Source organism: Phodopus roborovskii, unplaced genomic scaffold, assembly GCF_943737965.1.
Source record: "Phodopus roborovskii unplaced genomic scaffold, PHOROB, whole genome shotgun sequence".
Lineage (NCBI taxonomy): Eukaryota > Metazoa > Chordata > Mammalia > Rodentia > Cricetidae > Phodopus > Phodopus roborovskii.
This window is the reverse complement of record NW_026125489.1, coordinates 9,192,168-9,336,346: the sequence shown is the minus strand read 5'-3', so window position 1 is coordinate 9,336,346 and position 144,179 is coordinate 9,192,168. Positions and strand designations below refer to the sequence as shown.

At 46.4% G+C, this 144,179-nt stretch overlaps 2 protein-coding genes across 3 annotated transcripts; one reads left to right on the top strand and one right to left on the bottom strand.

The window, feature by feature from the left end:
• Window positions 1-66,719: 66,719 nt before the first annotated feature.
• Window positions 66,720-120,460, top strand: Cpm (carboxypeptidase M). Of its 2 annotated transcripts, none has more exons than XM_051176205.1 (9): window positions 66,720-66,856; window positions 78,115-78,281; window positions 101,519-101,612; window positions 107,181-107,353; window positions 108,847-109,031; window positions 110,793-110,963; window positions 114,595-114,747; window positions 116,663-116,811; window positions 119,904-120,460. In XM_051176205.1, the coding sequence occupies exons 2-9, from the start codon at window positions 78,118-78,120 to the stop codon at window positions 120,144-120,146; spliced, it is 1,332 nt and encodes a 443-aa protein (XP_051032162.1). In that variant the 5' UTR covers window positions 66,720-66,856; window positions 78,115-78,117; the 3' UTR covers window positions 120,147-120,460. The 2 variants fall into 2 exon arrangements, with proteins under 2 accessions (XP_051032162.1, XP_051032163.1); XM_051176206.1 differs by lacking the exon at window positions 66,720-66,856 and adding an exon at window positions 77,860-77,921.
• A 6,154-nt stretch (window positions 120,461-126,614) lies between these two features.
• On the bottom strand, window positions 126,615-141,273 carry Mdm2 (MDM2 proto-oncogene). Its single transcript, XM_051176197.1, has 11 exons — window positions 141,208-141,273; window positions 140,986-141,070; window positions 136,125-136,199; window positions 135,050-135,183; window positions 134,591-134,640; window positions 132,369-132,436; window positions 131,746-131,839; window positions 130,994-131,145; window positions 130,549-130,704; window positions 129,568-129,645; window positions 126,615-128,237 (listed from the first exon to the last, which is right to left on the bottom strand). The coding sequence occupies exons 2-11, from the start codon at window positions 141,064-141,066 to the stop codon at window positions 127,677-127,679; spliced, it is 1,449 nt and encodes a 482-aa protein (XP_051032154.1). The 5' UTR covers window positions 141,067-141,070; window positions 141,208-141,273; the 3' UTR covers window positions 126,615-127,676.
• Window positions 141,274-144,179: the final 2,906 nt, after the last annotated feature.

The window sequence follows — 144,179 nt, the reverse complement described above, 5'->3', positions numbered from 1 at the left end:
TTCCTGAGACGTGCCATGCACGCTGTGGCTCACTTAACTCTCTGTTGACCCCTGAAGTAGATACTATGCCATGTTTATATTACCAGTGGGGAAACAGGCTCAGGGACTGAGGAGCTTGGGAGTCACCAAACAGGACGGGAAGGGAAGAGCACTTACATCTAGCCTTGCAAGTCATTGCTGCTCAGAGAGGCACCACCCTTTGATAGACTGTCCCCGCTCCCCACGGAGCCCTTCTAGGGCTGTGCTCACCTACAAGGTGTTACGAGTAGTTTTTCTGCCAGCCTGGATCCACAGCCACGGCAGTTCCAAATAACACAGAGACGCTGTATTAGATATAAAGCTGTTGGCCAGTTATTAGTGTTTCTTATTGGCTAGCTCTGTCTTAAATATCAGCCCATTTCTATCAATCTAAGTGTTTCCATGTGGTCTTATCTTACCGGAGAGAGGGCCCGGGTCTGGACTTTCTTCTTAAATCCCTACATCTTGACTCTCTACTGTATCTCCCAGAATCCTCCTAGTCTCGCCCTATTGGCCAACAATGCTTTATTCATTAACCAATAAGAGAAACATATTTACAGAATGACATCTCCCATCAAGAGGGGGCCCACTTTTCTAATAAGAACAGAGGCTCTGCGTGGGTGGCTGAGAACCTGCGAAGAGGAGCCGGAGTTAACGCCAGACAGCTGATTCCTGCCGCATGCTTGGAATGACAGCTACCTTGCCAAGTATGCTTGCCTGCCTCAAAGGACCCCATAAAGTCACAAACAGCTCTCTTCTTTTCTCTTGGCCGGGCCTGCAGGTGGGCATGGGGGGAGGGTGAGTCACCCTTGAAGGATGAGGAGTGGGTAGATGCACTTTGGAATGGAGCCTGGTTTTTTGGTTTGGTGGGAAGGGCTGAACGGCAGCTGGGGCACAGCACCGTGGCCTGAGCTGGGAGGTCAGTGCAAAGGTTCCAGTCTGGGTGGCTCTGGGTACGTGGCCCTAAGTGCTCTGAGGAGAAACTCACTTGGGTGCAGTGAGCCAAGAGACAGGGATCCTCAGGCAGGCTCCACCATTGGCTGGCATTTTGACCTTTGGCCAGACACTAACAACTTTCAGTGACTTCGATTTTCCACTGAAAACACAGACAGTGGTAATAACTAGTAAACGCTACTAAGTGAGCCAGATTGGAGGCTGGATGATTGGGTCCTGTGCCCAGACTTCTGTTCCATTCTCTTCCCGGTAAGCCTCCAAATCTTTCCTTAGGGAATAGAGGCTGCAAAACCTCACTAGCATTATTGATGTCAATACTTAAAATATCCCCGACTCTCCCAAACCCATCTTTATCCCAGGAAAAGGCTAGGAGGGATTTGTCCCAAGGTCCCAGTTGTCACTGAGTCAATATTTGACCAGCAGGTGAGAGTCTTGGGTTTTCCCATGTCCTAGTTAGGGTTTCCATTACTACAATGAAACATCATAACCAGAAAACAAACTGGGAGGGAAGAGTTTATTCGGCTCACACTTCCACAGCACCATTCATCACTGAAGGAAGTCAGGACAGGAGCTCACACAGGGCAGGAACCTGGAGGCAGGAGCTGATGCAGAGGCCATGGAGGGAGCTGCTTACTGGCTTGCTTCCCATGGCTTGCTCAACCTGCGTTCTTATGGAACCCATACCCACCACCCAAGGATGGCCCCACCCACAATGGGCTGCGCCCCCAATCCATCACTAATTAAGGACATGCCTTACAGTGGAATCTCACAGAGGCATTTCCTCAAGTTTCCCTCCTTTCAGATGACTCCAGTGTGGGCGTTAAGTTGATTTAAGACCAGCTATCACCTCCCAGAACTTGCACTTAGCAAAAGTAGATGACTTGGGATTGGGTTACCTAGGACGACTCTGTGAAGTGTTTATTTTTCCTAAACACGTGCATATATTTATATGGTAGAACATTGTACAGCCATTATAAGAAGACATTTATAATAACAATCAGGTAGTGTTAGGCTCAACTACCAGCCATAACATGAAAGAGATTCCCCCCAAACATATGTCAGCTATGGAATCAAATTACATAAAAATTACTGGCTGGGCAGTGGTGGCGCACACCTTTCCCAGCACTCAGGAGGTAGAGGCGGGTGGATCTCTGTGTGTTCAAGGTCCCAGGACAGCCCTGGAAACCAAGAAACCCTGTCTCAAAACAAACAAAAAATTACATATCTGCACAGAGAAAGGCTGGGGAAGAATTCAGAAAGAGAAAACAAATAATTGGCTGGAGTGGTGAGGTAGTGAGTTAGTTTAGTGAACATTATCCTGAGGTGTAGCTCAGTGGTAGAACAGTTACTAAGATTGGCCAAGGCCCCAGGTTCAATGCCCAGCACCAGGGAGAAAAACGGTAAAGGGCTATCCTAAACAACACCACAATGTGATACACTCAGTGATACTGGGTAATTAATGTTCCACAATCACATATGGAAATCTGATGACACAGGCAATCCCATTCCCGACTGATAGCATTTTAAGCTGGTATTAGATCCCCTCTTTTAATTGGTACTGTGAGGCTGAGGGTGGAGAGGAGTCGGGTACCCTACTGCCTCAGAACTTTTACTTGGTGATATGAGGTATGCGCTTCATAAATGTTTACCGAGTGCCAGGGTGAGTCACTTCCCCTCAGTGCTCCTGTGACTCCGAGCCCCTCCTTGGCTTAATCACCACCCTTGGAGGCGTTTCCCAAGGAGCGCTCACAAAACACCTATTAAGTAGAGGACTGATAATTATGTCATCCCATCCCTGAGAGAAAAGACAACTATCTAAAGCATGTCAGTTTGTGCTCTAAAGGAAAAATGGAAATGGGAATTTTTGACATGGCCACGACCTTGCTCCTTGATAAGATGGATGCCTGGAGTCTCCGATCCCGATCCGCCTTCCTCTCTTGCACACTTGAGAAGGAAGTGAGTTCCCTCAGCCAGTCAGCAGTGCAAGGACTTTCGTGACTAGAGTGATTCCACTGACTCCCTTTTCAGATCTGTAAGAAAACCGAGGCCTAGAAAGTGAGCGGACTCCCTAAGATCACACATACACTGGGGCAAAGCCTGCATCCTGCATCCCCCACCCTCGACTGGAGGGAAAACCCAGGGCCTTGGGCGCTCTGGGCAAGCGTTGAGCTTGCACCCCCAGTCTGGGAACTTTCATTTCTCTGAGAACTTAACTCATCCTGAGATGCATGCACGCGTGCCTGTGTGCTTGTGTGTGCGTGCTGCTTTCCCTATAATGTCATCCCCAAAAATACCTGTAGTAGAGAGCTGCACCCCACGGCCTTCCATGTGGAATCTGCCAGACCATGCTGGATTTGTCACAATGAGGTCACTTGGGATTGGGTCAGTGCCTCCATGGCTCAGCACGTAGAGAAGATGCTAGCTAACTGCATTACTTCAAATCCACTTTCCTTTCTCATTGTCCCCATGAGTCCCATTCCCCGATGGGAGATGCTGCTTGACTATGCCTGGCTCGGGACAATCCAGCTGGAGACTGTACCATCATTGCTGGGTAGCACCGGCCAGCTGTTCACACTCTTTAGTTTCAGAACTCAGGAAAGTCATGGGGATCTGTCTGATACTACTTTGCCAATCCATCCCACCTTAGTGCTAACAGAAACCTTAGTCATGTTGAACACACTAATGGGATACCATTTTTGTCTTTCTTTTCTTATTATTTCCCTACAAAAGAAAACACACACACACACACGTATATGTATATCTGTTATGAGTAGGTTTTTCCCTCGCTGGTCCCACAGCTGAGCCAGCCACAAATAACACACAAAAACACTGTATTAGATATAAAGCTGTTGGCTTGTTTCTAATGTTTCTTATCAGCTAGCTCTGTCTTAATGATTAACCCATTTCTATTCATCTAAGTATTTCCACGTGGTCTTATCTTACTGGAGAGAGGGGCTGGCGTAATCTTCTCTCCGTCCTCCATCTTGGATCTCCTCCTCTTGCCTCATCTCCTAGTCCCGCCTACCTTGCTTTCCTATTGGCCAACCGTGCTTTATTCATTAACCAATAAGAGAAACATATTTACAGAATGACATCTCCCATCATATAGCCATATTCTCAAATATATAAGATGGGTATGGTGCCTCATGCCTATAATTCTAGCTCTCAGGAGGCAGAGGCAGGACAAGCCTTGTAAATTTGAGAGTCTATATACATAGCTCTAGGCCAGCCAAGACTACATAGCAAGAACCTTCCAAAAAAAGAAAGTCTCATAAGTCTAGGAGAAGTCTAAGAGAATATATATATTTATGACCCTTCAGGTAGACAGGAGTATGGGACAATGGGTATGCAAAGGATGAGCTCTGGCTAGGGACAGAATTGCCCTGGTGTATCATTCTGCCCCTGGCTTCCCTTATCTAAGAGTCTTGAAATATTCCTCCCAGATTCACTGAGAGTCAACTTTCACCAAGGCCCCCCCACCCCCGCCCCTGAGACCGGTGAGAAAGTTTATTTCTGTTGTCTGGACTACCTACTCCGTGGCATCCATCTTCTTTGTGGCGTCGTAAGCCCAGTGATGGAGTTAGGAACCAGGGGAACAGGTGCAGTTTCATATCGATGTGTAAACACATGGGGGAGGCTGGCATTGGGTGAGAGGTGGAAGATGAAGTCAGGGGTCAGGGCGCCAGCAGGCCTGGCTTCTGTGAGGGCGCGCTTCCTGGCTGCGGGCAGCTGATGCCTTCTTGTCCTCTTGCCTTCTGTGTTGTTATGTGGTACCCTCGCTGGCTCGCTCCCTCGCTTTAATTCTTGAAGGCTCTGCCCTCGTTAACATCATCGGAAACTCAATTAACTCCTAAAGGCCATTTCCAAATAATATCTCACTAAGGGTGAGAGCGTCAACACGGACATTCGGTCCCTGGCACTGGCGAGAATGCCTGAACTGAGGAAGCATGCAGTTGGGGTTAGAGTGAAGAGGCTGGGAATGTGTGGCAGGCACTTGTTCTTCTCACTTCCTGTCTATACTAAACCCCGTAAACAACCTTTTCCTTTCCATGTTGAAAGACATTAATTCCTCTGTCTCTCATCGAGACTTTCTTCAAATATCACTTGCTACTAATCTATCAGCATTTCCCCCACATCAATAAATATTTTCATAAGACTATGGTTTTAGCTTCCCGAGAAGGCTGAAAAATTGCATGTAGCCTATTTTATTCAACAAACTATTATTGGAAATGCATATTATTTGCAACTTTTGATCCCTAGAAACAAGATCGCAGGGCCAGCGAGATGGCTCAGTAGGTAACAGATTGCTGTGAAGGCTGGCCGCCTGAGTTCAATCCCTGGGACTCACAGGTGAGTCCTGTAAGTTGTTCTCAGATTTCAACATGCATAAATGTGATTTTAAAATACAAGGTCACAGCAAACATCTTGGAGCAGCATGTAAATGTTTTCGCTCATCTATTTTTTTTTTTTCCGGGATAAATTCTTAGAAACAGAATTGATGGAAATATATGGCAAACATTTTGATGTTTTGCCTTGAGACAGTCTCCTGAAGGCCCACCCGGCCCTGGACTGAGCAGATGAGTAAGCTTAAATAGCTGTTTCTCCTGCCTCTACCTCTGAAGTCTTGGGATTACAGGTGTGTGCTCAGGTGCCCAGCATTCTGCCTTTGTTTTGCGGCACCAGTAATCTGTATTGAGAACCTGGAGTATACAGAACCTCGAGTGTGTCTTGAAGGTGTTTAGAGTATACTCCCTGCTCAGTTCTAGACAAGCTGTTTCAATTTCCAATCCTACCCATCAGAGTGTACTTCATTCACTGCTCAACCCCTTCTTTCTTCCAAGCCTCCCTAGAGCGATCACATAAAAACAACAAAGACCAGATACCAGAAGAACATCCAGGCCAGAAGAGGAAAACTCAAAAGGGTTTTCCTTGTTCCCATATTTCTTACTCCAGACAGACTCAAGCAGACTTCAGACATTTCCTGTATTGTCTGCCAAGGTGACCTAACTTTGTTAGGGACTCTCTGAATCTCTCTCTCTCTCTCTCTCTCTCTCTCTATATATATATATATATATATATATATATATATATATATATATATATAGTGTGTGTGTGTGTGTGTGTGTGTGTGCACGCGCGCACGCACGTGCATGTATTCACACACGCATATAGGACATTAATTAACAATATATTGCCAACATATCACAGAAAGTTCAGTGAGGTTGGTAGCCTCTTTGCCCTTCTGTGACTTTGTGTCAGAAATGATAAACCAGGAAAAAATCCAATTACAGGTTTTTAAAGGGCATCCTTGCTTCTCATTCCACATTTGAGACAGAGCCTCGAACAAAAGCATTAAACCGCTGGCAAGAAAACTTCCTGGGTTGGCAGGGACTTGTCTCAGGGGCTTTGCAGACATTACGTGGTTTGTTTGTTTTTTTAAAAATCCTTTGTTCCAAACATTTAAATATTTTACCTGCCTCTAGGAAATGGGACCCAGAGAGCCTACTGTCATCTGCTCACTCCTCTCTTTTTTGTCCACATTTTTAAAAATTTTTTGAGAATATAACTACAACATTTTCCCCTTCCCCTTTGTCTCTCCAAACCATCCCCGCTGTCCTTCAGAGTCATAACTTTAATTTTTACTAGTTGTTATCGATGTGTATGGAAGTGTATGGATGTACACATATACACAAGTATATCTATGTATACATATATATAGATAAATTAATATGTATAGTTAAATATGTAGATCATCTCTTCTTACAGGAAACAATAATGGCTAACTTTCCTTGGCTGTCTACTCTAACAGCTATAGAGAAATGTAACGTCTCTCTATTTTATCTTTTCTATTAGTCTTCTGTTATAGATAGCATCATCATTATTGTACACAGATGGATAAACCGAGGCACAAGAAGTTAAGTAAGCCTTGACCAGTACAGAATGCACCTGTGAAGCACAGCCTGGATCTAGAGGCGACATCTTAGAGCACTACCATAGCCCCCGCCTCTCTCCAGTGCTAGCTGAGATGGCCCATCAAAAACTCTTGATTTGAGCCGGGCGTTGGTGCACGCCTTTAATCTCAGCACTCGGGCAGAGACAGGCAGATAGATCTCTGTGAGTTCGAGGCCAGCCTGGTCTACAGAGCAAGTTCCAGGACAGGCTCCAAAGCCACAGAGAAACCCTGTCTCGAAAAACCAAAACCAAAACCAAACAAACAAAAAAACCCCAACCCTCTCAATTTGAGCTGTCATGGTAGCACAAGCCTGTAATCCTATATCGCTTAAGAGGCAAAGACAGGGAAATACAAGTCCAAGGTAACACAAGTCTGCACAGTGAGCAACACCAATGCCCTTGGTTGTCATTAATGCTGTACGAGGCAGGAAGTAGCCAGGCCTTCATCATTGCAGAGGGTTCTGGATAATGTCCCTGCCTTTGTCCACATCTTTCCTTCCTACCTATTGTCTTTTTGTGTGTTTATCCAGCCGTGTATTTAAGGGCACTTCCCTCCAGCCCTGACTGTTTTTGGGGTTCTCTCACCTGTATTTAAGAACTTCTGTCACCGCTGTGGTTGAGGCTGGCTGGCCCCTCTCTCTGCCTCTCAGCCCAGATTTCAAGCTAACAATGATTGCTTTATATCTCGTCTACAGTTACAGTTCATCGTGACTGAGACCACATCAGGTGTGACATCCAGGAAGCAGTCTATAAACACATTCCCACGTCCATGAAAGGTGTATTATCCGCTTATACACAGGGGGGACTTTTACTTAGGCGCCTCAGGGGAGCAGGGGACAGAGGAGGTCACATAGTTAGCATGTGGGCACTGAGGTTCTTGTTCATTTGTTTTCCTTACTTCCAAGGCACACAACAGGGCCTCTCACGGGACTGTTGACATTCAGAAGTGAAGTGAGTGGATTCAAGCGGCAGCAATGAGTCAAGGCCCAGTTGGACTAGTGTCTTTCACGGAGTTTCAGCTGCTCCGAGAGAGACCTGTATTACTCACATAGTCCTGACCCAAATGCTGGCTTCATCCTGTTGGGAGGAAATCTTTGTAGCAGTGTCAAGACATGGATGAGAAACTCCTCAAGGAAAAGATATCAGCCGGCTTGATCGGGAGGGTGATCTACCCCACGTACTTTCCTAGTTATGTTCGATAGGAGTACCAGATATGAGCGAAGAAGTAAAAGATGGTCTGTGACCTCAGCTTAGATGAAGATCCTTGTGATCTTCCAAGCGTGATGGTGATTTCACAAAAGGTTCTTGTCTGCTTGTTAGGTTTTTTTTTAGACAGGGTTTCTTTGTGTAACCCTGGCTGTCTTGTAGACCAGGTTTGGTCAATCTGTAGACCAGGCTGATCTCGAACTCAGACATCCACCTGCCCCTGCCTCCTGAGCAATGGAATTAAAGGCATAACCACCACCACTCAGCTACAAACAAGGTTCTTAATCTGCCTGGAATGGCCCTCGGTTTATACTCCCTCCTTTCTTAGGTTTGTGTACATGTATACACATGTATTGTTCATACATATTTATAAACACACATATATACTGACTTTTTGTTCTTCCCAAGCCTTTGTCCCTTCACACACATCTTTGTGTGTGTGTGTGTGTGTGTGTGTGTTGGGGTCTGTGTGTGTGTGTGTGTGTTGGGGTCTGTGTGTGTGTGTTGGGGTCTGTGTGTGTGTGTGTGTGTATGTGTGTGTGTGTTGGGGTCTGTGTGTGTGTGTTGGGGTCTGTGTGTGTGTGTGTGTGTGTGTTGGGGTCTGTGTGTGTGTGTGTTAGGATCTGTGTGTGTGTGTATGTGTTGGGGTCTGTGTGTGTGTGTGTGTGTTGGGGTCTGTGTGTGTGTGTTAGGGTCTGTGTGTGTGTGTGTGTTAGGGTCTGTGTGTGTGTGTGTGTGTTGGGGTCTGTGTGTGTGTGTTGGGGTCTGTGTGTGTGTGTGTGTGTTGGGGTCTGTGTGTGTGTGTGTGTGTTGGGGTCTGTGTGTGTGTGTTGGGGTCTGTGTGTGTGTGTTGGGGTCTGTGTGTGTGTGTGTGTGTTGGGGTCTGTGTGTGTGTGTGTGTGTGTTGGGGTCTGTGTGTGTGTGTGTGTTGTGGTCTGTGTGTGTGTGTGTGTGTGTGTTGGGGTCTGTGTGTGTGTGTGTGTGTGTGTGTGTGTTGGGGTCTGTGTGTGTGTGTGTGTGTTGGGGTCTGTGTGTGTGTGTGTGTGTGTGTTGGGGTCTGTGTGTGTGTGTGTGTTGGGGTCTGTGTGTGTGTGTGTGTTGGGGTCTGTGTGTCTGTGTGTGTGTGTGTGTTGGGGTCTGTGTGTGTGTGTGTGTGTTGGGGTCTGTGTGTGTGTGTGTTGGGGTCTGTGTGTGTGTGTGTGTTGGGGTCTGTGTGTGTGTGTGTGTTGGGGTCTGTGTGTGTGTGTGTGTGTTGGGGTCTGTGTGTGTGTGTGTGTTGGGGTCTGTGTGTGTGTGTGTGTGTGTGTTGGGGTCTGTGTGTGTGTGTGTGTTGGGGTCTGTGTGTGTGTGTGTGTTGGGGTCTGGTACATACTAGGTAAGGATGCTGCCACCAAGCTGTGTCCCCAGCCTTCTCCCTGTCCCCTCCTCCTCTCTTCTCTGCCTCCCTTTCTCACACAAACTGTCTTCCAAAGGAGATGATGTCATTTCCGCATCTGCATCCCCCGAAGCTCTGGCAGTGCTCATTTAATCCTGGTTAAATGCAAGCACATTCATGTGCATACATTTCATACAGGTTTATGTTTTTCCTACAAAAATGGGATCGTGTTCCTGTGACTTTCTAGAATTGGCTTTCCTCACCAGTGGTCTTTGCAGAAATCCCTGTGAGTCAGCTTGAACAGCTGTGATTCAGTCTGTCTTAGAGCCTGTGGGACCAAGAGCACAGTTGTTCTCCAGCCTCTAGTGATGGACAGTCGCATTGTTTCCAGACTTTCCCACCAAGAGTAAAGCTGCGACACGCGTCTTTGTACTTATAGGCCCATGCGACTTTAATTTCACTTTTATAGGCGAGGTTCTCGGGAGTGGGATGATAGATCAAAGTGTACGCACTTTTTTTAGTACTTATTTTTGGTAATTACATACATGTATAGGATGTGTGTGCTCATAATCACTATTGCCTTCTCCTAATTCTCTTCTACTTTTGCTGGATCCCTTCTTCTCAATCACTGTCCTTCCTATCCACATACGTGGGGGTATACTCGTGTGTGTGTGTGTGTGTGTATGCCTGTGTTTGTTGACTATATGTCTGTGTGTGTGTGTGTGTGTGTGTGTGTGTGTGCAGTTCTTGAGCAGGTAACTACAGCAACACACAGTTGTGCTGTATTGATGGGGGATGTCCATATATATATATATACATATATATATATACATATATATGCACACACACATATATATACATATATATATATATATATATATATATATATATATATATATATATGTTTCTCTTATTGGTTGATGAATAAAACACCAATTGGCCAGTGGCCGGGCAGGACGTATAGGCAGGGCTATCAGACAAGGAGAATTCTGGGGAGAGGAGGCAGAGAGAAGCTGCTAGAGAGCTGCTGAGGGAGAAACAGTCCAGGCATTCTCCCTTAAGCAAAGACGACATGGAGATGCATAGTTCAATAGAGCCGTTGGCTAGACAGTTTATGGTTAACATAAGCCTCTGTGTTTTTATTTGGGACTAAGGGTGGCAGGACCAGGTGGAAAAGAAGCCTGTCTACACGTACTCGGGAGACAGCGCTCCATGGCGCCCCTCTCCACCCCCTTCCTCTTTTAGTCATCCTTTCCTGACGTCCACGGCATTCACCGGCCCTTGAAGAGCTCAGTGTCAATTCTTATTGAGGTTGAGCGCCCAGCAGCCAACTTATTCTCATCACTGTGGACAGTTGTGAGCCAGTGGTAAAGTTTGCTCTATAAACAGAAGCTTCCCTGCTCTAGGCTGGGGGCGGCACCAGACCCGGGGGTGGGGGGCAGCACTAGGCTGGGCATAAACTTCGGGGCTTAGGAGAGAGCTCTGCCGCCAGCTCCCAGCTCAGGTCCAATTCTCTGTGCACTCACTTTTTTAGTGGATATTACCTGGCTGCTTTCTAATCTTTGGTGGGGTTTGTTTGGTTGGTTTTGTTTTTTCAAGACAGGGTTTCTCTGTGGCTTTGGAGCCTGTCTTGGTACTTGCTCGAACTTACAGAGCCCCACCTGCCTCTGCCTCCCAAACGCTGGGGCTAAAGGCCTGCACCACCACCCTTGCCCACCCCCCCCCCAGTTGCTTTCCAATCCTTTCAAAGTGAAATGTTATTATGTGAAGCATCGTCCATACTATCTTTATACTATCTGAAAGAAAATATCTCTTTCTAAACAGGCAAACGCTACACCACTAACAGGATTTCGCCTATTCCTTATCTTCATTACTTGACTTACAATAACAGCTTTTACTTTAGAATAATCAACGTCATCACTTCCTTCTATCGCCCGCCTAATAATCCTTCTGACTCACTCTTTACTCCTCCTCTTCCCCCCAGAACCAGCCCAGCCCCAGAAGCCACCTCCTCAATACCACACACAGCCCCAGAAGCCACCTCCTCAGTACCAACCTCCCTGACTCTCCCTTCCTCCATACAGGCCAGGCAGAGGCAGCGCTCTCTCTCTGCACAGACCTGCTTAGCATACCGTACTGAGTTTGCCGGCCCTGCTGGGCTGCATGCTTCCAGAGGCAGCATCCCAGCCACCGGGGATAAAGCCAGCGCCAAACACAGCGCCTTCTTTGCTACTGCTCACTGCGTACTTGACAAATGACATTTCGGTGTTTGCGTGTAAATTCTTCACTTCCCTTAAGTGGTTTACTAAGTGCTTCTAAAGAAAAACAAAAACAAAAAACTGAGTATGAAAGACTCATTCCCGAATGAGATGGCAACAGTACGAAGTTGGAGACGTAATAAATATTTTATAAATGAGAAGAGCAGCCATTCTCTTCCCCGTGGGCTCTGGGTTGCTATGTAGAGGATGGCGAGTCAAGAATGAATGCTGGGGATGCTGCCTGGTGATCGAGCAGCCGTGAGTGAGAGGCCCTGGGTCCAACGCCCAGCGCTGCAAAAACACCAGTACTGTGTGTTCATGTTTCGGTAATATGTATTGTCCGGAAGGTGATAGCAAATTTATATTTACCTTGAAGTAAAGTTAAATTTAGCTTAAACTGGCTTCTGCTTCCTGGAAAGATAGTAGATGCTCAGGAAACAGATATGAGAGTAAAGACTGATGAGTTATGGAAGCCGACAACTTCATTTATAGCTCTGTCAACTTACGGATTTACGGTTGTTTTAAAACACTCACACCCAACATTCTCCAGCTAATGGATTTTTTTTTTTTTTTTGAAAAGCAAAAGGTAATCCCTAAAAAGGGCAATTGGCAGAGACTAGGCTTGCCCAAGGGCAGCAACAGAAACTTGAACTGGGACTCTTTCCCTCTCTGAAATTTACCGTCTGAAGCAGCATTCTAGTGGCAGGGTGATGGCGGTACCTTGACAGGGTGATGGCGGTACACTGACAGGGTGATGGCGGTACCTTGACAGGGTGATGGCGGTACATTGACAGGGTGATGGCGGTACAATGACAGGGTGATGGCGGTACCTTGACAGGGTGATGGCGGTACACTGACAGGGTGATGGCGGTACATTGGCAGGGTGATGGCGGTACACTGACAGGGTGATGGCGGTACATTGACAGGGTGATGGCGGTACATTGACGGGGTGATGGCGGTACCTTGACAGGGTGATGGCGGTACACTGACAGGGTGATGGCGGTACACTGACAGGGTGATGGCGGTACACTGACAGGGTGATGGCGGTACACTGACAGGGTGATGGCGGTACACTGACAGGGTGATGGCGGTACACTGACAGGGTGATGGCGGTACATTGACAGGGTGATGGCGGTACATTGGCAGGGTGATGGCGGTACCTTGACAGGGTGATGGCGGTACTTTGACAGGGTGATGGCGGTACCTTGACAGGGTGATGGCGGTACTTTGACAGGGTGATGGCGGTACTTTGACAGGGTGATGGCGGTACATTGACAGGGTGATGGCGGTACACTGACGGGGTGATGGCGGTACATTGACAGGGTGATGGCGGTACATTTTGAGCAGTGGGTCAATGCATTTTTGTTTTTTAATTGTTTTGGAGCCAATTTACCCAAATGAGAAAAAAATGAAAAAGTAAATCTGAAGGTATAACGTTTTCCAAACTTGGACCCTGGAATATGTTGTTGGGCCAACACAAACACTCCAAAGATGGCATGAGCCTGATGTGGGCCACAATTCTAAGAAGCAATGAATCATGAAAGGCATGTGGTACCGTTCAAGGCGCCTGGCAGATAAAGCCGAGCATCAGGTTCTCTTACAGAACCTGCTAGGCAGTATATCAGTTCTTTAGCAATAACTTCAAAAAATCTGAGTATTGTGTAACCTTCCTTTTGGCCAACATTCCATTCTCCTAACATCTGGGAAACCAGGCAGGGGAGGAAGTCACTGCTTCCAATTATGCTTTGGCAACAAAGATCACTGAAACTGTTAAGGTATGAGGTAGAGCAGAGGAGAGCCTTAGAAATAGTGGTTTCACGACCCCCCTCACAGATTTGTAGCCTGAGATTAAGCGAAAACAGACAGCTCCAGTTTCTTCCTTTGCTCGTGGCATCCTTTCCCGAACGCTTGATGGAGAATTTTTTCTGTCGGTGGCTCTCCTGTGACTCTCATGAGGATTCTGTGACTCTGTGGTCCCCTGTGACTCCTCAAATCAATGAGCTGAGCCAGGTGGCTCAGTCAAGACATGGGCCAGGGTGAAGAGACAGCATCTCTCCGTGGCAACCAACTCACCCGGCACTTGGTACCGGGTACCTCACTTTGGAGGTGGATAGGGTACAACGATGGACCATAGGCAGAGACTCCTTCCTTCCTTCTTTCCTTCCTTCCTTCCTTCCTTCTTTCCTTCCTTTCTTCCTACCCCTTTTTCCAGTCTGGCATCCATTTTTCTGGACCAGGGACTTCAGATAAAATAAGACTGCTAACCTAGCCCACCACTCAGTCTTATAGGTTTCAGGCTAGTGAATTTAGACCATGTCAAATTGATTTCTTTATAATCCAAGACAATCACTGGTTGAGCCATGAGCATCCCCCCCCCCCAAGACTCCCTAGGTCTAAGGAAAATTTTGTCTCCCTGGAATTCTCCAAGAAGCTGCTTACTGACATTTAGCCTGGGAACAGGTATGCTCTAGTGAGAGTTACTATTGCTATGATGAAACCCCATGACCAGAAACATGTTAGGGAGGAAAGAGTTTATTCGACTCATGCTTCCACATCACTGTTCATCATGGAAGGAAGTCAGGGCAGGAGCTCAAACAGGGCAGGGTCCCGGAGGCAGGAGCTGATGCAGAGGCCATGGAGGGGGGCTGCTTACTGACTTGCTTCCCCTGGCTTCCTCAGCCTGCTCTCTTATAAATGCCAGCCTCCCCCCCCACCAAGCACCACCCACAATGCACTGGACTGCCCCACATCAATCAATAGTTAAGAAAACGCCCTACAGGCTTGCCTACAACCTGATCTCATTGAGGCATTTTCTTACCTAAGGCTCCCCCTCTCTGACGATTTCAGTGTGTGTCAATTTGACATAAAACCAGCCAGTACAGGTAGAAACAGCACCAAGAGAGCCTACTCAGCTCCGCAGCCCTCTGATCTGGGGACCTACCCTCCGTCATCGGCTCTCATGTATGGTCAGGATGGGTGGCCCTGCTTATGCCATGTGCCAGGCTCTGGGACAACAACCATGGCCAAGCATTCGGTTTCCCTTCAGAGACTTCATGAGCTCAGAAAGGGAAACAGATGCTCCCAGAAGCTGTTGTGTGTTAAATGTCACGGGGTCACTCAACTGGGAGCCCCTGGGAAGGGAGCTGCACCTTTAATGGTGGTCCACCCTGTCCCCATTCCTTTCATAGAAACTGCTTCTACAAATGAGAGTGTCCCAGCCTCCAGAGGGTGTGGCAAACATGAAGTGGCAGCCGATTACCTCCAATGTTTCCAACAGACATTTCGCTTCATAAAAAATTTTAATTTCATTTATCATTTATGTGGTGTGTGTGTGTGTGTGTGTGTGTGTGTGTGTGTGTCTGTGTGGTGTATGTATGTAACCGAACTCGCACGCCATCGGAACGCACTCCATCAGGCTTGTTTGACAAACACGTCTACCCACAGCGCCATCTCAACAGCCCACATCTTGCTTCCTGAACCCTGTCTTTGCTGTGATAATGATTCTTCCACCAAAGAAAGTAGACCAAGTCAAATGTCAAATGTCACTCAACAAACCATGCCGGCAAGAGTTTCCCCCTACCTTTCCCATCTGAGGAGTGGGGCAGTTAAAAACACCAAGGAGGCGAGTCTCCACGTGGACTGTATGGATGCAACACACGTGTGCCGGTCAGACCTTCCATCTGCAAGACAAAATTCTTAAGACAACGATTTAGGAAGAAAAGTTTTATCTGGGTCCACAGTTCAGAGGTGTGAGTTCTCGGCCAGCTGGCCCCTTTGCTTTTAGGACTTTGGTATGTAGAAGCATCATGGGACAAGGACATTGTGGAGGAAAGTGAAATAGAATAAGGTAGGAAAGACCAATTATAGGTACTGATTTATTGATTTCCCCCCCTTTTTAAAAGCGATTTGCTTAAAGTTCTGCTTATACTGCCTGTTCGCCATGCATGACTTCATGAGCTACCAAAATCAAAGACCTGGAGAAATACGTGATTGCCATGATTGCTTCTGGTAAGTCTCACGTGCTTGTCCACCACACCTTGTGGTTTATGAGAATATAAATTGGCCTCGGGACCAAAGCCTATGGTGACACCTCCTCTCTTCCACTGTCCCTCATGTCAGAGCACTTCTTCCAGAAAGATCCGCACAACAAAAGCAGCTCACCCCAGGACAGCCTGGAAACAGGAAGGGACCAGGGCCAAGAAACCCTTTCCAGAGGCATGCCTCTTGACCCCCCCCCCAAGTTTCTCCACCTTCCCTAGAGCCACTCCCCTCCCCCATTCAAATTTCAAATTCACCATTGGATTATACCATTAACTAAGTCAGAGCCGTCACAGCCTAATCAGTCCTAGAAACACGCTCTCACAGACCTCCAGGGGGCACTTCCCTAATCACCTAGGTCTATCTCAAGTCAATCAACTTAATCTCGAGACTGTCAGTGACCTCAGCCCTCCCATATCACGTGTCCTGCCGTCTGGACTCTGGATACTTCTGATTGTAGAGTCACCCAGGGAAGTGAATTGTCCACAGGTGAGACGTTCCACTAGACTTTGATATTCATGAGCAATGTTAACTCTTGCACACACCTCGGGTGACCCTGGGGTGAGAACTCATGCCCAGTTGGCACACTACGAATGTGCCCCCAGGAGGAGGAACCGGAGAAGTAGGGCATGGGACTGGAGTATGTGAGCCAAGGTACCAAGTCCCAGCTCTGCTTGATCTGCAGCGAGACAGCTCAAAAGTGGAAGTTAGACCTCAGTCCGTTTCATCCGGCGGCTGTGTTTTAGTGTGTGCACACCGGGAAATCATTTGCTAGGGGCCACCCTGGGGGAAATGTAAGTTCCCGGACATGTAGGCAGTTTTCTGTCTGGACAAACTGGATCTATTATTCAAGGACAGGCTCGAGGTCAGTTACAGGTGCCATTGCCCATTAGGAATACAGGCTCACAAAAGCCTAACGAGGGCACCTGGAACTCATAAAGACTCCAAGGAGATCCGTGCGAGTCGGGGAAGGAGTCCTTGAGTGTCTGTGGAAAGAGCAGCTGAAGCCCTAAGTGAATGTGTATTGTCATGAGCAAGGCCAAGTCAAGGATCGATGCCTCAGCACCGTGGGAGCAGCAAAGCTCGCCTCTGGTTCAAGTGTGAATGTTAACGGCATACTCAGAAAACACCCATCTCCCCCTGGATAGTTACGGCTTGAAGACTGCTCCCTTACAGGACTGCTCCTACTGAGGTGAGCTAAACCTGCCACCTCCTTGTTCCACTACATATACTGACCCTGCCTCCTTGTTGGTCTGTATGTAAGAACCTTGCTGAGCTCCCACAGTGCTGTGGGCTCCCTCTCCATCAGAGAGCCCCGTCCCTCTGATTACAGCTTTTCTGATCGTCGGCCTTGTCTGTCTTTTCTTCATTCTCCTACTCCAGGGAGGTCAGTCCCTAGATCCACGCAAGGACACAGCGGAGAGAGACTCTGTAAGGAAGCATTGCTCAGCTGGGGTGCGGGGACCTCTGGTTAACAACTGGGGGGGTCCCATGCAACGAGAAAGAAGTTCATCTGTAAATACTAAAATATCTTGTGACAAGGACCACAGTGGCATTCACTGTTGTGGTCCTAGAGCTCTGGTTACTTTTACTGAGCCAATGTACCGGAAGAAATACCAAGAAGTTGGATTTTTACTCCCGTTTCTTTTGCTCTGCAGTTGTGTGGCCTCTAACGAGACAATTCTGTAAGCGTGTTTGGATCACCTGCGCTTTTGTGCTAAAGAAAGATATATCGGAGCTGTTACAGAGAGGAACCCCATCTTGGGAGAAAACAAAAGACAGACGTGTATGTGCCTTCCACTTATACCAGGGTTCTCAACCCTCCTAGTGCTGCGAACCTGTAATGCAGCTCCTCGTGTGGAGGGGACCCCCAAACGTAACGTTATTTCATCCCTCCTTCATAACTGTAACTTTGCTAATGTTGTGAACTGTACATGTCTGTTTTCCGATGGCCCTAGGCGACCCCAGTGAATGGTTGTTCGACCCCCAAAGGACCTGTGATCCACATGCTGAGAACCACAGGTTCAGAGGCAAGAAATGGACGAGGTGCTAAGTCAGAAGTGGAATAAGGGAGAGGGGCAGAAATGGGCAAGAGAGAAGAAGCTGTGATAGAAGGGAAGTTCTGGTGGGTGGTGACTAGAAGAGTGGCATCTAACAGACGGAGCGGGGCACCTGGGCCTTCCCGTCTGAATGGGGACTCTAGTCATTGTCTTCAGTGAGAAAGGGCCACACTAGGCTGAGAGGCTCCTCTGGGGAACAAACCTGGAAAAGTAATTTGGAGCCGGAGCTTTGGGTCTTAAGCGTCTACATGGGATGTTTCTACGGAATGTTTTCAATACTGAGTCACCACACACAGCTCCCGGGAAGGGGAGGACATGTTGGTGTCACTTAATTCCATGACATAGTAGATTTCTGACAGATGCGAAAGAGGCTGGCTGAAAAGCTCTTTATTTTTTAATAACGGAATGTCTAATTTCCTTACTGTAAAAAATGAAGGTGACTAAGTAGGATTGCTACCAAATCAAAAGTTTAGGAGTTGGTGTCTTAAAGCACTGGAACGACTGATTTTTTTTAGTAAGAAAAATAGCAACTGGTCTGAATCTAGAGATGGCAGAGCAAATGGAAAATGGCTAAAAATGCAGGGAGGTTACCTGGCTCTTCAAAACCATCCAGCCATCAAACAATAAAACATAAAATAGAATTCTTACGATGTCTAATGAGAATTGGAGCAGAAAAGTAACCCTCCTCTCCCTTTGTGTTTCTGAGATGCGGAGGGGTGTTCCTCGGTACAGAGCCTCGGCAGGCTTGGAACTCTCTATGTAGACCAGGCTGGCCTCCAACTCATAGAAAGTTCACCAGTGCTGGCATTAAGAGTGTGCACCACTATGCCTAGTGTCTTGCTATAAAGCATTCTGAGTTCTACGCTGCTTCAGAATTCTCTGACCTTCCTTTAATTTTGTGTATATTGCGACAGTCCTTATCATTTACAGTTAGCTCACTGTGTCTCCTTGCAACTCGAGAGAGGCAAACTATGACAGGTTTTAATTATGAATAGTTACTATACTTGAGACTTTTGGGTCAAAAACAGTACACTTGGCCAGGCTTGTTGGCACGTGCCTATGACCCCAGCTCTAAGGCAGCCGTGTTTAAGTTCAAGTCCGTCCAAGGCTACACCCCAAAGCTGTGTCTCTGGCAGGAGGGGGCGCCTTCCCACTCTGATGAGGCTTCTTGCCACCCCTGCAAACTTGCTCTGGGGGTTGGTTTTTCATTACCATTGGATAAAACCTGGGATGAGACTCACAACTTTTTTGGTCATTTTTAGACGGCAGGAGTCTCCTTCACTTCCATCAAGAACTGTCTGGTGATCAGATCCGTGTGTTTAACACAGACAAGTCCTCCAGGGTCAGTCAAATCAGCAGCTTTTCTGACAACCCCTACCCCAAAGGCAGAAGGTGGAAAGGGGATGGAACAGTCCTCCCCATTCTTAAACCAAGTGTACCCACTAGACAACTCCAGCTCTGATATGTCTGAGATGGGATCGGGGAAGGGCTCAGGAAAGGGTTCTCTTACTTGGCACCCATAGGATGCTTCAGTCATAGCAATATAGTCACCCCTGATTCCAGGGGTGAGCTTATTACCTTCAGATGCATTAGGTGTGAGACAGACCCAAACACCAGTATCTCCTTAAATTGAGTTTCTTTGGCTTCTGGGTGACAAAGAACATTTGTAAGACCTTCCTCCTGGGGTCTACGACATCAAACTGTCCCCTCCAATAGAAAGCTTCTCCTTGGGCCTGCAATGGCCTTTGGTGGCCCTGAACTGAAGTCAATTTAATCCACTGAAGAGATTGTATTAGGGTCAGGATAGCAGAAGGTAACATCCCTGTCTCTGTCCATTGGCTCTACTTGGTTCTTATATGAGTTTGTCCATGTCTTCCAAGCAATGCATGGACCCAAGTATGTAGGTTATCCCAAGGTCAGGGTCTGTGCAAGGAGCTGCATCATCTTATAGGCTGTGATGGCCTTGTACAACATACCATGTGCTGTGATATGGTGGCATTCCACAAGCAACATTCCTGACCCAGATGTCATTATATGATACACAGTCACCCAGAATCCATTGCCACCCACATGTACCACTGCTGGCCTCATAAATATGTATGTGTGTTTCAAAAGGTTATTTAAATATTTGTACCACTCAGGAAAAAAAAATGTCAGTGTACCCATACCAGTGCTTTCCAACCTTCCTAATACTGTGACCCTTTAATACAATTCCTCATGCTGTAATTATTTCATTGTGACTTCATAACTGTAGCTTTGATACTGTGAGGAACTGTAATGTAGACATCTGTATTTTCAGATGGCCTGTGAAAGGGTTGTTTGGCACCCCCATGAGATCGTGACCCTCAAGTTGAGAACCACACACACACACATGCACACACACTCACGCACGTACACACGCACACACACACGTGCACATACTTCTGCCTAGGAAAGAATAGTTTTGCCCATTTGTTGCTTCCCTCTTTCCTTGGCAGAGAACATGATAGAAAAGCTGACGAAAGTAGGCTATTTGCCTTCCAAATTACTTTTGGCAGGTAATCTTGTCCTCATTGGATGGAACATGGCAGCAATGTGAAATTTCCAACTTTGGGAGACTCAAGGTCAGAAACACAGGAGAAAGCCTGGAATTTCGAGACGGGGCTGGGCTCTAATGGACCTTTTACAAATATCAAAGATGACAAAGCACTGAGTTGAGGAACATTCTTGGCTTCCCTGATTAAGAACAGCTTTCCGGGCACTTGGATCTTTTACTGCTGGCCATGGGTAAAGTTCCTCACCCTCAGCTGATAACGCCAAGACCTTGAGAATCCAACCTGATTTCCCCTTTCTGCTTTACTTCCCATGCCCGCCTCCCTAAAACCCACATCCCCATTTCACAGGACGACCACTGTTCCTTCAATAGGATGCCTTCTGCCATGCTTTACAAAGCACTTCTCAGGGGACGCCTTACCAAGAGCCTCTTCTGGACTTCTAGCCTAAAACCAAAACCTTCTCACCCTACACAAGAGTTCTTCTTAAGGTGGGTTGTTCCCTCCTCTGGACTCCTGTAACATTCAACATTTAGTTAAATCCTGCTGTCTTAATAGCCCAGTGGCTCCTCATTCACTTATCTGGTTACTCGGTTAGTCCTGGGCTCCTCAGGACAAAAACAAGATAGATCTCATTTTCCAATGCTACTGTGGCTCCAACAATGCCTGGTACAATCTACTCAATATCTGACGCTCCCTGGTGTTGGCTGTTGACATCACACAACTTATTTATGATACGGCAACCAGGTTGTTTTGGGTGTGTTCTGAGTTACCCTGAACGATAGGAAGCTAATCCTAATTAGATGACAAAGAATGAGAGGAATTTGGTGCTCGACCTGCGCTGAGTGCATGCCTTCGTTGTAGAACATGGACTCGGGCCTTGATCAGCCATCTCAACTCACCACCTGGTGTGTTCTTGCAATCACGTTTACAGTTTGATAACTGTTTGATACAGTTTGATAACCTGCTACTCAGGGATTACTGAAAGTGAAGCTCTTCCATCCCCGGGAAAAGGACTACACTGGGTCTTTTGAGTACAATGCATGGAGATTTCAAGACACCATGAAGTCAGCCAAGAGCCTAGTTTCAATATCCCAGCTGCACATCCTGTGTAAAGATGTGGCTGTGCACATAAAATAAACTAAAGGACAGACACTTTTACAAATATTACCTGTTACATTTCTGAATCCACACCCTCCATTCATCGCTACTGTCGCATGTCCCTGATTAAGTTGCTTATCAGCAGCGAATCTTTAATTAGAACCACTGTCCTCATTGTCTAAACCTTTGTCCCAGCCAGCTAGGGACAAAGAAGTCAGAAGAGGAAGAAACATAAAGCCAAATCAAAACGAAGCAAGGCCGAACAGGCACATGGAAGGATCTCTTCCCTTCCAGAGAACACTACTGCTACCCTTGGGTCCTAGAGTTCCTCACTTGTTAACCTGGGGTGGAGAATTGGCAGAAAAAATTCATTACTGTGGTTTGTGTCTGTGGACAGTCGGCAGAAACTTGGGGTTTGGACTCAGACAGACAGCTTAGAATAGCCGTGGGGTGGATGAAAGAGCGAAGTGTGGCCAACACGCCGATTTCCATGGTACTTTGCATCCCAGTTGTCCCGGATCCAATCCTGATTGCAGGCAGCTTCCTTCGGGGATTTGAGCTAAGAGACTGACCAGGACAGCTGTGCAGCCTGGCAAGGGGTTAATAGGTTTTGGAATCCTGGCATTCCACTGTACAAGACAAAGAAGCTCCACTCCCCACCCACCAATATTTAGGAGGCTGTAATTATCTCTTAAAAGAGACACACTTTGTGTAATTATAGAAGATTAAAGTTTTTTATTTTTTAAAGAATTCATGAGTCTAAGAGAATGACTTAACTACACTGGAAAGCTGGACTTACAAGATCTGAGTGAAATTCACCCAAACCCTCAAGACAACTATTTGAAGCAGAGGTCTAGATTATTTTAATATGGTCCCGTATCCCAAAGCTAAACCGAGTCACACTTGAGCTCCAACACAAGGCACATCTAGACAAATAGCTATGCCATTAACTATTCCTTCATGGTCAAAACAGCCTGCTGCTTTCATAAGAGCGGGGCTTAAGAGAACAATGGAAAAGGTCTGTCGCTTGACAGCAATATAGGATACAGCTATGCCTTCCACTAAAAAGGAAGAGTTCCAAAGGGTTTAACCACTGGTATAGCACCAACCTAGGCTTGCCAAGTTGCACTGTCCCAGAGCTATGCACCTATCAGCCACTGGAACCAGAGCTCGGCAGGTGACCCATACTTCAGTCTTAGGCCCAGCACTCTGGAGGCACAGGCAGGTGCAATTCTGCAACTTTTGAGACTAGCCTGGTCTACATAATGGGGATTGTACCATGAGACCCTGTCTCAAGAAAAGAAAAGAAAAGAAAAAGAAAAAAAAAGTGGATAAAAAATAAGGCTGTATTAAAGAAATGCCTTTTAAGTTGTTCTCTTTACAAGTGGCCCATAAAAACAATTTTGTTTAAAAACAACAAAATCATCACTTGACTAGTCTTTTATGAAGTGAGTCCAGAATAAGTCTTCCCACGGATATTGCTGTGAACCAGCCCCTTATAGCTACAGGTTTAGCCAACCACAGACCAAAAACATTTTTAGGACTACAGAGGTGGGAACCCTGGCTGCTCTTGCAAAGGATCCGGCATGCACGAGGGTCACAGACATAGATGCAAAGCACCCATGTACATAAAACAAAACAATAAAAAATATGTACGGAAAATGCATCTATTCAGAAAACACGCAGATTCTTCCGTGTCCTTATTTCCTGAACTGGATGCTAAATGATCATCCACATGCCATTAGATGTTCCAAAGTGGCCTAGAGATGGTCTAAATACACAAGAGGTGTGTACAAGTTTGAAGCAAGTGCTGCACTATTTCATATAAGGAACATGAGCAACCATAGGTTTGGGAATCGAAGGAGCAACATAGAACCAGTTGCTCACAGATATTGAGAAACCAGAAGAACTACAGTTATTTTATGTTTTAATTAAATAATGTACATGAGTGTTTTGTTTGCCTGTATGTCCATGCAAACACATGTGTGCATGTCTGGTGTTCTCAGGCCAGAAGAGGTCATCAGATCCCCTGAGACTGAAGTTATAGATGACTGAGCCACCATGTGGGTGCTGGGAATTGAACTCAGGTCTCTGGAAGAGCAGCCAGTGCTCTTAACCTCTGAGCCACCTCTCCAGCCCCAACTGTAGCTTTAAACCATCACGGGTATTAAAGGGAAGATGCAATGTTCCTTGCATCTTTATATATTTTAAAAAGAGCAACACTGATTAATTTCTCATTTTAAAAGGAACATCTCTTCAGTATTAGAACCTGGGAAAAACAAGAAGCGAGTTAAGGACACTGCAGTCCACAAGGCATCAGTGTGAACAGAGGGGCAGGGGAGATCAGCTCAGTTGGCTTGCACCTGTCCTGCTAGTGGAAAGACCTGTTGTGGGATATTCGTTTAAGATGTGTTCCATTTGCTGATGCTGTGGAATATTTATTTAATGGTGCAAAGATGTGCTGCATTCTTTTGCGTTGCATTTGCTTAACTCTGTAAAGCTGTGTTACTTTGCCTGTTTAAAACACCTGATTGGTCTATTCAAGAGCTGAATGGCTAAGAGCTAGGCAGGACAGGGATAGGCAGAGCTGCCAGGCAGAGAGAGTAAATAGAAGAAAGTGAAGAGGAGGAGTAAGAAAAGGAGATGGAGAGGAGGAGTTCAGGGGCCCGCCGCCCCGCCGCCCCGCCACCCCGCCAGCCATGGAGTAAGAAGGAAAGATATAGAATAGAGAAAGGTTAAAAAAAAAAAAAAAAAAAAAAAAAAAAAAAACTAGAGGCAAAAGATAGACCGGATACTTTAAGAAAAGCTGGTTAGAAAAAAGCCAAGCTTATGCTGGGCATTCATAAGAATTCATAAGAGTAAGTCTTCTTGTATTTATTTGGGAGCCAGGTAGCACCTCCCCCAACCCCATGAACAAAGTGTTAAAACAAAAAAACCCACAAAATAAAAAAACTACAAAGACCTGTTTGTTTGTTTTTTGCCAAGAACCCACGAACAAAGGCCAAATATAGTGGTGCATACTGATAATTCCGGCCCTGGCAAGGTCAGAGGCAGGTGGGTTCTTAGGCTCAATGGCCAGCCAACCTAGCTGACTTGACAAGTTACAGGCTGATAAGAGCTCTGTTGTACAGAGACCATTCACGGGTTTTAGTTGTTTTTTTAGGGTTTTGTTGCTGTTGCTTTGTATAAAAGGTCTTGTTTTTTAGTTACCTCAAAACTCCTAGCCAAATTTTGGCGTTTACATAGGCAAGAGGAAGAGAAGGACCCAAAAGAGAACAACAAATTTGATTAAAAGGGACAAAAATAAAAAAAATAAAGAACGGCCGTGGTCCCTTGAATAGAGGCTGTAGGTACCCAGTAACACGAGGGATTGCCTTGATTTACCCTCACCATTACCATGGCTGCCTAACTGACCCTCTCTCACCCTCGGGCATCCTAGGATTGCCTCACAGCCTCCCTGAACTCCAACTTTGAACTTGACTCTCTCTGTCTTTGAGTTTGGCCAGTGAGGAATTCTGGTAAACCCAAGGACAGGGACATTGCGGTGTTCACTCCCCATCTCCTGCCTGGTGGACGGTCTTTCTCTCCACTGGAAATCGCAACCCGTGTCAACGGCTCCTGTCTGTGAACTCTCTGGGTCTGGCTTCTGGCAAGCACACACCCCCTTGTCCCTTCAGACCTGGCAGGGGCCGGGGTGGTGGTGTTCTGATGTTACCAGTTCAGGGCTACAGCGCCAGCGCTCTGACCACTGTTTCCTTAGTAAACTCTGCCCCAGGCATTCAATTTGAGGGGGCCTCTGTTCCCTGCCAGGACCTGGATGGTAGAGTTATCAGAACCATGTGTTCCTCTTCCAAGGCCAGCATGTTTTCTTCATCTTGGGAGTCACAATATTGCCCGGGTGTCCTCAGTGGGGCCATGTGGGGCTAAGAAACGCATACATAACTTATTGTCAGTCCCAGCAAATGCTTATATCTAAGGCTGCTGCTGCTGCTGCTGGTGTCGATGCCGAGAGTAACGACAGCTGTTGTCAGGCCTGCGCCAGAAGCTCTTTAAAACTGGGCTGCATCCTCAGAACAAATCAGTGAAGTGCCTTTTACTTCCACCTTTCTGTAGATAACGTTTACCCCCTTTCACACAGCTGTGGCACACATCCATCTCGCCGCCTCTTAGAGTCCTGACTCTGATGGCCCTACCGCAAGGTCTTTCCTGGATGACTCGGTTGTATTAATTAGAACTAATTGGTTGCGGTGGGAATAGTTTAAGTGGACCACAGGTTTTTCTTTATGCTTTCAGCATGTGCTGGGTATAACTACCACAGTCTACTTCCTGGAAATGGGCCCTACCTCCTAAAGGCTTCAGAGCCTGGGCAAGACGCATTCTGAGCACGGACGAACAGCATGCGAGGTCATTTTATATCAGAAGCATCTCCCAGTGCTTGTCTGCCTCCCTTTAATCCTCAGTGCTTATCATCATCTAATGCTGTGCGTTCTTCTCAGCGTACCTGATGTCTGTCTCTTCTCAGCGTACCTGATGCCTGTCTTTTCTCAGCGTACCTGATGTCTGTCTCTTCTCATCGTACCTGATGCCTGTCTTTTCTCAGCGTACCTGATGTCTGTCTTTTCTCAGCGTACCTGATGTCTGTCTCCATCCCCTTGAAGTGGAATCCAGGAGGAGAGAGGCCTTTTTGTTTCCTTTACTGCTTGATCCCAGCACTTGAAATAACCCTAGGCATCCAGTGGAGCCCGGAAACAGCTCTGGAATGAAGAATGGGTGGGGAGGGACAGGTTCAAGGCCAGGTGCCTCTCTTGCTTGCAGATCTTTGTTTCTCTACACCACTTTGCTCAGCAGGTCACAATCAAGGTGAATACATAATAGCCCCAAAGAGAAAGGACAATAGCTGTCGCTTTTTCTGCCAGACTCAGCCATTATGCAACCTGCTATGACTGCAATGCCTCAGAGCTAATGAAAGGAAACAAACAATGCTCACACGTTTTGTTTTCAAAACTCCATTTACTGTTAGGACGCCAGACATATGGTAAGACTGCGTGAGCTTTGGCTGCAACGCGGCACCGTTTGGAATGCCAGGGAGAAGAGCATGGAGTAAGAGATTTTGGTGCAGAGAGGAGCCCACCCCTGTCCACTAAGTGTGGCGCTCGCTGGATGGACGGGAGCTTTCTTCACAGTCAGGGACACAGATAACACAGTTAGGCAGCCAGAGCACAAGGCCAACTGGGGAAGCCGAGGTCTGGGAGCCACGGATGCTCTGGCACTGAACGCTGCCTATTCCGAGTTCCAAGGGAGCCTGATGCTTCATCCCTCAAGACACGCACTTTGGAAACACTAGAGGTTGAGCTGGTGGCGGGAAATAGACACAACCGTGGATTTACCGGGAGGTAATGTCACCAGGTGACTAGAACAAGGACCGTGGCTTCAGACGCGGTGTCTCAGACTGCTATGGTAGCATGCCACAGGCTGGACATGTATATAATGAAAGTAAGTTTGTTTCTTACAGTTAGGGAGACTGGGAAGTTCAACATCACGGTGTCAGCGTTTGTGAGGGTCCCTTGATGAAAAGTGGAAGAGCAAACGCCTACCACGAAGGTCTTGCTTTCATTACAAACTTACTCCAAAGGGCTTTTATCAACATCGACCCATCTACAAGGGCTCTAATCACTGTTTAAAGGTCCCACCGATTAACATGGTTGGGCTAAGGATTAAGTCTGCATCCTGGCGCATGGGGTACCTGCCTAGTCCACCACTCACCTTGATCTTGAGCAGGGTACTTAACATTTCAAAGTCCCTGTTCCTTAGTTATACAACCGGGTAGTAATGGCATCTACTTCATCACTGTAATCCCTGTCCTGTGAGAAGTACCTAGCAAGTAAGAGCTCAGAATGGCCTTGATGCCTAATAACTGAAGAGTACTGTGGCGGCTGGAGTTCATCATTTTCTTCAGTACCAAATCCCCTCTCCTTCCTGGCAGGATCTCCTTACCAGGAGTGCTTGTATTTTATCTTTAGTAGATTTTCTTTATTAATACTTTGAGAATTTCATACATTGTATTTTGATCATATCCATTATTTCCTCAGCTCTTCCCAGCCCACCCCATTCTATACCCACCCAACTATTTAATATCCATCCAATTTTTCATATCAATTAAACCTTTACTATTTCATCTTTTAAAATACCCACTGAATTCAATTTGTGCTGCCTATATACTCGTGGATTTGCAACTGTCCACTGGAGTGTGGTCAACCTAGCAGGCCACTTTCCAACTTTCCCTTCCCCATTGACTATCAATTGCCAATAGCTCCTCAGTCAAGGGCGGGACTTCCTGCCTACCTCCCCATCCATGCTGGGATTCTGTGTGACTTGATCTTGCACAGGTATGCTGGACAGCTTTATGTTAACTCAGCGCAGCTCAAGTCATCCGAGGGGCCTCAATTGGGAAAATACCTCCATAAGATTGGGTTGTAGGCAAACCTATATATAAGACAATCTATTAATTAGTGTGGGGGGGCAGGCCATTATGGTGGTACCATCCCTGGGCTGGTGGTCCCGAGTTCTCTCTATAAGACAGTAAGCTGATAAACCCAGTAAGCAGCGCCCCTTCATGGTCTCTACATCAGTTCCTGCCTCCAGGATCCTTCATTGTTTGAGTTCCTGTCCTGACTCCCTTTGATGATGAACAGTGATATGAAAGTGTAAGCCAAATAAATCCTTTCCTTCCCGAGTTGCTTTGGTCATGGTGTTTCGCCACAGCAATAGAAAGCCTATGGCAACGTGCCTTGGCTTGCTATTACAACTGTTGTGAGTTCACCTGTGCAACTGTTGTACTGAGTGTGGAAAACACTTTTGTCATCATTTTCAACTGCCTGTGGCTCTAGCAATCTTCCCGACCCCTCTTCCACAACGATCTCTGAGCCCCGAGAGTAAGGGACATGGCTGGGCTGGTGGGGGGGGGGGAGCTTTCTAGGAAGGGAAGACAGACACGGTGGTCCAAAGGAAGAAAGGGGAGTAGTGGACCGGGAACGGGAAAATGGGACAGAAAGTGGAGAAGCAGGGTGGCGTGGGGCACAGAGAGGGATAATGGAAACTGATGACCGTCTGAAAAAGCCACGAGGACACCTACCACAGCACAAACTTCCCAAAGTACAACAGACGCGCATATAAAGAGTTAGCGCGCTACCAGGTAACAGGACAGCAATGGCCCTATTGGACACCACGGACTAACAAATAAAGAACCCAGTCTAGGAATGGATCATCTCCATGGGAGTTGTTGGCTGATGAGGTCCATAGACCCTCAGATATTTATAAGCTATTGCCATTGTTCTTGGATACCTTCCAGAACTTGGCAGCAAGGCCCTACCTCAAGAGGAATGATTTTGACTAAAAGACCTCAAAAACTGAGGTTGCACAGGTTCTGGGGACACAATATCACCGGGTGAGGTGTTTTTCTTTGTGTTGTTTTTGTAGGGAGTAGGTAGAATTAAAAGCCTGCCTCCTTCTCCTCCTTCTTCACCTTCCTCTTCCTCCTCCTCAATCTCTTTTATCCAGACAGGGTTTCTCTGTGTAGTACTGGCTGCCCTATAATTCACTCTGTAGACCAGGCTGGCCTCAAACCTGGAGATCTGCCTGCCTCTGTCTTCCAGGAGTTGGGATTAAAGGCGTGTGCCTCCACCATGCACGTGGTTTCTGATTCTTAATGAGTGACCTTGAGTAACTCGCAGAGCACCTGGACAGCAAGAATTCAAGGAGACACACCCCCTTCGCAAACAGCGTAAGGTAATCACCCCACGCCCCTGTGTCAACATTTGGGACGTTCTTTGCATTTTTTAGGGAAGCCTTATCATCAGGCCCTCCGCCCTCGGCTCTGTATCACCGAGTGCAGATACTCCCTGTCCTGCAGGCACGGTGGCATCGTTAGGACACTGTGGGCACACACAGGCACATAGCGATTGTGGTGGCTCAGTGGCATTCAGAACCGCAGCGCCGTGGAAGCCACTGCCCTTGTGAGTGCTCAGCAGAAGACCAGGGAGATGAATCTGCTTAGATCCCTGGGACAGAGACCCTTCTTAACCCACCCAACCCCTGCGCTTATTGTCCAGGGAAACGAGTTTGCAGAGCCTCAAAGCACCCTTAGAAACCACGTTATCAGACATTTCGCTGTCCAGAAGGCTTTAGGGAAGATAACCATATTGCTTACAAAAAAAGTTTGGGAAGGCTGTTGGAGCCATTACCTGATGCACGGACCCCAGGATGGGAAAGGTCGACTCATACCCACGTTTGCTGTTTTCCTCATCACTTTTGCAGAAGAGCGAACCTCCTCTGTGTCCAGTGATCTGTCTGGTACAGGTGAGCGACTGTGAGGCTCCTGAGGAAGCCTGGGAAGACAGTGAACAACCCCATAAGACTTAGGAAAAGCCACCATCTCGTTTCCAATTAACTAAAATCTTACAAATTGCTAAAGATACTGCCTTTAAAATTATATTTTAAAATGTGTATGACTTTTCATGCAGGGAGGAAGAAGATATTGTTGGTACTAGGAAGTTACGGGGTAATGGGGGAAAGAAATAAAATGGGAGACTTCTGGGGCTGTGGGAGCCTCTCCAGGCCACGCCACAGCCCTTCAGAGCTCGTGCGTGTTGCTTTCCACTCTGAACTACAACTTTTAAAACTGTTTTCCTTTTATTCAAACTCCAACTTATAAATCTTAGTACTTCGCTTGCAAAACAGAAAGTTCCAGTAATCACTCCAGACTGTGTGGAATTTAATTAAATAGTTGTTTAAGCCTTTCATGTTGTATTCATAATTTTAATACATTTGATTCAGGGGCTTCCCTGGTCGTCAAGCTTTATAATGTGTTTATAATTCTTGTACATATGTCAATTAAGATTACAAAATCAACAAGGTGAAGTTCTTTAGTTGTACCTTATTGCTTACAATCCAGGTAAAGTTACCGTGTTCCTCTGAGAGCTAAATCCATTGAACCCTTTCTAACTTGTTACCTTAACTTCTCAGATATGTTAAAATGCAAGTGTTTAAATAAATACCGCAGGCACAGACCCCCCCACACACACAGATATGTTTAATATAACTTTAAAATATAATTTAGGAGGTATTTCAGGGCTGATATAGTAAATTACAAATCTTTTCAGTGAGGAAGCATTTCCAGTCAGCCCCAAGCAGGTTGGTGTTTTTGGCCCAAAGCTCTGAGTTTCTTTCTTGTGCAGAGGAGGTTCCTGTCAAGGTCTCTGGAGTCTGTCCTTTTACTTAAACATATGGGTGGCCCAAAGACTAAAGCCTGATGATAGCTGCCATGGCAAAGTCCCATGACTTTCCAAATCAGATTACGTCATAGACTGTCTCTCCAAGTTTAAACCAAGTGATTATCTAAGTCTCCCCTTGGTCAATGGCAATGGGTGAGCGTCTGTTTTCCCTCTGGAAGGATGCTCAGTGGTTAGGGGCCTTTGCTGCTCTTCTAGAGGGCCTGAGTTCAGTTCCCAGCACCCATAAGTTAGCTTACAATGACCCGTAACTCGGGATCCCAAGTTCCAGGGAATCCAGCAACTTTTTCTAACTCAACAGTTCTCAACCTGGGGGTCAAGACCCCTTTGGGAGTCACATATCAGCTATCCTGTTTATCAGATACTTACATTACGACTCACAACAATAGCAAAATTACAGTTTATGAAGTGGCAGCAAAATAATTGTATGGCTGGAGGTCGACGCGTGAGGGTCGCAGGATTAGGGAGGGTGAGAGACTTGCTAAGCCTCCACTAAAACAGCACTGCTTACGGCAGGGCGGGCCATCTGTGCAGCTGTAAACATGAAACTAGTGAGCACGGAAGAAGGACATGTAACCCTGCGTCCCCATCAATTAGCAAGAATCAGTTTTGTCAACACTGCTAAATATTTAGCCACATAAAGTATGGCTCTGTCACCTGGTCCTGATTAAATCCAAACAGGGAAGTCCACTTGGTTGTTATTAGAAAATCCAGGTCACTATGTAGAGGACAGAACATTCTGTGCTTCTGCCAGTGCCAGATTTCATTAGAAAGTCTACCTCCTTCTGTCTTGAATTGCCAGCCCATCTGACTTATTCACGCGTTTTAGTATATTAGTTACTACTCTTAGCAAAAACAGTAACTTAACACAGTATTGTAGCTGCATCTTGCCTTGCAGTGAACTTGTAGCGGTGGCCACACCCTTTGGGCGTGGTTTCGGGTGACCCATTATAAAGTAGAGGAGGGGCTGGCTGGAGATGTCTTGGTTTTGAAGAGCATCGGAAGGGCAGAGACAGCATCTTCTGGAGCAGAAAGACCTTGCCAGTTATTTACTCTTATCTGTGTAAGTGCTTCCCAAATAAACATAAATCATTTGTCTTGGGTCTGGTGGACTTATTTAAACCCGCCTTCACAATACGGGAAGTTTAATTCAACATCATGTCATAGAATAGCCCAATGTGGGTTGAGTGAGGGTTGACCTCTGCCAGTGCTGTTATTTGGGGACCCAAGTTTCTTACGTCTGTGTCTTACATGTTTCTTATGTGGAATCCTAAGTCTCTGCTGGTAGACAGAGTAGGAACATAAAACATGGAGACCTCTGGAGGGGGGTTAGGAGGAGGGGAACACCCTTATATGGACTTCCTGACCTCTGACCAGACCTGAGCTATGTGGGCTTTTCTACCCAACAGGAAGTCTACAGACCAGGAGAAAGAACATGAAGAGCGCTCACGTATTTCCACATTACAGCCCGATTACACCTCAACATCCAGTGCTTTGTTCAATAATTAAGTAGCCGGACACAGTTGTCTAAATTGCTGTCATTGATGGGGAAACTGGTGTGATTTTATCAGATGTGAGAGGTCACAGCACACCAAGCAATGCTACTTCTCCTCCTTTGTCAATCAACTTCCGATATACCATGTTTTGACAGCATTTTACAGGTTGGGATTACCATAACCTAAAGCACTAAAAGAGGTACTTGCTCAGGCGAGCCGTCTGGGGTTTTGGAATACCACCTTTGACTGGGATGGGGATCTCCAAGGAGAGCTTGGATGGAAGGACTATGTCCTTTCTGGCTTAAGCATGTTGATTTTGAGGTGTCTCTGTAGCATAACAAAGTTATGAAAGACATGATTCTGGGGACAGCAAGACCTAGCTTGGGGTCTGCGATGCTCCATAGGCTGGCATGGACACCTTGAACATCTATAAGCTTCAATTATGTATCTGTGAAATGGCGATGGTTAGACCTCGTCTCAGAGGTGCCATGAGGAGGATTCGTGTCTCTCTTCCATCAGAACTCAGGACTTATGGTGCTAAAGTTCTACTCATTGTCCTGGGTACCAATTACGTTCCCCTCATCAATTAGTTTTATGGTATTTCAACAACAACAACAAAAATAAAGCTATCATTATCCATGATAAAGATACCTAGCATGCAGAAAATAATTAAAGTTTGTAATAAGAAGCAATATTTCCAAGACCCAAAAAGAGGCCTGAGTTTCTGAGTAATGCCACTAAGGAGGTTGTCTAGATACTGCTCAGTCTGTAGCATTGTAAGTGCAAAAGTTAAGAAAAAGCCTTTAAGAAACTTTTCCCACAATTTAACATTGTTGCATCTTTTCATTAGCCAGGGTGTGGTCTAGTTAGGCTATGGCTTGAATAGAATCATGAGCCCTGTGTGATGCAGCTTATCTTCTATCAGGGATGGTAGGATAACTTTTCAGCAGAAGTGTGTGTGTGTGTGTGTGTGTGTGTGTGTGTTCAAAAGCATTTCTTTGTTCTTAAGACTTTTTTTAGTTTGATAAAACTAAATTGAGGAAATAAACTTTACATCATTTCTTTTTAACCTTGATTTACTCAAGAAACAAGCTCTGTGGTAGACACATGTTTCCAAACGTGCCAGTAGGAGTAAGCCAAATCAAGACAACGGAAGTTTGTTCTGAAGAAATGAAACCTAAAGAGTAGTTCCTATAATGTGTGGCATGCCTCTGGAAATAAACTCACTCAAATTACATGAATTTTGCCTCACATTTTGTATACAAATTTAAAATGCATACTAAGTCACCCATGAGTGCATTTCTGCGGACAGTATTCAGCAGTTGCACAAAATCATCAAAACATGAGGAAAATTTGCATACCACATACATTTAAAAAGAGTCAAAAGAGCTTTTTGAAAGAAAGGAGTATCACCTTAAGTCCCCTGCAGAAGCAGATGTTATCTGCTTCACGTCAGAGTGGATTTACAGGCTTCTCACACAGTAGTGCTCAAGGTAGTAAAGATCAAGCGTTCACACCACTGCTAAAGCGTGGATGCAGGACCACGCCAAAGACATCAGCTTACAAAGTGGTGGGAGAGAGAGCCCAAGCGCCATGTTCCAGAGAACCTATAATCCGACAGATCCAGGGATCAGCTGATGATGCGGAGACAAAAGTCACAGAAAATAAAACTCCGGGAGTATTGTTTCTGCAACGGCATGGATGCACGGATGCTTTGCCACCAGCCTTATACTTATGATTTAAATGTGACTGCCACGGGAAGACAGAATTCTTTCATCTCCTTAGCCGTATAGCCAATAAACACATCTGTGAACTATCTAAAACCAGAAAGGATTATGTTGCCCGTAATGTGTCTGGCATTTAGGATTTTGTGTAGGATTGTATTCTGAAGGCGCAGCTGCAGTTACTGGAAGGCATTCTGGGCTGGTGAGCCAGAGTGAGGACTTCGTGCCAAGGTATAAATAAATCAGCAAAGCGCTTTCTCCATTAAGGGAGAAGCTGGTGGAGTACCGGAGGTTGCGGCTCTGAAATTCCATAGAAAGGTCATTTAAATGGCGTTATAATTTAAAGGGCTGGTTGCTGGAACTGGGTAGTGGTAAAGGACTGGAAAAGAATATTGCTCCATATTCTGAATTTAAAAAAATTAAATGATTACCTGTTGGGAAATGTAAGTACTTGTCCCTTACAGCTCTCTTCCTCCCCACCCAGCTGTGAACTCCCGTGCTCTCAAGGTTGATCAAACAAGGTTGTTCTCATAACTTTCCGGTGTGCAGTGCCCGCGCCTTGACCCCAGGTGTGGGTGGTGCATGATCCCTCCTATGCTTAGCCCATCCCGTGGCTTGGATATATAAGCCCATTACTCTCTGTAATAAATGGCAGCAGCTTCCTCTTCACTTCCTGTGGTGGTCTGTTAAGTGTTCAATCCCGACACCCTCTGCCAGCTCGGTAGGTACTTTGGCTGCACAGGTGCAGCCATTACCTGGCTTCCTAGGATTCCTCTGAAATATCTTTTTCCATTCTCCAATGTCTCTGGCTTCCAGACAAAGTATCAAAAACGATCCACTTGTACAGTACTCCTTACAAGTGATATGTCAACAAGGATAATTGGAGAATTAACTCGTAAGCACGTTTGTCCCATGAGATAACTTAAATGTTAGTAGAACTGATCTTCAGTGTGCTGTTGGCTCTCACTGAGGAGTCCATACGTTCCTGGAAAAAGGAGTGTGGACTGAGGAAAGAAACAGACAGGGTACAGAGGATAGAGTCAAGAGGGCACTTAGTGAATCCTGAAAAAAAAAAAAGGCCCAAGTTTATTACTCACAGTCCTTATATACCCAATCAGAAGGGGAGGGCAAAAGACTTCCATAATACAAAGAACAAGCAAACAGTTACCTTCTCAGTACCCAAAACATCAAGCAACCATGTCCTAAGCCAAGCATCCTGTAATTTGGTCTTGAGGGTCTAGACATCCAGTAGCTACACCTGAGCCAAACACCCTGTTATTAAATCTGGAGGGTCAAAACATCCAGTGGCCACACCTTTGGCCAAACATCCTGTTGTTTAACCTTGTAGGAGCAAGAATAGGTTTGAATTCTCTGACATTAAGTCAAGATGGAATGGAGTCAGATCTGTGGGCTGCCACAGTGTTTGTGGGCCTCGTTTTTACTTAATTATGACCATAGAAGGATGTCTGTGTTCATTATCCAAGTGTGTTCCTGCCCTAGGTTAGCCAAAACTTTCCCGTGTAGCCGAGGGAATACCATCCTTGAACTCCTGACCATAATGTCTCCACTTCCCATGGGCTGGGATTAAAGGCATGGACCACATTGTCCTATTCATGAAGGACTGGGGATTGAACCCATAGCCTTGCATGTGGTAGAAAGCCTTCCACAGAGGAACTACATTCCCAGCCCTCTTTTTAGGAATTTATTTTTATTATCCTAAAAGAAGCACTGGTCCCTATCAGACTGAATTAAACAAAAAGAGAAAGATTCTTGAAAAATGCTGCTTCAGAGGGTCAGCCTGATACAAGGGTCCATGAGACCAAAGAGACATGCTTGTCTGGAACCCACGGTTATGCTCACAAAGGATCTTACACCTGAGCCAATGGGTGAGTTAAAACTCCAAAACTTAAGATGGTGGAAGAAAAGAAAGTAACTGCCACACATTCCCTCTCACCCCTATACACACCAACACACACACACACACACAGAGAGAGAGAGAGAGGGAGAGAGAGAGAAACCCCAGACCCAAAGGCCCTGTGGTACGTAGGTCATGTGTGAACAAAGCTCCCTGCCTTGTGAAGAGCTCCAGGGGCTAGGAGCCAGCTCCCACAGCACAGAATTCTGAAATTCTGAATCAGAACCAATTGTTTAAAAGATCTATATCTCAATTCAGGATGATCGGATATATGTAATGGTTCGGTAGCTCCCTTTATAATGTCAACTGTTTTCGACGATTGGAACAGGGCACTTCAGCTGCTATTTTGTGCGGAGCAACCCCGCACCTGGAAGCCGGGAGTACTTGGTGCACATGGGTGGACATGGATGGATTTGAGAAGGATTCTGAGAGTGATAGGGAAGAGCACTCAATAGTCCACACAGCAGAAAGGTCAGACCTGAGGAGGCCCTGTGCAAGCCCTACTGGATCCACAGGCAGGAAATACCTTTAAAGGACATTCCAACCCACTGGAAGCCAGCCTGAGACGAGCGAGTGGGCAGATAGGCCTCTACAGTTTAGCTTAGTAATTCCAGTAGAAACTACTCCTCCAAAAAAGAAAACAAGTTGACAGCGTAAGGAATGAGAGATATAAAATAGTAGCTGGAGGGGTTGCAAGGTGGAAAGCTCTTTCATGTTGAGGGAAACACGGGCAGACTTGTTGCAGAGAGAAAGAAACAGAGAAAGGGATGATTAATGGGGCAGGAATCTGGGAGCCTGGGAGGAAACCCAATCAAAAGAAAAGGACCTGGGAGTCAGCCTCAGCCGTGCCCGGGAGAAAGGAAGAAAGGAAACAGGACAGTCACTGAGGGCAGAGAGGAATTTGGAGGTGTGCTAAGCTGAAGCAGTTCTTAGACTAATGGGCTGGGAGCAATTTTCTCTCCTCATCGTGGTAGATAATCTGAATCTGCTTGCCCATTCTAACCATGGAGCAGGGTACCCAGCTACAGGCTAGAGACTGAATTTAGCCCCATGGGTCTGTTTTTGTGCAAACTACAAGTTAGAGGTGGCTTTCATCTTTTTTTTTTTTTTTTTTTTTTTTTTTTTACTGAGTTATAATATGCATGACAATTACTGTCTTAATCCCTTTCACCACCCTGGGGCGTTTAAGTAAATCACATTGGTGTGAAGCCATCACCACTAGTCTCCAGAATCTTGTTTCTTGTGAATATATATATATATATATATATTTATCACTACCAGTGTCCAGAATGCCATTGCTTTCTTCGTGTATTCATTAGCTCAGAAACATTTGGGTCATTTTCACTTTGATTTAATTGTGGAGAAAGCTGTTATGAACGTTTGTCACTGGCCTTTGTTTGAGTCCTTGCCTTCAGTTGGCTAGCATATGTGATTAAGGGGCACACCACACACTAACTCTGTGTTTAACGTCTGGAGAGACAGCAAGCTGTTTTCAATGCAAACGACCACTTAGCTTCCCGGCAGCCATGCCCGAAACTCTGTTTCTCTATATTCACACCAACACTTTTTATTTTCTGCCTTGGTTTGGGTTTTGATTACAGCCACCCCAATGGATGCAGAGTGGTGGCTTATTCTCCAACTGTGGCAAAATGCGAACATTTGCCACCTGTAACGTTTGTTGTGCGGTCTGGCAGCATTAGCACATTTACTAAAGAAATGTCACGTACCACATCGAATGTACACAAACCCATGTGAGTTTACAATGGCAACCACAGCACATATTCTAAACTGGCTTCCACATTGCAGCCCTTGTCTGGGTTGTCTTCCTGCTGGTCTTCTACAAGCTGGAGACCAAGTTTAGACTAGTGTTCTGTTTTTCTATAAACCTCTCCAGGACTCCCTCATCTCATCCATTAAGCAGTAACTCTGCATTCTTGCCTACCCTCAGCTCCTAGCAATACCCATCCTGTCCATTTTGTGTGTATGAATTTGATAGCTCTAGGTTCTTAGTATCAAGGGATCCTACCCCCTCCCCCGCCATCCATCTCTGTTTTCAAGAGTTTTGTTAATCGGAGTATATCGGTCCCATTGAGAAAGAACCCATTCCTGTCTTGTGTCCACCTCTTCTGTAAATAATTTGTTTTCCAGTCTTACTCCACGAGAGGGAAGTTGGGAGAGAGGCATGAAGAAAGTGATTTAAAATGGAAAAAAATAAGCATATGCCCTAAAAGCTCACAATACGATCCCTCCCTCTCTCTCTCTCTCTCTCTCTCTCTCTCTCTCTCTCTCTCTCTCTCTCTCTCTCTCTCTCTTTCTCCCAAGACAGGGTTTCTCTGTGGCTTTGGAGCCTGTCCTGGAACTGGCTCTGTAGAACAGGCTGGCCTCGAACTCACAGAGATCCCCCTGCCTATGCCTCCTGAGTGCTGGGATTAAAGGCGTGTGCCACTACCAACCAGGCACCAGATGACCCCTAAAGAGATCAGAACCTATTGAAGCAAGCCACAGAAAAGAACCTACGGCGTACACAGAGAACGGTAGGCTAAGCGCTGACTTCAGAGGAGAGCAATGTTGGCCGAGTTGAGAAGGGGTTCACACTGAAGTCCACACCCACAGGGCTATGTCACCCGAGCCACCGCCCTTTGTAGGCAAAGAACACCTGTGTAATTTGTGCCAAACCAGCTAATGACAAGTAACATCAGCCTTTGAGAAATAATTAACTGCTTGCCCTTCATTTTCAGCCTGCAATTAAACAAGTGCAGATGTAATTATTTGTGAATATAATTTTTCCAACAGCAAATAATTGTGGCTAAAGAACTACCTGCGTTGTGAAAGGAAGTCGTAATTGGACCCCCTTTAATAAGTTGGTGCTTAAAATATAAGTCGGTATATAATTTGATTAGTGGAAAAACACACGTGGCTTCTTTATTGCATTTTTGTATTTTAACAACTGCTTTCCCTAGCCCATTTGTGGTCCTCACTGCAGCATCGTCAGCGGAGCACACTCTTAATTAAACCCTAAGCAATGCCACATCACAGAGGAGATAGCTAGGAGACCTACTCAGACCTCGTGAGTACCCTACAGCCAGCCCAGAAGAGGCACACATAAAAGAGCCCAGCTTTGAAGGATGCAAATTACTATGTCCTGCTTGAAATATCAAGGTCTGGCCCCAAAGGAACCGAGCCCAGGGCCTGGCACCAGAGGACACAGCCCATCACCTCTGGTTGACACTGTTGAGTCTTCCCGGTGCACACCCTCATCCTATAAATGTGACTTTACTCGAGGTGCTCTAGTCTCTCCGTTTGCTCATCTGTCTGTCTCATGGGCTGCCGGAGGAAAAGCTTAGGACTTTCTGCAACAATTCTTTTCCTTGGCGCATCTGCATCTCTGCGGATAGAAAACCACTAAAATTAGTCTCAGCCAAACAAAACAGAGTAACCAGCCAACAGAAAGACCTCTGAAGAGATAGGCTTTCTTTTGTGTCATGGGTGAGCTGGCCTCCTCTCTGCTGTAGAGGGATGGTCTCAGGGTAAATGGCAACATAAGCTCATAGCCCTTGTGCTGCCCAGGCTTAAACTAGACCTACTGCTCGCCTAGAATAACTTGCTTAAGTGTGTGTGTGTGTGTGTGTGTGTGTGTGTGTGTGTGTGATGTATATGTACAGGTATACATATTGTCAGTACTCAGGCATCTGTACGGGCCTGTCCTCGGGGTTCTCACAGGATGCGCCCTCAGCTGCAGCCACTAAGAGCACCGCCTGTGCACATTCACTACGTTCCCTTTCAAAAGAGCCCTGTCCACCTCCCATCTCTCTCTTTCTCTCTCCCTCTCTCTCCTCTTCTCTCCTCTTGAACTCTGCCACATGGCATCTTTCTCTCGTGCATGTTTGTTTGTTTTTTTTTTTTTAATTACAACACATATTTAAGCATGCATTTGGAAGCTGTGTTTCAGGTGCTGTCTATTTTCATCATCCCTCTCTGTCCTGAAGCTTACCAAGTAGTCCGAGCTAGCCAACGAGGCTCAGGGACCCATCTGTCCCTGTCTCCCCGGCGTAGGCCACCACACCTGACTTTCCCCCCTGGGGATTAAACTTGGGTCCTCATACTTGCAAGACAAGCATGTTATTGACTGTACTGTCTCCACTATCCTATGTAAGCTCTTTGGGTCTTTGTTTTCTTGCCTATAAAATGGAGACAATAGGCATAGCTACTCATTTTATAAGACGGCCGTAAATAATAAACACAGTAGCATACATTAGGAATTCACGACAAGTTTGACACATAAGACAAGCTCAGTAAAGGCAAGCTTTATGGATGCTGAAAGGCAGGCATGGCATAGGCAACTCCAGGCATCTATCAGCCTGACTTAGTGGCCTATGAGATGGTTAGTCTTAAATGTCCACTTGCCACAGCCTAGAGTCACCTGGGAAGAGCGCCTGAACAAGGGCTCTCACCTCATTGGGTTGTAGGCATATCTGTGGGCTACTGTTGCCAGGGGCCCTGGGAGGGGACCATCAGGCAACATTGGAACTCATAGAACACAGCTGGGTGGTTGGTGAAGCCACACCTGAGTGAGCCCTGGAGAGGCAAAACCCTGAGGGCTACGGTGTCCTGAGGACCTCATGCTGTTATTGAGCATGGCTCTGATTGTCGCCTTCATGTTCACCACATCTCTCATCATCTATGGGTTGGATGAAAACTCTCAAGGGGTCTCTAGCCCCTCACTGGTCAGTGTGACTGGTACTTACAATAATAGTGATTGACTTTTCCCAACTATTGCTGCTGGAGCAGGTTAGTAATTCAACCACCACCCTTAGAAAGAATTTAGACATGTAGAATTGTTTAGTAAGGTTAGGTTAAGATGTTTTGTTAATGGCTTAGAGGTAGAAAATCTTGGGGAACAATTTAGAGTTTAGAAACACACACTTTTTGAATAAGGGATTCATTGAGGTCAGGGAACAGGAAAAATGGCAGCCAGGCTATTGATGGCTGATGTACCTTTCTTGCTAGGATGGGTTGCTGATCACAGGTGATGATTGATCCCTTTTGCCCATTTCTGCCCTAAGCTTCCTGATTTAAAAAACAAAAAATTGATGAGTGGGTATACATCCTGAGGACACAAAGTAAAAATGACTGTTTTTCATATATAAAAGTTTAGATTTGTGATTCTTTTAAGATTTTTTATATGATTACCTTTTGGGATAAATAATAAAACAATTCATTCTCCTTCTATAACCAAAAATGCAGACTGCTGGTAAAAAGGACCGGCTGAGAAAAAGAACTCTGCTTGCTTACACTCTGTTAATCTGTAACAAGTTGCTTGGGCATGAATGTTTGTGGGTTCCCAGAGATAATTTGTTTTTCACTTGCAATACACAAAATGTTTAATCATGTAAGGGATATGGAAAACATGGTGTGTGTGTGTTTACTTGAATTCATTGTAATCATTCACTTAAAAAATGGAATGTAACCACATTATAATATTTATGCTGCTTGAAAGATTTTGTTGGGGTATATAAGCTATAAGGAAAAAATTAAGAACAGACAGAACGGTTACATCTGCATAGAGGTAAGAAAAGAGATGAGAGAGAGATGCTAGAAAGTTACCAACGGTGTGTGTGTGTGTGTGTGAGTGTGTGTGAGTGAGAGTGAGTGTGTGAGTGTGTGTGTGAGAGAGTGAGTGTGTGAGTGTGTGTGTGAGAGAGTGTGTGTGTGAGTGTGTGTGTGAGAGAGAGTGAGTGTGTGTGTGAGAGAGTGTGTGTGTGTGAGTGTGTGTGAGTGTGTGTGTGAGTGAGAGAGTGAGTGTGTGAGTGTGAGAGAGTGTGTGAGAGTGTGTGTGAGTGAGAGAGTGAGTGTGTGAGTGTGTGTGTGAGAGAGTGAGTGTGTGAATGTGTGTGAGTGTGTGTGAGTGTGAGAGTGTGTGTGAGAGTGTGTGTGTGAGTGTGTGTGTGAGAGAGAGTGTGTGAGTGTGTGTGAGAGAGAGTGTGTGTGTGAGAGAGTGTGTGTGTGTGAGAGAGTGTGTGAGTGTGTGTGAATGTGTGAGTATGCTTTCCTTTTTCTTCACTGGCTCCAGAAAGTGAAATTTGACCCCATTCGTCGGCCCCAGAGAATTAAGTTTTACTCCCTTAGTCAGAAGAGTGATTAGTAGGCAGACTCGGTGGCTCCCTCTCAGTTCCTGGGCTGCTGAAGCCTGGTCCTCACATCAGTGTTTCCTGGCACCCAAAGGGGAGGAGGATCACGAGGGCTGTCCAGGAGAGAGAGAGAGAGACACCTCTTTTCGGAGACTGTCCAGAAGAGACAGTTCTCTAAAGGCCACCATGGGTAGGAGCTTCACCCAAGGTGCTGAGATTGTCGGGTTGCCTCGGAAGAGGTGGGATGGAAGACCTACCTCGCCGTGGCGCGCACCATTTCATGAGAATGAGGAAGTATGCTAGCTGGGAGCAAGCGGCCGCAGCATGGGTGCGCTCGCTGCTCTTTGCTCTTGACTGAGGATGTGATGTAACCCACGGCTTGAGTTCTTCCCCTCAGAAAGGGGCTATAACCCAGAAGAGTAGGCGGGACAAAACCTCTCCCCCTGTGGCGATTTTTGCCAGGGCAGTCATCACAGCAAGAGACATCCCTTCAAATGGCGAGAGGGCACGGTTATAGAACACCGAGTGTCCCGTGAACGTTTTAGCTTTCTCCTTAGGGCTGGGCCTCTAGACGCGGCTTTCCCTGTATTATCTCAGTTAGCTCCACTGCCCGTCGGGGAGCCAAGGGCCAGTCTTACCCCCACTTCCCAAGTGAGCAAACCCGGGACAGAGAAAACAAGGTTGGCCAACTTTTTCTATCAAGAAGCAGATGGGAAATCTTCAGGCACTGGGGGCCAGATGGCATCTGTCACAGCTTCTCAACACTGTCACTCCGGAGCAAAAGCAGCTGTAGGCAACACATAAACAAATGAATTCAGCTGCGCTCAAGGGAAATGTTTTTTAAGAGTGCTGAGGTCTACATCTCTGTGTCACAGAACAGTGTTCTTTTGTTTGTACTGCCTTGGGGCTTTTCACCTGTCTGTCTTTCCCGCCATCTGGGCTTTTTACCTGTCTGTCTTTCCCGCCATCTGTCCTACTTTTCTGCTTCCTCGGTGTCCGGTTGGATGACATTTCTTTTTCTTGCTTCCTCGAGCCTGAACTCCTCCTCCTACTGCCTGAAAGTCCCGCCTACGCCAACTGCCTAGCGATTGGCCATTTAGCTTTTTTATTAGACCAATCAGGCGCCTTAGGCAGACAAGGTAAACTAATGCAACACGTCTTTACACGGTTAAACTAATATTCTGCAACATAAACAGACGCAACACATCTTTACATAGTTAAACAAATATTCTGCAACATTCCTGAAATCCACCTCAAAGAGGAGAAAAAGTCTAGTTTCTGTGGGCTGACTTAAGGAGTCAAGAGCAGGAGCTATGGACAAACGCCAAAAGCATATATCATAAAGCCCCAGGTTCGAGGCCCACTTCTCCAGCCAGCCCTGTACCCTACAGACCTTTCATCCATTGTCCAGTCGCTTAATCCATCTGCTTCTGTGATTGCTTCTCTTGTCATTCAGAAAGGGTCATCTATTTATTTGTTTGTTTATCTGTTTGTCAGAACTGATTAGAAAGCTAGGACTTTTTCCTAATTTTCTTCTTAACTTCACTCCTGTTACTCTTCAAATTCGCTGCATGCGTGCTCACATTCACTGGTAAGCACTAAATCTATTTAGTTCTCTCCCTCTCCCCCCACCCCCCACCCCCTTGTTTCTTGAGGCAGAGTTTTTCTGTGTAGCTTTGGAGTCTGTTCCGGAACCCTGGAACCCGATCTATAGCCCACACTGGTCTCAAACTCACAGAGATCCACCTGCTTCTACCTCCCAAAAGGTGTGTACTGTCACTGATTGGCCAAGATTTTCTTTATGGCCAACATTTACAGGAAAGCTGGGGAAATCAGAGTAATGGATACGTTTTGGCCCTTAGATTTTGACAGGGGTTCTGGTTTCTGGGGCCCACTTTAGGAAGAGATTGGGGTTGAGAACCGTCCTCTGGGATATGCTTTTCTGAGTTCCAGCAGATGCCTCCTGGGAAAGAAGCCTTGCTGAGTGGAGCTGCCACCCTTCCACAGCTTAGAGAGGTCAGCAGAGAGAATCTCCACAGTCCCCAGGAGCCTGGTGAGTCTCACTGTCACTCTGCACTTCTGGCCTGCCGGTGGCTCCCCCAGGGGTCCCCTGAGCGCTCACTATGCATCTGCTCTCAGAGGGATGGACTTCTAGGTATCCCCAGCTGTGTGGCTCCCGGTCCTATGAGAATGACTGTTCCCATGGGTCATAATTCACGTTTTCCGTATTCCAATTACATATCTGACCTCATCGGATTTATTGAATAAGAGCTTCATGGGATCCATTAGTTTTTCTTTCATTTCTCGCTGTCTTAGGAAATTATTAAATAGCCTAAGAGAAATAAACATTAAATTGGGGTAATTGGAAGAATATTATTATGGAATTAGTGTTTCCAACATCTACCCCTAAAAGTAGCATTGAAAGGAACTAGGGGCCAATATTTTAATTATGAAGTCCACTCTCCAAGACTGGTTTAAAGGTTAAAAAGCCCCAAGTCCTTCAAATACTCCAAGTATCATGACTTCCAAGACCCTGCACCTCCTGGTCCATCCTCTCAGTATGTTAATTAGTAAAGGGAAAAAAGAAAGGGTTGGACACCTGTTAAAGAAAAGGGAATATCTTGTCCTCATCATCACAGGGCTCATGCCGTTATCTCTATACAGGGAAGCCAGATCAGAGAGGAAAGCAAGACAAATTTATCTATGCAAAACATCACACGATATGGGACCCTTCATTTTGGGCACACTGGAGTTGTTCTTGAGGTAGATGCTGAACTTCTCTAGGTTGCTAGGTGGACATTAGGTTGCTCCGTGACCACAGAGATCATTCATGAGGAAGATGGTGGACAAACTCACTCTTTTGGATCTCTCCATTGCCTTCCTAGTTGCCTTCCCTAAACCCAGATCTGAGCAATCTCCAACTGCCTATGGAATAAAATCCACACACATCAGCACACCGGATAAGCCCATCCCAATGAGCTCAGTGAGTCTGAATGAGTCTCCCCAAACTTGAAAACCTCAAGCTGAAAACCCAGATCGTATTTTCTGAAGTAGAATCCTGGAGTGGGATACAAGGTAGATAAGAAAATGGGAATCCAGGACAAGATCCCAGAGAATTCCAGGCATGCCACTGGGCAACTGCAGAGACTAACATTGATTAAATGAATCGGGTGACTGTATAGGCCAGGCAGAGAGGAGAAGCCATAACATTAACTCAGGCTGAGCATTTCCCGGAACTAAGAAGAGTATCAGACTTTGAGATAAGACCAACCTCCACCTCCAAGCTTCCATTGTCTCTCTTTGTTCTGAATACAGTGCTGTGGGTCAGGCTGTGGGAGCCAGCCTCAGAAATACACAAAGGAATACTGCACAACCCAGCTCTCACACTTGCTAAGCATCTTGAGCTAGTAGTTTTCATGACTTCTCACAGAGGTCAGACATCAACGTGCTTTAACGATTCTAAGATGCCCTGTGGTATCACAGAGTTGGCTATGACGCGTGGTTTGTGATCCCTCTGGGGGTTGAACAACACTTACATAGCGGCCACATATCAGATATCCTGCATGTCAGATATTTACATTGCATGTCATAACAGTAGCAAAAAGTACAGTTATAAAGTAGCAACAAAATAATTTTATAGTTGGGGTCCGCACAGCATGAGGAGCTGTGTTAAAGGGTCACAGCATTAGGAAGGCTGAGAGCCCTGCTCTGGAGAAGCTTGACGCAATGCCTGGGAACCATTGATTTGGTGGGCACATCACTGATTGCTTTTATACAGTTTTCTCAAACAAACAAACATTTTTTTAAATCTCATTTTTAAAATTTTGTTGGCCAGCATCGCTTTACTGGTAGGGAATACTCAGAGAGAGAACTCCAAAAGCAAAGTGGAAATGGGGAAAAAAGCCAATGAGGCCTGAGGAAATGACAGACAGAAGGATCCAACGGTCTTATTGAACTATTTATGAACTATTTAACATGAGAAAGTATGTCGTAAAAGACATTGTTTTTCTTTTCGAGTCATGGCCAGTTATTATCGCTTTGCTCTGAGTGGCGGCTTCAGAACACAGTGGACGGGCAAGGAGTTGATGAAACTCATTCCCAGGGCAAAAACATAGATGTTCCCATCCCTCCTCCTCCTCCATTTCTTCTCTTTGAGCACAGGAGAGCGAGGACAGAGAAAAGGGAAAGGTGACTACCCTACCTTCCCATACACAGCTATTTTTAAATACAATTACACATTTGGCAGATGTCTCCATCTTATTGCCTAGAGACAGTCGCGTTTGCATCAAACACTTCAATGCAGGATGTTACAGAGGCTCCGGGCTGGTGGTCAGAGCGTGGGCTAAAAAGGACGGAAGCGAAGCGTCTTTGGACTTGCGCTCCGAGCCTTCCTTCCACCTTTCTGCCCAGCTTTCCGGTGGGTCTTTTCAGCCAGCCCTTCCTTTCTGCTTTCCGCATCTTTCTTTTTCAATCTCTGGGTCCATAGGACCAGATCATGGTGAAGCCGGCCTCCCACCAGCACCAGTTTGCCCTGAGTGTCCAGACTACTAAATCTACCGCCTTACAGGAAGCGGGGGAGGGGGACGAGCAACTGTTGTTCACCCAGCAGGAGCCTTCACTATCCAAGCAAATAGGGCTCTCCTGGGGGTTCCCTAAAACCCCAAGAGTCATACCCAAAAGCGAAGCAGATTGTGAAATCTGCCGTCCAGGGGTTTTAGAACGAGCGGTGCGTTTTCACATTTGCTTCCAGATTCCTGAACTCAAGTTTCACCCTCCTGAAATCGGAGCTGGCCATAAAAGGAGCGAAAGTGGATGCGTTAGGAGCCCACTGGCTCATACTCAGCATCTTCTCTTAGAACCAGGAATGGCAGGGAGGGTTTGCACTCACCAAGCAGCTGTGCAACATTTCAGGCAGCTGGGTCTTGTGGCGGCAGTGAACACTTAGCGTCGGATCTTTTCTGGAGCTAAGGTAAACACTCCAGGCTTGCTCATATACGGCAGTGATGAGGAAGCAGGCTCAAAGACAGCCAGCTAGGGAGAAGCACAGGGCTCCCCACTACCTAAAAAGCGGGGAGAGGGAAGCCATTGTATTTTAAATTAGGAATTAGTTCATCAACGCTGAAGCCAAGGCACGTGTCTGCTAGTTCGCATTCATCACGGCAATGATTTTACTTAATGGTGTTTGCAAAGTTCAAGCCTGTAGCCGGAACGATTCAACTCATTAGGGAATGAATATGAGTCGGGGCGTTTAGGACTGAATGCTGCGCCAGCCATGAAGAAACATCTTTTGAGTTTTTCTTCTTCCCCGAGGCCCAGGCAGGACTCCAGCTTTCAGGACCAAGGAATGACTAAGTCAGGGCCATCGCCACATGTTGGAACATAAAGCACCTGTGCAAAGCTCCTCCCCTTTTACTTTAGAAGCCGATGATTCCACAGCAAAGCTGGGGTAGGGACATTTTTTCAAAAGGTTGAGGAAAGAAGAAACATTGGCCCTTCACAGTAGCATTAAACAAGTCCAGCAATGTGGTAGCAGGAGAGCTCCTAACTAACTCTACAATGAGGCGGAAAGGATGCCCGCAGAGGGCATCAGGAGCAGGCTAGTCCAGACTTGTGCAAGAAGTGGCTTTCGGAGGGCAGAAATAGAAAACTATAGGTTCTGTGGCTTCAAACTGTACCACAGAGGAAAAGTAAAGGCGGCACAGGACACTGTCATCTACACTGCACAGCACTCTGACGGCCTCTTCAGAGTTCGTAGAGGAAGACAGGATCCACGGGCATTTCCTTGGGGGCCGCATGGACAGTGTCCCAGACATAAGCAGTCGTAGAATCCTCAGATGGGGGAGCTCAGGTGTTACTAGAAGCAGTAACAGCAACGCACACCTTCTTGCCTCCCTCGGGCCTTGGTCCTCTGATCCAAACAGGGCCAGCTACTTCTTTTCACTCCCTATCACAACCCATGACTATTCCGACCACTGGTCTCTTGCCACCATATTGTTCCGCTCAGCTGCCTTGGTAACTCTTGCCTGATGGGAGATGTCATTCTGTATATGTTTCTCATACTGGTCTACACTTGCCCCTCGACAAGAGGGAGATTAGGCTTTCTTTCTTCGAAGGTGAGCACGACTTGGGGGGCCTAGGGTTCCAGAAAGCCAGCAGCCACCAAAGCAACCCCAGTCTGGTGGCTTGTGCGTCCCTTGCCTTTCAGACTTCATGGATAATGTGAGTGTGGGGTTTGAGAAGGGAGTGTCATTATTTGTAGGTGTGTGAGTGGCAGAGTAAGGGATGGATGGGGAGAGCAGATACTGAGAGAGTGGTTGCCACTGAGGGCCGTGCATGGCCCTGCACGGGAGGTGAGCTGACAGTTCCGTTAGCCCGCCCACAAGGCATCCATGCTCCACTGACATCTGGCCTGGAGCTCTGGTCACTCTCTCTTAAACAGCTTCCAGGCAGCAGCGTAAAAGGAGAAAGATAACAAGAAAAAACATTGGGAATCTGAGCCCTCAAACACTTCTGACATTTCTGGACTCTGGCCAGGACAGAACCAAAGGCATTGCTAGCTCCGGGTCACAGATTGGAGAATCGAGGGTCCTGCCCAGTACTGGGATCTGCCTGGAGCTCTCATCACTACAGCCTGGATTTGGATTTGTCTTAGTAACCATCTCTGGTCTATCTGGTCTAGCTGTCCACCATCTGCCTCTCTCGAGCTGACAAATGTTCCTCTTTGGGTTTTTTTTTTTTTTTTTTTTCCTTCGCTTCCTTCCTTTATCGACACATAAAGGATTGAGTGTGTGGCATTCACACGTGTGCATATTCATGGGTGTGTGCATACGGAGACCAGAGGCCAATGTTTGAGCACCTCCTTTTGTCACTGTCCACCTTAGTATTTGTAAAAGGGCCTCTCATTATACCTGGAGCTTTCACAGAGTGGCCCTAAGCCACTCCATTTCCCCAGCACTGGAACTACGGCCACACCCAGCTTTTATGTGGGTGGTGGGTGTTACGAGTAGATTTTTCCCTGCCGGTCTGGTCCCACCACCACGACAGCCCCAAATAACACACAGAGATACTGTGTTAGATATAATTCTCATGGCCAGTTACTAGCTCTGTCTTAAATATTAACCCATTTCTATTTGTCTATGTATAAGTATTTCCACGTGGTCTCATCTTACCGGAGAGAGGGGCCGGAGTTCTACTCTCTCTGTTCTCCATCTTGAATCTCCTCCCTACTACTTCCTCTCTCCTCCTTGTCTCCTAGTCCCACCTATTTTGCTTTCCTATTGGCCAACAGTGCTTTATTCATTAACCAATACGAGAAACATATTTACAGGATGACATCCCCCATCAGGTAGGGATCAGACTTTCAGGTTCTCGGGTCTCAATAATAAGCCATCTCCTCGGTACAACCTCGCTATCTCTCTTATAATTATTTCCTAGGGCTAGAAAACCCTCAGTGGTTAAGAACACTGCTGCTGTTCTGCAGGACCTGGGTTCGATTCCTAGCACCCACTTTGTGGCTCACAACCTCCTGTAACTCCAGTTTCAGGGAATCCAACACCCTCCTCTGGGCCACCACAAATATCAGGCTCATCCATCAATGGTACATGAACAAAATATCCATACACATAAAGTAAATTAAACTTTTTCAAAGCCCTAGGTTCTTTCATAAACAATTCAGCATAGTGACAACTAATGACATGCCATTTACATTGTCATTTGTGTTCTAAATAATCTAGAGGTGGCCTAAAGCATAAGCGTGAAGCCGAGCGTGAGGCTGAATGCCTGTAATACTAACACTTAGAGAATCCCCCGTGACAGCGCCCCTTACCAGCAGGAAGTAGTTTGGAAAGAACGACGCCCAAATTCCCAAATATTGTCTATAAATGTTTGTTTTCATTTAAATGGACTTGGTTATTAAATAAATAAATAAATAAATAAATACTAACACTTAGGTAGAGCCAGGAGTATCAAGAGGTCAAGAGGTCACCCGGTCTACCTGGTCAGCTCATGGCCAGCTGGGGCTACCTGGCTTCATGAGACATTGTAGAGCAAAATGAAACAAGCAAACAACAAACTAAACAAATAAATCATAATATTAAAAATAAAGTAGATAGGAGGATAGGGCAGACTGAATGTGTGCATATGACAGGCAAATATGAAAATCTACATAAAGGACTTTAGCATCTGAGATGTTGGCATTTTCTGGAATTAATCTCCTGAGGACCCCGAGGGATGACTACTTGTGGGCAGGCGCGGAATTAATAAGGCGAAAGGCTGTGGGTGTAAACGAGAGCGATGTAGAGTGTGGGAAAAGAACACAGAAGGGCTGGCCTCACTCATCTGTCATGGGTCCCTGGCGCCTCCTCCAGCTTTGAAAACAGCGTGCTCAACGTGGCTTGTGCTCCCTGAAAGGACTTTTCACAAAGCTCCCGGGTAACAACATCAATCTTGTTAGAGGACATACGAAAGTGAGAGACTCCCAAATGTAAGAAACTTGATTGGCTTCAGTATAAATCCCCTCTGTCAGTGAGAGGCTCCAGACGGAATGATATAGAAGCTGAGAGCCTTTGAATGACACCCAGTAAGTTACGGTACCCGGAGATGCTGTAAATCCACTGCAATCTTTGAAGGCAGAGGTCACTGGCTCCATCATGGGACTCAGACCATAAAGGACAGAAATAAGGCATTCCCTTAGGATGGGAACAGATGCTTCCAAATAGAAACAGTGTCTGAGACCCAACTTACAGCCTCTGGCCACCCATGTGGACAGGCAATGAACAGTTACTGAGTTTCTTCGCTACACCGGTTGGAATCAATAAAATTGAAAGTCTGGCTCTTTCAGCTGTGATTTGTTTGTGTTCCTGCTGGACTGCCTCAGGGGTCTTAGGGAGAGGGAGTCGCTCCTCCCCACCAGGTGCTTCTGATTAGAGCCTCAGACTCCCAGGCTTAGAATGATTTGTTTGCTTGTCTATCTCATTTGCAAAGTGAGCGGCTGCAGGCCAGGAGAGCTGTTCCACTGATATGTTCCACGCCGAGCCCAGCACCCAGCACAGCACACAGAAAGCAGCAAGAGGAATATATAACATATGACAGAAAGGGAAAAGAATACTCTTACCGATGGATGTTTTCTTCTTCTCCCCACTCCACAAATTCCCCAAGCACAGACAAGTCGCTGCCTTGTTTAATTTGGTGAAGGAGCAATGGGTCTCTCTCTGAGTGGTTTGGGTTTGGAGGTCATTTGCAGAAAATGCAAGTTTACAGAAATGAATTTCACAGTGTCATGGAAAGTAAGGAAGACGGAGGAGCCATAATGGACAACACACAGGTTTCATTCTGGCTATCCCGGACCCAGACACGGAGCAGATTCCCTTCCTTATTAGGGGGAAGGGTAACAGAGCCACTTGTCCTGGATCACAGGATCATTGTTCCCTTTGTCTCTGAGTTGGTAAGGACGTCCCACGCTGTAACGAAGAATGGAGAAGCAAGGGAGTGTGTAAAGTTTCCCGCAGTGCATGCACTAGCAAGCCTACCTGAACCTCATCGTGGAAGGGGGTGGCAGGAGGGAAGAGGACCTGTGTTTTTGTTTCTTTAAGCTCTGGGTTTCTGCCTTTCTTTGTCTTTCTCAGGTTAAAACATACACACAGCTTAATTTTGTATTAAAGCTGAAGATTTCAAACTGACTTCCAAAGTACTAGTGAAATCTAGTGTCAGGCTAAGTGAGTATCAAGGAGATACTTCCCTTGTATTTAAACTGTGTAAAGGAGACTCGAACCCCTGACCCTCTTCAGAGTCCTTTGGTCTAAAAGCAAGCCTCCTTAACTCCAAATATTTTATAAGAATTAATTAATATTTTCTTTGAAATGAAAATTGGGATAAATCCCAGAAAATTAAATTCTAGATGTCCTAGAAAGTTTTGTGTGCATCCTATGACAAATGCAAGACCATTGCTTTCATTAAGTGGGAGAGTAACAAGGATTTATGGTATAACTTTATTCTGTCAGTCAATCTGGGCAGCCCTGTAATCAACAGCCCTGGTTTTGGTTTTTGTTTGTTTTGTGTTGTTTGTTTTTAAATTCTTTTTTTTTTTTTTTTTTTTTTTGGTTTTTCAAGATAGGGTATCTCTGTATTGCTTTGGAGCCTGTCCTGGAACTTGCTTTGTAGGTCAAGCTGACTTTGAACTCACAGAGATCCCCCTGCCTCTGCCTCCTGAGTGCTGGGACTAAAGGCGTGCGCCACCAACGCTGTTTCTAAAGTGTAATTTGCGATGATAATGGAAGGTTTTGTCTGACCAGGCTAAACCAGATGTCTATCACAGAAAGGAAAATCCCAGCAGTCACTTATGTACTGAATTTGCCTCATCCTTGATGTCCGAGCCTCAACTTACAGTTTTACGAGGAATGATGGGAAGGGAAAACAGTGGGTGCGGGCTCAGGACTAACACTTAAAATGGGCCGTGAAAGTACAGTTCCTAAGAAAGAGCTACTGTAGCCCTGGGTGGAGCAGAGAGAGTGGGGTGGTCCACAATGCCTTGCTGTGATCAGCTCACATGTCAAGCCGCCCTGCAGTGCTTTCCAGGAAGTGAGAGGCTGCTTTCCCATGTTGCAGAATGGTGTCCATTCGTTGTTGTTGTTGTTTTTAAATACATACCTGCCCAGTTAAAATACAATTTGCGGACTCCACTGCATCCCATCACCCCCGTGACCCAGGCAATACAGGCAGCGCAGATATCGCTTTGGCCGCCTGTAGGGAGCACAGCTGGCCCGGGAGCACGGAGGGTAGCTGGAGCGGGGCTTGTGGCTCTGCTATAGAGGACCCTGCAGGGGGCACTAGCTCTCTCTGGAGGATGACTCCGGAGGTCTCTGCAGGTGTCACACACTGAGACAAACGAAAACTCGGTATAGATTGCCCTTGTCAATCTGGATCAGACTTGTGGAGTCTAATAACAGGCGGTTTATTCCCAATGTAGTTAAGCCCAGCCCAGCATATTTTGGAAAAAAAAGTTTCCTGGTGTAATACAATCCCCACTGCACAAGGAAGCACAATTACATTGAAATTCAACTCAGGGTGCATGCCATTTCTTCCAAGAAGATGGATTCTAGAGATACGCTACCTGTACTAGCTTAAGGGCTTACGGGTCTGGCCTGGTCTCGGTCAAACAGATAGCGTAGAGGTCATCTGGACTGTTAGTCACCTCTGGTCCTGGCTGTGGAGCTTGGGCGAGCCTCTGGCTATCAGGGTCATTTAGATTACTAGCCACCTCCAGACCTGGTGGTAAGAGCTTGGTGTGATCTGGCTGGCCGGACAGATAACACAGATCACCCAGGCTGTCAATCACTTCCAACTCTCAGCTTTCTGGAGGGAAGAACAGGTTTTTCATCTTTCCCATTGGAAAGACAATCCCGCTTGATTCACATTCCTGGTTTCTCTGGAGGTCTGTGGGAACAAGGGCCTTCCAGGCTTTTCTCCCAAGGGCTGGTGAGCAACACCACCAGTTGGACGTCTCTCTGCTGCAATACGAACACCCTCTGGCCTTGGACTTCCACAGCTACAGCAGCAGAGGCTTCATGACCATCGAAATCACGTGTCTGGGACACGCCCATTTCTCCCACAGGTGGTGGTCCAGCGAGAGAGAGTCGAAAGAGTATTGCCCTTTCCAGGATGCGGGAGCCCAGGACAGAGATTTCTGAAGTACGCACTGGAAACAGGGCGGAGCGGCTGCAACCTCAAGTCCTGTAGACCTTGAAGCAGCCGCTTGCTGCGGAACTGCGGGCCCCGCCCAAAGCTTGTGCCACGTTCAGCTTCCGGCATCATGAAGGTCGAGTGACAGGAGCCGCCCTCCTTCCCACTCCTGGAGAGACTACACTCACATGTGTGGGTCAAGCTTCAGAGTGAAATGCCTGGAACTGTCAAGGAAGGCACTGTCCCTTTGCAGAGGTCAGGGATTCCCAGTGGTTTTACTTCCCTCTGCCTTTTGGCACTTTCAACACGTGCCAAGCTTACCCAGTATGAAAACTTACTGTGCTTATTGTAACTTCTCCTTTTAAAAAATTGTGTGCGGACAGGGACTTTTACTTCACGGCCATAAGAGGAAGCTGTGTGTTTGGAAGGAGCCCGATACATACGAGATTCTCAGTACGCAGTGGTTCTCAACGAATGGGTCGCGACCCCTTTGGGTCACAAGACCATGGGGAAACACGGATGTTTGCTTTACGGTTTATAACGGCAGCAAAATCACAGTTATGAAGTGGCAACAGTAATAATTTTATAGCTGGGGTTGGCACAACATGAGGAGCTGTGTTAAAGGGTCACAGCATTAGGGAGGCTGAGAATCACTGTACTAGATCAATGAATGAATGAATGAATGAACGAACATACGAGGAGTGCATGAGTGGAGGAAGTGTTTGATCTCTGCTGTCCTCACTTTTCCGTCTGTAAAATGAAAACACTAGATGCACTCCACACGCCATCTTCACAGAGAGCAGCTAGCATCAGCCCACAGTAGACCTAACCTATGTTCTCCCTGCTAGTGAGGAGCATGGTTTAGGGTTGCAGCTGCTGGGGGGGGGGGTGAGGCCTCTGCAAGGGCCCTGCTATGCAGGGTTCAGTCCTGTCACTCAGAAACTCACCGTGTTTATCGTGGAGGTGATGGATCGTACAGATATCCTAAACACACTGTTTCCCTGAAATGGCCATTCATACCCAATGAAATGAAAACTACTCTAGTAACATAAGACCCAGGCAGCAAGCTGGAAGCCAAACATTCCATCTAGCTTCGTGGCTCTCCTTCACACTTGGGACCTACACGGCTTGGGTGGGAAACTACTTTCAGAAGCCAGTATACTTAATTACAAAACAAGCACAGGAACGTGAATGTCTCCCTAAGTAGGGCTGTGTTCCCTTGGAAACAACAACAGTATTTACATGATAACTTAGCTAAATATTAAATGGCAGTGAATAAATTCAAGGGGGAATGTGTGGGCTTGGATGAATAGTCCTCTGCGACTTGGCTCAAAGATAAAACAAGTGGATGAAAAGAACTCTTTATTTCTGGATGAAAAACGGCATTAATGGACTGGGTGGTGTTGGTGCACACCTTTAATGCCAGCATTCAGAAGGCAGAGGTAGGTGGATCTCTGTGAGTTTGAGGCCAGCCTAGTCTACAGAGTGAGTTCTAGGACAATCTCCAAAGCTATATAGAGAAACCCTGTCTCAAAGCCAAAAAAAAGGGGGGGGGGGTGCTTTAATGCAAGCTATCAATTCCCAAATCAACTTATAGATGTAATATAAAATTCCCCACACCATTTTTGGACCTATTCAGGATAATAATAAGCATTAGCCAAAGGCTGAATTTACAAAAAGCAAACTATACCATTTTTTTTTTAAGTCGGAAAAACAAAGTTAAGGGAAGACTTGCCATCAGCCATTTAACAAGGAAAACCATAAAGCTGTAACAAAGGCTAATAAATAAGAATACTGAGCTGAAGTTCGCAAGTCATTGGTTTATAAATGGACCACATTGAAGAGAAATATGTGCAGCCATTACAGAAACACTGTGGCAGAACTATACAGCTGTTGCCACAGAAAGCCGTGAACAAGATGTTAGTGTGGTAGGTTTGAATGACAGGGGCCCCCCACAGGCTCATAAATTTAAATGCTTGGTCCCTCACTGATGGAGCTGTTGGGAAGGATAAGGAGGCGTGGCCTTGTTGAAGGAGGCGTGTCTTTGGGTGGGCTTTGAGGTTTCAAAAGCCCACTCCTTTCCCAGGCTTGCTCTGGCTGCTTGTGGATCAAAATGTTCACGCTCAACTATTTCTTCAGAGGCATGCCTCCTGTGCCATGCTCCCTGTCGTGATGGCTACAGACGCTAACCCGCTGAAACTGTGGTCCTCAAGTAAACTCTTTTTTCTATAAGTTGCCTTGGTCAAGGTGTCTTGTCATAGCAATAGAAAAGTAATGAAGACAGCAACTCTAGTATTTCTAGAATCACCCCACTTGGGGGAGAACAGAATGTCATATATGTGGAGGGAAACATGAAGACTTTCGTGTCAATAAATTAATAACAGCGGCAGTCTACTCGCCGCAGGTGCTAACTTTACGAGTGAAATCTTTTTACTCCTCTATGATGAATATGTATTAGTAATTAAAATACAAATTTTAAGCATTTTTAGAGTGTTCCTAACATGTGACTCCATTTATTCTTATTTTCAGCCTAATTTTCAGGCGGGGGGGGGGGGTAGTGCAGATCTGGCCTTTAGTGCATAGTTAATATTTATCACGATTCTCTATCAAAGATATGCCTTCATCAAAGAAGTAATTAAACGTTCCTGATTCTCTTTAACATTAAATTTGCATCAACTGACAGCCCACAAGCCCAAATAATTATATTTTTGTTATAAAACTGGAAATACTTTTTCCAGTTCCTGCCACAGACTCCTCTAAGAATAATACAGCTGCTCAGCTATTTAACGGAACAGTACCGTCTTTAAACCCAAGCTTTGTGTGGACACCGGGTCCAGTCGCTCTGGTTGCTAGGACACGACACTGTGCATCTTGTGGTACAACCTTCTGGGCCTGATGGTCCAGGCTTAGGTCTGGCCCTGACCCAGATGGGAGAATTCAAGATTTATTTATGCTGGGGCATAGAATAAAGCAGCTACTCATAGTGAGTTTTTACACAGGACAAGTACACCCAGGCGATCTCAAAGAACAAAAGCCACTTGTAGACAGCTGACAGTGTTGTGTTCATGTCGGGAGAGCCAGACTGGTAAGCGCTCAAGCCTGCAGATTTCAACTCACACCTTCAGCTGAGGCTGCCAGGGTTGCCTAAGTCATCGGTTTCTTCCTTCCTCGTCCAGGCCCTGAGTTTGACCTTTTGTTTGTGTTCTAGACAACAGCCTGCCAGACAAATGCCAGTGAGTAGTCATCCTTGACAGGGTTTATTTACACAATGGTGAAAAAAAAATAATTCTTGAATAAACTTCGTAGATTATACCTCTTCTTCAAGACCCTTCTGACAAGCAATGTTGCAATTTCAGAGTATCTACGAGATGAAAGACTAGAGACAGAGCATTTGTGAGCACATTGCCGGGCACATGGGAAGTTTAATGGGATGGCGTAGGTCTCTATAGTGGGTATTGTTTCTTTATTTACCATGGTAACGTTACTCGAGGGAAGTCTCATCTTACTGGCAGCATAGTATTCTGATGGGGGATGTCATTCTGTATATATGGTTTTCTTATTGGCAGGAAGATGGGCGGGACTAGGAAGAGAGGAGAATTCTGGGAAAGGTAGGCAGAGAAGTGCCAGAGACAGACGCCATGTAGACCACAAAGGGATAACAGGCATTCTCCGGTAAGCCAAGACCACGAGGAAATACATAGATTAGTAGAAATGAGTTAATAATTGAGACAGAGCTAGCTGATAAGAAGCCCTAGCCATCGGCCAACAGCTTATAATTAATATAAGTCTTTGTGTGCTTATTTGGGGCTGAGAAGGGCGGGGGACCTGTCGGGACAAGAAAATGCCCGCAGCAATATTCCAAGCTGTGATTTAAATAATCATTATATAAACCTCATTTCCAACTTTTTTTGTTTTTTAACAAGGTTAGAGCTTGCTCACCAATCTTGCAATCATTAACCAGCACTCTGGTCGCCTACAGTAAAGGCGGGAGAACAGAATTGGCAGGATAGCTTCCGGAACAGGAAGCAGTTGGGATGGGATGTTTCTTTTTTTTTTGGGGGGGGGGGAGGTCATGTGGAAGTGGTTGGTGTTATCATTCATCTTTGACCTTAATCCACCAATGCAATACTCTCCTTAATGGCATTTCATAACCAACTCTCGATTTTAATGGAAAGCACTTGCAATTGTTTACCACACTGTATACTTTATGCATTTTATTTTATGACGTCTGTTGAACTGTAAGCTCACAGGGGACAGTCATTGTGTTTTCCTTATAGTGCCCCCTACTAAGGGCAACTTAAGTGATGACTGGAAAGTCAAAGATAGACATTGTCTCAGCCAGGATTGCTGTTGCAATGCCATTGCACCCTGACCATGGCAACTTGGGGGCGGGCGGCATTTGGTTTACATCTCCACACCGAGGCCGCTCTTAGAAAAGAAAGTATTTAACTGGGTGGGGGCTTGCTTACAGCCCCTGAGGGTTCCTTCACTGTCACCATGGCAGGAAGCATGCTAGCAGCTGTATTGGGCATGGTGCTGGAGAAGGAGTTGAAAGTTTCACCCTGATCCAAAAGCAGGAAGAGAGGGGCTGGGCCTGGTACAGGCTTTCCACCTCAAAGCTTCCTCCAATGAAGCCAAACTTCCTACTTCTCCTAACCCTATCAAAGAGTGCATCTCCCTGATGACTTAAGCCTTCAACTCTATGAGCCTGTGGGGCCATTCTTATTCAGACCACCCCCAGCATAGACATTTGTTTTGTTTTTTGTTTTTCGAGACAGGGTCTCTCCCTGTAGCTCTGGCTGTCTTGGAACTGGCTGTATAGACCAGGCTGGCCTCGAACTCAAGCCTCTGCCTCTCTAGTTGCTGGGGTCAAAGGTGTGCCACTGTGCCCAGCATGGCATGTGATTTTTAATTTTCATTCTCAGTCCCCGGTGAACTCCACTTGTAGACCCCTGCATGGACCCCCAAGGCGCCTTGAGCAAGCCTGAAGCTGTTGGCGGGAGCTCCTTGCCCCAAGGCTTTTGTTGGTACTCTTCCCATTTTTGATGACACACACCTCGTGACAACACACAACCTGTGACAACACACACCCTGTGACAACACACACCTCGTAGGGAGGAGCTAAGCCCAAAATTCCTGTAATTTTCCACTGTGCTGTAAGTCAGTATTTAAGCCCGTTCTTTCCCCTCAAAAAACGGCATTCGGCATTTGGCGTTTCGACATCGCCATTGAACGAATGACCCGCTGTCTTGTCTTTATTTCGATCTCTAGGCCTTCGCCCGATTCGTGGAAGAGATGGTAGCGCTACATCCACTGACTCTCATCTCCGCCCAGAACTCCATATTAGAACCTTAGACATTTCCCAGGGAGGAATCTTCTAACTCTGGCCATCAGACAGTAGAGGCTGAATGGAGAGAGGGGGCAGAGCTACTGTATCACTGGGGACAGTGCACAAGCCGCCACCCCACCCGGTACCTTGGGGTGCCATTCCTCCACGCTCCCATCACTTTGTCCTCTGAGAGAAGAAACTCCAGTCTTCAGGTATCTGTGGCTTCAGACACCCAGTGGCCAAGAGTGGAGGGAAAGACACCAGAATTCAGAATTCTACAACTCAAGGATCTCACCCAGACCCGTGCAAGGGTGGAGGGGAAAAAAAATCACACAACGCCCCCATTCATGAATCTGACCCAGCAGGAAATGAGTTTCATATGTATCTCTATTTTAAATTATTAATGCACTCTCTACACACCCTGCCACATTAGCTCAGCCTATGAAGCCATGGAGGCCCAGTGATTTGCCGCCCATTAAGGATTGCCTTCGTAAGCATTCATCTTCTTTTTGATGTGCTTTTTAGGGCTTGCCAAAAAAGAGGCCCGTGTCAAGTCGGTAAATCCTACGCCGAGCATTTCACAGAGTCCCACAGAGGAGGAGCGCTTCGGTTTAAAAGTCTGACGCCTCGGGTTTGTATGACATTCCACAGCACCTTGATAATTACAGCAATTATATGTCTGATGGGAAATTTTATACTACCTGTGTTTAGGAAAATATCTGTGAATTTCAGAGGGGCATGCCTTCACTCCGACTTAGGCTTCCAGTCCTCTTGGGAACATGGAGGACTAAAGAGATGCCCATCTACTTAACATTTGAAGAGATGGTTCTACACAGACCAGTCTCTGAGTCCTGGTCCAAATGCCTCTTTTTGTCTTTGTTGTTATTATTGTTATTGTTATTATTATTATTGTTATTGTTATTATGTCCCTGCTGAAGTTCGCCTTCCTCCTCCCCTCCCAGCCCCTCCCCGGACCTCTCCTCTGCCCCACCCCCCACTCCTCGTTTCCCTTCAGAAAAGGGCAGGGCCTTCCATGGATGTCAGCCAAACGTGGCATAACAAGTTGGAGTGAGACTAGGCACCTGCCCTCATATTAAAGCTGGACAAGGAAACCCAGTAGAGGGGAAAGGGGTCCCCAAAGCTGGCAACGGGGTCAGAGAAGGCCCTTGCCCCCACTGTTAGGAGTCCCACAAGACCAACTTGAGACCCATGCCATGAGAGGGGGTCTACCCCGACACTGCGTGGAGGGATGGACCCAGCAGCTGGACAGCCTGGAGACAGGACAGAACCAAACATGACGGGAAAAAAAGTCAGTAAAATGATTCCTAATGACATTCTGCTATACTCATAGACTTGTGCCTAGTCCAATCATCATCAGAGAGGCTTCATCCAGCAACTGATGGAAACAGACGCAGAGACCCACAGCCAAGATCTTGGTAAAACTTGTAAAGGGAAGAGGAGGCAAAGGACTAAGAGAGGCCAGTTGTTCTGTAGAACAGGGTGTTCCTGAATCTCATTGCCTCTATCACCTAGACATAAGAATCCATCTGAACTTTATCAGACTCAATGAATCCCAAGAAGAATTAACAAAAATAAACATGAGTTAACAAGAAGATTAGGGAGTAGGCAGAAATGGCTTAGCAGTTAAAGGCATGTACTGCTCTTGCGAAGAACCCAAGTTCAATTCCCAGCACCCAAGTCCAGGGGGGTCACAAAGACCTGCAACACCAATCCAGGTGGTCTGATGCCCTCTCTTCTGGACTCTGCAGGTACTGCACACACACACACACACACACACACACAAAGAAATTGACGACTTACGTTTAGAAGTTTAAGCTTGTAAAACCTGGTGTGTTGAAACAATGGACAGGAGCAAAAATGGAGAAGAGACTTTAGATCTTTTGTCATCAGAAAGTTGTCTGGATCCAGGGCCTCTCCAATCACTCTGCTGGCTGCTGCCTGGCCATCTTTAACACACTCACACTCACACACACACACTCACTCACACATACATACTCACACACACATACTCACACACTCACACACACATACTCATACACACACTCACACATACTCACACACACTCACACACATACTCACACTCACACACTCACACACACATACTCACACTCACACACACATACTCATACACACACTCACACCTACTCACACACACATACACACACACTCACACACATACTCACACTCACACACACACTGCTCCACTGGGGCTAGAGCAGCTGCCAGCCAGAGCACCGTGGCCACTGCTGATCTCCATGTTCTCTCTCTTACTCCATTTTTCTATAAGATCTGTTGTGACAGTTTATGCTGGAGAGGATGTGGAGAAAGGGGATGAGAGAGAGAGATGCTAGAAAGTTACCAAAGGTGCTGACAGAGATGACTGGAAGTGGGGGCCTTACGGGGTGGGATAGAAGCCTGATGCAAGGGAAACTTCCAGAAGTCTACAATATGGCCCCAGCCAAGACTCCTGGCAGCAGCAAATGCATAGCCTGATCTGGGCATCTCCTGTGACTGGATTGGTGTCCACTCCAGTCGTCATTGGAGACCCTTCATCCAGTGACTGAAGGAGGCAGATTCAGACACCCACAGCCACACATGGCAGGCCTGACGCTTTCTGAGCGATTTTGGAGGAGGGGTGGATGGGGGCGGAGGGGGGAAGCAGGGAGAGAGTGGGAGGAGAGGAGGGAGGGGGCTGCAGTCGGGATGTGAAATAAATTTAAAAAAGGACTCAGGCTGCCGCATGTTTTGCTGCTAATTCTTCTTTGCCTCTTTCGCATCCATCTCTATATTACAGGCAGACTTACTCTTTCTTCTATACCTACATGCCACTTCAGCCCAGACCGGTGACAGACGGGGTCCAGGGGCGTCAGAGATAACGATGATAGAGCTGGTAGGTCTTGCCCAGGCTTCGTCTTATGCCAATGAAAACTGAGAAGCACTGTGCCCTTTATACTATTTCCAGGGGAGAAGTTGGACAAGGCCAGGACTCATGGGAGGTCGTCTTACCATCAGAAGCCACAGCTCCACAAGGCCCAGGCCTCAGGCCTGTACTGACACTGTTAAGCAAGTTCCTGGTTTTAGAGAAGGAGCTATGTTTCTTCCGCACACATCCGGGCCTCAGGGAAACCCTTGGACTAGCCCCTCCTCAACAAGAAGTCTTAGATTCTGCCTCGGTTTGGGGTTGAGTAACTGAGCACAAGGCAGGGCCATTTCTCAAGACAGAGAGTTGGGAAATGGACAGAGCAGGTTTGGAAAAACTTAAGAAGTGCCACTTTTGTAAAACTGTTGAGGCTGAGGTGCCCTGCAGATGTCTGGGTCACACTGTCCCGTGCACCTGCACTACAAGAGTCTGGGGTACAGAGAAGCAGAAGCAGATTACACACAGCTAAGAGTCCTGGCCTCATCTAGAGACAGAGCAAACGGGGGAAGAAATGAGTCTGTTCCCTGGGAGGCGGTTTGAATACCCTGTGGGCGTGGTCTCGAGCATCTCTGGGGAGGGGTCATCATTTGTTGGGTTTGGAGAGAGATGGGGGAGGAGGCTTGGGTGGAACCTCCACCAGAACATCCCAGACTCTTTGGGTATGTGGATGCCAGGGGCTGGGGTGAAGCTTCCCCCAGAACAGTTGTGTCTCAGAAGACCAAAGAGGTAGAGCTTAAAGATCAAGGAGGAAAAACTGAGCCCAGGACCAACAAGGGCAGCGGCAGAGGCAGACAGATGTGTGGCCTCGGGGTCTCCAGCAGCAGCTGTCACTGGATCAGTTCGGCAGCAACGGGAACAGAAAGGGCTAAAGGAATGGTTGATCATCCTCCACCAGATGGGGTGACACCCCCAGTGCTGCGCCAGACCTGGAGTGTGTGACGTTCTTAGACGTTTCTCATCCCCTCCCCCCCCCCGCACCGAAACAGAACATATACACAACAACAAAAAGATGCTGTAAAAATTTCATTGCCACCCACACATCTCATAAACTGTGAAGCCACGAAAGAGCTCCTGGATGTCCAGCATTAATAATTTTATGGGGCAGCTCTCCAAGACATCCTGAAAGAATAACTAATAAAAAGCAATTGTAAAAAAAAAAGCTGAACAAAATATAGAAAAACTGGATGGGAATAAACCATGCCTGGTGAATATCTATGTTGTAATGCTAAGGAAACAACCATAAACGCGGGGCAGTGGTTACCAAATCCCTGATATAACAAACCCCCACAACTTAACAAAACACTTGTCTGGAATTACAGCCCTCTTTTATGTGATTTGTACACAAGTTGCTACTGAACTCGAGTCATGTTCCATTTCATTCCACGAATATTTTTGGTGAGAAGCTAGGAAGAGCTGCCCGTGCTTGCTCCCAAGGAGACAGAAATGAGTCACAAGCAATCAGTGCCTTCAGAAGCTCACAAGATGTTTCTCTGTCACCAGGCTGGCTGCCACAGTAATAAGGAGAGGGACTCCATCTGTGTGGGTTAGCAATCTACACATGGAGGTAGAAGGCAGTCGGTATCAGGGGATGTGTGAATACATTTAAAATGATGGTAAAGAGCATGTTGGGCACACAGCTAGATAAACGAGTTTGGAAACATTTTAGAATATGTTGGAATAAATAAGAAATATAAGCAAAGGGTCACAGGATGAATACTGTCCAAAAAAAGATTATTGAAAAACTGTGGCCTTCACTGGCAGTAGGTTCAGGATCTATCCCTAGTGCATGAACTGGCTTTTTGGAGCCCAAAATTTCCTATGGAAAGATACCTTGCTCAGCATAGACACAGTGGGTGGGTGGCTGGTTGGGTGGGGCTTGATCAGGCCTCATCATCCAATGGGACAGACTTTACTGACTCCCCATGGGAGGTCATACCCTCTCAGAGGAGCAGATAAGGAGTGGGGTGAGGGAAAGCCTTGGATCCCCAAATCAACACACAACACTTATATTATTTATAAAGCTGTTGGCCAATGACTACGGCTTCTTATTGACTAGCTCTGTCTTAATTATTAACCCTTTTCTATTAATCTATGTATTTTCACTTGGTCTTGGCTTACTGGAGAATGCCTCGCACATCCTCTCTTCCTGGGTTCTACATGGCGACTCCGGCTGCCTATATTTCCCAGATTCCTCCTCATCTCCTAGCCCTGCCTGTACTTCCTGCCTGGCCAATCAGCCAATCAGTGTTTTATTCATCAACCAATAAGAGAAGCATGTATACAGAAGGGCGTCCCCCATCAGGAAGGGGGGAGGGGTGATGGCTGAACTGGGATGGGTATGCAAATAAAAAAGTAAAATAAACACGGCGGTGGTGGCGCACGCCTTTAGTCCCAGCAGAGACCAGCAGATCTCTGTGAGTTCGAGGCCAGCCTGTTCTGCACAGCGAGTTCCAGGACAGGCTCCAAAGCAATACAGAGAAACCCTGTCTCCAAAAAAAAAAAAGTAAATCCATTTTTTAAAAAAGAAAAAAATTGAAGGAAATGAAACAAACAAACAAAAAACCACTGGGAGCAAAGAGCCGTTCGATGCAGAGCAAGCTCAGGCCTCAGCTGGGACCTGGGTCTTTATGTAATCTCCCGACCTTTTCCTCCCACGTATGCCCAGTAAGGACAAAGGGACAAGGAAACATCTGATGTGGGTCTGAGGGAGAAACAGGAAGTTTTAAAACTTAGATTTTTATCCTTTAGGAAAACATCGCAGGGCTAGAGATTTGACTCAATGATAGGGTGCTTGCCTAGCATTCCTAAGGCCCTAGGCCCAAACAAACAAAACAAGAATATTACAAAAAATATGGAGGGCTGGAGAGATGGCTCAGTGTTTAAGAGCACAGGCTGCTCTTCCAGAGGACCTGGGTTCAATTCCCAGCACCCACATGACAGCTCACAACTGTCTGTAACTCCAGTTCCCGGGGATCTGAAACACTCATGCCAATATCCATAAAACAAGATTAGATAAATTAGTTTTTAAAAAGTGTGATATAAGGCCGAATGTGCTATGGTGCATACCTGTAACCCAGCAGAAGCTGGAAAACCTGAGTTTGAGGCCGGATTAGGATTAGGCCCTAGAGTAGCCTCCAAGCTGTGGGGACGACATGAAGTGTCGTCTCCAAAAGCAAACCAAACAAAAGGAAGATCATGTTTATATCCTGTTCCCTGATCCATCTGTCAGACATATTTTTAAAATATAACACCCCTGACCTTAAAGCAGTCTTCAAGTGCCATGGATGGCTCCTGAAAACACTGCCCAGTCATCACTGGGCTAGAAAGACCTTTTGTCCCTCCGAGCCCGCTCAGCACCGCAGGGCTGGAGGGCATGAATGCACTATAGGGCAGAGAAACAGCACCGGTTCCACAGAGGCCCATGCTGGTCACAGCTCCCCCTCCCCGCCAGGGCTACTCCAAGACCTCACTGGCACACACCTAACAACGCAGATGGGTCTGCTCTTTGTCCCCACCCTTTGCCGGACAACAGCGCTCCCTCTTCCCACTCCAGCCCAGGAGGTCTTGACAGTCTTGTCGGGAGTCTATCTTTAATCTTTAGTGTTCTTGTCCTCGCTCTGCTTGCCTGGACCCTGGCCTTCTCCTGGCCTCCATCTCTACCTCCTCCTTTGGACACAAGATCCACCAGTGTCAGGGATGTGGCTAGCACTCGGCAGATGTGATCTGAAGCACAAAGATGACAAGAAGTGTCAGGGTCTGGCCTCCTGCTTCGCCTGGCCTCAGATCTCAGTGTGTCTGCATTGCTAGGACTTATCACTGTGCCACTGTGGACCCAACATCTGACAGAAATAGCCCAGTTTGGGGAAGGTTTGTGTTGTCTCACTGTTTCAGAGGTATCCACCCATCACAGCAGAAAGACAGGGTGGCGTGGCTCAGTCTGTGTCAGCAGGGGCATGGCGATGCGACCGCCAGGAAGCTCAGAGCAGCAGCAGTTGGAGACGAAGTGTCGCAGTCCTCCAGCATCCCTGCGTCTTAAAGGGTCCTCGGGATCCCCCAGAATTACACGACCAGCTGGGGAGCAGATGCTTGAAAACGTGGGGAGGTCATTTCAGATTCAAACTAAGAATATCCCTTCTCAGGGTGCCATTCTTGCCCCGACTCAGCATCGCAAGGCAAAGCTACTCTTCCCATCTTCTGGCCATGCGACCCACAGTGCATTAACATGCTTGTGTCCCTCACTAACACCAGTGTATGAGCAGAACCTTCCTTGTTCTCCAATGAACCTCCGCAAACCTGGCAGCCAGAAAGGGGAACCAACTTCCTCTTGGATACTGGCCATTGTTGAGTGATTTCCCTTTGTTGTATCACAATAGTCCTAGAAGGAACACTCCAGTGCCCAGAGATGCTGCCTAAGGTCACACGCGGGAAAGGATGCAGCCAGGTTATCGGCTTGACATCCTTGCTCCATCACGACTTTAATCTGAGAGGCAAAACCATCAGGGATGATTCACCGTGATTTGTTTCTGAGGACTGGACCTTGTGCTGTAGCAGAAACTCCTGTTCTATGCAGGTCTGTTGCTTCTTTGTCCACTACCAGAGCCTTACAGTCAGCCTGGCAAGTAATTGGCTAAGGAGGCTGGGCATGAAGTAACCTCAAAGAGGAACCAGAGCCACGGGGGTGAGCTGGGACTCTTCATGATGGGCTGGAAACCATGTTGGCATCTCTCCATCTCCAACCTCCATCTGAATGTAGCTTCCAGGTGCTACAGACCACTTTGTCAAGAGCAAACACACCTTGGCCCAGGGGCCCAGATGGTGAAGGAAATCTGGTAGGATCTGCAGGAACCTGCCACCAAACGCCAACCAGGTAAGGCCACAAAGAGCTGTCAGTGGCCCAGCCGCCACAGTCCCGTGCCCTGCCCTGATCTTCTGGGAATAAGGAGAGTTGACACTGCACTCCCTCCTCCCAAACCATGGGCACAGGGTCTTTTGTGAAGCAAATAACACCCAAGTCTACAGGCAAGGGACTTCTAGAAACCCTAGCTCCTGTTAGTCTAAGAGATACAGTACAAACCGACTTCATTCCCTTTTCTAATTGTGTGTGTGTGTGTGTGTTGTTTTGAGACATGGTCTCACTATATGGCCCTAGATAGTCTGGAATGTGGTAGCTAGACCAGGCTGGCCTTGAACTCACAGAGATCCACCTGCCTCCGCCTCGAGTGCTGGGATTAAAGGCATACACCACCCTCGGCTTCCCTTTCCTAGTTTCTTTGCTATTAAAAATTAAAATAAGATTTCCTCTCCCTGACACCCAATTGTATACCGTTGATAGAATGGTATGTAATATATTAATCTCCCATTGATTCCCCGTTTGCAGCGTTCACCCATGTTAGCACCCTTCTCAAGCCCCTCTGCCACACAGCCTCCACTAATAACATTTCCTGACAGCCAAGCATATTGTTGAGTGCTTTACACGACAAATGCATTTAGTCCCCACAGCATCCATATGCTACAGATACTGTCTTTCATCTCCCTTTGGAAAGGAGGAACTGCACGGGACTAAAACTGAGACATTGCAAGTGTAGATGTATGCTGCGTGGTGAATACATAATTACAGCTCCGCACACCAAGCCCATGGTCATGTCCACCTCTTGTGTTTTTAATCCTTATCTGTTTAACTCTACAACCTGTTCTCAAACCCAGAGTGGCTTCCATTATGTGCAAACTAATGTGTTGGCCTGGTGGAGCATATGGTAATTAATAGTCTGTTTCTTGCCTTTGGTGGCTTACCAGTTGCTAGAGGGTTGTGTATGCCCACAACTGCCACCTCAGTCTGTCACCATGGAGACCAGTATCTGACAGAAACAACCTAAGGGAGAAAGAATTTCTTCTGCTCACAGCTTCAGAACTTTCCTTCTATCATTGTGGGGAGTAGGTGGTAGGTCAACCCACATCATATGGACAGGAGGCAGAGCTAAGAAATACAGGAAGGAGCCAAGGCACTGTCAAGCCGCTAGGGACCTATGTCCTCCATTTCAGCCCCATCCATTTTTCACCATCTCAACAATACCATCATATTTGTGATGGTCGGTGTACTCAATTTGATACAATCGCCCAGCATTTAGAGTAAGGCGCTCCTTAAGGCAAAATCCACATCCTGATTATCTCTCTTGGCAGCTGTGGGGGTGGGGGTGGGGGAAGGTTGTGCAAGCAAGCAGTTAAGCAGAAGCTAAGATAAGTGGTTATCTGGAAGAGGGTGTGTTCTGCACAAGCAGGCCATTTGATAAAAGCTAAGTTATCTGGGACATCTCGACCTTGGGATCCTAGAATAGAGTCGGGTAACTTCACAGGGCTCACAATCAAGGACTTGCAGTTAACAATTGTAGTTAAACGCAATGGCCTCAGCAAGAATACAAGATGGAGGAACCTTTGTACTATCTTGCCCTGGGAAGACCTGTCTTATTTGTGAATGTGGCTGTTTCCTAGTTGGGATCCTGGACTGTATGAAATAGAGAAAGTGAGCTGAGCAACAAGTATTTAGCTTTCTCTGCTTCTTAACTGTGGATACAATGTAGCAGGTTTCTTCAAGCCCCTGTCCTGTAACTTCCTTGCTGAGATGAATTGTAATCTGCAACTGTGGGCTGGAACAAACCTTCTGTCCTGAAAGGTGCCTTTGGCAAGGTTTTGTTTTTTTCTTTAATTGAGCTATACGTTTCCCCCCACTCCCCTCTCCCCCTCCTCTCTCCCCTTCCGCCCTCCTCCTTTGGCAGGATATTTTATCACAGGAACAGCAGAAGAAACTAAGACAATATTATAAGTCCATCCCATGATTAATCCATAGGTTAAATCAGAGCCAGGACTTTTAAAGGGGCTGTCTGTCTGTCGCTATGCAACTCTACACAACTCGCAGCGACAGTGGCTATGGGCTGCACCGGGCGGTAATGGGTGATGGCATAAGCTGCTGCTACCAAGTCCCTGAAGGGCAGGAAGGGGGGTGGGCAGGCAGGCTGCCAAATATATAACAGTAACAGTTTGGGATCTATGAGATGGTTATGATATGTCAGACTGAGCTTCCTAAACTCTTTACATTAACTCATTTAATACCTGCAATATGATGTGATTTCTAAGTCCTATGAAGTCTGTATCACAATTCAGTCCATCCTATAGACGAATACCTGAAAGAACATAGAAATTAAATGACTTATTCAAAGATAGGGCAGTCACAAACAGAGTGCCAGGGAGTAACCTATGGCATCATGTTTCCATAGGTTTTGCTTTTAGCAATGAACTATTTTGGTTGCTGTCTTAGTTAGGGTTTCTATTGCTGTGAAGAAACGCCATGACCACATCAACTCTTATAAGGGAAAACGTTTCATTGGCGAGGGGGCTCACTTACAGTTCAGAGGCTCAATCTATTACCATCATGGTGGGACATGGCTGCATGCAGGCAGTCATGGTGCTGGAAAGGGAGCTGAACATCCTACATCTTGCAGGCAACAGGAAGTGGTCTGTCAAACTGAGGAAAGCTTGAGCAAAAGAGACCTCAAAGCCCTCCCTCACAGTGAAGCACTTCCTCCAGCAAGGCCACACCTCCTAATGGCGCCACTCCCCCTTGGGATTACAGTCAAACTACCAGTTACTGTGTATCATCTATTGACCTGGTCAAAGCAAAGTTTTAACAATGCTCCATTTGGTTACTATGTATAATTCTGTGTCCTTTCTGGAGTAGCAGTTATAGGCCCCCAAGGGTACACTGAACTCTGATAGGGAGGCTATAGAAGAAACAAAGCAATACTCGGCTGCCGGTGCTTTACTTGGGCATCCTCCAGAGTTAGAGTAGATTTTTTTTTTTTCAGTTGATGGGCAGGTCAAACAGGGACTACACTAAAACTTTGCTCCACTGCAGGTAAAAATAAAATGTTGCATCTGGGCTGGAGAGATGGCTCAGCCGTTACAGGCTAGTCTCACAACCAAAAATAAAATGCTGTGTCTAAGTTACTCCATGTAGCTTCAAATACAGTGCAAAACAATAAGGGTGGGCATAGAGGCAGAAAGTAATGTTAACACACTCACCCAAGAAAGACCACAGGTTTCTTAGAGTGTGAGGTTGCCAAAGGGAGACGTTGGCTCTTGTAGACTGTAGGCTACACGAAGGCAGGGATTTAGCTTGTGATGCTCCCCATGGTACTCCCTGGGCAATACTTAGCTGGCACGGAGTAAGTAATAAATAATTGGTGGGTGAAAGAGTGTAAGAGAGCAGAGCAGGACAGAAAAAGGTGCACTCCCACAGTGACGTAACCCTGAAGGGAGACCACAAACAGAGTGATAATGGATGCTTTCACAATCACTGCGGTTCACCATCATTATTATGGCTATCACTATTATTATTTTCCTTCACAACTAAATGTGACTTTTTAAAGACTCAGGTAGTACTTTCAATCCATTTACTTCTTCCTGTGTACCATCAAAATTATCCAGAAGTCCATCAGAACTCAATTACTGTAGGAATGCTACCCTACTGACAGTTGCTCACCCAAAAAAACAGAAGAACTGCTCTGTTTGAATTTCGGCAGACAAGTTATAGCAAACAGGAAACACAGTCACAGTTTCTACAGAGCTCCTTCTGAAAGACACACTCACACGAAAGACAATAAAAAAGATAATGGAACAAATTTTTATAGTCATATAGCAGAAACTGTTGCGTTCTTGTCTTAAGTAGAGAGGGTTTGAGTTAAATCAAAAATCTGTTTCATGATATCGAGGGACAATCTGTGGAAGTCAGGGAACAGACTTGGTCTCGAAGTGTCTGGCTTTCACTAACGATTTTCATCTCTCTGACTGAAAATAGTGAGCTGTCCATTCTAGAGCATCATAATGATGCATTCTTCTTTCCTTTCGATAGAACTTAACAGATCTGGTTTGACAGTAGATATCTGATTTGGGAGGAGGGGGTCCTCATTTGAAAAAAAAAAAACAACAACAACCCAGCCCCAGCACTGAGGGGGAGACCAGGAGAACTGGGCCTAAGATCATTGCCCTAAGCCCAGAAAGACCTCAGGAATAACAAATATATAACCACAGAGGGGCTGAAGAGATGGCTGATGTGCTCTGGCTTGCTCTTCTAGAGAACCAGGACTCAATTGCTATTACCCACAGCCCACAACTACACGGGACTCCAGCCCCAGAGAAACCCAATACCCCTGTGCTCCCAGGAGCACCAGTACCCATGTGACATACACTCACACAAACATACACACATACACAAAAATAGAAACGAATAGACTCTACGCTTTGTGTGTATAGAACCACAATAAGACTGTCTTAATATATATGAAGATAGTATATGTGTTATAATATTCATAACAGATATTTTGTAAGTTTGTTATATTTAATTTTAAGATATATATTAAATATATATAAAGTGAATTTTCTTTGTCATGTTAGATGAGTTATTCATAAGCAATGGATCTGAGTTTTTTTTTAAGTGCTATTTATTTATTATGTATACAATGTTCTGCCTACATGTGTGCCTGCATGCCAGAGGAGGGCACCAGATCTCATTATAGATGGTTGTCAGCCACTTTGTGGTTGTTGGGATTTGAACTCAGGCCTTTGGAGAACCAGGCAGTGCTCTTACCTGCTCGTTGATCTCTCCAACCCTGGATTTTAGATTTTTATCAAAGGGGGACTCAGTCTTGACTGTGCCATTGGCTGGCTAAGTGACCATGGGTGCATTTTCTTAATCGCTTAATGCTCATTTGTAAAGATGGAAATAATACCCTCTTCCTTCTAAGCTCTTTAGGAAGGTCTTATGAGAAATATATGTAAATTATACAGATGTGCAATTTGTACATTTGCATATGTAAGTTCTGGCCTGGCAGGGGGATCACTCTGAGTTAGGTAAATGACATCACTGATCATCTGAAACAGTCATCCAACAAGAAATGGGTATGGTCTTGCACTGCATCTGCTCTCTTCTCCACGCAAAGAAACAGAGACAGATGAGTTTCCATCTCACAGCGCTTCCAATCAAGCAGAAACATTGGCACGTGACCACAGTACTCCCCTTTCAGGGTGTGAGACTTGCTGGAGTTAAGAAGTTAGTCAGCGAGATTCCTGGTTGAGAGCAGTTGTCATTCATCTCCTGCAGGCACCCTGAGCTATTTGCTTTGCCTCTGAGTCCTGCAGGGGAAGGCCCCAGGTGTGTGATACAGGTGCAAGGGTTTATAAAGCACCCCAAAGAGCTGAGCTTGTTAGCCTTGCCATGGAATACCTGTGGCAGCCAGAGGACAAGCTCTCCTACCACGTGGGTTCTGGGGATTGAACTCAGGTCATCAGGCTTGGCTGCAAGCTCCTTTACCTGTTGAGCCATCTTGCCAGCCCCCTCTATAAGAAACAGCAACCACATAGTTCTTTGTCCTAGAAGAAGGCATTACTTCATCTCAAGGCCGCAGGTGACACAGCTCCAAGGAATGGTGTATAGGGTTCCGTTCTTGGCACAGTCGGCCAGGACATGCAGGAGCACTACGGGCTTAAGGGGGATGTCCTGTAGTAACACTCTTCACCCATGGAGCGGGGGAGATAAGTACACGTGACTCATATGGCTGTGAGAATGAAATGGGCTGATACACACTGAAGTCCTGGGAATGAGAAAGGACGGCTGTGTAATGAGGCAGCACCCGCAGACTCCTATTGGGCGACAATTACCGAGATTTCACTCTGCAAGTCGCTGCTCAAATGTCCCTTGCCTGCAGTCTTTTTCATTTGGTAGCCGTGTGCAGAGCCGGCCATGCAGCTCAGAGAACATCCTGGGTTCAGTCCTCTAGCACAAAAAAAATAAGCAAAACTAAAACTACAATTTTCCTTGTTTCACATAAAAGACAACAAACAAACAAACAAAGGCACTTAAGGGCGTTATATCCCGAGACTGTAACTACTTGTTGCTGTGACTGGATGTAACAGGTGGAGCTATAACTTTGGGTGGGGCCCTCTTTCTCCTTGTTTTTCTTTAGGGCACCTTGAGTATCTACTATGTTTGGCCACTGCTCAGCTGTAAATAAACTTCGCTCCCTTCTGTGTAGTCTAGGCTAGTATGTCCCTGACATCGGAGTATAATAGTCATGTAGAATGCCCGCGTCACCCATTCAGGCCAGCAAATGGGAAATACACAGAGGCTTTGCTACCATTTCATTAAATATGAGACACGTTGTCTAGTTTTCTGTCAAACTGACACAAACTAGAGTTGTTTGGAGAAGGAGTCGTACTTGAGAAAATAATTCTATATGATTGGCCTCTAGACAAGCCTTTGGGGCATTTTCTTCATTAATGATAGTTGTGGGAGAGTCCAGACAAGGTGGGCCACGCTGCCACGGACATGTGGTCCTGGGTTGAATAAGAAAGCAGGCTGGCCGGGCATTGGTGGTGCACACCTTTAATCCCAGCCCTCGGGAGGCAGAGGCAGATGGATCTCTGAGAGTTAGAGGCCAACCTGGTCTGCAGAGCGAGTTCCAGGACAGGCTCCAAAGCTACAGAGAGACCCTGTCTCTAAAAACAAAACAAAACAAGCAAACAAGCAAGGCAGGCTGACCAATCCATAGGAAGCAATACAGGAAGCAGAGTTCTTCCATGGCCTCTGCCTCAGTTCCTGCCTCCAGCCTTGAGTTCCTGTCCTGAGTTCCCTTCAAGATGTACTCTAACCTGCAAATGGAAATAAACCCTTTCCTCCCCAAGTTGTGCTGGGTCATGGTGTTTACCACAGCAATAGAAGAGAAACTAAGACAAGCGTACAAAGATCAGCCATCAACTACCTTAGTGGTCATTAAAAGTCACTTTCATATGACAATAGCCAAAGCCACTTGTGCACCATTGTACAAATACTCTGCACAATATACATAGATATATACATACATATATATATATAATTCCTAAACTCCAAGTTGTCAAAATGAACCTGAAAAGGGAAAACAAAGATGTAGAAAGAACTTGGTGGCTTCAAAACATAGTACAAAGCTACAGTAATCAAAACAGCATGGTATGGCTGTAAGCACAAGACCTGAAGAGCAGGAGAGTACAACAGATAGTTCAAAAAGCAACCCTCATCAATACAGTCAGATTATCTGTGACAAGGGGACAAAGGTGACACAGTGTTGGGAGGGAAGACTGCCCCCTGCTCAGTGGCGCTGGGGACACCGTATCTCCATATCCAAAAGGAATGAATGTAGACCCATACTGTGCACCATGTACAAAAGCTTACTCAAAGCAATTAACAACTACGCTTAGGCCCTAAAATGATAAAAGAAGAAGAGAGCAGGGAACCATTGGATTTGGCACGGATTTCTTGGAAAGGACCCTAAAAACACAGGTAACAAAAGCAAAAAAATGAGCAACAGGGACAGCATTGCACATAAGAACATGTATGTAAAAGGGATGGCTCTGTGCGTAGAGGTGCCTGATGCCAGTTTGAAGATCTGAGTTTGAACCCCAGAAATTTCATGGTGGCCTGAACTGATTGTTGTTCACACACACACACACACACACACACACACACACACACACACACACACACAAAAATAGGTGACTACATGGAAAACATGGAACTCCTGTGTAGCAAAGGAAGCAATGCCCAGAGTGAAGATGAGCAGAGAGGGTGCCTGCACTGCTCTGCTACTAAAGACAGACACACCCACACACAAGCAAATACACCGTTTTGTTTTCTTCTTAAAGAAAGGGAAGTTAAAACGCTGCAGCCCAAGGATTACCACCGGCCTGTTTGAAAAGTGTTCAGCATTTTGCTAGAAATCGTTTTTAATCCGTTGGACCTCTGAAGCTCCCACGGTTTATTTTTCATCATCTGCCTTTTTTTTTTTTTTTTTTTTTTTTCCCTGCATGGTCTGCCTTCCCAGGGCAGTGAGTCATAACTTTATCTTCATTATTAGGACTGCAAAATAACTCGCAGAGTGGTCATAGTAGTCTGACTTAAGATGCCTCCACCCCCGTGTGATTGACACTTCTGCCTGGATGGTTCTTTGCTGAGGTGGGCAGCGCTATACACCATAGAGCATAAGGTAGTGGTTCTCAACCTGTGGGTCACGACTCCCTCTGGGGTCGAATGACCCTTTCACAGGGGTCGCCTTAGACTGCTAGAAAACACATTTACATTACATTGCATTTACAAAACATTTACATTACAATTCGTAACAGTAGCAAAACTGCAGTTACAAAATAGCAACAAAAATAATTTTATGGTTGGGGGTCACCACAACATGAAGAATTGTATTAAAGGGTCACAGCGTTAGGAAGGTTGAGAATCACTGCTATAGAGTCTTCCACAGCAAATGCCTCCCCGCCAACTGTCTCAGGATAAGATGCCAAGAACACTTTCCCTAAGTCATAACCATCAAAAATAGCTCCAGGTATTGCCAAGGGTCTCTGGGAAGTATTGCCACAGACAGAATTACTGTAGTAACCAACCTGCTTATGTTGCAAGGGTAACTGTTTATAACACAATTGGAAGAACAGAAATACCATTTCCTGGCCTTGTCAGTCTTTTAAAAATCATGCTTAGCGATTAGCAAAACAAAACATTACCATTCCCTTTAAGTATGTAACGTTTTGATTGCTAGCCAGGTTGGTAACATTTAGTATTTTTATTGGCTATTTACATTGTTGCTTTAGGACCTGCCTGTTAGTGTCCCTTCCCGTTCTTCATTTCATAAGAGCTGTTGTTTCTTCTGCCTTCTACTATGTCAATCAGCCTTTGTTGCTATGACAAAACCTGAGAAAAACAACTTACAGGGGGGGAAAAAAGATTTATTTGGGTTCAAAGGTTCAGAGGGTTCAGAAGTACATAGACTCTTGGCTGTGGTGAGGCCTGTCACAGTAAGAACATATGACAGAAGGAAGCCACTCAGCTCTTTCCGCACAGGAAGCAGAGGGTGAGAAGAGGTAAAAAGCTGGAAACAACAAAAGCCATGCCCCAGGCCCAATCTTAGTTTTCATCATCTGGAAATAATGCCATCAATTATGCACACACCAGGGGATCGATCCATTGATGAAGGAAGTCAGCCCTCATGATCCAGACATGACCCAGCCTGTGGAGGACTTTCCTATGCAATCCATAACATCCGGTTTTCCTTTTTGTTGTTGTTTTTGTAAGCTTTATGCCAGGTTTACCCAAACATAAACCCCATGCTCCTGTATCGGCAAATTATCAGCCATTAGACTGATATGGTTCCACCTTGATCATTTCATGATAAAGGAAGATCACGTCTGAAACCTAAACAAGGGTTTTATTTTTCTCTATTAGTTAAACTTTTATTCTTCTGCACAGAAGTGTATTCTCAACCCTGATTGCAGGATGGATCTCTGGATTCTGTTTAGGCTTGCAATGAGATGAGAAATCCAGCATGCTTTAGGTGACATCATTGTCCTTGAGGGCTAAATCTTCAGGACTTCAGGCCTCTGATTCCCTACCCCACCCCCTGACCAGCTTTTCTTATCTGGTGTGAACTTCCAGGGCAGAGATTGTAACTTTTTCTCACTTTCCTGGAATAGGGAGGGCAATCCTTGCCTCAGTCTGGTGAAGCCACGACCCCCAGGCTCCAGCCACGGTGTCACTACAGCGGCGGTTCTCAGCCTTCCTAACCCCGGCGACCCTTTTACAGCTCCTCATGTTGTTGGGAGCCCCCCAACGATAAAGTCATTTTCCTTGCTACTTCATAACCGTACATTAGCTAGTGTTGTGAACCATGACGGAAATATCTGATAAGCATGCTATCTGGTCGAGGCCACATGTTGAGAACCGCTGCTTCAAACCATTAAATCTTTTGTTATTATGTATGTGCATGGTGGGGAGTGGGGCGGGAGGTAGCAAGTGTCGCATTGCACCTGTGGAGGTCAGAGGACAGCCTGGGGAGTCTGGTCTCTCCTCCTACCTTTACGTGGGCTCTGAGACTAAAATTCCAGCAGCCAGATTGGCATCCCAAGCAGCCTTTTCCCTCGGAGCCATCTCTCCCACCCTCAAGGAGCGTTTTAAGAGTAACTCCCTCCTTCCTTGCTCCGGGAAGAACTTCTACCCAACCCGTTTGGGATGGTCCCTGTCGTCCCTATTTTATAAGTCTGTTCCCCAGTGTTGTAACAAATCAGTAGTTTTTAAAGTTTGTTTCCACCAGACACTGGCGGGGTTCTGCAAATCCACCGGGCCGTGCCTGGGACAGGGTATGTAGAGTCCTGTAGAGCACCAGAGCACGAGTCGCGAAGCACTGCTCATCAGTCAGTCATGATCTGTGTCTGTTTAGTGCAAACACAGCCCACCCCTCCTCCCAGAAGGCAGCACTTTAGGAAGAAGCGCCGAACTCGCCTGGAGAATCGGAGTAGCGACAGTGGTTCTGCTTTCGTCCCGCGAGCTGGTCGAAAACTTAACTCAGAGCTCACCTGCTACCTACTTTTGTTGGGCACGTTCCTGTGGTGCACAGCGTGGCTAAAGCTCACACACAAGTTCTTCCTAAAAGCTCCCACCCCACCCCACCCAAACCCAGGTTTCCCCAATTACAGCTCAGGGCTGGAAGCCTGGCCCAGTTTGGCCTCCGGGTGACCCGCGCCCACCGCGGGCCCCGTGTCCACCGCGGCCGGCACAGTGGAGGCCGTGGGCGGCTACTGTGCAGCGTCTCCGGCCGCGGTGGCCAAGGACAGGTCGCGCGCGCAACTGGAGCGGGCACCGATCGACGGTGCTCCACCGCCCACCCGCTCCTCAAACACCCCGCGGGGCTCGCAGTCCCGGCAGCCAGGGCAGAGACCCCGCCCCAGGGGGCGGGCAAGGCACCGGGTGGGCGTGGGCGCGGGCGTGGCTGCCCCGGGACCGCCCCTCTGGCCGGGCTATAACTCCCCGGAGCGCCCGGCGGCCGCCGGCGGGCGGAGACGCGCGCCTGGCAGTGGTGAGACGGGGCGCGCGGAAGGGACACTCGGGTGGCGGGGCTCCGGGTCACGCTGAGCGGCCCCGAGGGGCCGCCTTCCCCTGGCATCCCAGAAGAGGGAGCGTGGAGCCCAGGTGGTCCCCGAGGGCCGGGAGGAGGTGGCCGCGCTTCCCCCGGGGCCGCCCTCCGCAGCTCTGTCCTTCTCCATCTCTAGGACATGGACTTCGCGCGCCTGTGGCTGGGGCTTCTGCTGCCCGTGGTGGCCGCCCTGGATTTCCGATACCACCACCAGGAAGGGATGGAGGCGTTCCTAAAGAGCGTTGCCCAGAACTACAGTTCCATCACGCACTTGCACAGCATCGGGAAATCCGTGAGAGGTAGGTCGCCCTCCGCGCACATCCCCAACCCTCAGCTCCCGTTCAGAAGTTTACTTAAGGGCAGCATGTGGTCCCCTTGTCCGGGACGCTCCCGGGACGCGCTCCACGCACGCAGGTGAAGCTTGACTTGCCCGGCCGGTGGTTTTGTGCTGTTTCTTGTTTTGTTCGATTTTGTTAGATCGGGGAAGGAGTAAGAAAGAAGAGGGTATTGTTTACCTAGGAGGTGTGTTTTCGTTCAGACATCCTCCTGAGAAGTCTATTTAATCTGACTCAGTTTCTCCCTTTTTGTTGGCTTCCTTGCACACTGACAGGGACTGTTAACGACTGCTTTCTCGAGTTGCTTTTAACCCAGACAGTGCCACCATAGCCTTGCGGAGTTCTATGCGTGTGTGCATTTGGCCCTACGGCTTAAAGTTATGAGAGAAAGCGGTTATATGACCGAAGGCTGCTTTTAGAATATATCCTCTTGAAGGACACGACTGCTGGGTGATGAGTAGCGACGAATGATGACATTCTTGGCATGGTCATGGTTATCACTTGTTTTGCTTTAATTTAGAAACTATATATTTTCGGTGACGGAAGTAGATGTAAATCGTAGGAATTAAGTAATTTGGTCAAGTCACCTAGATGGCGATTTTGTTTGTTTATTTATTTGTTTCATTTCACTCCTGGAGATAAAACCCAGGGCCTCGTGTGTGTTAGGCAAGCACTCTATCGTCGACCTAACCCCACCCCACATCAGATCATTTGGAGTGGGACAAACTTAGCAGCTGTCACTACTGTTCCTTCAGTTTCTGTTACTACACTGATTTCCACCCAAAAGTGGTTACCAGAAAACTTAATGCTTGACATCAAAGATTCGTAAAATTCGTGCGGTTTGGATCTCAGCTTTGGAAGGTGTGTTCAAATTTTAGCACTGATCTTTCGACTCATTTGGGAGTCTCATTAACCATATTACTAAGCAGTCACTTTTTCCTAATGGTTAATATCATGGTTCTTATGTTACAGAAAAATATTGACGTGCAATTTAAAAAATCTTGGACTGTGTAATAGAAGTTTTATTTTTAAACCACATTGCCAAAAATTTGGTGCCAGACATAATCCGAAGTAATTTGGGCTCCACAAGCCCAAACTATAGGGGTTAGTTATGTGAAATTTTATGTCTTGAATCAGTGGATATGTTGGACCTCTCAAAATAATTTTTCCCAAGGGCTAGAGTAGACCAATCTTAAGATTTAAGAATACTAAATGCATTAATAAAAGAAATGCACAGCCCATCTAACTTGCTGCTATTCAATCATTTTGAAACTATGAGGTTATGGGTTGCTGGAAATACAAGTACTAAACGACTCATGTGTTTTTGTGTTTCCAAACTCAAGGCGCTTGTGACAGATGGGTAGGACTCTCTGACTGTGACATGACTCAGCCACTCTGATCTGTCCCACCTGAAATCTAACCACAGGAATAGCGAAAGCAATAGACTTGCCTTTGATTTTAGCCTCGTATGCACATTAGTGGTTAAGGAATAGAGGGGTTATCATATAAAAATAAGCTTTGGCACCAGCCTCAAGTGTTTGTGTTGCATAATGTGTCTCTAAATAATTACTTGGATCAGAAAAAAAAAAAAATCCCAAATCTGTCACTGGTTCCAGGTAGTGGGTTAAACTACACCTGTGACTAGGAACCGGTTGCCAGGGTAACCCCTGCATTTTAGTGTGATGACTGAGGCATGGCTCTTCCCACTAGTTAAGAAGCTTCCCCTGGACATTTTGCCCTCTGGTGTGGGATGTGTGCACTCAGCAAGCAGGTTTTACTCTAGATTTACTTTCTTCTGTTATTATGGACAACCTCCTCCAGAAGAGGACATAATGCAACACTGACCAAATGCATCTTGGGTTTCATAAATATCCGTCACATTTCTGTTGCCACAATTACAGATTTAACTTTTTTCCTGTTTCACACTGACTTACTATTTATCTTTAGTAAATATGATTTGGACTAGTGATTTGAATTCTCTTGATTTTTATATGCTGGTTATGTGTATTTTCTTAGTCACTTGCCTCCTTGGGACAGTGAAATACTTTTTGGTTATTTCTATTATAAATGATGATATAAATCTATTGGTAACATATCTTACATACTTCTCTTATAACTGACTTTTCTAAGGTTATTTAATTTTATTCTATGTATGTGTGTCTTGCATGTTTCACTACATGCATGCAGTGCCCACATAATCCAAAGAGAGCATCGTGTCCCTTGGAAATGGAGTTCTAGCTGCAGTGAGCCTCCGTGTGGGTGCTGGGAATTGAACTCCAGTCTTCTGGAGAAGCTGCTAGTGCTCTTAACCAGTGAACCATCTTTCCAGATGTGAACTTTTATTTTTAAAAAATTGAAACCCACACAATAGGTGAGCACAAATGTACTTTTTGGTCAGACTTGAGGCTTTGAAGGAGTTCTTACGACCTACTGACATAGTGTAGAAAAATCTTAGATCAAACAAGAGAAACAGCTCAAACCTGATCACCAAGTCTGGATATTTTTAAAGGGCACAATATTCGATATCTGTATGTGTGTGTGTGTGTCTTGCGGGAATGTGCATGCGAAATGAATTGCATATTTGTTGAACAAAGATGTATCCCATCCGGTGCTTGCCATCAGGCATCCTCTTTCAGATACAAATATATTTATGATTAATTTCTCAGGCTTAGCTCTCTACACCTCACCAAATCAGTTTAGAACAGTTGCTTGCTCTTTTTGTTGTTTTGTTTTGTTTTTTGGGCTTTTTTTCTTAAAGGGTTTTGGATTTTGTTTGTTTTGTTTGTTTATTGAGACAGGGTCTCACTATATAGCTCTGGCTATCCTTGAAAAAACTCACTCTGTAGCTCAGGCTGGTCTTGAACTCACAGAGATCTGTCTGCTTCTTCCTGAGTGCTGGAATTAAAAGTCTGTGCCACCATGGCTGTCTTAAAAGAGGGTTTTAAATGTAGCTTTGGTTGGCCTTGAACTCACTGCAGAGCACTACAGGCTTGCCTAATCACATGATCTGAGCGGGACTCTGCAGATGTGGTCAGCGAAGCAAACTGCTGAAGGAGGTAAGAATGAAAACCAGCACAGATTGACTTCCTCAGCCTGGATCAGACTTCAGAGAGTCTAATAATAGGTGATTCCCAATGGATTTAAGCCCAGCATATTTTTGAAAAAAGTTTCCTGGTGTAATACAATCCCCATTGCACAAGGAAGCACAATTACATTGAAATTCAACTCAGGGTACATGTCATTTCTTCCAAGAAGATGGATTCTAGAGATACATACACTACCTGTACTAGCTTAAGGGCTTACGGGTCTGGCCTGGTCTCGGTCAAACAGATAGCGTAGAGGTCATCTGGACTGTTAGTCACCTCTGGTCCTGGCTGTGGAGCTTGGGCGAGCCTCTGGCTATCGGGGTTATTTAGATTACTAGCCACCTCCAGACCTGGTGGTAAGAGCTTGGTGTGACCTGGCTGGCCGGACAGATAACACAGATTACCCAGGCTGTCAATCACTTCCAACTCTCAGCTTTCTGGAGGGAAGAACAGGTTTTTCATCTTTCCCATTGGAAAGACAATCCCGCGTGATTCACATTCCTGGTTTCTCTGGAGGTCTGTAGTGCAAGGACCTCTGTGCCCCAACAAAGGTCCTCTTAATTCAGCTGTCACAGTACTGGAATTGCAAGCATGTGCCATCACACCCAGCAAAGGCTGACTTTCAATAGATTACAGCAAAAAGAGCTGTTTATTACGAGTAAAGGAGCATTTGACATGAGTTTTTCAGTATCTGAGTTGAGGGTCTTCTCTTGTCCATTACTAATTCTAACCTTTATTTCATCTGAATAAGCAGTGTTGCAAGGTAAAGGGGTAGGAACTCTATTACCAGCTACCTTCCATTTTCATAATGTTTGAATATAACATTTCAACATCACTGACTCAAGTGGCATTATCCTGGAGAACATGTTGAATGGCTCGTGCAGAAGTTCATTAGAAGACTCAAACTCGGGTTCTGCACAGTGGGTTTGTTCCGTGATGTCCTGCTACACAAGCATAAGGGCCTGAGTTCATACCCAACACGCATATAAAAGGCTGTGTGTGGTGCCGTGGATGTGTAGCTCCATCTGGGTACGCAGCGATTCGAGCCTGCTAATCTTCCAGGCACATCTCCTTTCTCTTTGGGGACACACCTCGCCACCGATGGAAGTGATAACTATTTGGTCGATTTCTAAGCTTTTCCCGTGATGTGCAGTGCCTTGTTGAGCATCCTCGTAGCTAAGGACAGGCCTTGGAAACGTGGTACCCAAGTTCAACCTTTAGATCCTCAACGTTGCAGCCGTGTATCCTGAGCCTGACCCAAAGCCAGTGCTGTGTATGTAAGATATGCATGGCCAAATAATTTTGTACATATAACGAAAAAAAGTCTTTTTAAAATAATTCATTGAGTTGGTGAGATGGCACCACTGGTAAAGGCACTTGATGCCAAACCTGATGTGACTCAAGACTGAGCCCTGGAAGAACCACACTCTACAAGTTGTCTTTTGACATCGACATATGTGCTGTGGCGAACATGCACCACACACTCACACACTCACACACACATCACACACTCACACACACCACGCACTCACACACATCACACACTCACACACATCACACACTCACACACATATCACACACTCACACACACACCACACACTCACACACATCACACACTCACACACATCACGCACTCACACACACACACACATCACACACTTACACACACTCACACACATCACACACACACACTCACACACATCACACACTCACACACACATCACACACTCACACACATCACGCACTCACACACACTCACACACATCACACACTCACACACATCATGCACTCACACACACACATCACACACTTACACACACTCACACACATCACACACACTCACACACAGTCACACTCACACACACATCACACACACACTCACACACTCTAATTTTTAAAATAATTTATTTTAAATTTTAAATTTTAAAATAATTTATTGATTTATAGTATATGGGGGAATCTTCTAAAAGTTGCACTATTTGTAATAGCTCCTTCCATGATTAGCTGGAAAGATCACCGCAGTGGCTTTTTGTTATGGTTAAAGCATGAGGAGGGTTTCTTTCTCACTTCTTTCTCCAGGATCACACATCTCACTTCCACGTTGGTTGGAGACTATGTGCCATCTCAGCTGTTCAGAAATCTCCCCAGAATCGGCTTAGATTCGTGCCCCACAGCGAGGAGACCAAGCCTACAAGTGCCCTCTCTCATGCTCTCCTGCTCTTGACTGGACAGGCTTTAGCGAGTGGTTTATCCGGGAGGGAAAATGAGCCATGCATATAAAATTTGAGCACAACAGTTGGTTTTCATCACATTCTGTTCATTTTCCAAACACACTCCCCAAAACCGATTTGCTTGAGCTCCTATACAGAGTGATGAAAATATTAACCTATCCAGTACTAAACCCCAAGACAAACACTTAAGCCCTGGGCTCACCTCTCACCGCCCATGCGTGTGGGTTAGTCAGATGTGCTCAGCAAGCTTTTCCTTTTTAACAAACCTAACCAATAAAGCCATGTTTTATAACTATTCGGGGGTCTTAAAAATATACTACCTTCTTCAAATGTAAGGAAATGCGTTACATATCCTCTGCACTTCCAGTGTGATATTTTAAGTGGAAATGGAGACAGAATATCCAAAGATAAGCCAGCATTTTACTTTGCTTCATTTATAGCTGTGCACTCCGAATCTCAAATACTTCTATACAGAAACACTTTAGGAACTTTAAAAAGTAAAAGTGATAGCCCGCATCAAGTAACTTTTATGTTTTCTCGAAGTGTGTGTGTGTGTGTGTGTGTGTGTGTGTGTGAGAGAGAGAGAGAGAGAGAGAGAGAGAGAGAGAGAGAGAGAGAGAGGAGAGACCTGGTCACTCTGACAGTGATACGCAACTCTATTATCACTACCTTGATTTATGTGCCAAGAGCTGGAGCTGAAGAAATAGTTCAGCTGTTAAGAGCCCTTGTTGCTCTTCCAGAGGACTGGAGCCCAGCACTCACTGCCTAGAACTTCAGCTCTAGAGGACACAATGCTCTCTTCAGGTTTCTGAGGGTACACACTGACACACACACACATAGCACACACACACACACATACACACACACAGCATATACACACTCACACACACACTCACACTAAAATAAATCTCTTACAAATAAGAATTGGGATTAAATAAATTATCCACTGTTGGTAACAAAGGCTTGATTGACTAAAATCAAAATCTGTTTTGGCCAAGAACTGAATTTGCAGCCTTTTTGCTGCAAGGTTTCCCAGCTGTCCTTGCCTCTGCCCCTCTGCCTGTCCCCACTTGCCCCTGAACCCTATGATTCTAAGAGTTGACAAGGGTATTAAACATCCTTCACGAGCAGAGTGATCCCCAGTGCGATTCTTTGATCCCTTCTCGGTATTCATAGTTGCACCAATACTTTGAATTCCATACTCTAGCTCCAGTGGCCGCCATGTTGGGTTAGGAAGCACACGGAAAAAGGTAGGCCAGCATACTTGTCTGGGGGCTGACACCTTGAGCTTGAGCTGTTGAGCTCATTGAAGACAGCACCGCCCCCTTGGGGGGAGTTTTGGGGAAAGTAAAGGGATGATTTAGGTCTGTGGGAGACTAGCGAAGCACAGAATAAGTCACTCAAGCTGAAAAATTGTGTTTTCTAATTTTCTAATGTCCTCCATAGGTGAAAGACCTATCCAATACCTACACCCAAAACAAGGTTGATGTACAAAACAAATATTTTCCCTCACAGTTTTAACGTACAAGGAACTGTCCAGGAAATTCAGCTGTAGGCAAATTGACAGACAATAACATTGTTTTGCTCTCCACTTAATTGTGAGATATTTTCACACCCTCTAAAGCCGTCCCCAGTGTCCACAGAGGTGAACCTTCTTCGTTTGGAACCTGTATTCAAATGTGACTTTCTCCTTGTCTTCTGGTGGCGTCGCCTCAAGAGTTCTTACAATTTAGGATCATATTTCATATAATTCCCTCTACATGCAGTTTGAACATCAGACTGACCCTCTTAAAACTATGCACATAAATGTAAACCATATATACCATCTTTCAAGCAGTAAAGAATATACCTGAATTATTCCCCAAGAGACTGAAGGGTTCTGTCCCCTCTTTTGCCCTTGGTCCCCATGAACACTGACCAGAGTGGTGTTAGAGAAAGAGAGGGTAACTATTTTCATTTTAAGTGGGACACTCTCTTCTGTGACAGCGTAGGCAGCTGTCACGTGGGAGGCACAGACTCATGTACAACATGCAGCGGTTTCACGGAGCTTTCTTATGTTTTAAAGGGAGATTAATTTGCACTTTACCAATAGCACAGAGGCACAGAGTTAAATTTCATGAAGGGTCTGCACAGTGGAGAATGATCGTTTTATTTTTCCCCTTGCTCTTTCGGAGTCAACTGTAATAAATATAACCTGTGGGTCTATACAGCCACATCCCTCTTCTGAGAACCAGAAAGATAAACTGGGAAATGCCATCGTAGCAAGTCATACTTGTAAGTGTTTTCAGGCTGTGGTAAGCCATCCTAGCGCATCATGGTAGTTGCAGAGACTTCCAGGCCTGATGCAGAAAGATCTTTGGCCAATTGATTCTTGATGGGAGGTGAGGGCCAGCCCTTTCTGCAGGCTCATGAGAGGTTGAGGGTAGCAGTAAAGAATGTGTTTCCACATTGCTGTGCCTCACACTTGCTATTAGGGGGAAGCCAATGAAAGGGAAGGCCGGTCTTGATAATTGCTGTGAAGAGCAGAGAGGGTTTTAAGTCAGGGCTGGGCTGCTGTCAGCTTGGGGAGATGATTGCTGCAATGCAGCTGTAGGGCAGACCAGCATTTACAGTCTGGGAGAGCTCGGAGCCAACAAAGGAAGGAGAAAAGAAGTCAGTATTGAGACGGATGGGAGCTAAGAGTAGTGGCCACAAGGAGGAGGAGGTACCCCGGGACCCGCGACTCTCCGCTAGGGATTTGCTGGAAGGACTCTTCAGTTGGCTGGTTGGGTCTTTGTTTTTGTTTGGAATGACTTGTAAGTCACGATAAACTCACACTCAAGGCTGTGATTGCAGCAAGGACACAGAAACAGTAGGGCTGAGGCCATGATGGCAAGAGAGGGCTGCAGAGGTTCCGTTCCACCTCAGTTCACGGTTCGCATGTTGCCCGTGTCTTCCCAGCTGTGAACTAGAGACGCGTGCAACATGCCCGAATCCAGGGAAGCCCACTCAAGCCTTGGAATTCAGAGCTCTTCACAGCCCTGTGGCCAACCAGCAGAGGCACAAACCTCTAACGACGCACGTTGCTTTGTTTTGAACCATGTATTTATCCTGATCCACTGCCTCGGGATTCAAAAATAGCATAACTAGTAAGCATTCCAGTGTGTGGTTAGGCTCAGGGTCATTGCCAAGCCTGCAGGTGTTCCCAGAGATAAGCAAGAGCCGAGAGAAAGTAGATTGGCCTCTCAAGGTCATGGTTAATATTAAATGTTGCCGGAAGTCAAAACCGAGAGCCATAAACTTAAGTAATATGACCCAAACTACGGCTAATGAAATTGCGCTTTTCTGTAGACAGGTTTATTTGCTTTAGCTGTTGTTCAGTTGGTGGCCTGTGCTTGCCCAGGAATACAGAGGTAAAGAAGTTAGTTTAAACATGACCCCTGCCCTGAAAGAGTTGTGGGGAGCTAGTAAACATGGGATGATGAGTTCTGGGGCGGGGCAGAGGGGCAGCACAGCAAGGCTGAAGGGTAGTCAGCCCCGGGGAATGGAAGGGGCGGGACAGACAGGGAGCCTGGGGCTGAAGGAGCCCATCGACTCAGAGATACAGATGAAGCCATTGCGGAAGGGCAGGAAGGTGGACTAGGGATCTCAAATGTCCCGGTCAATGCCTCGGCCCTTCATCCAAGTGGGAGCACAACCATCCTGGGGATCAATGCCTTGTAGGAAGGGGACAGGTTCGTTTTCTTGATCGGAAAATTTCTAGTGATTTTATAATTGGATAGGTTTGTTGTTGTTATTATTATTATTATATTTATCTCCCCACCTGTGTGCATGTGTGTGTGTACCACAGTGTTAGTGTGGGGATCAGGGGTCAACTTTTGTGGGTGACCTTAGCACCATGTGGGTCCTAGGCACCAAACTCAGATTGTTGGTCCTTTGCAAGAATGAATATTAGTGTGTGTGTGTGTATGTGTGTGTGTGTGTGTGTGTGTGCAAACAAACATAGGTAGAAGCAAACATATCAGTGTCTCCAGATCAGATAGATTTGGTTCATTACCCCAAATCTGCCATCTATTAGTAATTCATTCATGAGTGCATTTAACACATACTTGTTACTTGAACCCCTGCTGTATACGAGAACCCTTAGGGGGAGGGGGGTATAAAGATCAAAACCCAGGCTTCTTCCTTTCCTGCACTAGAGCTGTGGGAGCTAAAACCCTGTAGCTGTTATGGTTGGGCGTGGCTACAGGCACTGCCCTTTAAGTGACTGATGCCAGCCATTACTAACTAGGAGAACCATGATGACCCCAGGTCTAGTCCCTGGGATGTTTGGAAAAGCTGAGAAACGCTTATGAGGGAAGCTGATGCTTGAACAATAGTTCCAGTACTGCTGGGCAGACTTGCAGGGGAGAGGGACAGAGCTGGCCAGTGCAGAGACTGATGGAACACTACAAGAGGCCCCTCCCACCTCGTGTGAGCCGAAGAGATGGGTCTTACCGACTGGTCAAGGATGAGGGTTTGTTCCAGTGTGTCTCAGTATCTGCACCGTATAACCCACACTCGCTGGGAAATCCAGTCTGGGATGCTCAGGTCATGGTGTGCTTTATTTTTTAAAAACAAGAGTGTCCAAAGAACAGTTGTTGAGTCCGGAAGAGATCTTTGACTCCCGTAACTTCTCACTAAAACGGGCAATATTTGTGGCCCCGGGGGAGCTGTTTCCACTGGACATTCTGTTCTTAGCCCTTGGGAGACTGCGTCCCCAGGAATAAACAGCATGTGTGATGGTTAGCAATGCAGCTGCTCTGCTTCACTGGCCCGCAAATCCTCACTCTCGTGAATGAAACACTGTCATGCTCCGTTTGCAGATAAGCAACTGTGGCTCAGGGAAAGTGGCGTAGCTCGTAAGGAATGGAGTTTTGTCAGGGTTCAGAACCCCAGTTCCTGTTTTCTCATAGGTCTCTAGGACATGGAAGCTTCAGTAGAGTTCAGCTGGGCTCATTCCTGGGCGAGGAGACAGGAACACTTAGGTCTCCTCGCTCCAAGCCAGAGCATCGCAGCTTGGATGTCTACATTGGGTTTCCACATGAGATCTCACAGGGATATACGTTCCACCTAGGAGTGAGTTTCGCGAAGAGTCCTGTATTGACTTGGTAAAGTAAACTGAGCATGCGCCTTCAGGAGCAAACTGAGCATGCTCTGTAAGTCCTGGAGACACACGTGATAACAGTCCCTGCATTTTGGGAGGCAGCATTCTATTTGAGACGTGCACGTGGGACACTGTACAGAGGTCTGGACCCCTCTGAACTTGATCAAGATAAGATGGTTAAGAAATATTGAGTGCATCCCTGTATTAAGCTAAAGGTGACTTGACAGATCTCCTGTGATAGGTTAGCCAAAGATCCCGCTCTTGACCTCCCCCGCTCTGGCACCCTTACCCTTTCTGTCGAGTTGCCTGCACTCAGGAGCCTATCTGCTCACAACCGAGCTTCAGATTTAGACTATGTGGGAGAACTAGGTGGAATAAGAGACAGAGAGGGAGAGGGAGGGAGGGGGGAGCGCCATCAGGGACATGTGGCATCCCAGACATCGTAGGTACTTAGAATGCCGGTCTACTGGGGCAAGACAGGCTGACGTCAGCAAGCACTCAACAAGCAGGGCAGAGTCTACTCAGCTCCTTCCCAGGCTGGGAGAAGATTCCAGTGCAGTCCTTAGGTGTGGGGAGCCAGTCCTGAGCTGCTGAGGTCCTCTGCATCCTGGGAAGGAGCGTCTCCGTTCACACAGGTCCTTAAGTCCTCACCACCGTACCGGCAAGTGGAGACAGGAGCGAGTTAAGAGTAACCTCTGGCTGACAAAACACTGAAGCTTGCTCGGTCAGCATTTCCTCTAAGGAATTACATTACAGGCGGCTATAAAGGTGCGTGTGATCTTACGAGAAGCCGTTCGATGCGGAGGAGGAAGCTAGGGAAACAACAGGCTGGTGGCGTGGAAGAGGTCGCAGCGCTAAAGGCAACTTGCCAAGTGTTTGTGTCCAAAACTATGTTAGGTTCATAGGTCACAGATCTCAGAGGTCATAAATGACCAATGAGAACTTTATAATGGCTTTTCTTATTTTGACATCACCCAATAACAAGTAGTCAATGGTATTTGTTGGGGGGGGGGGAGGAAGAAGGCCACCGCTCTAATCTCAAAACTCAGGAGGCAGAGGTGGGCGGGTCTCTGGGAATTCCAGGACAGCCTGGTCTACAGAGCGAGTTCCAGGACAGCCAAGACTACACAGAGAAACCCTGTCTCCAAAAATAAAAATAAAGAGAGAGGAAGGGAGGGAGGAAAGGAAGAAGGAAGGGAGGACGGAAGGAAGGGAGGGAGGGAGGAAGTCAGGGAGGAAGTCGGTCCCTGAACTAGGTAGACACATGAAAACAAACTGGCAGTCATCTTGATGCTAGTGATGCAGATACCTCTTGATGTAGCTAACCGGCGTCAGGCCTTAGACTTTGCAGGCAAGCTCTGCACCTCTGAGCTTTGTCTCCAGACTGTCATCTTGAGTTTTGAAAACGTAGACAGAGGTCTTCCCAGCAGTTATAGGAACCATAATAAGAGGAAAACGCCTATTTATGTGTTTACCCCAAACTCACAGATATGTGTACACGATACAGACCGCATTGCTCTTAGAAAGACCCAAAGCCTACATGGCAGCCCATAATTATCTCTATGTCCAGGTCAGGGGGATCCAGGTCTCTCTTCTGGCCTCCGTGAGCACCAGGCATGCATGTAACACATATCCACGCATACATGCAGACAAGCACTCATACACATAAAATAAAAACAGGCCTAGATGCCATCTTGCACATGCACACTTGTGAGTAGCAAACCGTGCCTTTTCTGTCACTAGCTGTGTGTGTGGCTGTGCCCTTGCAGTGACCAAACAGGAATTTCAGCTTGTGGGGGTTTCTAATTTTTTCTGGACTTTTACATTTGCTTTGGGAAATCCCTGTCTCAGTCAAATGCTTAAAGTCACATTCAGGGATAACGTAGTAGTTAATCTTGGGGAAAGACAACCCAGTTTTCTCTGCCACCCTTTGTCTTTTCCCATTGTCCCCCAACATAGATTTTTTTTTTTTCCTATCCCAAGGAAACCTTTGACAGACTACAAACAGGGATGGAGATTTGCTGCCAGGGTTACAACAGTAAGAAGCAAAAATCAGCCACCTGAAACCGACAGATTTTGTTATATGGTTTAGCACAATTATCGTTTTTTGGTTTTGTTTTGTGTTTTGTTTTGGTAATTGTTTTTAAAAATCCTCCTGTGGAAGGAACATAGAAGAAAACAATCTGAGAAGTGAGGCATCATCTTTGTTTTCAAGTGTTTATTATAAATCCTTCTAAACAGCCACTTGTGCAAGCTTCATATTCAATCTAGACCTGTGTTACCCGGGGCAGATGAGGAAGGCTGGTGGACAGATCTAATCTCACCATTAAAGAGCATGTCGAGTTGGGATATGCTACAACTGTCCCTTTCAGGCGGGCAGGGAGTGAGACAGGGTTTCTCGGTGTAGCCCTGGCTGTCCTGGAACTCACCCTGTAGACCAGTCTGGCCTCAAACTCAGATCTGCCTGTCTCTGGCTACTGAGTGCTGGCGCCACCACAGCCCAACATATATTTTTGTTTTTGAGACATGGTCTCAGTTCATATTTCTGCCTGGTGTGGAACTTGCTATGTAGACCAGGCTGGTCTGGAACTCACAGAACTCCACTTGCTTCTGCCCTCCCAACTGAAAACATTTCTTTAAAAAAAAAGTCGTGCGACATATGTTTACAGTGACTAGTCATATTTAACTCCTCACATTGGTTTTTAAAAATTAATAATATAATACACCTCACAGCACTGAACTGTAACTTAGTAAATTGTGTGGTGTGCAAATTGTATCTTAATAGAGATTTTTATTTTAAGAAAACAGAAAATCGGTAAGGTTATGATAAACCCCATCAATGGGATAGGACACAACTTTATAAGGATAGAGTAGATGTACTTTAACCTGGCACAATGCCCCGAACACACTGTGAGGTAAGGGGCTCAGGCACAAGCGTGTTTCTGGTCATCTGCAACCCTGGTCTGTGGGCATCACCCTTGCCAGAACCACAGTGCAGCCTGCCCTTCCCTTCTTACCTGGTCTTGGCCAGCAGGTGCCCACCCCATCCTTGTAAACTGCTTTGTAATTGCTCTGTGCTATGACTTTTGTCGTGATCCTACTAATCATTCCATGACGGTGAGCATTATTTCAGACATGCTGTGGTAAGGCCCTTTGAACCAGCACAGGGCACAGCCATTTCCCAGGGTGGTTGCCGGTGCACCAAGAGCTCCGCACAGACATTGGTGCGGTCCTGGTAGATCCTGACAGTTCCTCTTCCTATGAAGAGATGCTGTTTGTGCTCCGATCTTACGTTTGTCCCACTTAAAATCCCTCCACTTTAAATGCCAGTTTAGTGGCTGAAATTGAGAAGGAGTGAGTTTTCTCATTATCTAGCAGTAAGATATAGGACACAGCCCAAGTGTCCCCTACCCTCCAGCCAGGCCTCCCCAACACAGTTCCCTGAATCTGCCCAAACAGCATCACCAGCTGGAGATGGCGCCTCTGGTACATGAGTCTGTGGGCACATTTCATACTGAAGCCGCAGCAGTGGGGGAAGGCGTTTTCTTCTGCCTTCCTCCACTGGCGTACAATGCGGAACATCTCTCCATGCACTTAATTACCATCTGCATAACGTCTTTGGTGAGGTGTCTATAAAAATCTTTGATCCACTTTGTAGCCAACTGGTTTATTTTGAGACGTGGTCTCACACAGTCCCGGCTATGGAGTGTGCTGTGTAGCTGAGGGGTAGCCTTGAGTTCTGGATCCCCTTGACTCTCACCCCAAGGTCTGGGATTTTTAGGTATGTGCCACCGTACCCGTGGAGTGGTAGGCGTTCCAAGAGTTCTTTCTGTGTCTTTGATAAAAGTCTAGGGTCAGATGTGGCTTCTGCCCATATTTTCGCCCAGCCCAAGGCTTGTCTTTCACCATCTGAATCCTTCAGGTTTTTGCTTTGAAGTGTTTCAACCTTATAAAAAAAAAAAGGCAAAAATACCCAACTTCACACATTCCCCCCATATTCATATTCTGTCACATTTACTTTGTCTCATATGGATTCTATTGTTTTGTTGTTGTTGTTTGACATTGAGTTTCTCTCTGTAGCCCTAACTGTCCTGGAACTCGCTCTGTAGACCAGGCTGGCCTCAAATTCAGAGATCCACCTCCCTCTGCCTGCCAAGTGTTGGGATTAAAGGTGTGTGCCACCCACCACCACTTGGCTGAGTTCTGTTGATTTTTCTGAACCATTAGAGGCAGTAACCAGAGTGCCACATCCCCTCTAAACACTTCACCATGAGCCTAAATACAATTTCCACCTAGTCACAACACACCATCTTTATATGTATGGGTATTCTTCCTATACGTATGTCTGCTATGTGTTTACCTGGTGCCTGTGGAGATCAGAAAAGGACATTGGACACCCGGTTGCCATGTGGTCTTGAGAATTGAAGTCCTCTATAAGGGCAGCCAAGAGCCATCTGTCCAGACTTTTAACACGGGACAATCCCTTTGCCCTGTGTTCATTCACATCAGCCAATCATACTGAACAAACTTCCTGTTGTTGATTGATTCCCAATGAGCCGACTCCTGTCCACAAGCCCTAGGCTAACCGCATTTGATGGTGCCTTGTAGTCTCTCCCTCCGGAGGAGCCAAAGTAGAGATTCTCAACATGGCTTCCAAGCCTCATTAGCATTGAGATAGTTAAAAATCTGCATGGTGACCTCAATCCCTTCAGAAGCAGGCCATGTGAGAAAACATTGTGTAAGATGTTTGTGCTTAACGATCCAACACAGCCAGCAGAGGTGACATCTTCCGACCCTGCCCTCAAGGTGGTGTGAACATGCCACTTCCAGGCTGGGCACTCTGGCATCATGCCCTGGGAATTATGAGTTTGAAATGTGACTTCAGCTGATGCCTGATGGTGTGAGCTTTTGTGACATGGTGTTTTGTTAAGGTCTTGGGAAGCGTGACTTTTCCGAGTCCACACTCCATTTTCCTCGTCATGCACTTCAGTGAGTGTTGGTCTGTTCAGACTGAATGGCAGGCTTCCTGGAGCGTCCGCCTCTGCCGACTGCTGGCCAAGGTCTCCATCATGTGTTTTGGACACTGTTTATATTTGAAATGTTGCTTTAATTGCTATAATGAGGTGCTGGCCAGAAGGGCCTGGGGTTTGTCCTTTAGCAAACACACCCTTGCTGTAGTTTTGATGCCTTTGAAGCTGTTTGTGTTTTGTGGTGCATGGGCTCAAACCCACAGGCTTGACCATGCTAAGAGAAGCGTTATACCACTGGGCCACCTCCTCAACTCGCTGACAGTGTCTGGCACAAATCTAATTGGTCTTAATAACAAAAACCTACAGTCAGATATAGGGGTTAATGCCGAAAGATCAGAGAAGCTGAGCATTTCTTACCTCTACTGAATCCTCAGACCAAAGGGGTGACCCTGTCCCTACAAATTCTCAAGAGTGAATGCAATGAGCTCCTCTCTCTGCCCAGCCACATCACCTTCCCGGTGCTGGGATTAAAGGCGTGTGACTCCCAAGTGCTGAGCTCAAAATCTGTCTACCTCCGCCTCCCAAGCGCTGGGATTAAAGGTGTGCGCCTCCCCTGCCTGTGCAAGCCTGGCAATCAGGGTGTAGTCTCTGGGCCCCGTGCAAAGGTAGAAGGAGAAAACCAACTCCACGAAGTTGTTCTCTGAGCTCTGCACATGCGCTATGGCATGCAAGTCCCTGCCCCTGACTGTAGACATGAGAGGGAGGGAGGGACAGGGAGCGAGGGGGAGAGGGAGGGGGAGGAGACCAGTTAATCTCGAAGGACCCCAATCTCACCGTCGTGGGAGGGCCCTGGCGCCCTCTAGTCTCAACTTCAACAGCAGCCTCTCTCAGTTCTTGTGCTGCACCAAAGAGAAGACTTCAGCAAAAACACAAGCAGGGTTCAAAGTCAAGCAGCCGAGGCTCTAATTAAAGCTAGCAAGGGAGCAACGTATCATCAAGGAAACTTCTCCTTGCAACGGATGGAGACCATGACAGAAAACCACAGCCAGTCAAGACGCAGGAAACAAGTGATTGTGTGGTGGTGCCCAGGACCAAAGAATACGTCTAGAAAGCAACTCCTGCACCTACACGAAGCGCAGGGATGACTGGGGAAGAGGGGGTGGACGTTTGTAACAGCCAGAGGACCAGGAAATCGGCTGTGAGACTGCAATCTCCTAGAAATGTCAGGGAAGCTACACCCACGAGATGACAACACCATGGCTGCCTAAACAAGATGTGGACAAGGATGACACCGGTCGGCACACACGCTAACTTGAAAGCGAGATATCTCACCAAGCATCCTCCTAGACAAGGAACTACAGGCAACCAAAGGATGGGGAAGTAGCTTTCCCTGGGGAAGAACCCCTGTTGGTTATCCCAGGCAACCAAAGGATGGGAAAGTAGCTTTCCCTGGGGAAGAACCCCTGTTGGTTAACCCAGGCAACCAAAGGATGGGGAAGTAGCTTTCCCTGGGGAAGAACCCCTGTTGGTTATCCGGTCCCCAGTGGCAGCCCCGGAGTGATTGACGTACAAGTAGTATTATAGGATTATAGTAGCAGTCAACGGAAAAGAGGCCATGCATTTGAGAGAAAATGGGGTGGAGGAGAAACATGGGAGGCCTTGGAGGGTGGAAGGGGCTGGAAGAACACGATTTTACTTTAATTTCAAATAAGCTTTTTATATACTCCTTAAAATGTAAGAGTCTTGTTAGTCACAGGGCTTAGATGTCTCTTCTCCCTCTTGCCCTTCCCCTGTGTCTCTCCCAAGGCCATCTTCTAGAAAAGGCCCCTTTTACCTAGAACTCAGTCTGGTAAATGTGTAGGATGCAAGGATCTGTCCAAGAGCCCACGCGCACCTAATGTTGCAAAGTTCGCTGGAGGGAAGGGTAGCAATGTTCTCTGCCTTCGCTCCTCTGCTGAAGAAATCCCTAACGTTGCTTTGATGTAGTTTAGATAACATTCACTCACCCACTACCCTGAAGTCCTGTGTTTGGAGCCCTGAGCTGACATAGTGACCACCAGCCATTACCATCATTATCCTACATGCCGTTTCGGGGCCTCGAGTTGACCCACCCATTGGCCTTTATCTTTGGAGACCGGTTGGTTAGTTCATCCTGGGTCTAACTTGTCTGAGGGACATCACCACTGAACTGGAACGCTTCTCTTGATAAAACAGAAATCCCAAAGGACAATACACTATGGGGATTGCATCTTTTAAAACCCAAGTGACTGGAGGTGCAGAGCACGTATGGCAGAGCATGTGCATCGCCTGTGTGAGGCCCCCAGGGTTCAGCCCCGACACCAAAAGCATCTAAGAAATCTCTAAGTACTTGTTTGCCCTGTGGGAGGATGCTCAGCTTTCCATCAGCATTGCTGACCTGCCCTTCCAAAGTGAGCAGGTTCAGTTGCTCTCTCTCCCCCCAAGGGACCAATAAGGGAAGCTGGGACTTTTTATAGTATGAGACCTCTAGAGATTTTATTTTTCAGCTTTGGGGATTTAAAAGCAAGTTTCCTGTCTCTATGTGAAGAAGAAAAGACCTGAGCAAAAGACAGAGAAAATTATGGTGGTTGGGACATGATGTTTTTATGTCTCTTTTTTGAAAACTTGTTCCACGTGACTAGTTTTCAGTTTGCGGTGTGTGGAGGGAAAACAAATGGAAGGAGGCCTACACGGAGAGTAGCAGGAGGAAGAAGGCAAAGGACTCGCCTTGGCTGTTCACTTTGGTTGACGGCACGCACTCCTGGGTCTCTAGGACTCTTAACCGTGTTGAAATCAAACAGAAAAAGAGTCCCATGCCGACTCACCCTCACCATTTCTTTCCCTTTCTCAATTAAAAACGCACCTTCGGGCCGGAGGTGTAGCTCACTGGTAGAGAGAGTGCTTGCACTAAACACTCATGCTCTTGGCAGAGCACACACAAAGCCTGCCGTTGTTCATGCTTTTGCATTTTTTTTAATTTAAAAAAAAAAAGAAATGGGAGGGCATTCATTTAGGAATTAAAACTCCCCAAATCTCCCCCACCCACCTGTTCAGCAAGAAATAAAATGAAGCCTAGCATCAATGCTTCTCTGGTCCATACCAAAACATTCCGTCCCTGGGGCCAGAGGTCTGAGCAGATGAAACCCCATCCTTCGGCGTGTGTTGGCAGAGTCTAACCCAAAGCCAGATGTTGGCTTTGGGCCTCAGGACTCGAGTAGAAGGAAGTGCTCCGAGAAGTCCATCTATTCTGGAATGGGAGACTGACTTCTTCCCAGAGCCCACCCACAGGCACTGTGTTGGCAGGCCACAGGTGTTCCATCAGTCCTGGAAAAACCAAAAACCTCCATCTGACCCCTGGGCCAGGGGAGACGTCAGCTCCAATTGACCTCCTCTGATTTGCCTGTGAACTTAGCGGCTTGTCTGTTGTATCCAGCATACATTTATGATCCTCTACGGTGCCGTGCCAGGACAGTTTGAAATGCACAGAGAATCATGGTTCCTTGCCTGCATGTACACTACGGTTCCAGTAAGTGTGGATGGAGCGTTGCGGGAGGGGTATCCAACCCAGCCTGGGAGAAGGTGGGGTTATGCAGGAGAAGAATAACAAACGTGTTGGAGGCCAAGCGGCCTTTGCCTCTAATCTCAGAGTAAGGCAGAGGCCAGATGACTGCTACAAATTCAACATCAGCTTGTTCTAAACAGCAAGTTCTTGGCCAGCCAGGGCTACACGGGGAAAGCCTATTTCAAAAAGGCAGGAGCTTTTACAGATTAAAGTGGTATCTCTGTGTGTGTGTGTGTGTGTGTGTGTGTTTATGAACACAAAAATAAAAATCAAAACAAAAGTCAATAAGACAAAAATTGGCAAAACAAAATGAAATTAAATTTTTAAAAAGCCCATAAAACGGAGTACATTTTGTGTTGGCCAACTACTGCTGGGCCTGGGGCCCGTCGGGCCTGGCGTGCAGCTGATACACCCAGGGACAGACATCCCATTACAGAAAACTGAATTTCTCTTTCCAGCACAGGCACATAACATAGTTAAATAACTGGATTCATCTATAAAGTACCCATCATCATTATGTGTACACATGTATATGTGATCTGTGTGTGCACACATGTACCCCAGAATCTATGTGGGAGTCACAGGATAACTTAGGACTCAGTTCTCCCGGTCCATTGTAGGTTCTGGGGACTAAACGCAGGTCCTCGGGCTGGTGGCACACTTTTACCTGCTGAGCCACCTTCCCATCCCATCTTCTGTATTTCGGTGACTGCTTCCAAACGGCCAGTCTTTTCCTGGTCCTCCATACAAACCCAGTCGAGCACCATGTCATGTCACATGCCCATGACTCCTGTCAAACCCAAGCTACTAAATGCATACTGAAGTAACCTGAAGGCAAGTTTCATTAACTTGGTGGTAAGGAGAAAGCTGGTTCTTCCCTTTAGGTCTTTAGGTCAGGCTTACACAGCACACATTTTTACTCTCTGAGCTCTTTCCCCCACCTAACTCAGATCTCTTGAGTACGCCCATTATTTGCTAGAAATAAGTATTTCCAACCTTACTGGGGGGGGGGGGGAGTCTTGCTTAAATTTTACTTTGGCAAGTGTATGGTTGAAAGCGAGTGGTTCGTCATTTGTTTGCTTACTTGAGTCCAAGCTCGAGGGCCCAGCGTTGGTAGAGAGGGTGGGTAATACCCTTTAAGAGGGTCCTCATTCCAGGAGGACTATATGCATTGTTCAGGTGACGATTGCCCTTCATCCTCAGCCTGGGAGCCATTGAAGTCACCCAGGTCAGTTTCTTATCTCTCCTCACCAAAAGTGGGACTGACTGAATTTCCCACGGACGTGGATTTTTCCACTTACGTTTGATTGCTCTGATTTCCCTCCCCTTATGCTAAACAACACTGGCCATCCATTTTAGTCAAATTTTGTTGCCATTCACTATCGTGTAAGTGACAAGGCAGCAGACTTGCCTGCAGACTTTGAGTTATGAACAATAGCTGACACCTGTTGAGTGGGCAGCAAATTTTCCCCTTGGCTATGAGGAGCAAGACCACACTCAGTACAAATCTGTGATTGCCTAGCCTCGAAAGCACTAATGATTAAAAAAAAAGTATTTCTCAGAACAGACTCAATGAGCCATGATTAACAGCTCCCTCATTAAACAAACAAACAAACAAACAAAAAACCAACTTCGTTTCCTATAAAAATGTTGACTTTGCAGGACTCAGGTTCCCGACGGCCAGAAGTTGGCACCAGAGGGGACGGAGGAGTTGTAGTTAGTTAACTTCAGGCGGGGAGATGATGAGATGGGGTGTGTCCCTGTCCACACGGCAAACCCGGCCATTCTCTAGAGCCGTGTTCAGAAGCACCATGTGTTAAGTCCCGTAGAGCGCGTCACACTTCCCTGCCGGGAGAAGGTTAACCATGTCTTCATTCTACACACACAACAGCACCGCGCATGCGGTGTAACTATGTTTGCAAACACCAAAGCAGAAATGTAGGGGCTGCACATACATATAACAAAGCATGGAGGAACAAGGACTTAGCATGTTGGACTCAATGCCCGGTACCCTTGTTAAAAACAGAAAAAAAAGGTGTAGAGCATCACCGGTTGATACACTCTGAGTTAGGGCCGATGACCGGATATAGTGGCCTTCACTAACTTGAATGAATGAATGAATGAATGACGACTGTACACAGGGCAGTGGCTATTAATCAGCTAAACCACATTCTGAGTTTCTGAGTTTAAAGCATCACCCTTTCATGGCAGGGTGGTCCAATTAATTATGAATGACTGCTGAAAAATCTGAGTTCAGTATATGTCCCCCCTTGGTCCCTCAGTTCGGTGAGCATTCCTCAGCCCCTAGGTGTCCCTGACTGAAAACTAGATAGGAAAATCTGTAGACACCCACGCGGCCTTAACCCATTTGCTGCTGTTTAACTCATTTCCTAGGCTCTTAAATTCTACATATAGTGAAGTTATCCCAGATCCAAGACGTGTGTGTGTGTGTATGTATATATAATATATAACATACTTTGTACTTACATATAAATATATTTATATAAATCTCTGAAACTGTATTCAAAGAGCTAGACAATTTTAAAATCAAAAGAGACCTTTTAATCTGGGTTTATTGGTAGGAGAGAGGGTTAAATCAATGTTTTGCTATATGACTATGGCTTGCCTGGTAACTTGCTTATGAAGCTCAAGCTAACCTTGAACTCATGGTAATCCTCCTACCCCAGTCTCCAGAGTGCTGGGATTACAGACGGGCACCATCATGCCTGGCTTGGTTTATTAATTATGCCACCAGCTTGGCCATTAAGCCCCTGAAAGAGGAATCTTTTTTGTTGGTTGGCGGAGTACTAGAACTGAACCCAGACAGGCCAGGATTCAGTTCTTCACCCTGGGAATCAAAGCATAGTACTGGCTGTGTGGTCATAGACGTTCGCATAACAGCTTCTCATTTGGAAAGTTTGATTGGCGGTCTAGCTCAGTGGTTCACGACAAGAAAGCACTTAATATTACAAGGCAGAGTGCCAGCTGTAATGCCTGCCACATGCACGGCCTCGGTGATCTTGTTTCTGCCCTTGCTTGCCTGAATCTCAGTCTGCGGCCCGAAAGGAGACTCACAAGCTTTCCTTGGCATTGTTAGGTCGGGCTGTGGTTTCTGGCTTACTTGAGAGAACCCAATAGAATCAAAGGCATAGCCAAAGCCTGGCATGGCAATGCATGCCTGTCATCCGTTAGTTTGAGGCCAGCCTGGACTCAAAAAAAAACACGAAAGAGAGGGGCTAGAGACCAGGGTTCAACTCCTAGTACCAACATGGCATTTCATAGCTATCTGTAACTCCAGTTCTAGGAGACCTGACACCCTCTTCTGACTTCCTAGTCACCAAGCACATAAGAGGTATACATACATGCCTGTAATGTGTATAATACATGCCTGCAAGGTGTATACATACATGCCTTCAATGTGTACACATACATGATTTTTACATACATGCATGCATATGTATACATATAAGATGTACACATACATATCTGCAATGTGTATACATACATGATTTTTACATACATGCATGCATATGTATACATATAAGATGTACACATACATATCTGCAATGTGTATACATACAAGAGGTATACATACATGCCTGCAATGTGTATACATACATGCATGCATATGTATAAGGTGAGAGGTGTGTGTCTTGGTGGAGAAAGCATGTTCCTTTTGCTGGTGTACAGAGCCTTGGGTTGAATTCTCCACCACTGGAAAACAGAAGGCTCAGCTAAGGCCAGACCATGTCAACAGCCGATACAAACCCTACGGTAGAATACAAGAATGCAAGACCTGTCTTACTTTAAAAAGTTCCACTGCTCTTTTTCCTTTCTTTGCTTATAAGTGATGGCACCCTTCCAGTCAACCATCAACTGTGATTTCACTGTACAATTGTGTGTTTTATGGCAAGACGGTTGCTACAAGGCACTAGGGTCCCAGAACACAGCACATAAACGTTTGGAAAATAAGATCAATGCAACCTAATATACGACTCTTTTAAATTACATTCTAGAGTAATAATGTTTCTCTTGAGTTTCTTTCCATTCTGACAGTAAATAGTGAGTATTTGAAGCATGGCCACGTCTGTCACATGAACATAAGTCACTGTGAAATTGTAAAGTCTCCAGGAGGGACTCATTCTCTCAGAGTTCATTTGTCATTTTACCAGACAACTTATTTCTCTCTCCTCCTTCTTCTCTGTGAAGGTAGAAACCTGTGGGTTCTCGTTGTGGGGAAGTCTCCAAAGGAACACCGAGTTGGGATTCCGGAATTCAAATACGTGGCTAATATGCATGGGGATGAGGTATGTACCCAGTGGGAATATCTGCAAGAAACTTGCCCTCTGGTTTCCCATGGTCTGCGTCCACGCTGACAGGAAAGCCTGGATGAGCATCACACATCATCCTCAAGCAGCAGGAATGCGAGCAGTCTTCCTTGGGAGGCCTGGGAGGAAACTGAGGAAGGAGCCGGCTCTAGCAGCATCAGACAATGTGGCTGTGTGCTTGCGTGGTCCCCAGGGAGAGTAACCAGAGCTGCTCTTGTACTGGGGCTCTCTGAGCTGCCTCCAGCCCTGTCCCTTCTTGGCTCCTTCCTGGGCTGCTTTCCCCCCCTGCTGACTTTTAGGAAACCCAGCACCAAATTTTGTTGTACTTGAACTCAAAACAATGAGAAGACACCAGAGAGCCATCCAGACTCCCAGCATCTGGCATTTTTTTTAGTTTTTCATTTTAATCTTTATGTATTCATTTATGGTGCTGGAGATTGAAACCAGGTCTCATGCTTTCGAGGCAAGTACTTCATCCCTGAGCTCTTCCTCCAGCCAGCGAACACGGCGTTTGGAGCTGGCTGTCCCAGCTCCGAGCTTGCCCTGAGCACAAGCCAAGAGGCACACCACGTTCCTTCCTTCTGTTCAACCACTTAGACTATAGTGTCACCTCTTCCAAATTAGAGGAGATGGACACTGTGTTTATTTTGTTCCACAAACTCCCTCTTACCGCTCTTACAAGAGTGGCTGCTACCCTGGTTTGCTTTCTTCTGCAGTGATGAAGACCATGACTTAAAGCAACTTGGAAGGAAAAAAAAAAAAAAAAAAAAAAAAAAGTATTATTCCAGGTCCTTAAGGAAGTCAGAGCAGGACTCAGGACAGGAACTGAAGCCGAGATCGTGAAGGAAAACTGCTTCCTGCCTTTCTCTAGCTCCCCTTTCTCTTACATCCCAAGACCGCCTGCCTAGGGGTTAGCACCACCCACAGTGGGCTACCCCCCCCCCACACACACACCAATCAGCACTCACAGGGCAGATGCCTAGGGCTCCCTTTATGGAGGCTTTTGCTCAATTCAGGTTCCCTCTTCCCGTGTGGCCCTAGCTTGTACAGTTGCCTGAAAGAGGTGTCTACCTCTTTCCACACAGCTGCGGAAGAACGGGTTCACCACTGTAGAGGAACTGACGCGGTGTACAAAGTACCCTAGATAAAGTGCATTTGCCTTCGGGAGTTTCAGAGTCCGTGCACATGGCCGGAAGCACAGCCTGCTGGTTACCAAACCATTCTCAATTTGCAATAGCTGGGGTGGGTTGCTCTAGTCAATGCTGGACCTTGTGACCCGATTTAACCTCCTCAAGCTCTGGCTCCACCCTTTATGACACAGGCGGCCAGCCCTTGCCAAGCATGTCACCCAACCCGTCCTGCTGAGAGGCTGTTTCTTGCAGCAGGAGTTAAAATGCAAATGCATGCTTGCAAGAAAGGAACCTGATTTGGGGCGCGTAAAGAACAATACAACTATTTTTGTTGTTTTTAATCATAATAGACTGTTTCTTTAAAAGACTTCGAGTTGCGGGGAGTCTGCCCAAAATTGCTTTTAATGAACCCAGACTTCCTTTTCCTTTTGCTATCTAGTCTATTGATCAAGGGCTCCTGGAGTCCAGTTTTAATAAGAGACAGATGGGACTCATTGTCTCCAGGAAGTTATTTATTGAATTCCTGGGGATTCAGAGGTTACAGGCTGCTGCTCAGAAATTAATCCTCAGAACCAAAACTTCCAGAGAGGAGCAGATCCCTGCCCTGCCTGCCTGGCTGGCTATGCTTTCACAAACTCTTGGTATCGCCTCTCCAGGGCGTCACTGTGTCCCATCAAACCCAGGCTCTCTGGTTCACCCGAGTCTGAGGAACGCTGAGAACGGATTTGGGATGGAGGGGTGATGGAGAAAGCATTCACATGTTCTGAGTGGGAATCTGAGTATTGGGAATGGTTTTTTATGTCCTGGCTCATGGCTGTGGCTGTGGGCTCTGCATTCACAATACTTCAGATTCCCACTCCAGACTGCACCTGTCTCCACCAAACATCAGACTGCACTGAGCTCCTGTCTCCTCCCGTCTTATAATCCTCTCTGGTGCTGGGATTAAAGGAGTGGGATCCCAAGTGCTGAGATCTCCTTTGTGTGAGCTCTGTTTCTCTTTTAGACTGGATCAATTTCGTGTGGCTCAGGGTGGCCTTGAACTCACAGAGATCCATCTGCCTCTGTCTCCCCCAGAGCTGGGATTAAAGGTGTGTGCTACCACTTCGTGACCTCTGTGGCTAACTAGTGTGGCTAGCTTTGCACTCTGATCTTCAGGCAAGCTTTATTTGTTAGATCATAAACCAAGTATCACCACACATTACAAGGTAATGTACTATTTAGGCCAACACTTGAACAAGGAGGACTAAGCAATCAAAGGGATTAAACCTGTAACAACCCAAACTGACAGACTCATTGTCACCATGGCCACCCCCAGCTGCCTTAGAGCATAGTTTTCTGTTCATTTGTTTGTTTGTTTGTTTGTTGAGACTGCCCTGTCTGGTCTTAGACCTCACTGTGTAAGCCTTGAACTCACAGAGACCCGGACTGCTCTGCCTTGGGAGTATTGGGATTAAAGGCGTGTGCCATCACCACACCCAGGGAGCAATTTAAAAATTACTCCCACTGATCCAAGCTTTTGCCCTTCCCCTCCTCTCCCCCCCCCATCTCTCTCTCTCCCTTTCTGCCCCCCCCTTCCTACTTGCTCTCTCAGGGGCAGCTGTCTTGGAGATGCTTTCAAAATGTTCCACCATTTCTAAGCATTCTCTGTAGACTGAGACCCAAGTGGCCAGCTCCCATGGGCTGAGTGACCTAAACTGATACAGAATTTGTTTTCCGCTTTCTGAGTTGAGTCACCCGGGGTAGGGGGTGAGGGGTCCCAGAAGCCCGTGCGTGTCTCAGGGCTGCCACAGTCCCCAGGGACCCTGATGAGAAAGAAGTCTGCATTCTCCAGCAAGTCAGTGTGGAGAAGGGCTGGTTAAGCGGAGGGATCATTTCACCACATCCTCTCTCAAAATTGGGGCACCCGAGGTGCCATACTCCAAGCCTCAATTTTAAGGGGAAAAGGGAGGTTTACACATAAAACATGAATGAGTATTTGAGCCATTTTTATTCAGGCCGGGGAAAATACATTTGAATAATATTTGCCATAAGTCACAGGGAGGCAAATATGGCCCAATAAGGAAAATAACGAGAGGATTTTGTTTAACTCCCTCTGAGACGTGGTGTCTCAGACTGGTACACTACGGTTGTTTCTTCATATTCATGAGATTTCTTTTTTTAACCTTCTGTAGTTAAGCACTAAGAATTGTAGCTGGAATATTAAGAGAGATACTTCTTTGGTTACACACAGATTTCCTCTGGAAGAAACAGTATTTAATTATTTTATGACAAGATGGGTTTTCTTCCGTTTCAAAAGTGATACTAGAAAAATAAGCATTGAGAAGCCACCCAGGAACTATCACCCAGAAGGGCCGTTATTAATATTTTCAAAAATCTTTCCAGAAACTCATGTCTTCCTATGGTAAGAGAATAGGAGAAATTAAAATGGTCTGGCAGGGCAGTTGGGAGGAGGCTAGGGAGATGGCTCAGTGGCTAAGAACACTGGCTGCTCTTCCAGAGGACCCAGGTTCAATTCCCAGCACCTAATGGCAGGCCACAGCTGTCTGCAAGTCCAGTTCCAGGGGACCCAGCGCAGACATGGAAGAAAAACACCGATATGCAGAAAACAAGAGTCTCAAATTAAACAAAAACTTTAAAAATCTAGAATAATCAAGGCCAGCCTGGTCTATAGAGCTACACAGAGAAACAAACAAAAATCTAGAATAAAATGTGTGGCATATTCAGTATGTAAAAGGCATGAAATTTAGTCATATTTAATGTATTAACCAGAGAATAAGAGTGAAGTAAAACTAGATGGAGAGCTTGATATTCTGGATTTTTGTTTGTTTTATTATATGGTATGTGTGTGTGTGTGTTTGGGCACACGTGTGTCATGGCTCATATGAGGAGGCCTGCTGGTATGAGTGGGTTTGCTTTAATTTGTGATTTATTCGTTTTATGTATTTATGTATGTGTGGGCCTTTTGTTTGCATGTCTGTGCACCCCGTAAGTTCCTGGTGCCTGCAGAGCCAGGAAGAGGGCACTGGAGTTATAGATGAGTGTGTTGCCCTGTGGGACTCAAACCAGGGTCCTCTGGAAGAGCAGCCTTAACTATCGGTCCCTCCCTCCAGCCCCGGAGTTTTACTCTTAACAAAAAAGTGGACATGTTTGGAGGAAATGTAAATAACAGTGTATGACCCAATCATAGGGCCGAAACTGTGAATGGTATATGGATGATCAGCCAGTGATGAAGTTCCATGGCCGTAAGAATGTAAAAGTCAGAAGTACACGGAAAAAATAACACAGATATGCAAAAGCAGAGGCTGCAAAAGGAGACTATGGGTTGCTGAAACCTGCTTGAGTTCTGAGATCAATGAGTAAAATTAACCGCATTAAAAACCCAGTGACAGCCGAACTCCTGGGATCCAGTTGCAGAGAAGGAGGAGTGATGAGTAAAGGGGTCAAGACCAGGCTGGAGAAACCCACAGAGACAGCTGACCCGAACAAGGGGGGGGCCATGGACTCCAGTCTGATAGCTGGGAAACCAGCAGAGGACCGACCCAGACCCGCTGAATGTGGTGTTAGTTGGGAGGACTGAGCAGTCTATGGGGCCTCTGGTAGTGGATCATTATTTATCCCTAGTATACAAATGGACTTTGGGAGCCCATTCCACATAGAGAGATCCTCTCTCAACCTAGCTACGTGGTGGAGAGCCTGGGCCTTGCTCCAAATAATATGACAGACTTTAAAGACTCTGAATGGAAGGCCTCACTCTCCCTGGGGAGCAGAAAGGGATGGGCTGGGGTTTGGTGGGAGTGATGGGGAGGAGGGAAGGGGGAGGGATTGACATGTAAAACAACTTTGTTTTAAATTTAAATTTGAAAAAAAAGGAAAAAAAAAAAAAAAAAAAAAAAAAAAAAACTCCAGTGTCTAACTTGGAGCTGGGTTTCAAGTTGCCGCGTTCTTGTCCCTTGGAAGGCAAGGAGGTGAAGACCATGATGGCTCATTCTCCTTTAAGTCTAAGTGGTTCTGGGCTCACTCGGTCACACACAAAGCGCGGTAATTTACAAAGGAGTCCCTGAATTGTCACAAAGGAACCCTTACTGTGGTATCCTGGAGGACCAGCGGTCCCACCAGTAGTGGCGCACGCCTTTAATCCCAGCACTCGGGAAACAGAGGCAGGCGGATCTCTGTGAGTTCGAGGCCAGCCTGGTCTACAAAGCAAGCTCCAGGTCAGCCAGGATGGTTACACAAAGAAACCCTGTCTGGAAAACACAAACAAGAAAGAGAGAGAGAGAGAGAAAGCCACTGTTCTCACAAACGAATTTTAATCTTAAGACAGCAAATGTGGAGAATCCTGCTCTGTGCTTTGGGGAATTTTTCACTATTATTTCTGACTTAATAATAATAATAGCCCCGTTCCTCTGTCTGTACACAGACTGTGGGTCGAGAATTGCTGCTCCACCTGATCGACTATCTGGTGGCCAGTTATGGGAAAGATGCCGAAATCACACATCTAATCAACAGCACTCGGATCCACATCATGCCTTCCATGAACCCAGATGGATTTGAAGCCGTCAAGAAGCCCGACTGTTATTACAGTAACGGAAGGTAAAGAGGGGTGTGGCCTCCCTTCAGGCACCCATTGGCCCCTCGAGAGGAGTCGCCTCTCAGTCACGCACTCCAGAGCCTGTGCCTGTCACCGGTGTCCCGAGGCTCTTCACGCCTTGTAGGATGATACCTGGTGCAGGTCTCTGGACCTCTACAGACCACTCCTCCTCGCCCTCTCTGCCTTGTTCGGCCTCTCTGATCTTTCTCAATTGCGTTCTCAGCTCAGGTACTGTGTACATCTGTTTCCACGCTTCATCACCATCATCTGCCCCAACAGCATTTCTACAAAAACTCTCTCCCCAAACGCGTAGCGTGTATTTAGTCCATTTGCATCCTGACCCTCAGACACTATACCTTCGTGGCACAATTTTTAGCATGTTTATTTACGTGTTTGTGGGGGCATGATCCACGGTCTGCCACAGTGGGCACGTAGGGATCAGAGAATTAACTTGTGGGAGTTCATTCTCCCCATGCACCGTGTGTGGGTCCTGGGGTTCAAATTCAGGCCACCAGGCTTGGCATCAGGCACCTGTACCTGTCAACCCATCTCCCAGGTCCCTAGGGTCTAATTTCTTATTTAGTGTATCGTTCCCGCCACTAAACTCAAGCTGCTAAGGGCGGTTTATCATTGTGTTCATCATTGTTAGCGTGGCATTGTCTAGGGCAGTGGCACTCACCCTTCCCCAAGTGGGTCATGACCCACAGGTTGAGAACCACTGGCTTAGCAATCATACACAGACCCCCCCCAAAATTACCTCTAAATACCCTAAAATGTGTGGGTGTTACAATGTGGTCTAATAGTGTGTTTTGTTTCAAAGCGCCTCGGGGCGCCGACTTTCTCAGCGCTTGAGGACACACGTGTTTATACATGTGTTGGGTTTGCCAAAAATAAATAAGTAAACTTTCACTACGGATTCCCTTCATCTTTAACTTCTCCAGCATAGCTAGGCATGGTCACGCCGGCTTTCTAGAGCATGTTTGTATAAAGCGACCTGTCTCTGCCCTTGGGTGCTGTGTAAGGAGCCACTGCCAAGCGTGGTGAGCGGAGCTCTTTTATTGACTGTTGGTTCTGGAAGTGCTGAGCTTAAGAGGGGTACAGCAGGATCGATGTCAACCCCCGCTTCATCTGGGGCCTCAGTCAAGTCTGTCCGAGACAAGTCAGCCTGGGGCCATGTGTCTGGCATCAAATTCTGGCTGTCACCTGGGTTCCTTGTTCTACGCAGCCCACATGTGGCTACCAGTGGTCCCTTGGTGTCTAAAAGGCACAGCTCCAAGAACAAAAAGTCCCAGAATGCAAACAACTGTCCAACCTTTGCTTGTGTGTCACAGTAGCTAATGTCCCATCGGGAAAGCGAATCACACAGTAGGGGATGGGGACTTTCGCTGTGATTCGTGTCTTCACATGTGGGGAACACCTGGAACCTAGGTCTCAGGTCTGTGCAGAGCAAGACCGACTCCCCACACCCCAATAAACAAAATCCTTTCTTTTAAAGGGAGAATTACAACAACTATGACCTGAACCGAAACTTCCCCGATGCCTTCGAAAATAATAACGTATCGAAGCAGCCTGAGACTCTGGCGGTCATGAAGTGGCTGAGGTCAGAGACATTTGTCCTCTCTGCCAATCTCCACGGGGGCGCCCTGGTGGCCAGCTACCCCTTTGATAATGGTGTGCAAGGTAGGTGGTGTGGCTCCCCCCCCCCCCCCCCCCCGCTCTGGCTGAGCTACAAGTGCTCCACCCCTGGGACAGAATGAAGTCTGCAACCCAGGCTTAGCTTTTTCTGGCTGGCCACACTCCCCCACTGCACCCCACCCCCCACCAAGCAATCCTTCCTGCCATTGGATTTGATGCTGTCTGTCTGTGGGGGGGAAGGAATAGCAATGAATCTCACATGTACCAAGGCGCCCGAAACAGACTGTATAGTGAAAGTGACTGGAATGTCTGATCCACTCAGGCTTGCGCCGCCCGGCCCCGTCTATGAAAGACTGGAGGTCGAACCCAGGGCTTCACAAGTGCACGGCAAGCCCTGCGCAGCCTGAGCCACATGGCAAGCTCCTCCTCTAATTCTTAAACGGTGGGTGGACAATGAGGTTGAAATGGAAAACATTGCTGTGTGTAGCAAGAAACACACAGGTGAAATCCTACAGCCAGATGAGATTGTATCAAAGACTTAGGTTCTGTGACTAAAAGGAAACAAAATCAGAATGGGGGTGTGCCTTTTTGTTTGTTTGCTTGCTTGCTTTTTAATCCCATGGCCAGCGTTGACTCCAGCGGCTCTCAGTCTCAATCTTCACCCCTTTGCAGGTCTAACAACCTTTGCACAGGGTGGCACATCAGATGTCCTGCATACCAGATATTTATATTACGATTCATAACAGTAGCAAAATTACAGTTATGAAGTAGCAACAAATATAATCTTATGGTTGGGGGTGACCAGAACGTGAGGAACTGTACTGAGGGGTCCCAGCATTAGGAAAGTTGAGAACCCTGCTTTAGAATCTGTTGAATGAGATGTGCTTTAGTATAAGGGTGTGGTGGCACACGCCCAATCCCAGCACTTGGGAAGCAGAGGCAGAGACAGGCCGATCTCTGTGAGCCAGCCTATGTACATAGTGAGTTCCAGGACAGCCAGGACTATAGAGAGAGACCCTGTTTCAAAAAACCAACAACCAACAACTAAGAAACAAAACAAAACAAACATACAAACGAAAAAACCTGAAAGTTTGACAGTGGCATCCGTGAGCCCTCGCAGCACCTAAGGAAAGTCGCTGAACCCCAGAAACTGGCAAGCGTGACAAAAGGTGACTTCAATTTTAGACTGATTATTCTGTGAGATGACACTCTTATTGGTTAAAAGAAGATGGGGACATATCTTAGTTAGGGTTCCTGTTGCTGTGAAGAGATATTATGTACAGCATTCTGCCTGCATGTATCCCTGCAGGCCAGAAGAGGGCACTAGACCATCATTATAGATGTTTGTGAGCCACCAAGTGGGTGCTGGGAATTGAACTCAGGACCTCTGGAAGAGCAGTCAGTGCTCTTAACCTCTGAGCCATCTCTCCAGCCCCGGCAGCAACTCTTATAAAGGAAAGTATTAAATAGGGTTGGCTTACAGTTTCAGAGGTTCAGCCCATTGTCATCATGGCGGGAACCATAGTGGCGTGCAGGCATTGGAGAAGGAGATAAGAGCTCTACATCTTGCTGCACAGGCAACAGGAAGTGAACAGAGCGTCACTCCGAGCGTAGCTTGAGCAAATGAAACCTCAAAGCCCACCCCCACGGAGACACACTTCCTCCTAATAGTGCCCCTCCCTGTGGGTTTATGGGGGTCACTCCACACTTCCGCAGGGGGGGTCCGGAAGTGGGGAATGAGACGGTGTGGGCTGTGGTATGTCTGCTGATGTGTGTTGTGTGCGTGCCTTCGTCTTTCTAACACAGCCACTGGGACACTGTTGTCCCGAAGCCTAACTCCAGACGACGATGTTTTCCAACACCTCGCATATACCTACGCTTCCCGGAACCCAAATATGACGAAAGGAGACCAGTGTAAAAACAAAAGGAACTTCCCCAATGGAATTACTAATGGGTACTCCTGGTATCCACTGCAAGGTAAGCTCGTCCTTCGCCTGGAGGTACCAGCTAGTGTCAGAAGATCTCTAAGACACAATGCAGTCCCTTGGGCAGGTCTCCATCCCGTACACAGGCGCAGTGGCGGTGGCCAGTAGTTTGGAGGATGTAGAGACGCGTGCGCTGTCCCTCCATTCACTTAGACATTTGTTCGTTGACTCTGTGTATGCTTAGCGCATCCAGGAATAACGCCAAGAAAGATGGAAGACTGTCACCCTCCAGTGGGATGAAGATAGGGCGTTGGCTTACATGGGAGTAGGAAGAGAGGGTGTTGCAAAGGGGCCGACAGCCATAGCCGACACCCTAGGGACCTTGGAGGAAGGTGGTACTTATGTCCCTTTTGTTAAGGACAGCTGCGACCCGGTAGTGGAGCCTATGTGGCTGGTACCCTTCCAACTTAGAAATGAAGCTGGGTATCGTGAAGAAACGTTCTTCAGGCAGGACCAGAGAGTGGATGGCTAGACAAAGGGGTGACGATGGAGGAAGGGAGCTCAGAAGGAAGGCTAGCCCTTCCTTGTTGTCTTGGCAGTCCTGGGGTGCAAATCTGAAGTGTCCCACGGTTGAACTAGCCCAGCCCTCTTTTTACTCTCGTTTTGGAGACAGGCCTCACTAAATTGCCCAGGCTGGCTTTCATTTCTCCTACCTCAGCCTCCCAAGGAGCTGGGGTTAACAGGCCTGCACCCTAAGGCAAAGCTAGCTCGCACTTAGCAGAAAGAGTAATGTCAACAGAAGCCCAGGGGTGTATGGAAACTGGGACTAGTCTAGGTACTGAAACACAAGAGGAAAGACAGAGAGCCAGAGGAGTGTCCTCATGCTAGAGATGAGCAGCCATCCCCCAGGCCGGCCGGCCTGGCCCACCGACAGCAAGCGGTCTGAATTTCTGCACACAGGGCCATCTCCACGGCCTCCCCGAGCTGTCACTTTGGGAGCATGAGCTGTCTAGTAATCTAACACAGACTGGTACTTTTGTGTCTGGATGGCCCGCTGCCAACTTCCCAGATGAAGTAAATAAGCATAGACCTCAATTGATGGTGTTCAGGCAGCTCGCTAGACATGGAGGCACCCTAAAATTCATTCTGCTGTTCAAGATCTGTTCCCACCCACCTCAGGTCGCCAGCGCAGCCCTGGTGCTCTCTCTTCACGGCTACAAAGGACCTTCTGTTTCATGGCACAACTGTCCTTCATGGTCACTGTAACTGCCAAGACAAAAATCCAGATGTGTGGAAATTTCCAAAGTTGTTGCAAGTTATTTGCATGCGTGAGCATGCACACGTGTGCATGTGTGTCTGTGTGTATGTGTGTGTGCACATGCATATATGTGTGTGTATGAAAGTGGATTCAGAGAGGAATAAAAAATCCATAGGGTAAAAAAAAAAAAGGAAATTTAAAGGACAGAGAAATTGTTTGTCACTAGAATCTGGGTCTTATTAGATTACTTAACATTTTAACATTTTCTTTGTGAGTTTTTAAAAAGGATTTATTACTTATGTTTTATGTATATGAGCATTTCCTCTGCATGTATGTCTGTGAACCACATGTGTGCTGTGCCACAGAGGTCAAGAGAGGGCATAAGCTCCTGTGGAGCTGGAGTTAGAGAGGGTTGTGAGCTACTGTGTGAGTGTTGGGGACCAAACCTGGATCCTCTGTAATTGCAGATGGTGCTCTTACAATGCTACACACACACACACACACACACACACACACACACACGCACACACACACACGCACACACGCACCCATCTATACACACACACACACACACACACACACACAACCATCTCCCCAGCCCCTGACCATTTTGTTGAAATTATGCTTCTCCAGTACCTGGTGGAGCTTTTCCTCAGGCGGACACTGTAGTAGTTACTTCTGTCATCGCTGGGGATGACCAATGCCCTTAGAGGAAGGCGGCTTCCCCCACCTCACACTTGCGCCACGGTTGAGGTAGACGTGCCATTGGCAGGCATGTCCGGAAGCAGAGGCCACTGGCCGACCCAGGACAGATGCTGCCCTGTATCCCTATCACTGTCTGCCTCTGCCAGGACCAAGTGCTAAAACACGAGCCTGCAGGAGGGCATGCATATTCAAACAGCCCGGGTTTCAAGTGCAAGGAGGTAAAATGCACTTCCTGCAAAGCTGCTACGGGCCTAGCTGATGTGACCTCAGTACAGTACAGAAGGAGGAGGAGGAAACTTAGTGCATCTCATCAATCTGAGATGTCATGCCTATAAAATACAGCACACACCAGGGAAGACAATCCTAAGGTCTCCTCAGTTAAATACGTGTGTGTGTGTGTGTGTGAGTGTGTATTGAGTGTGTGTGTGAATTTGTCTGTGTGTGTATGTGAGTGTGTGTATTGAGTTGTGTGAGTGTGTGTATTGAGTGTGTGTGTGAGTGTGTATATTGAGTGTGTGTACGAGTGTGTGTATTTGTGTGTGTGAGAGTGTATTTGTCTGTGTGTATGCGAGTGAGTGTGTTATTTGTCTGTGTGTGTATGTGAGTGTATGAGTGTGAGTGTGTATATTTGTGTGTGTGTTGAGTGTGTGTGTGAGTGTGTGTATTAGTGTGAGTGTATGTGAGTGTGTGTATTGAGTGTGTGTGAGTATGAGTGTGTGTGAGTGTGTGTATGTATGTGAGTGTGTGTGTTGAGTGTGTGAGTGTGTGTGTGTGTGAGTGAGTGTGTGTGTGCATCCCACATGCGTGCAGGTGTCTGAGGATACCAGAAGGAGGGGTCAGATACTTGGAGCTGGAGTTATGGGTGGCTTTGAGCCACGTGATGTGGGTGCTGGACTCGGGTTTTCTGGAAAAGCACTGAGCACTTAACTGCCATGCATCCTCTCCGGCACTACACAGACATTTGTAATAATAACCTTATCCGATGTCCTGGGCACCTCTTGCAATATGGCTGCCTACGCCACCGTCTTTTTCTCCAGGCTACTGAGATCACATCACACTGGTTAAAGTGGCCCACCACTTCACCTTTTTTATTTTTTTCTGCAATATTTTTAATTAAAAGTTTTCCTGAGAACATGAGAACTGGATTCACATCATCTTCAGTTGTTCCTCTTCTAAATAAGCTGCTCTTTCTCTTAAAGTTTTATTTATGTATTATGTACACAGCCTTCTGCCTGCATGTCTGCCTGCAGGTCAGAAGAGGGCGCCAGATCTCATTACAGATGGTTGTGAGCCGCCATGTGGATGCTGGGTATTGAACTCAGGACCTCTTAACCTCTGAGCCATCTCTCCAGCTCCCTAAACTACTCTCAAAGAGAAACAACTCTTCTTTTAGCTTGCATCCATATAAAATGTAACTTCTTTCTGCCCCTGAGACATATCCCTAGTACTCTCCCTAAAAATGCAATTTAAGGAACAACTGTTTGAAATGTAGAATTTCAAAGAGTAAAAAGGGTCCCTTCCCCCACCTCTTACTTAATTTTGGTGCAGAGATTCTTTGCATCTGCTGGTCACGTGGTAATAAAATGTCAATGCGACATGCTAATAGCCGGTGCCTATACATCCATCTCTAAGTGCTTTCTTGTGACCCTCTCGCTCACACATTTCCTAGGCTCGCCTCCGGCGTTAGACCTTAACAAGAATGCGATGTGCTTGTTTTTAGGTGGAATGCAAGATTACAACTACATCTGGGCCCAGTGTTTTGAGATTACATTGGAGCTGTCATGCTGTAAATATCCTCGAGAAGAAAAGCTGCCGTTGTTTTGGAATGATAACAGAGCCTCTTTGATTGAATATATAAGACAGGTGCACCTAGGTTTGTGTCTAATACTACTTGCTAACACACACAGCATGCGAAGAACCTTTGGGTCAAGCATGTTCAAAATCTCTTGGGGGCTTGGGGCAGGACTTCCGTTTTCAGTACCAGGGCTAAAGCCTTTGAATTCCCTACACTATTTTATTTGCAGTGTGTGAGCGATGCTGTGCCCCAGATGTTCCTAAGACAGGGTGGTCCATGCTCAGCTGATTTGAGGATGTAAAAGCCTAGAGCACCCCTAACTTCACACACCGAGTGATGTCAGGCAAAAGAGCAGGAAACAAGACTACTCTTGTAACATCTCCAACTAGAAACCTAGTACGGCCCGGTGGCCGCACACGCCTTTAATCCCGGCACTCGGGAGGCAGAGGCAGGCGGATCTCTGTGAGTTTGAGGCCAGCCTGGTCTGTAGAGTGAGTTCTAGGACAGGCTCCAAAGCTACACAGGAAACCCTGACTGGAAAAAAAAAAAAAAAGGAAGGAAGGAAGGAAGACACCTAATGGAAGCGCGGATGGCTCAGCGGGTAAAGGTGCCAGCACCATGCCTGGTTGGTGACCTGAGATCAGCCTGGGAGCCCACGGGGCGGAAGGAGAGAACTGACTCCTGCAAACTGTCCTCTGACCTCCACGCACTTATGCCACACCCACCACAGGAGTGCTCCCTACCAAATAAATAGATAAATCTAATTTTTAAAAAATAAAGCCAGATCTGCCAGCACCGGCAGAACATTACCAATTTATTGGCTCCTCCTTCTCCCCCTCACGTAATCGCTCCGCCGGGTGGGTCATCTGCTGCTCTGAAATCTCTTTTCACCGGCCTTTCCCCGTGGCCCTGTGACCACTTAACCGTTCCATTGCAGAACCCCAACACTGATCCTGTGGTGTGACTCTGAATTCTTTTGTGAAGTGCACCCTTCGTCAGTGTTGGAGAATGCGACAGGACGTGATGTCTCTCTACTTCACTGCTCCCCTGTAGACTCAAAATCTAGCTGTCCAGGTGACTATCAGGGCGGGCTTTGCAAGCCATGCTAATAGGATATGGCTGTACGGGAGCTGTGCAGTCTCATAAATACCACAGGAGATGCAGCATAAGCGTTGTTAGTATGAATGCAGAAGTGGTAATACAAGCCCATTTAATTGTGTTGTAGAATATTTGTCTGCCTGCCTGTCCCTGTAATCAGATGAGAGCTCACTTCACTGTACGTTTATTAGCATAGCAACCCTGCCCCCTTGAGGTGTAAGACAGTAATTTTTTTTCTGATTTTTTTTTTTAAGGAAACTTTCAGAATTGCTGATGTGTGGCTGTTCCTACTTAGTAGAACAGAACGTCTTGGTCCCTTTTAGGGCCCTGCCTGACATCAAAGAGCACTTTTATTTGTAGGTGATGGAGGCAGGCGCCCCTTTATTGTCTGGTCTTTGTCACACTGTGTCCATCCACTGATTCAGTTCTCCTGCTGGGAGGCCCTGAGTCTGAGATGGTGACTCCTCTGGAAGCCTCTGACCTGCCCTGCACAGTTTGGGTCATTCTCATTTGTGATCTTCCCTTTTGATGATAACCGAATAGCCAAAAACCATCGAGCTTAGACTGTAAACCAGACTGATTTGCAGGGATCAAAATTACTCTCCTTTCTTAAACACTGTCAAAGATGGATGAAAACGAGGAGTATATTTCTTAAATCATCAAAGAGGAAATTCTTTCCACATGCCATAAGATGTTTTATTTCCTTTAAAATTCTTAAATTTTATTTTTACTGTACCAGTGGACAGCTTTTTAGGGAGTCTCTTCCCTCTTCCCACTGTGGGTTCCAAGGATTGAACTCGGGTCTTCAGGCTTATCCATCCAGAACTTTACCCACACAGCCATCTCACTGGCCCCAAATCTGGTATTTATAGTTAATTTTCTTTTTGTCTTACAGGTGTAAAAGGTCAAGTGTTTGACCAGAGTGGAAATCCATTGCCGAATGTAATCGTGGAGGTCCAAGACAGAAAACACATCTGCCCGTATCGAACCAACAAACTCGGCGAGTACTACCTGCTCCTCTTGCCAGGGTCCTACGTGATCAATGTAAGTGTTGGGGGCCAGCTATTGTGAATGCACAGTGCTCACCTAGGACCACCCAATAAGGGAGAAATCTGTGGGGATAGCAAGGCAGGAAGCCAAAGACAGATAGCATCATCTGTGGCGATGGGAAGGAAATGGAAGGGACAAACCAGGAAGGAAAACCACGTGTTTTCCTAACCCGCAGGAAATTAATAGAAGCCAAGTTCTGGTTTGTTTGTTTGTTTCATTTTTCCCTGTATTCGTGCTGTGCACATGTGCAGCAGCCAGAAGGCAGCTGGGGGGGGGGGGTCAGTTTGCTCCTTCCAGCGAACATTCCAGAGATTAAGCTCAGGTGGCGGGGCTTGCACTTTGACCTGGTGAGCCATTCTCACCAGCCCCAGATGGCTACTCTAACAAACACGTGCAAGCTCGTTATTCAGACCAGCGGCAAGCCAAGGTGAGCCCAGGCGCCTTGCATGGAGGTAGCCCTGCCAAAGAGTGACTGGAGCCCTCAACAGCAGGGTTGGCTGGAAAGGAACCCAGAGAAAAGAAGGAAGCATTAGCATGGCAGGAGACGATGAATGAAAAGTCACAAGCTTTAGGCTCAGTCCAGGGAGCTGTTCTGAAAGTGACTCTCTCATTCCCAAGAAGGTTGCCACTTCACACGCTTCCTTACCATTGCTGGGCACTCTGGGCATAGGAGCTGCTAGCCCAACCTGGACTCTGACCGCAGCCTTGGCCCAATGTGCATTTCACTGAACAGATGGCAGACGCCTCAGAGTCCAGCAGCTACCAGAGCCAGAGCCCAAGTACCGCCTCAGTCTGCCCCACAAGTTCTAGGGCTGCCGGCCACAGCGTCGGCATGGGCACTGCAGCGAGCTAACACTCAGTCCACGGCTCTGTCATGTTGTCAGTCAGGAGTGTAACCAGGTGCCAGCTGAGCCCCACAGCTCCAGGGACAGAAGTACCAGGTGTGGCTCCAGACCAAATGCTCACTCATCTGGTTTCCTCCCTAACCACATCCTGCAGGTGCAAACGATCTCAGCTTCTCTTAGATAGAAGGCACATCCCCAAGCCTGAATGTGAAGGCATTCGTTCTCAGGTCAGGAACAAGGCAAATTCAGGGGGTCTTAGCCAGAGCAATTAGGCAAGAGAAACATGGGTATCAAAACTGGAAAGTGGGAAGTTAATTCTAGTTACAGATCTCATGGTTTTATGCTTAGTAAAACCTAACATCCATCAAAGAGCAGCTGAGCCTTACGAATTAATTACAGGGAGTTAGCTAATAGGATGAAAGAATCAATATGGTAAAAAAAAAAAAAAAAAAAGGCAGTAGCAGGTATATGCATCCATAATAAGCTTGGTGAAAATTAAGACAGCAATCTCCATTCACAAAAACAAATGAGACATTTAGAAATAAATTCAACCAAGGGATCCATACAACATGAATTATAAACCAGGTGTGTCTGTTGCATGCCTTTAACTTATCACTAGACCTCCAGGCCAGCCATGAGAGCCTGTCTCAAGAGAAGAAAATTGCAAACCACTGATGAAAACAATTATTAGAGAACACTCCAAATGGGAGACCACCTCATTCATGGACCAGACTAGTCAATATCATCAGAAACACACCTATGCAAACACACATACCCTATATGCATATGAAACCACAAAAGACCCAGAAGAGCCAAGCAATTCTGTTGTGGGGGGTTGGGTGCTGGAAGCCTGACAATACTTACCTGTAAAACATACTACAAAGCTACAGTAATTAGAGCAGCATGTACAGGCATAAAATCAGACAGACTGGCCAGTAGAATAGGGAACACAGGTATTATTCTGTGTTCATATGGCCGGCAGATCTTTGACTAAAACACCAAGAGCACACGGTGAAGAAAACATAATCTCAGTAATAAATAGTGATGACATTTATAGAAGAACCAAACTTAATCTTTAACTTTTTGTTTGTTCGTTTTTTTTGAGACAGGGTTTTTCTGTGTAGCTTTGGAACCTGTCCTGGAACTGCTCTGTAGACCAGAATCACGGAGATCCGCCTGCCTCTGCCTCCCGAGTGCTGGGATTAAAGGGGTGTGCCACCAATCTTTAACTCTTAACATACACAAAAGTCAACATGAAATAGGTCAAAGGCCCAAATGTTAAAACTTGAAAACAAGACATCATGTAAATGATTAATATTTTTTTATATAGGGCCCCAAAGGTACGAAAATTAAGACAAGGAGATAAACTAAGCAGAGGAGCCACTCAGTAGAGGCAGGGACAGTCTTCAGAACTGGGAGAAAAGATTCGCACACCATTTAACTGCCACAAGGTTGGTCTCTAGGATATATAAGGGACTCAAAAGTCTTTAATCCCAGCACTCGGGAGGCAGAGGCAGATGGATTCTCTGAGTTTGTGGCCGGCCAACCTGGTCTACACAGTGAGTTCTAGGCCAGCCAGGACCTCAAAACACAAAGCAATCACAATCTAGCAATCACAAGAACAAAGCTGGGAAAACTGGTTTTTTAAAGGAAGCAGTGGAGGCTCAGGAGTTCAAAAGACCCCAGCTGAAGTCCCAGAACCCATGTGACAGTCCACCACCATCTCCAACGCCAATTCTAGGAGGTCCGATGCCCTCTTCTGGTCTCGGAGAGTACTACATGCAAGTGGTATATAGCTCCATGAAGGCAAAACACCCATGCATTATTTTTTTAAAAACAAAGAATAGAATTGTACGCTTAGATCAATGGCAAAGGGAATGGTGGGAAATGGGGGGGGGGAGAAGAGTTGCAATCTTGCTACACATTAAGGATACTGAGCATAGGCTTGGTACAAGGAAATCACCCTTACCGTGGCAGAAATCAGCCGGCTGGCTGCTTCCTCCTCTCTTCTGACTCATCACCAGATGCTGGACCGGCCTGGGTCCTGGTTTCATTTTGCAACTCTTGGTATCAGCAGACACTGGGCAAACTCACTGTGCACTAGCCTCCCCCTGCACCCCCTCCCAGGCCTGATGGGCTGTTACAGCACAAAGGCTGGCGACATCTAGTGGTAGAGATGTCCTAAGCGCCGGCTCCACAGGACAGCAGTCACTCATGCGATGGTTTCTTGTCGCTCCTCAGGTTACAGTCCCTGGACACGACACCCACCTCACAAAGCTCACTATCCCGAGGAAATCCCAGACCCTCGGTGCTCTTAAAAAGGATTTCCACCTCCCGTTTGGAGGGCGACTGGACTCCACCCTCGAATCAGATCCTTCGTGCCCAATGGTTCCTCTGTACAAACTGAGGCCAAACCAGTCTGCTGCAACAAAGCCTACGTTGTGTGTATTCTTCCTGACTCTTCTACACATATTTTTCAAATAAAGTCCAATGTGAAACTCAAGCCCCATCACCACCTGGAATCAGGGATTGGTTACTCCGGGTGATGGCAACTGTAAGGTGATGGCAACTGTCCCTCTTCCGAGACTGCAATGGGATACACACCACTATTTTCCCTAAGGGGAAAACTGGATGTTTTCAAACCCAGCCAGCATCCGATGGCAAAAGTGATCTTCAGTCTGGATGATTGGAGGTCACTCACTGCCTAGTAATGCCGCCCACATAACACTCCATCCTGAAGTAGTCCCAGAGATTTGCAAGAAACTTGAGAAACAAAACAGACATCCCTAGAAAGAAAAGGGAAAAAAAAAGTTAATTTTGTATGCAGAAAGCAAATGGATCCTAGCAGCAATGATGAACACTTCCTGATCACCTTCTATGTGCGACCTTGCCAGGAATGTTCTTTGTTAAGGATTAACACCGCGTAGAAGTGGCTCTCCCCAAAGGAAGAGATTCCTCGGTAACTGGACTGAGAACATTGACCTTTCCAGTGTTCCAGAGAAATGAGAGGGAATGGCAAACACGCCTGAGCATGATCAGAGCCCAAAGTGGCCGCTGTCTGTGCCAGGGTCCTTGACTACCTGCACCTGATGTCTCAGTCCTCTCCAGATGACCCCACCTCGTCCCTGCCTGAGCCCCAGATGCGCCGCCAGCTGCTCGCCAGACGCATATGAACTTGACTTCCTCTTGTTGATAGTGGAGAGGGCTGGCTCTGCTTTGTGAGTCCCCGCTGATGCTTTCTTCATTTGGCGTATCCAGTCCGTCACCAAAAGCTGCTGTGTTGATGCAGCCCATCCTCTCCACTCCAGTTAGCTCCCCTCACTACTGACCCAGAGTCACGGTCCCCTTGCCAGGTCCATCTCCCACAGGGCACTGGAGGAACGGGGCTGCCCAAAAGCCCTTCGGCTCCCTAAACAACACGGTGCTCGCAGCCCAGATCTCACTCAGTAAAACTCCATTCCAAGCATCTCCTTCAACTAGGAAGCCTTGTAATTCCTATCCCGTGAAATGTCGGGTGATCTGGGTCAAGGCCAGTGCTCTTGGACCCTTCAAATGAGCTGGTTGTCTTGGTTACCAGTTTACAGCACCGTGGTGCTATCTACTTCTTGCTGGCCTTCTCTAGTCTGGTATGGGGTCTTTGAGGCCAGGACCTACTTGTTCGAAAACTTCACTCCTGTATCCTCGGAGCCTAGCACAAAATAGGAGATAAATGTAGCAATCTGCTACAGACCTTTCCAGAACTGTAGGGATTTGAGCAGTTTTATGAAAATAAGTTTTACATTTGGCAACATCCAGCTCACAAGTATACGAGCACACACACACACACACACAGAGAGAGAGAGAGAGAGAGAGAGAGAGAGAGAGAGAGAGAGGAGAGAGGAGAGAGGAGAGAGAGAGGCTTTTCATGGATATATCAAGAAAAACAATCCAAGGATAGACTTGAGTGAAGGCACTGTAGGGGTATCGGGAGGGTGTTTGCTAGCTGTTAGATGCATTTCACACGGCCTTCTAGAGCACACACATAGAAAAAAATTCTTAGAGTCTGTAGTAAAAGTGTCCCCTGTGGAAGTAAATTTATTCTAATTCATCGAAAGAATTAAGAGAAGGCTGGGTGTGGTGGCACACCCCTTTAATCCAGCACTCAGGAGGCAGAGGCAGGAGAATCTGGATGCTAGGCTAGCTGGGCTACACAGTGGGAGACAGTGTCTCAAAACCAGACAGATAAATGGGGATGAGACCCAAACAGGAAAGTCAGTAACAGCTCTGGTGTGCAGCTTTCTGAGCGCTGGGCATTTTCCACGGGCATTTCATCATCTGGTTCTCAGTCATAGCCCGGAACGGCCCTGAAATCATGGGGGACTTGGCCCATGGTGACAGCTTGAGACTCCAAAGGGCCAAAGAGATCCATGGGCATCTTAGTGTCCTTTGTTGGTGCCAAACTTACTCTCTATTTTAATATCCATAGTATTGAAGTTTTTTAACCACTTGTAAATTTGAAAAAAAAAGCATGGATATCTTGATCATTTTACTTAAATAATCATTAGCTTATATCTTGGAAAGCATGTATTAATATTTCAGAAAGTGATTTGGGTATATTACCTTTAAAGTATAAATGGAAAGCATAAAACCAGGTGTGGTGGCCGAGGCAAGAAGACCAACCTGGACCCATGTCAGAAAAGCAAAGGCAATAGAATTTGTAAGAGCAAACTTTGTTTGCCATGGGGTGTGGGTCTCTGAATTCTGACTGACCCTTTTCTAGGGTAGTTTTTAAAGGAAATGAGCTGTTTTCCAAGCTGGCTCATGGCTCAATTTTCTAACAGAAAACTGGTTTTATTGAAGTAACTTGCACATGGATGTGCCTTGCTGGAGTCTGGCCCAGGGCTTCACACACTTGGGGAAAGTGCTCGGCCACTGAGTCACACCTACTGCTCTGCTACCCTTTGTTTTGACCCAGGGTCTCACAAAATTGTGTAGGCTGGGCTTCGAACTCACCAAATTCCAGGCTGGCTTTGAGTCTGCCTGCCTTAGACTCCAAAGTAGCTGTTATGGTCTGGACCACTATGTCCATCTTAAGGTAACATGATTTAAATCAGAAATTTGTATCAAAACCCAATGTAAAATCAACCAAACAGGATGAGGGGCACAGCTCGGTGATAAGTGTGCTTAGTATACACTAAGTCTTGGGTTCGATCTCAATACAAAACATGACGGTGAAATTATTCTATAGTCTGGGTCCTCTAATCTCCACAACACCCACCGTGTGTGTCCTCTAACCTGGCGGATATGTTCTGAGGTTCCAAACTCAGGTGTGACCCTTGTATAGCGAGCGGTACACACGATGACGATGACACATGCTCCCCAGTGGCCCTGACTGCTAACATGGTGGTACAGACCACATTCTGGTACTCCTCCGGGTTGAGAAAGCACAACTAATATTTGGGTGAGTGACTACTTTGAAGGCAGACTGCAACTGAAAAGCTGGTTAGCAAGAATCGCGTCATTTTCAAGGACACTCTTCACAGAGTGTGTGCCTGTTCCAATTGAGAAATCCCAGCACACAGGAGGCAGAGGCAGGTGCCTGGTCTAGAGTTCCGGGATAATCAATAATCAGAGCTACTAATAAAGAGCCTGTCTCAAATGAATAAATAAAAAGCAGGTAGTGGGGAATGTTTAGAGAAACGTTGAGTCGGTGCTTTGTTTTGCCCTAAATAGACGGCTGAGCACACCAGAAATGGTTGGGCTCCTCTATTTACTTCACTTCTCAATGTCTTTCAAGAATCAATTCCGTGCTCTGTTCCAGAAGCAAATTTTCGCAAGTAATTCCTCTCAAAATGGTGTACACTAGCTCCATTTTCCAGTGTACGAAGCAACGCTGAGTGAAGTTATCTGTTTCTAGGAGATGTGTACAAATCCACATCGCACGGGTATTCTACTGCAATAGAAGTTTGACTCGCCTTCTGAGGCAGCGATCTAGTGGATATTTGTGAGCTCACTTCTGCCTTCCTCCTGACCTGGGGACAGGGAGTGATGGCCAGATTAAAGAATACTGTCCTGGATGCCTACACCAGAGTTCACACTCCTGGGCTTGTTCTAGGCTTCACATCACTACTAAGCACACACTGTGCTGTGTTACTCACAGATCATTTTACCGTATTTTAGTACACAAGCCACAGCCTTTCGAAAGTGGCACTTGGGAGGCAGAGGCAGGCAGATCTCAGAGTTAGAGGCCAGCCTGGTCTACAGAGCAAGTTCCAGGACAGCCAGGGCCACACAGAGAAACTATGTCTCAAAAAACAAAATATGCTCAGATTCTCTAAGACTGTAACATTGCTGTGGAGGGGCCATGACTACCTCTGAGCTTACTAAATTTACATTAAGTTTTTACCAATAAAGAATATGCATATAGAGAATGCGGTCTCTTTCTGTCACTTTTTTTGTTTGCAAACATAACAAAATCTACAAACTAGAAAAGACTGCCATCAAATATATTGTAGGAGAGACCAAATTGAAGATCTTAGACAAGAATGTTTCAACAGTATTCCCACATGTCCAGATGGATCTTCCAGAACAGTGTATGCTATTTGTGGCATGTTCTGAGTTAATCCGAATTGTGTGACTGTGCGTTCTATGAAGATGATGGGTCTTCTGATCAAAACTGATTTGGGGCAAAGGATGTCAGTGTGGAAGTGCTTGCCAAGTTTGTCCGAGGCCCGGATTCACTAACATAGTAAAGGATCTGAGAACTCTGCAGGAGAGAAACCAACTTCCCAAGTACACTTAATCATGGAACCACTTCAAAAATCACCGGCCTAGTATAATTTTAAATTTCCAAACATTTTGAGGAATCTTGATAAAAACAAATAAAACCATTTTTCCTGAGTAACGTGTTTTATTGGCTCCTCAGTCCTTTTGTTGAAACACACAGTTGTGATCAAATAAATTTGTCTCTGGAAGAAGCTGGAAAACTTAAGTGTCCTAACCTTATCTATAAAAATATTGAGCCGGGTGGTTGTGGCACCGGAGTTTAATCCCAGCACTCAGAGGTGTGCAGGTAGATCTCTGTGAGTTCTAGGCCAGTACGGTCAATAGATTGAGGACAGCCAGGGCTACACAGAGGAACTCTGTCTCAGGAGTGGGTGTGTGTGGGGGGTAGTATCACATGCTGGTAATAGTAAAAAGTTCCTTGGCCAGAGAGCAGAGGTCAGGGCATTGCCGCTATTGAAACATCCGCTACAAACCCAGTGTGATCACAGAGACGTTTCAAGATGAACTAATCTTTAAATGTATTACATCTGTGCATACACAATGCCCGTCCACACTCTATTGTGCACACGTGGGGGTCAGAGGGCAGCCGTCACATGTCCATTCTCCTTCCTCCCTCCACCATGTGGGTCCGGGAATTAAAAAGTCTGAGGCTCAGCAGCAGGCGCCTTTGCCTAATAAGACAGCCCTAAACTAGAATTTTAAAACATTAGGTGTAAATGCAGGTCTTGATTGGTCTAGATAATAAAAAGCTGGAGTCAGATACAGAAGGAAACACTAAGAAATCAGAGCGAAGACAGCCACGCCTTACCTCCTCAGCGTCTCAGCAGACTAGAGCGATTTCCAGTTTCTCCCTCATATCCTGTTTCTGCCCACCTACCTCACTTCCTGTCTGTCTGTACAGACCTCCAGACCTCTATGGTTAAGCTAGTGGCAAGCTCCATTTCTCTGACCCCCAGGCAGGCTCTATTTGTGCAAGAAAGATATCCCCACAATTAGGTATGAGAGAAAGTCAGGAAAAAAAAAGCAAAGTATAAACAGTTTCTGGATAGAACTGTTTCCCTCCCCATGTTCTCATGAGTTTAAGAGGGCTGAATTCTCTCCAGAGCTGAAATACCAGCCTCCAAACTTTCTGTTGCTTTTGTAATGCGGGAAAAAAAGCAACTCATTAATCAAGGCCTGTGTCCAACAATAAAGCATTGGTTTGTTTGCAGTTTTTTCAATGAAAATGGACTCTCTGCTCTGTCAGCCAGCAATTTCTACTCCTGAGCTCTTCTAGCAGCGGAAGTCTACCGCTTGAGCTCAGCCCTCCCAACATGCCGCTTCCAAGTCATGTTCCCATGATAACTCTGGAAATCTGTTTTTATTAAAAATAAAAAAAAGTCTGGAAATGGGTACGGGGAATATGTACGATTATATTAAGAGTGTGGAGGGATCTTTTCTATGTTGCAATTCTGACCTGAGTCTTAAAGACCAGTTTTCATAAAGCTTTAGGGAGGGATTTTTTATACCAACATATTTTAAGAAGTCTTCTTAAAACAGGGTGAGAAAATAAACAGCATTGCCTATCAACACCCGAATACACAACTGTATGCACAAGGCACTTCATCTGACAGCTTGAGGAAGAAGGGAACAGAAGGAAGCAACCACCTACCCGAGGAGAGAAAATGCAAAGGGACCATGTATTTGAACAGACCGGGTCACAAATGAGTCCTAAAGAACCCTTTTAAGCTGAGGTCTGTGCCAGGCCTCTCCTAGTCTCTAGACTTAACCTCTATGTCCCAGACTGATGCATTACTTTTTTCCTGGGATTCAGTTTGGAGTGCACGCTGCTACTGTGGCCAGCCTCAAGACCCTGGTCCCAGTGCTGGAGCTCCTGCGTGCACTGAGTTCACTCACCAGCCTTCAGTCACTTCCTGGCTCCTGGGATTTAATTTCAAAGAAAACAATTTCAATACGGCTGTACTACACCACTCACCACCAGTGACACTCGCTCCCTAAGCCAGGCTGCACCTGCTGGCCCACAAACAGCAGTGACAACAGTATTTGCCCTTGCTCCTCCTGCCCCGGTCCAGACAGCATCACAGCAGAGTGGGAAAATAAAATACAGCCAGATGCAGACATCCAGACTCGTTGGCATGTAGACTGTTACGAAAAATGTATGATTCAATGAAGCTCTTGAAACAATGCTTTAAATATTTAATAAACCATTTATTTGCAAATAAATAATGTATTATACCACACCTAAATATTGTAGAGACTAGAATTCCCCAAGGATTGGGTTACAGGGGCCAGAGCTGAAGACTCACACCTCTGCTCTCCTTGGATGTGAGATGCTTCCCCATGGGGAGGAGTGTTTTTTCTTTTCAATGCTTAAGTCAACAAGGTTAGTACAAAACTATTCTTTGGTTATTCTAAACTTACAGACCAGTTGATTTTATTTTCTATACTTGAGCATGTGAAAAACACAGGGCCCTTTCATCAAAGGGAAAGATTCCTATTATGAATCAAGAGGTTAATCTACATGGATGGAGAAGTCATCTGGAAATACTATGCATGTTTTAAAGTCTTTCAGCTGGATACTTAGGCAACATCAGGGAGCACAGGGCTGAGCCCAAGGAGCTTTCTGAGGGCCTAAGAGTGTTCAACCTTGGAGGACAGTGAGGTCAGGGAACCTTGTGGGTTGGTGCCCTCCTTCCCCCTTTTTGGGTTCCAGGGATCAAAATTCTGTCATCTACACAGCAAGTGCCTTTTTACCAGCTGCATCACCTCTCCAGCCTATAACCACTGGAGAACTAAGGAGTTTCAATAACTTAAATATGCAATCCTTCACACAGCTTTTTAACTCCTTACACGAGAGGTACTAAATAAATTAAGAGTTCTTTGTTAGAGGAAGGAGGAGGAAATCAAACACTTCTTGCGGAACCACTGCTCAGAAAGGGCTGTCACCATTGGCAGTAGCAGGACTCAGTCCACTTCCAACAGTCAGTCCTTCCGAGAGGGAATTACTAAAACCTAAGAGGAGCTGCCCAGCCAATGCAGATTACATCAAAGCCCCAGTGTAAAATATGACCAAGTGAAGTTATCCCAAAAGGAAGGAAGCATTCTCTTTCTTACTCTCAAGGAGATAAATTGTACAACAAATTTTACAAGGATTGAGACACTTTTCTCATTTTAGTGTATGCAGATAAAAATAAATCTGGGGAGTTATATTCTTAGAAATATATAATTCTGTTTTTCCGGGCAGCTCAGCTAGCTGAAATAAGTTAGCACGATCATTTGAATTGGCTGTCTGCACACTGGGCAGGGCTTATTCCTTTTCTTTAGCTTCTTTGCACATGGGAAACATGACATGAGGTGCCCCGTTTTGCCATGAACGATGCAACCGTTTTTAGGCCGCCCTTGGCAAATCACACATGGTTCAACGGCGTTTAGAGAGAACCCAGATTCCACACTGTCCTCCTTGTCTGGTGTCTCCCCCTTCTCCCAGTCTTTGCCGTCCTCTTGGCTGCTATAGACTATGCTGCTTGAAGTTGACGGCTGGGAATAGTCCTCACTCTCTTGTGACTGGGAGGTATATATTTCTTTATCGTCATTTTCCTCAGCGCAGGACTCCTTAGAATCATTCACTGTAGGTCTTTTCCCATCAGGCACATCTAAGCCTTCTGCCTCCAGTTTGGCTTCTTCCGAGGTGTCCCCTTTATCTTTCCCTTTATCTTCTGGAAGCCAGTTCTCACGAAGGGTCCAACATCTGTTGCAGTGGGGCGGAAGGGGAGGATTCATTTCATTGCAGGAGGTACATTTCCAATAGTCCTTCAATAAAAGAAGACACGAGCAAGCTCTTTAATTAGGCCAGTACCTTCAATATGCCTGAGGTAAAAGTCTATCAGTTTACTTTTCCACATTTCATGTTTTAGATAAAACAGGCAAAAAAGAACGAGGAATGTAGTTAATGCTGTGTTCCAGAAATCAGCTAAGAGAGAAGGTTTAAGGCCCCTTCCATACATGAACACACACAAAAAAGAACTATGTGAAAATAACAGATGCCCATTTCTTAGGCCTGGGATCAACCCCTAGCACTGTTTAAAAAACAAGGGGGGGGGGGCTGAAAAAGTTATAAGCCCCCAAATATATTACTTTTTAGAAGTTTTTTTACAAACATACAGTCAGCTGGGCTGGGGACACAGCTGTTGGCATGTGCATGACCCTGAATGCTTCTGTCTTCCTTCCCATAGTGGGAAATCCCAAAGCTACAAGCACTCACTGTGGTACTGTGTACCTATCAAGTTCTATGTGCTTGAGGACAGACACAGCTTACCCACTTACTGAGTAAATGGCACAGCATGCTTTTCTCCCTCTGTATTTAAATCTGCACCCACTTCCTTCAAAGCTCAACCCTGAACACTGCCTAGACATTACAGGAAAAATCCAGATGAAATCTGCTTTTCCTAGGGAAACACTTCCAACATAGCAATCCCTGACATTCTTTCAGACATGCTCCAAAGGTCACAGTTCAACCAAACACCTCGTTTTCATCCACAAGTCTACAACAATTCTGTCAGCTGCTAGAGCTCAAATCTGGCACTCTCCCACAACCCTTGCCAATGGTCCCCTGCACTCTAACTGCCTGGTGTAACCCCCTGAGCCCAACTTCTCTTTACACAATTGGGAAGGCAAACTCTTGGACACCTCTGCCTTGTCAGTGAACATATCCTACATCCTGGATTTTTTTGCCTGAGGACACTTCTTAGGGCACCCTGAATAAATGTACCCAGTTTACACTGCCCAGCACGCAGACTAATACAGAAGCGATGAGGGTAATCTATATATTCTCCCACATTGACTCTTTGATTCTTGTTATGTGTGGCTTCCACTCTTAACCAAAACCAAACAAAATGGCTTTCAAGGCAGGAATGGACATTTCAATGGGTTCGATATATTCAAGTTTTAAATTCTACCGCAGAAAACCAAAAAAATATAGCAACAGATCACACTGTAACAAAGAAGGAAAGTGTTGTAAGTCGTAAGAGTTGACAAGTTTTAGCTGTATGACACCGCCTCACTTTAAGAAGTAAATTAAGCACATGTTCACAGTTCTCACCTCAGCATTGTCTGTATGTCTGTCAAGTATCAGGGTACTTACAGCTAAGGAGATTTCAGGGTCTCCCTCAAAGGAGTCTACATCACTTTCTCCCGATTGATACACTGTGACTCGATAGACCTAGTAAGACAAATTTATTAGCATCAATTTACCACCTTTTAACCAAGAAATCTGAATTCTTAATTAAGTCCTAAACAAATAGCTTGAGCCACCAAATGACCATGAGAAGTTCTGAAGGGGAAGTCAAACTCAGTTCCAGTCAAGTAGAAAACGTAAGACAATAAACTCTTCACACACCATGGCCACAATTGTTAAATACTTAAACCAAACAAAATATTCAAGAAAACCTACTTTATAAATTCAGACTATTAACCAGAAAACAATGAGAAACGTTAAAGGTACAGTCACACCCAAGAAAGAGATATACAGGTACTGACACTTGTAACTGTTTGTTGCATGTTTTATGTTTGTGAAAAACAAATTAGAGGGGTTGGAGAGATGGCTCAGCGGTTAAGAGCACTGCCTGCTCTTCCAAAGGTCCTGAGTTCAATTCCCGGCAACCACGTGGTGGCTCACAACCATCTGTAAAGAGATCTGATGGATGGCAGGCAAATGTTATATGCAATATATACATAATAAGTAAATATTAAAAACAAACAAAAAACCAAGTTAGTACAAAAAGGGAGGACAGAAGTGGTGTTTGCCTTTGATCCCAGCACTCAGAAGTCAGAGGCAGGCGGATCACTGTGAGTTCTAAGCCAGCCTGGTCTATACAGCCAGTTCAGGGTTAGTCAGGGCACATGGTGATACTGTCTTAAACAAACACATTAGTAAGTGGGAGAGTAAAATGGAGAAATTTGTGGGCAGGCCATTACAAGAATGTCCACCAAGTGTCTGTGTTAGTATATGAGACTAACAAACCAGGCAAGAAACCATAAAATTTTGCCTTAAGTCCACAAATCAAAAATCCAGGATCAAGTGAGTCTTCGGTCTTATTAAGAGCTGACCAGCATGGAGACCCACCTCATCATCGTCATCTGAGAGCTCCTGCCCTCCTTCACTCTGGCTGTAATCTTCCGAGTCAAGAGACTCAACTTCAAATTCTACACTGAACTGATCGGAAACCGAATCCTGATCCAACCAATCACCCGAGTGTTCACTTACAGCATCATCAAGACCCTATGGAGAAGGAACACAGTGAACTCAGTGCCTCTGTGCCTCACTAAGAGTTTATTAATTCATCCTGTACCATCATTCCCTCCTCCTGCTCACGCTACACAGACTGCTTCATGCCTGCTGCTACGGATGCAAATTCTCAGCTTCCTGCTCCGAAAACCATGCCTACCTCTGGCCTCGCCACCACCGCCCCCACATGCTGGGCACTTCCTTACCCCTCTGGAGTGGCAACCATAAGCTCATAGGGAAGCTGCCTCAGCCATGGCATTCCTCGCAGGCAGCCGGAGCCTACCTGATCTGAGGGGGTCTCTGTGGGCTCGCCGCCGCCGCCGCCTCTTTCACAGCATATCTCTCTTAGCACACACAACGCCAGGCTTTCGTCAAAGGACAGGGACCTGTGGCGCTTCCTCTGTCGATCACCAGGCAGCTCATCTGTGTTTTCCTCTGCATATTAAGAGAACGGATAGTAAAATCCCTGTATTTCTAACAAAATTTAATTTCAATTAATTTAAACAGAAAGGCAACCACTTACATTCCAAGTCAAGTAAGTGCCTCACTGGATCTGTCCAGCTAAGGACATTTAAAAGCTTCCAATGTTTTTTCTGAACTTTACCTCAACAAACTACAATAAACTTAATCCATGCAGTGCGTTTACTGCCCCAACAATATACAATTTCTCTGTCAACACCAGGCTTTAAAAATAAGACTATGCAAGGTATGGTGCATACCTTTAATCCTAACACCTGGGAGGCAGAGGCAGGTGAATCTGTGAGTTTGGGGCCAGCCTGGTCTATACAGGGACTTGGTCTCAAGAATTAAAACAGAAACAAGACTTCATCTCCTCTTACTAAAAGAACCAAAATTAGGGCTCTAGAGCAGTGGTTCTCAACCTTCCTAATACTGTGACCCTTTTAACATGGTCCCTCATGTTGCTACTTAACTGTAATTTTACTAACGTTAAGAATCATAATTAAATATTTGTGTTTTCTGATGATGAAAACGGATGCAGTAGAGAAAGAACCCAGATAATTAAGTCACATATACCTGTCTCACTAATTGTTCTCCTTCTAGATGAGGTAGATGGTCTGGAAACTGAATCTGAACAAGGCGTCTCTTCTTGTGGCTCTTGTGCAGGGTCCTAAATACACACACACACACAAAAGACAAATCAAATACACAGCACAGCCTCTTCCAAGTTCTATTTTATATAATCTTCCCAGCATTCAAGAACTGTTTTGTTTTGTTTGTTTTTTTGCTTTTGGTTTTTTCGAAACAGGTTTTCTTTGTATTACTTTGGAGCCTGTCCTGACACTTGCTCTGCAGACCAGGCAGGCCTTGAACTCACAGAGATCTGCCTGCCTCTGCCTCCTGAGTGCTGGGACTAGAGGTATGCACCACTACTGCCAGGCTTCAAGAAGTTTTTGTCATGGAGCTGGAGAGATGGCTCAGAGATTCAGAACATGTCCTTTTCTTGCCTGGGTAACTTTGGCTTCTGTCACTAACGTCTGGACAGCTCACAATCACCTGTAAGTCCAGCTCCAGGCGATATGACATCCTTCTCTGGCCCGAGGATGCACACACATGCTCACACACTCAGACAATACATACATACAGAGATTTTTAGAAAGAAACACTGTATTAGAGTAAGAAATATATTCTACTACTACCTTCTGATCACTGCAACCTTCAGGCTGACATCTGCTCTCACTCTCTGATGTGCCCGAGTCTGAAGACTCTAATAAGAGAAAGTAAAAACTGACTCAAAACAAAAAAAAAAAAACAAGAATTCAACATATTCCAATCTAACACAGTGCTACAGAAAATTTAACCTTTCAACATTAACCATGTAGTCCCAAATGTCATTTGCATGCTAAAACCTGGAGATAATTCAACTTTAAAATAGCCTGGGCTACAAAGTGAGTTCCAGGAAAGCCAGGGCTACACAGAGAAACCTGTCTCAAACACACACACACACACACACAAGCTCATAGAACTATTCTCCCCAGGGAGCGATCATAAAACTCCTATATACAACTTGGTGGTGACGGCACAAGCCTTTAATGAAAGCACCCGTGAAGCACAAAATCACTGGAAACAATGGCTCAGAAAATAAGCACCATGTCACCAAAGCCTGATAACCTGAGCTCAAGCCAGAGTTTCATCTTCAGAACCCACATGACAGACGGGGAACTGACCCTCTCAAGTTGTCGTTTGACTTCCAAATGCATATCACAGCACAAAAAAGTGCTCACAGACACACAAATAGATGTAGTTTTTGTTGTTTTTTAAGGAAAATCCTGGGACTGGAGATGGGCTCATTGGGTAAAAGCACATGCTGCTATTACAGTGGAAAAGTTCGGTATCACAGCGTGCATATCAGGTGGCTCAAAATCACCTGTTACTCTAGCTCCAGAGACTATAACACCCCTGTGGACATCTGCACTTATGTGCACATACCCACACATAAATGAAATCTCTTTTTTCCTTTGAGACGGGGTCTCATTATGTAGAATTGGCTGGACAGGTCCATCTGCCTCCCAAATGCGAAATTGAATGTATGTGTCACACCAGGCTTCATAACTAAATGTTTTTCAAAGGAAGGTTCTTCTGGAGGTTGAGAGCACTGGATGCTCTTCCAAGACATAGCAGCTCACTCACAACAGTCTAACCCCAATCCTAGTAGATCAATGCCACCCTTTGGGTTCTGTGGCTACTGCACACTAGAGGTAGGTATACATAACAGGCAACCCCCCCACCACACACACACAATTTAAAAAGTTGTTTTTAATGGGGGTGGGGTGGGAGGGTGTCAAGACAGCTGTTTAACAGCTCTTGTTTAACAGCTCTGGCTGTTCTGGAAATCACTTTGTAGACCAGGTTGGTCTTGAATTCACAGAGATACACGTGTCTCTGCCTTCTGAATTAAAGACACTTCTGGGATTAAAGACACTTGCTGCCGCCACCTCCCAGCATTTTTAATTTTTGAAGAATAAGAATAAAGTGTACGGCTGTTGAGGCAGCTAACTAGTACAACACTTTCCAAGCACAGATAGGGCCCTGTGTTCGATTCCCAGCAGTGCTGAGTAAAGGAATAAATGCCATGTGGGCTGTAACCCAGCAGCTTGGCAAGAAAGCAGAAAAACTGAGCTCCTAACCAGGCTGGGTAATTTATAAGGATACAATCTCAAAACAAAACAAAAAAGTAAACAGAGGCTGGAAACATGGCTCAGTAGTTGAGAGAACTAGCTACTACTCCAGAGAGTCTCTATCCAATTCCCAGCACTGGCACAGCAGCTCACAACCACCTGTAACCCAGTTCTAGACCTGACAGCCTCTCTGTCCTCACAGGCACTGCACATGGATGGTAGACATACATGGAGTCTAAACACTGAGTAATAATTTACAAAAAAATTAGTGGGCACTTAAAGAGCTGACTAAAAATAAGAGAACCAGAAATACAGTTAAAGCACATAGTAACAACGTCTCTGTGGTGTTTTGTTTTACCCTTTACAGTGAAGGGTTACAGCCACAAAACCACACATTCGAGTTAAGCACTCGTAAAGGTGGGTGTTTTTTTTTTTGGGGGGGGTGGCAAGATGGCTCAGAAGGTAAACATGCTTGCCTGTAAGCGTAAAGGTCTGAGGTGGATCTCTAGAACCCACATAAAGAGAACTAATCCCATGAAGTTGTTTTCTGAGTTTCACATGTACACCATGGTACCCGTGTCTCACACCACAGATGCCTATCATAAGCTACTCAAAATATTTAAAAGCTCAGGTTTCTCAGCTACACAGTGAGTTTAAGGTTAGACTAGGATACATGAGACCCTGAATCAAAAAGAACTGTCTTTAAAGTTACAGCACTTTCACAGTATTCAAAATCAACTTACCTTGCTGACTTACCACCACCAAGTTTCTGTAGATCATTATATGTATTTTCCTTGTAAGGAAGAGAAAAAGTATAAACAGAGAACCTCAGGCTGGAAGAAGTAAGACCCACTTACACACCTACACAAGTAATGACTAGACTTGTGTCTAAGTCAAGTCAGGCCTAGTGGATCTGAGTTCAGTCCTGAAGACTCACACACTGGGAGGAGGGCGGATCCCTCAACTCCACACCCACATGGTACATGCACAATTAAAAACAACAAACCAACCAACCCAACAGCAGGGTTTTAAGATTCCTGAGTTCAGGTTCCCAAACAACGTACGAACTCACACCCCACCCCCAATATCAGGGACAGGACCAGGCGCACGGACGCTGAACCCCATTCTGCCATTTGCACACACAGCTACAGGTTTTCTCTGACAGAGATGGAGGTGAGCTGCAGCCTCGCTGATTCATTTACCTGTGGTCTTTCACAGAGAAGCTCGACACTCCAAATAAATCTCCTAGAAGATCATTTGAACAATACACAATATGCTGCTGCTTCTCATCATATAATCGTTTAGTCATAATATACTGGCCAAGGTAAAATATAATCTGAAATAGAGATACGGTTTCTAAGTATTACAGAAAGTTTCTGTTGCACATACATTAGTAACACCCACAATCATGTGTAAGACCAGTCTGTGTCTAGAAGCAGCTCCTCTGAACATTTCCTCCATATTACTTAATGTGTTTCTTTCTTTTCTTTTTCTCATAAAGTTTAATTCTGCCCAGAAAGCTAGATTCTAACATACTAGGAAAGAAGTTGAAGAGAAAAAAAATCAACTAAAATATGGCAGTAAATTGGAGCAATGACAAACGTTACAAACATAGGCTTCAACAGCTCTGAAGTCATCCCAGAGGAACAAGAAAACCATCAATTACATCTCCCAATGAAATAGTGTCAAAGTTATTAAGTAATCCACCTAACTAGTCCATGGCCCCAACTATTACTATTAAACTATATTAATATTAAATGTCCTTTAATCTCCCCTGTGCATGTACACATACACATAAATACGACTTAAAAATTAAAAATTACGTAAAAAGTATAATATCACAAATTTGCTTACTGTTATGAATTTAAATGATTCTGAGGACTTATGGATGGATCTAATACTTTTACCAGTTTGCCAAAGGAGTTCACAGCACAAAAACACCAAGAATTCTATACTACTTCTTTCTGTTTGGGTTTCCAGTTAAAAAATGAAACACACTGCTGAGTGTGGTAACACACACCCAGGACGCAGAGGCAGGAGGATCTCTGTGAGTGAGAGGCCAGTCTGGTCTACAGAGTGAGTTCCAGGACAATCAGAGCTCAAAAAAAGAAAGCCATATAAATGAGTATTCTTAGCTTCGAAGTATAGTTCAAATGGTCACAAACAATGTCCTTAATACACATTCTTCCCGTATGGCCAAGCTCACCCTCAAGCTTGGAAAGCATGCGCTCAGCTGTGACTATTAAGACACTGGCTCCCTGCCTCGGCTCCACTCACCTCTTTCATAGTGTAGGTGTCTTTCTGCGCACCCACAGACTTCAACAACTTCAGAAACAACGGTTTCGGCCTCACCTGGAAAGAGAAGAGCTACTGTCACCCATGAGAGCATACCCCATAAGCCCTGCAAGTCTGTCCAGAAAGCAGTCCAAAGGAGGCACCAAATACCGCGCTTAACCATTTGTTACAAAGTCAGACCTCAAGAAGTTGAGTTTTACACTAAGTGCAACAGACTTCATAAAGGGAATAGCACACACCACCAAAGAGGGGAAATGCTTTGGAAAAAAGCTAATACACAAGTATCATAAAATCATTAATTACTATTAGTTGTGATCAAGGGGCTCAGAGATTAAGCACAAGACCAAATTCAGTTCCCAGTGCGCACCAACAGGCACCTCACTGCTACCTGAAACCCTGGTCCATTCCAGGTGCTCCAACACCCTCTTGTGGCTTCTGCAGAGACTGCACATACATGGGGAGTCCAGTCTATTACATTTACTACCACATAATCCAGTTCAGCTCCAATATGCTTACTGTACTGTATAAACCCAATGGTCTGCTGTAAGGAAACTTACAGAATGAAGAAGAGTATGTCTTTAGGACTAAACCTATCACCAACCTATTTTACACTCCTACAGAACAAACTCAAACCAGAGGTAATGAGCAATTCAAGACTACAATGCATGTTCCTCAATTACAGTTCAATATTATCTGCCTATGTGATTTACACCTCAAATACTCACTTATAATCATTTATAATGCTCTCAAAAAGGCCAGATATTGCCACCAAAAAAGAGACATACGATATAAAAGCACTATATATATATGTATGAGTGGATACATAATAAATTTTATTTACAAAAACAAGTCAAGCTGGACAGTTGTGATACATGTCTTTAGTAACAGGCAGAGGCAGGCAATCTCTGTGAGTTCAAGGTCAACCTGGTCTACACAGGAGTCCAGAACAGCCAGGGCTGTTACACTGTGGAACCCTGTCTTTCTTTGTGTGTGTGTGAATATGTGTGTGTGTGGGCGGGGGGTGGACAGACAGGTCAGATTTCCCAGTTTGTCTGACTCTCATCTACCTTTCCCAGTAGTAAGAGAATAACTGGTGAGGCTGAAGAGAGCTTAGAGGTTGAGCACAGTTGCTGCTCACAGAGGCCTTGGCTTTGGTCCCCAGCACTGTAACTTGAGTTTCACGAGATGACACTCTCTTCTGGCCTCTGGAGGCACCAGGCATGGACATGGTACACATACACACAGGCAAAACATTCATACACATAAAAATCCTTAAAACAACAAAACAAAACCGAACAACTGCCACCTAACTGGCAACTGTGGCCAGTGTGGCCCACCGAGCAGCCAGCTGGTGAGCCAGTATCCACTGGTACAGTGACACCAAGGAGAGCATGACACAGTGACTGGACTGGTACAGCCACCTGAGTCTCAAATCAGAGCTTTACCATCATCAGTCACGCACTGCTCTGAAGCTGCTCCTCCCGTTTACAGCTTCACGAGCATGGCTCCCATTAGCCTGTGTTCTGTAACTACGGGTGCCCACAAGGACAACTTTTGGATGTTTTACTTCTGTGCTCCACTCCTGTTCCTGGTCCCCAGACAGGCCAGAAGTCTTCAATCTCTTAGAAGTGGTTCCAGACGGCTGTGAGCCATCACATGGGTGCCGAGAATGGAACCCAGGCCCACTGAGGAGTAGCCAGGGCTCCTAGTCACTTAGTTGTCTTTACCTATTAGGACAGACTTTTAGGTCTTCTTTGGGGAGGGGGAGTACAGGGTTTCTCTGTGTAACAGCTCTGGCTGCCCTGAAACTCGCTCTGTAGACCAGGCTGGCTGCAAACTCGCAGAGATCCTCCTGCCTCTGCCTCCCCAACGCTGAGACTAAAGGTGCGCACCACTGCCTGGCATGTCTTGGTGTTGTAAAAACTCTTATGTATTTCTATTTCATGTGTATTGATATTTGACTGTATGTATCATGTATGTAAGTGCACTGTGCGCATGAGGTGTCTCTGGAGACCAAGAGGCCCTGGGACCTCTGGAACTGGCCCAACAAGGTTGAGCCACTCTATTTGTGCTGGGAATCAAACCTGGGTCCCTTACAAGAGCAGCAAAGAGAACTTAACTGCTGAGCCCTCTCTCCAACCCTACTTCTTTCTTTTAAGGACTATGTTTAGCAGTTTTAAATTCTTTTTAAAGTGTATTTACTCAAGTGTGCACAAATAGGTAATCAAGTTCCAAATGGTTAGCCCTGAAAACACACACACACACACATGATTATTCACACATGGCAAGCTGTATTTAGAAGAGACAGAGAGTGTGTGTACAACAAAATAAAAAAGTCATGAATTTGAGAGAGGGGCTGGGGAAGCAGCTGAGAGCACTAGCTGCTCTTCCTTAGGACCCAGGTTCAATTCCCACCCAGCACCCACATGGCAGCTCACAGCTGTAACTACTATTCCAGAGGATCTGATTCCTTCTTAGACCTCTGTAAGCACCATGCACAGACATATAGACAAATAGAACACCCAGCTACATAAATAGTAACCCTTAAAAAAAAAAAAAAAAAAAAAAAAAGGCAAAGCCAGTTGTTAGTCCCAGCACTTGGGAGGCAGAGGCAGGCAGATCTCTGTGGGTTTGAGGCCAGCCTGGTCTACAGAGCAGAACAACTCCAAAGCCACAGAGGAGAAAAAAAAAAAAAAAAAAAAAAAAAAAGGAATGTAAAGAGAGGAAAAGTTTATTGGAGGCTTTGGAAGATGGAAACAGAAGGGAGTTTAGTTTTATAAAAGAAATGGGAACCAGCTGGACATGGCAGTGCATGCCTTTATCCCCAGGACTCAGAAGAAGTCAAAGGATGGCAGATTTCTGTGCATTCAAGGCCAGCCTGGTTTGGAGTGAGTTCCAGGCAATCAAGGATACAGAGAAACCCTGTCTCAAAATATTCACTCTTGGAAGATTTGAAAATTACTTTTTAATTCTTTTCTTCTTAAAAGGACTATTATATATATAGTGTTTTGTCTGTATGTGTGCCTGCAGGCCAGAAGGGGGCACCAGATCTCTTTACAGATGGTTGTGAGCCACCATGTGGTTGCTGGAGATTGAACTCAGGATCTCTGTAAGAGCAGCCGGTGCTCTGAACCCCTCTGAACCCCTGAGCCAATTCTCATGTCACTCATGCAGAAGTCATTGTGCTGTGTCAATTTTAGCATATGTACTGCCCAAGCAAGCATCTCCTAAGTTTTTACATATTAAACTAACTCAAATCAGAACTCTACAATGGAAAGACTTACAAGGTAAGAGCTGGTTTAAAAACAAAACAAATTACTACAAAAAGACAACACTGTTTGTAATATTATACTTGAGAATAAAAAGACAACCCTGTAAAGATCTTCACATAATAAATGCCACCAGATGGTGGTGACATAATCTCAGGGGGCAGAGGCAGGAGGATCTCTGATTTATAGAGTTCCAAAAGAGCCAGAATTATATAGAGAAACTCTTGTCTCAAACCACACCCCCCCCAAAAGTTTCAAAACACTACCTGAAAATACAATAAGTATGTACATAATGTTGAAATGGAAGAATGCTTTCTAAAGCAATAAGAAAGTTAAAAGCCATGGAAACACACAAGCCTGACTATATAAAAACCTTGTCAGAGGGAAAACAACATCAAGTTGCATACAGTACTAAAATAATAACTACTACACTTGAAATGCGAAGAAGAGAGAGTTATGCAAGTTACTAGGAAAATGCAAAAGGGAATGAGGGAAAGGGAGAGGGAAGGCAGGAAGAGGGGGACTAAGAGAGAGATTGGGCAGACCTCAGAGTAAACAAGTCACTTAACAAATGAAAAGATGTGTTGCCTCACCAGAGATCTGGGGCATATACACTAAAACAACGGTCCGGTGATGATAGGAATTGGCTCACAGTCTTATGACATATTTTACAAAGAACCAGGAGTTTGAAGATTTACAACAAAAAAAGTATAAATGTTTAAGAAAATGGAAAGTTAACTGCCTTGATTTGCATGCATGTCCCAAATCATCACGGTATTCTTCACAAATACGTTCAAAATCACGCCAAGAAAGAAAAATTGATTCAGCGCTGGCAGGCTTGAAGACTATCATCACCTTTGGCTGAACCAGTTACCAGGTAGCAAGCAAATGTGTTTATTCAGGTCTCATGATCTCTATCTCCCTATCTTTCTTACAGAATAATCACATACTTATTCTACTCACAAAACAGGAGAGGACTTTCACATCTACCACCAGGTCATAGGGCAGACAGTAGCTCAGCTCAGTAGGGGAGTACTTATGCACCCACACCCCAAAGGCTGGGTGGGGTTCCATGCCTGACACCAAAAGCAAACAAAAAAAGCTATGAAGACCTAAGGAAAATGCTCAAATGGTGTACTCATGTACAAATGCTAAGCAGCCATTAAAAGTAATTCTGTAGTTCACTGACAAGCTGTAGAACACAGCTTATGTGTTAACACAGAATAAGAAACGAGAGAAAGAGAGAGCAATGAGTTTTTATTTTATGCATTCCTGTAGTGACTAAAGTCTTCACAAGAGGCACGCACTACTTTATCGTCTAAAAAGTTAAACGGTGGTAGGAAAAACCAGAAAATGCACGCCATAAACACCTGCATCCACACTTGATGTAATGGAACTCATTTCCCTAGTCTGCTGCGAACACACCGGCTCTCGCTGTTACAATGCAATTACAACCGAGGAACAGTTTCTACTTAAAATACATGTGCTCTAACTTGGGTTCAAAGTTCTTAACTCGATTACCTGGTTAAAAAAAAATAAAGTCACTTTTACACACCCACGACAAAAATACCAACCAGAGTCTCTTGCTCCGAAGCTGGAATCTGTGAGGTGCTTGGCGCACCATCAGGAGACACAGACATGTTGGTATTGCACATTGGCCTACAAGCGGGGGAAAAAGAAAAAACACACACTCGATAAAAACGTGAAGTGGTTAAAATACGTGCGAAAAAAAAATTTCAGAGGAGACAGAAGGCGTCTTTTCTTTACCGGCAGACGTTCAGCGGGCTGTTGCTTACCTCGGTGCTCGCAGGAGAGGCTCCGCGGTCGCCGGGGAGGTCGCGGGGGTCCCCTGTCCGCTGGCCGGCACGCGGCAGCTGCGGGGAACCACGGGGGTTTAAATAGCCCCGGCAGGGCAGGAGGCAAGTCAGGACTCAGCGCCGGCAACGGGCGGCGCCGGACTTGCCCCAACTTGACCAGCCCAACCGGAAAAGCTGAGTCAGCCCGCGCGGGCCGCCCCTCCCCGGGTGCCGGGAGGGACGCAGGCGCCCGCGACCGCAGGCTCGCCGGGCCCTGGCTGCCTGCAGCGAGCCCGGCGCGAGGGCAGCGACCACCGCGCCCGCCCGCCCGCCCCGCCCCGCCCGGGCCCGCCCGCCCCGCCCCGCCCCGCCCGCCCCGCCCCGCCCGGGCCCGCCCGCCCCGCCCCGCCCGGGCCCGCCCGCCCCGCCCCGCCCTGCCGCGCGCGGGGCCTGCCGGGAGGGCGGCCGCCCAGCCTGGGCCCCGCGGCCCCGCGAGCCGGCCCGGCCTGCGGCTGAGCCGCGGCGGCCGCGGGAACCACGGGCCCCGGCGCCTACCTGCTCACCCCCGCGTGGCTCCCGGCCGGCCCTTCAAGGAATGCACTGAGGCCCGGGCCTGGGCCTGGGCCTGGGCGACCATTTCGCTCCAGTGCTCGAGCGGCAGCAGCTCCTCACTGAGAGCGCGGCCGCCTCTCGGCTACCCGGGCCCAGGACGCCGCCGCCGCCGCCGCCGCCGCCGCCGCCGCCGCCGCCGCCGCCGCCGCCTCCTCCCCAGGCGGGAAACCGGACTCAGGCAGCGCGAGCCTGCTACCGCTCGCCCGAGGGTAGAGCACTGGAAGTCGAGGCCCATCCGGGCACCTGGGCGCGCACGCGCACGGCCGCCCCGCCGCCCGGGCCAATAGGAAACGGGCTTGGGCGGGGCCTCGGCGGCCGCGCGGTACGTGCGCGCGCACAAGCGGTGGTGGGGCGGGGTCGCTGCCCCGGACCCCGCCCCGCGCAGGTGCAGGTGCGGCGCGCGCTCTTTTAGCGATCTGGGGTTTTTTTGTTTGTTTTTGGTTTTTGGTTTTGGATTTCCTGTTTCGTGTGTTGTTTACTGCTCAAACCGCAACGGTAGCGACGCAGATTCGTACCCCAAGCGTTGCTGCTACCAAAACGGAAGCCAAGAGTGACAAACAGCTGTGTGGTATTTTAAACCCACCCCGCCAGCTGCTGGAGCTCCTTTTCAGACTTTAAAAATAGAGCTGGGGAGATAGCTCTCTACGGAGTGCATGCTTTCCTTTTCCGGTTCTCAGCAGCACACAAACCCGGAAGTGTAGCTTCTGGGGGATCCAACACCCTCGTCTCCCTACGCAACTGCGCTCATGCGCACGGACACATACACGTAATAAAAATTTAAATGAAAAAAAAAAACATCACGCTTATACATAAGTGCACCCCAGTGTTTACAAACTTTCTAGTTGGTAGTTATCGTGCTATTGAAGGAATTGGGCCTCGAGGCTGAAGACAGATGTGGTGCGTCTGTAATCCGAGACAGAGCAGCAAGCTGGCTGGATCTATTGTTTGTTTTTCTCGAAATGGTGTTTCTCTGTGTAGCACTGGCTGTCCTGGAACACACTCTGTGGACCCGGCTGGCCTCGAACTCAGATCCATCTGCCTCTGCTTCCCGAGTTTTGGGATTAAAGTTGTGCACCACTACCACCTTGCAAAGATCTGTTTATTATGTTCTGCATGCATGTGTGTGTCCCAGCAGGCCGGAAGAGGGCACTAGATCTCATTACAGCCGGTTGTGAGCCACCAGGTGGTTGCTGGGAATTGAACTCAGGACTCCTGGAAGAACAGCCAGTGCTCTTAACAGCTGAGCTACCTCTCCAGCACCAGGTCTGCTTTTTAAGATACATTTAAGAGTGTCGTATGTAGAGTGTCATGAGGCTCTTGTTGGGCAAGTCCTGCATTGTTCAATCCTCAGCACCACAAGCAAAAGCCCCAGATCTTAAATCTTAAAAACAAGTGTCGTGGCAATTTGTACAGTCAAAGGTAATCAGGAAGCTGAGACACGAGGGTAGCTTGAGAGAGCAATGTAAAGCTAATTTGGATAACATTGATAACCCATCTCAAGAAGAGAGAGAAAAGGACTTTTGTTCTTTGGGGCTTGAGCCAGGCACGGTGCCATAGGCCTTTAACCCCAGCACTAAGGAAGAAGAAACCTATGAGTTCAAGGCAAGCCTCTTCTACGATGATTCCAGATGACCCTGGGCTATATAGAGAGACCCTGCCCCCAAACAAACAAACAATCAAACAAAGGTAAATCTTTGAGAGATGAAGTACCTCAGCGGGTAGATTGCTCACACATAAAGCCTTGGCTCCATCCCCAGGACCACACACACCAGGCGTGATGATGCCCGACTGTCATCCCAGCACTGGGGAGGTTGGGGCAGGAGGATCGGGAGTTCAAAGTCATCTTTGGCCACAGTGGGTTTGAGGCCAGTCAGAGACAACGCGAGGCCCTGTGGGGAATAAGTCCCCAGCGCTGTTAACCCCAGGGACTTGGTGTGGCTTTGAAATCACGCCTTTATAAAATCAAATACAGCTAGATTTCTGATTGTCAGATCCTACACCTGACATGGGGTGAAAGACAGCCTTGGACTGGGTGTGGTGGCACATGGTTGGAATGCCAGCACTCACAAATCTGAGGCAGGAGGCCCCCTGGGTTATGTAGTAAAATGATGGATGGACAGATGGATGGGAGGGAGGGAGAGAGAATAAGAAAGAAGGAATGTAGCAGTATGTATGTATGTATGTATGTATGTATGTATGTATGTATGTATAAAGTGCCGGACCGGGTAGCTAACACTTGTAATCCCAGCATTTAGACGACACAGAGGCAAGAGAATCTGAAGTTCAAAGTCAGTCCAGGCTGAATAAGGATCAGAGACTGGCCCGGGCTGCATATCAAAATTACATCCTAGAGCAAAAGA

Excerpts from the sequence above, each read along its gene's own strand:
- Mdm2 (XM_051176197.1), bottom strand. The coding sequence starts at position 141,066 with ATGTGCAATACCAACATGTCTGTGTCTCCTGATGGTGCGCCAAGCACC. Across the intron at positions 135,184-136,124 it reads ACACCTACACTATGAAAGAG|ATTATATTTTACCTTGGCCA; the intron begins GTGAGTGGAGCC and ends TCTCTATTTCAG. Across the intron at positions 131,146-131,745 it reads GAGAACAATTAGTGAGACAG|AGGAAAACACAGATGAGCTG; the intron begins GTATATGTGACT and ends CTTAATATGCAG.
- Cpm (XM_051176205.1), top strand. The coding sequence starts at position 78,118 with ATGGACTTCGCGCGCCTGTGGCTGGGGCTTCTGCTGCCCGTGGTGGCC. Across the intron at positions 110,964-114,594 it reads CTCCTGGTATCCACTGCAAG|GTGGAATGCAAGATTACAAC; the intron begins GTAAGCTCGTCC and ends GCTTGTTTTTAG. Across the intron at positions 116,812-119,903 it reads CAGGGTCCTACGTGATCAAT|GTTACAGTCCCTGGACACGA; the intron begins GTAAGTGTTGGG and ends GTCGCTCCTCAG.